Raw genomic sequence first — 133,809 nt, forward strand, 5'->3', positions numbered from 1 at the left:
ACTAATACATCACCCATTATCCATCCATAGGCCCATCCATTCATTCATGCATCCATAGACTCATCAATCCATTCATTCATCTACCCAGCCAGCCAGTCAGGCTTACCTTTCACCATCTATAATATGCTCTTATATCCATCCATCCATCCACCCATCTGTCCATTCACCCATTCATCTATTAATACATCACCCATCATCCATCCTTAGGCCCATAGATTTATCTGTCATCCATCATCCATCATCCCCCTATCTTTCCATCTGTCCAGTCCTCCATCTACCCAACCATTTCTTGCCATATTGATGTCAACACTTATTCACATAACCTAGTCTGCCTACATGAGAGAAGGCAATGGCACCCCACTCCAGTACTCTTGCCTGGAAAATCCTATGGATGGAGGAGCCTGGTGGGCTGCAGTCCACGGGGTCACTAAGAGTCAGACACGACTGAGCGACTTCACTTTCACTTTTCACTTTCATGCATTGGAGAAGGAAATGGCAACCCACTCCAGTGTTCTTGCCTGGAGAATCCCAGGGATGACGGAGCCTGGTGGGCTGCCATCTATGGAGTCGCACAGTCGGACACGACTGAAGCAACTTAGCAGCAGCAGCAGCATCAGTCTGCCTACATATTCACTTGCCGATCATGGCTTCATTCATTCCTTCATCCATCCATCCTCCTACCACCTAGACATTCATCCATTCCACTGTATACCTGTGAGCTCCCTTCCCCATCCTGTCACAAGGTCACATTTAATTGACTGCCTATGTGCCAGGCCCTGTTCTAAGACCTTCCCGTATTTTCTCTCATCTAGCCTCCACCACCCTTCTATGCTTTGAGCCGTCTATACACTCACCTGTGTCCCCATCCATATGTCTGCCTCCCCATCTACCCATCAGCATTTAGCTGGCCCTTCAGTGCAGGGGTGACTCAGAGCTAGGAAGGGACCCTCAGTCCTCTGCCCAGGGAAGGATGAGACTCAAAGACCCGGAGATGGAATCTGAGTGGTGGGTGTGAGGTAGAGGAGACGAGGTGGATGTTTCAACCAGGAAAGAGTCTTCAGATCTGGGCTCAGGAAGATGCTCTGGTCTTGGGGACAATGGCACACCAGCAGTATATTTTATTTCTTTTTTCTCCTTTTCTTTTTTTGTATGTGCCATGTGGCTTGTTGGACTTAGCTTCCCAACCAGGGATGGAACCCGTGCCCCTTGTGGTGAAAGCATGGATAACCACTGGACAGCCAGGGAAGTCCCAATACATTTAAAATTCTGAGCATGTTACTTTATTATATGCAGTGGCAAATGATATTTTCAGCCACGGCAGATAGAGCAGAGCAAAAAGACCATCATCTCAGTCCCTTCCCAAGGGACATGCATTACTGGTGTCAGGGGTCTCTTTGCAGACACAGGCTGGGGTTGTGCAAGCGTGTGTCACCCACACATGTCTTGGCTGATGCTCTCTTACTGCACGATTTTCCCTGGACCCCTGGTTCACACGGGCAATTAGAGATTTGCAGTGTCTAGACTGAGAAGCCTCCTTTCTAAGGTTGTTCAGGTTTATTTTGGTTCTTGGCAGCAGCCCACCCTGATGCAATGGGCAAAAACCACAGTGAGGAAATTCCCATAAGAGGAAATGCAAATAACCAATAACATGAAAAACCAGAATTCACGAATTAGAACCACAGCGTTCCGATGTGGTAGGATTCTGTTCACATAACGAGTGGTCATTTGTTAAAATGCATCAAACTACAGACCAAGATCTGTGCATTTCACTGCAAATACATTTTACCTCATTTTTTCTCCGTTAAAAATGTTTTTGTATTGTGGTAAAATCTACATGACTTAAAACTCACCATCTTAACCATTTTTGAGCGCACAGCTCAGTGGCATTAAGCACATTCACATTGTCATGCAACCATCCCCACCATCATCTTCCCCCACCATCATCTTCCCAAACTGAAGCTCTGCTCCCATGAAACACTGACTCTTCCTACCCTCCCCCAGTCCCTGGCACCACCATCTACTTCGGTCTCTGTGGATCTGACTCCTCCAGGGACCTCCTGTGAGTGGAATCAGCTTTCTGTGTCTGCTTCTCTCACTGAGCATCACGTCCTCAAGGTTCACCCAGGTTGTAGCAGGTGTCAGAATCTCTATCCTTTCTAAGGCTGAGTAATATTCCACTGCACAGTTGGACCACATTGTGTTTGTCCAACATCCATCAGCGGACACTTACATTGTTCCCACCTATGGCTCCTGTGAATCCTGCTGCTGTGAATATGTGTGTACTTGTTTCAGTTGATGCTAAGTCACTTCAGTCGTGTCCGACTCTGTGCGACCCCAGAGACGGCAGCCCACCCATCCCTGTGATTCTCCAGGCAAGAACACTGGAGTGGGTTGCCATTTCCTTCTCCAATGCATGAAAGTGAAAGTGAAGTCATGCAGTTGTGTCCGACTCTTAGCGACCCCATGGACTGCAGCCTACCAGGCTCCTCTGTCCATAGGATTTTCCAGGCAGGAGTACTGGAGTGGGGTGCCATTGCCCAGTAGCTCTTTCCAATTCTTTTGGGTGTATACCTAGAAGTGAAATTACTGATCAGTATACAAATAACTGAAAAGTATACCTCAACATTTCAAGGGTTAAAAAATAACAATTCCCATGGCTGGCGTAGATGATGGCAAATGTACCTGCTGGGACGCAACTAAAGGATGTGCATTTGGTAATGTTACTTTGGAGATAATTTGAGAAAATGTATCATCAGGGTCTTAATATTTGTCTCATGGTCTCTGACAAGTAACTCCTTTACACTGAGAGTGTCCTGAAGGAAAACTCCACGGTGTGTTCAAGTGTCTAAATTCAAGGATGCCCACAGCTGTCCTGTCTCCAACAGAAAAAAGATGGGAGCCATCTAAGTGTTCAAAACAAGACAATTTGCTCAACAAATGATGATACGGCTGCCCTCGTTGTCCAGTGGTTAGGAATCCACCTGCCAGTGCAGCGGACACAGGTTTGATCCCTGCTCCAGGGAGATTCCATATGCAGAGGAACAATTAAGCCCATGCACCACGGCAGGAGAAGCCACTGCAATGACAAGCCCAATCAGTGCAACCAGAGAGTCGCCCCAAGTTGCTGAAACTAGAGAAAACTCACCTGCAGCAACAAAGACCCAACACAGCCAAAAATAAATAAATCTTTAATGAACAAATATATGATGATATATCTGTGTCCCAGTATTTAAGATGACGACTGCTGAGTATTTACTTAGGAAAACACTCACATACTCTTGTAAACTGACAAGAGAGCAGTGTCTTGGATGAACTACACACAGGAAGAAAAGATTCCCATCAACAGGAAAAAGGGTGAAAGGTCACACACAAATGTTTCAGGGCAGATGCTCTAACAGTAGGAAGAGGTGTGAGTGTTCTCGGGTCCATCCATGTAACAAAGTCGCACAAACTGGATGGCTTAAAGCAACAGTATTTATTCTCTCCCGGTTCTGGAGGCCTGACTCCGAGATCCTGGTGTCAGAGGGCTGATTCCTTTTGGAGGTTCTGCAGGAAAAACCCAGCCTCTTTCCCCAGCTCCTGGTGTTGCTGGCAGCCCTTGTCTTATGGCTGCATAACTCCAGTCTCTGCTCCTCCTCTTCACATCACCTTATTCCTTGTATGTTTCTCTGTCTTTTTCTGTCACACCCTAAATCCAGAATGATGTCATCTCAAGACTCTTTCTTTTTTTTTAGCATCACACATCTTTTCAATAACAAGGTAGAATCTGGGGTTAGTTTGTGTAGCCAAGACTGGCTCATCAGCCTCTGGTGTGCTCAAGCTTCTGGTCCTTGGAGTGTATAGAGGGTTTGGTGTGTCTATGCGGGGTTACTGGGGCCTTGCTGAAATGCCTGTACACCTCTCAGCCCTGGGGAGGACCAGAGAGGAAGACAGGGCCACAGCCCATGGGAGAGTCCAGGGCCAGCTGGCCAAAGGTGAGGATATTGCCCCGGCCTTGAGGATGCAACTCTGGGCACAGAGCACACATCTTCAGTTTGGGCACCTCCTAGACACACACATCATTGGCTGCAGCCCCCATGACCACAGCTATCTTGTCTGTCCAGCCCAAAAACTTCATCTTCTCTATCATCTGGAAAAGGGACCAAGGTGGACGGCTGGTGCAGCTCACAATCTCTTCAGTACAACTTGACTGAAAATGGAGGTGCTTGGTCTGGCCTGTTCAGCTTGACCAGCAGCCTTTGATAGGCGTGCTAGCTCTTGGGCTCCTTGCAACGAACCTTTTGGTCCTTGTTATGGTGGATGTCAACCCCCATGACGGCACTTCCTCAGTCAGGTCTGGAAAGCATCTCAAGACCCTAACTCATTACATCCGCAAAGACCCTATTTCCAAAAAAGGTCCCATTCTGAGGTTGCAGTGAACATGAATTTGGGTGGGGGGCGACAATGCTATATTCAATTTGTGACAGATGGATGGGACGACTTTTCTTTCATTTTTTCTCCCTTTTATCATGATTGTCTTAAATGACTAAGCGCCGAAAAATTGATGCTTTTGAACTGTGGTGCTAGAGAAGACTCTTGAGAGTCCCTTGGACTGCAAGAAGATCAAACCAGTCAATTCTAAAGGAAATCAATCCACTGAAAGGACTGATGCTGAAGCTGAAGCTCCAATAATTCGGCCACCTGATGCAAAGAGCTGACTCACTGGAAAAGACCCTGATGCTGGGAAACAATGAAGGCAGGAGGAGAACGGGACAACAGAGGATGAGCTGGTTGGATGGCATCACCAACTCAATGGACATGAGTTTGAGCAAACTCCAGGAGATAGTGAAGGACAGAGAAGCCTGGCATGCTGCAGTCCCTGGGGTCACAAAGAGTTGAACAGGACTGAATGACTGAACAACAAATGAAAATAAAGCCTATGTTATTTTAATAATATGAAATGATATCTCAGGGAGTTCCCTAGTGGCCAGTGGCTAGGATTCAGAGCTTTCACTGCCAGGGCCCAGGTTCCATCCCCGGTCAGTGAACTGAAATCCTGCAAGCCATGCAGTGTGGCCAAAAAAAAAAAAAGAAAGAAAGAAAAAAAAAAACCTATATCACAGATTTGATGTTCTATTGAAACAGAGTTGAGGAATGGATTGTGACTTCTGGGCAAATGGGTGTCCAGATGAAGATTGGTTTTCTGGGGTGATGGCTGGTCTTTGTAGTACTTTTGATTTCTGCACTTAATAAGCCCCTAAGTATGGAACCTCACTGGAGAAGGCGATGGCACCCCACTCCAGTGTTCTTGCCTGGAGAATCCCAGGGACGGGGGAGCCTGGTGAGCTGCTGTCTAAGGGGTCGCACAGAGTCAGACCACGACAAGTGACTTAGCAGCAGCATGGAACCTCACTTCTGACTTTGGGTCTACACTGTTTGCCGCTTCCCTCACTGTCACTTCTCAGCACATGCAGATACATCTCCCCTTGAACTCGCAGCCTGGAAGCAGGAACTGAAATTTTGTCTTGATTGTTGGTGACTAAGAGTCACGAGGACCTGAGTGAGTCTCTTTTGGACAAACATGCCTGTGTGTTCATGTTGGGATATTATGGGTACCACATTTGTGTTCTGGAGACTGAGCAGGTCCTTCCCCATTTTGGGCTCCTGTCTCGTGTCCAACCTCCCTCTCGTACCATTTCAGGCCCAGCCACTGCTTCTGTTCCTCTCCCAGCTGAGCCAGAACTCAGAAGTTTGGCTGAGTCCCTTTTCCATTCCAAGCCTCAGCATTTATCTCTCTGAAATGGGGATGGACAGCAGGACCCACCTCTGACAGGCCACCTTGAGGAGTCTGCATCTGATCATAAGAGCAATAGGGAGTCAGTGAGGGTCTTAGCAGGAGAGTGGCACAAGCTCATTGGCATGTCAGTCCCTCCAGCTGCTGTGAGCAGAAGGGTGTAGGTAGAGGGAACTGCTGGGCAGAGTGCCCATGGTGGGGTCCATCCACCAGCTATGGGGACGTTGACCCCCCAGCTCCGCAGGCCAGCACGCCAGCCGGGGCCTCTGAGGGAAGGAGCAAGCTCTGCCCTTCAGGTCACCCCAGGAGCGAGTGCCCCAGGAGGCTTCTTCATTTAGTCCTGTTTCTGTGTAAGGATTTGTTATCCTGCGGGCCTGAGGGAGTCAAGTTGACAGAGAGAGAGACATGTGAACTGCCGCTCTCTGGGTGTCTCTCAGCGCCTTTCTGTCCCCACCCCTCCCCCTTCTCTCTGTTTCTGTCGCTGTCTCTGGATCCCCCCAGACCCTCCGGCCCTCCCACACTGGGAATTTATGAAATGGCTTTAGCGGGATGGTGGCCAAGTGTCTGCCCAGAGGACCCGGTGGTCTCATCCGCTCCTGTCCAGCTGGAAAGGGGAGGTGGACACCTGAAACCACCATCCTGGTGTCTACGTGTGGGCAGCCAAGGCAGGAAGCCCTGGGAGAGCCCCCAACCCAGGACACTCGACACCCTTGACTCTGGCTTCCTGAGGGCCCCTGCTGACTCTCACCACCCGTGGCTCTGGGGGACCTCTTCAACACGGGCAGGCCACCAGCACAGAAGACAAGGTCAGAGGGTCCACCGCACGCATGCAAGTGTTCACACGTGTCTATACAGACCACACCAACATCCACACCGGGGCACAGGCTGGCTGGATGTCTACACCAGCCACTGGCCAGCAGACACACTGATGCTCCCACGCAGATGTGGGCACATGTGCACCCTCAGCTGCGCACATGTAACGGCACACACACACATGCGCATGCGCTCAGTCCATCCCCCATCCCACTCCACTGCTTCCCGCCCTCCCCGTCTCCTTCCCTGCCCGCTTCGATCAGGGCTACAGCTCCTGCAAACACCACACCGTGAGGGAAGGCATCGATCTGTGCGATCGAGCCTTGGGAGGGATGCAGTGGCCAGGCCTGGCTGGGCTGGGGGCTTCCAGAAGCCCGGTCACACTATCCCCAAGGAACTGGTTACTTGGGTCTCCCGGCCCAGCCCCTACCTCTGAGGGGAGTGTCTAAGCCCCATATTAGGTGCTTAATAAATGCTCCGGAGATCGGCCAGGCCTGCAGAGCCTGTCTCCCCAACTAGGGTCCCCAGATAAAATCAGGAGACCCAGTCACATGTGAGTTCTGCTGAACAGTGACTATTTAGTATAAGTGGGTCCTGGGTGCAGAGTGCTGATGACGACTGCGGGGATCCAGGCCCCCATCCTCAGATGCCCTGGAGGGGCCTCCCCGCACCCACCCCAGCGTGTGGGGAGCTGGAAGGCACAGCCCCTGTGGTCCCCTGCAGCCAGGACATGCCTGCAGGCAAGAGTATATTAAAACTTGCACGAAAAATGTATTTGTTGCTTCTCTGAAATTCAAATCTCACCAGAGATTTGTGTTTTTTTTCCCTCTCTAGCTGACACTCTGGCTGACAGACTCCTGTTCCACTTCCCAGATCCTCCCCTGATCAAGATACTTCTCTGTGCTGTGCTGTGCTAAGTTGCTTCAGTTGTGTCCAACTCTTTGCGACCCTGTGGACTGTAGCCCATCAGGTCCTCTGTCCATGGGACTCTCCAGGCAAGAATACTGGAGTGGGTTGCTATACCCTCCTCCAGGGGATCTTCCCAACCCAGGGATCAAACCCATATCTCTTATGTCTCCTGCATCGGCAGGTGGGTTCTTTACCACTAGCACCACCTGAAAAGCCCCAAGATACTCCTACAGGAGGAGAAACTGAGGTTGGGCAGGGGCAGCAGAGGGAGGAAGGATTTATTAGAATGACATGTAGACAATATGGGCAGAGGGGCAGAGAGGCCATGAGACCCATGGCCTTAAGGGGCAAGGACAGAGCTGGACAAGCACAGCCCAGGACCAGGCCAGAAGCAGGGTTTCAATCGGGAAATTCAGAGAGGGGCAGTCAAGGAAGGCTGCCTGGAGGAGGGGGCACTGGAGCTGGAGGTGGAAAGAAGTTGGAGTTGACCACTGGTGGGTTGGACCTGTGGGCCAGATTAACCCCAGCTGCACAAGCATCTGCTGCACCTTCCTCGACTCCCCCACCCTCTCCCAGAGGAAGGAGAAGTTCTATGCACCAGCATTGGCTGCTCACATCCATATCGTCCTTCTCCCTTTTCAGTGGCCCCTATTTCCATCCCCAGGGATTAAGGCTGGGTGGTCCTGTGACTTTAATGATTCAATCCAAGCCTTGAAATGCTTCAGGGACCATGAGGGATGTGCCTCCTTCCCTCTCCCTCTCTCTCCTTTCCTTTTTCTCTGTCTCTCTCCCACTGAGCTTGAAGGAGGGAAGAGGCTTCTGGCCATCATCTTTGGGATTTTGGTAACCAAGCTGTACTGCTGGATCAAGCCTTACCTGCAACTGCTGTCTTTGACTTTCAGCTCGTAGATCCACTCCACAGTTCTATTATTGGTGCCCCTGGAACCCAGCTTCCTATTCCTCACACCCACAAGCATCTGCCTGCTGAGAAAACCCTGCTCATCACAGGGAATGGGAGTCACTTTCTGAAATTCACCTCCACATTGCAGACAGAGCCCTGAGGTTCCAAAGGGTTGAGAACTCAGTCAGGGCCCCACTAAGAGGAAGATTCAAACATGCACGAGGCAGGGAAAGGACGGGGAGCTGATGGGTCTGCTCATTTGTAGCACAGACCCCCACCCTGTAAAGGACAAGGGTCCAAACAGATGGGGCATGATGTACCAGGCCCCATGATGATCTCCAGGAATGCAGATCACGGCCAGAATGGGATTTTCCCATGGAGATCTCATGGCTTTTACAGGAGGGGAACTTGTTCAAATTTGAACAAACCATCTGCAGACGAAGGACATTCAACCAGGGCCAGAGTAGGGGGCCCAGGTCCATGAGGAGGTGAGCCCAACTCACCCCAACCTGGACTAGGGCTCCTGAGTGTGATTTCTGGGAGAGATTTCAGATTCTAGTTTAGATTCTGAGAGGGGGGGAAAAAGAGAGAGATAGAAAGAAGGACAGAGATTGAGAGACAGAGAGGGACAAGGAGCAATAGACACTGAGAGAGACAGAGACTGACGGAGAAATGAAGATTAAAAGAGAGACGAGAAGGACCTCCCTGGTGGCTAAGACTCTGCACTTTCAATTCAGGGGGGCCGGGTTTAGTCCCTGGTCGGGGAACTAAGGTCCCACATGCTGTATGGCCTATATGGCCAACAAATAAAAATAAATACATAAATATTTAAAAATAAAAGAGAGACAGAGACCCACAAAGACTTATGCAGAGAAGCAGAGACCAACAGGAAAGGAGAGATAAAGAGATGCAAAGACACAGAAGACAAAGAAACGCAGAGACACGGGGAGAGAGACAGAGATAGACTCACGAATGAGAGAGCTGCTGAGCGGGGCTAAGACCCTGAGCACTGGCCACAGAGGGGCCAGCCACACCTGCACATCTGGGCACCGCCCCCTCTCCCCCCGCTGACACCTCCCAATTAGAGGAGAGAAATCCCCAGTCTGTCTGCCTCGCCAGTTATTGATCTGCCTTCATGGCTGCGGCTGCGAGCAGGCAGGCCCCGGGTGACAGCCTCCGTGCTGGGCCCCGGCCTCCCTCCATGTATCAATATCGTTATGATGTACATGGTGCACCCCCTAGACTGATGGGCTCAGCCCAGATACCCCCAATACCACTGGGCAGGTGGGCAGGGGGTCAAAGGGGATCCACCTGGTCCCTGTCCCTCAAGAAGAGAGGCCCCAAGATTCTCGGTCCCCCAACCCCAAGCCGCTGGGCTGCTTTAGGCAGCCATTTCAGCCTCTCTGATCACCTGAGGGGTGTCCGTAGGGCTCCTTCCTGCCCAGATTCCAGAGACACGGAGCCCAGGCCTCCTGCAGGTGGCCTCTCTGCTCTGGAAAGGGAGGCTCTCCTTCTGAGCCCTCCCAGGTGTTCTCCATGTGGCTCAGCAGATCCAAGCTCAGGCATCAAAGCCAGGAATCACTGGATTTGACTCCGGGGTCACATGGGGCTGGTCAGCCTGGGCCTCCAGGCCAGTCCAGTGGGGCAGCATTCTGGCCACATGGGTTGGAGCCACAGCAGCAGCAGAATCTGAGAGGCTCCTGACAAGCGAGGCCTTCGGCTCTGGCTGGCTCTGATCCCCCATCTCCGTCTCTGGGGAGCAAGACTGGGCAGACCAAGGAGAGTCTCAGGGCACAAAGGTGAAGAAGACCACCAACCCCTCTCAACACCCAAGGCTCCAAGACTGGAAGTGGGTCCCAGATCCCAACCTAGACCTGCCAACCACTTTGCAATCACCACATATTCTTATTCTCAGAAAGTTGCTGTGGGGGAGAGGGTGAGGGAAGAGGGGACCCCTTCACAGAGAGAGCACTGGGGCTGGACCACAGCCTGCACTCCACACCCTGCCAGGCTGGTCCCGGGACCTTCAGGAGCCCTGCCCACAGGCTCCAGTCTATACCCCTGCACGGTGCCATCAGCCACTTGGCTCTCTGGAATTTCCCCCTGCTTCTCAAACGTGATGCTCAAGCAGACAAACTCCGGGACCGGGCAAGGTGCTGGGCCTAGCCTGGGGCCCGTATGGCCTCTGGGTGAAGGCTGACAGTCCCACCCAGCCCCTTCTCAGCAGCCGGGTCCAGATGATCTCGCCTTGAACCCTGGCTCCTTCCAAGCCTGAAGCGCCTCTGTGGACACCTCCCGCCCCTGTGGAAGGCAGGCGCTGCCAGCATCCTGCAGTAAGCCCACGCACTTGATGCGGAGGGTGGGTGTCCATACCTGCAGGGGACTGGCCTGATAGGCTGAGAGGTGAGCCAGTGACCACGGACCTCCCCTGTCCACCGTCCTGTGTATGTGGTCCACGAGGAGAGGATGACCGGCCACCTGCCCAAGAAGGGGTCAGGAAGAGGGCCTCCGTGGTGGGGGTGGGGGTTCTCACCACCCAGGCGGCCCCGGGGTCACGGGACTTGGCTCTAAGATACCCATAAAGGCTTCTTAAACAGTCTGGTCTTAGCCAACTCTCATCTCCACTAATGCGTAAAAATCATTAGGTACGGGTCCCCAGACCCCGGTCGTAAACCGGCAGGTCCCTGGGGCCTGCGCCTGGTCGGGTGAAAGGCATCAGTCCGGAGGCTCGCCCACAGCCCCCCGCGCCCCCGCCCCGCCCGGCCCGTGCGCTCGGAGCCTCTTCTCAATCGATTTTATGAAAGCAGTTAGGGGTTCACAGTGTTTCCGCCAGCGCTTTTATGCCCCTGTTTAAAAATTCTTAATTAAGCAGGTTTTTTCTGTTTACACTTGAACTAATTACACTTTTAAAACCAACAATAAAACATTAGGCCCAGGCTATTAAAGGCTTCGGTGGAGGCCTGCGATGCGGCCCATCCAAGCAATTCAGGAACTGGGTCCTTCCGCGGCAGATAGGGGTGCCGGGTGGCAGGCGGGTGCCCGGCTTCGCTCAAGAGGGTCCCTGAGTCTTATCCGCCTTCCTGGAGGGTGGGGTGGGGGACAGCAGGCAGCTGCCTGGGGCCTGGCTTCCTCCCGCCCCCGCCGCTGACGGAGCTATTGATCGCCTGGCCTTCCCCACGGCCCATCCTTCCGGAGATCCTCGGCACACCAGGGGCTGTGCCAGGCGGGGGCCTGCGGAGCACGGGAGGCCACAGGGGCCCAGCCCAGCGCCAGAGTCATAGGCTTGCACAGGGAGCTGTCCTGGCCAACGGGCCTTTTGTGCAGGCTCAAGGGCCCCATTCTGTGTGGGATAAAGCCCTCAGACCTCTGGTTGTCCTCTGTAGCTCTGTCTGAGCTCGACTCAAGTCACCAGGCCACCCTTGCCCCTCACAGCATGGACAGCTCTCCCCTGGTCGCTTACAGTGTCTCTACACACCCCAGAAATGCCCTGGAAGGTGGCTCCGGGGCTTCCTCTCAGGGAAAACTTTCCCGACTCTGCAGTTCCCTCTAGACTAGCCAGGCGGCCACCAGGAGGACTTCCACACATGATGGATGACTGCTCTGTGGGCAGTGCAGCTCCAGACCCTCAGGCCTTCTGGCTGGGGGGTGCTTCTTCTGTTCTTCAGTCACCAGGTGACCTCTGGCAACACAGGGGCCTCTTTGAAGGCGGCCCGCAGGGCCACAGGGCCCACTGGGGAACTTGGCCCAAGCCTTCTGGGACCCATGGAAGGTTCTAGGCCCATGGGCCACTGCATTCCTCCCCTGGGAGCCAACTTCACTGCCCCAGGCCCCCAATTCAGCCAGCTTCACTGGCCTCAGGGTCCTTCTTGTGTCCCCATCACCAATGGCCTAGCAGGCTACCCACCTCCGAGCTAAAGATGCTATCCACTCAGCCTCTTCCACCTCCACGTTCAGGCCTTCCCACATCCTCCTTCCTGCCTCCTGATCTCCCTGGGAAGGGCCCCCTCTTCAGTTTCCCCACAGCCTCACCTCTTCCTGGGCCCCCAACTCTGCTCTCACTCCTCTGCACCAGGCTCCAAAGGGCCAAGAGTAAAGAAGTTCAGCTTTCTGGGTCAGCCGGTCTCTGTCAGGACAGCTCAGCTGTACTCGGGTAGTGAAAGCACCATAGGTGATGTAGAAATGAGTGGGCATAGCTGTCTGCCAACAAAACTTTATTGAAACAAGCCAAGGCCCACATTTGGCACTCAGGCCATAGTTTGCTGATTTTTGGTCTAGACCACCCCCAACACTGACCTCAGGGGGCTCTTTCTCACTCACAGATTCAGTTTAAACCCTGGATCTAAACATTTTCTTTGCCTCTTCATTGGTGGGGCAAAGGTCCCACTCTTCTGACTTCGCTTGGAAGGCTCTTCAGCCCACCTCCATCACTGCCGCCTTTTATAGCCATGCTTTGTTTCTCACTGATGGTGTTTTCTCTGCCCTCCACATTCATGGCCAGGCAAATCCCGACACTTTCCTCAAAGCCCCAGCTCCAATGTGCCGTCCTTTGTGAATCCTCATCTGGGTCCCCAGCATAGCTTTTGATCATACCTTCTTCTCTGGCCTCCCTCACCCCAGCCCTTACCACCTGGGCCTAAAAATATCTGTGTCCAGGCTTGTCTCCTCCCAATCTCAGGGAACCTTCTAAAACTATGTCTTGACTAGTGGGAGTACTTCATTGGAGCCAGCCAATTGTGTAGTGTCTCCTCCTCATGACTGTGCTGATTGGTCCAGAAATGGGCATGTGACCCAAATTGGCCAATAGAAGTCCTTCCCTGGGATTTTTCAGTTAGAGGCAGTAAGGAGGAATCCTTTCCTCTGTTGCTGAGAAAATAGAAGGCTGTGTGCTTGGCACCATGGGGACACTTGCAGAGCAGCTGGGCTGGGAGAATGAAGTGGGATCCTCTTTCAATCAGACAACTTAAAATTAAATTACCATCGCCACTAATACACAGTAGGTATTTCACAGATGTAACGAATACATAACCACAGTTTCCTTTCCTCCCCAATTCCTATCACTATCTTGTCTACCTTACATTCGAAACGTTCACTTATTCCTTGAGTCTCTCTCCCACTAGACGCCTGTCTGTTCACAGCCGTCTCCAGGGCCCAGAATGCAGGACCCAAAGCATAAGGGGTGGGGCTTTGCTGCAAAATGAAAATGCAAGACAACCCATTCTGAAAGCAAGAAATCAAGTGTTGTTCAAGGTGCTAAAACACATAGCTTTCTCCTTTCTCCCTCAGTGTCTCTCTCTCTCTCTCTACTTGTCATAGCTTTTTCCACTTGCGATTCAGTGTCTTTTTAAAAAATGTATCAATAATTACTTAATTTTTGTTTTTTCTTAATATATATATTTTATTCAAATGTAATTGACTTACAGTATTTCAGGTGCACAGCCAGGTAATTCAGTTATACATATATGCATATTATTTTTGAAATTGTTTTCCATTATAGGTTATTACAAGATATTGACTATATAGTTCCCTGTACTATACAGTAAATCTTGGTGGCTTGTCGGTGTCTTTTAAGTAAAAAAATATTACAAGTTTGAATGGTCAACAGGAACATGACCATTTATTGTGTGCAACACAGATCGTACACACAGATACCAGATTGCATGTCCTGTAGGTGCAGAATCACACCTACAGATACCACACCGACTGGATTTCACACCAGAATCACACCAAAGACATGATGGATTTCATAGACTGTGCATGCATGTTTTGTTCTCATCAGAACAGATGAAACAGCCCCAAACCTGGGTGTTTTCATCTCACACTGGGTATTTTCTTCTGGACATGGAAATATTCTGCCAATGCTGCAGAGGCTGGTGGTGCAAGCAGGGTGGCAGGAACTTGGGGGCTAGTGGTCCGTGTGTGTGTCCTGAGCTCATGTCTTGCTCCATGGTCCCTATGGATGTCACTTACCAAACACAAGGTCAGAGATCAAATGATCAAGAATCTCAAGATGGTGGCAGCAGAGTGTTAAACCAAGCGTGGAGGCCCGGGAGACTGCATAGGTCCCCTGCCTCCAAAGTGGGAGACTGCATAGGTCCCCTGCCTCCAAAGCTGGCCCTGCTGGAGAGCCCTGGTACACAGCCAGTACTCGCTAAATGCTTTTTGAGTAAGTGAGTGATGGGAGGAAGTTGGAGATCATCTAATCCCAGGGGCACAAAATGTTCCTGCAGTCTCAGAGGCTATGAATGGTGTCCTGGTTGCAAGGTAGGCACAGGATGAGGGAGGTTGAATGCAGGTTGGGGGCTGTCCTCTGTGATGGTCTGAATAGTGGCCCCCAAAGACATCCACCCCTAACTGCCAGGCCCCAAGGACACGTCACCTCATGGGGCAGAGGGGGCTTTGAATGAGAGATTAAATTAAGGCCCCTGAGATAGGGATGACCCCAGATTCCAGGGGACCCAGTGTCATCACAGGATCCTTATAAGAGGGAGGGGGGAAGGTCAGAGGCAGAGAGAGATGCTGGGCTGCTGGCTGTGAGGATGGAGGGAGGGGCTGCGAGCCAGGCATGTGGCACCTCTAGAAGCTGGAAAAGGCCGCAGCCAGTGCTCCCTTGGAGTCTCCAGAGGGAGCAGCCCTGCCCATGCCTGTGAGACCCTTGTCAGAGTTCTGACCTCCAGGACTGGATCAATGCATGTGGTTTAAAGTGCTAAGTTTGTGGTGTTTATGACAGCAACAACAGGAAACTCATATGTCCTCAAGCAGCACCCCCACCTGGAGTAGATGACCCCACTTTCATCCATCCAAACCAATGAAAGTGTGAAAGTCTTAGTCGCTCTATCGTGTTCGACTCCTTGTGACCCCATGGACTGTAGCTTGCCAGGCTCCTCTGTCTATGAGATTCTCCAGGCAAGAATACTGAAGTGGGTTGCCATTTCCTTCTCCAGGGGATCTTTCCAGCCCAGGGATTGAACCCAGGTCTTCTGCATTGGAGGCAGATGTTTTTACCATCTGAGCTACCAGGTAGCCTTGTGCAAAGTGATTGTCTGAAAAAACATTGTTCTGCTGCGGCATGTAAAGATTTGAAGCCCCAGTCTGACCCCATCTGCCCACTTGTCAGATGGGGAAGCTGAAGTCAAAGGGGGAGTGAGAAGGTCTAAACAATGGTCTGGCTGAGCTGGGCTGGGCATCCACCTCCTCATGCCTCTTGGTTTCACAGCCCCACTTTCTCAGGTGGCCATTGCTCCCCAGAGAATGAAGGTGAAATTCAGGAGCTGTGATGGGGCATCCCCTGTGTAAAACAACTTGGTGGTTCCTGAAAAGAAACAGAATTGCCATGAGATCCAGCAGCCGCACTGCCACGGGTCACCCAGAGGAATGGAAGGCAGGGCTCAAACAGAAATCTGGGGACCTTTGTTCATAGCAGCCAAAGGTGAAAGCAACAGAAGTGATCACCAGCAGGTGACAGATAAACAGTTGTGGTCCCTCCACATACGGGAGCGTCCCTCAGCTGTCAGAAGGAGAGAAGCCCTGACACTCGCTACTGCGTCGACAGACCCTGAGAACACGATGCTCAGTGAGAGAAGCAGACACAGGAGGACACATAGAGTGTGGTTCCACTGATGGGAAATGTCCAGAACAGGCCGATCCACAGACACAGGGGAGGAGTGGTTGTCAGGGGCTAGGATGGCAGCAGGTAGGGGTGGCTGCTGATGGGAACGGCCTTCTTTTGGGGTTGTGCAATATTCTGGAGCCAGAGGTGGTATTTGCGCACCACTGTGAATGTACTGAAAACTAGTGAATTGTTCACTGCAAAATAGTTAGCATTACCTGAAGTCAATTTTACCTCAACTTTAAAAAATCCAGAATGGCAACCTGAGGCTGTGGCTGCCCTGCGGGTGGGATCGCAGAGCCAGGGGGCGACGATTGTATAACTTCCCAGGGATCCGGGGAAGATCCCAGCTCAACTACCCTGTCTCACCTCCTCCCTCACCATGCCAGAGGACTCCAGTTCCTCTGCCTCCAAAACTTATTTCTCATTTTTTTTTTTCCTGTCTGCTTCTTAGAACCATTCTGATCTATGTGAAACCTGTGATATCTGTGGCAGAAACTGGGGGCTGGGGATTTCAAAAGCTAAAGGGAACTATCAGTGATTTCCAAGGGGGTGCCGGCATGCCCAGAAGTTAGGGATGCGACATCCTGAGGGGAGAGGAGGCAGAACCTTAATGGAGACGGTTGCCCCACAGAGACCCGTCCAGTGGGCCTCAGGGACACCCATGGGGGGCTGCGGGCCTGAGTCTAATCCCCTCTCCCACCCCCCACCCACGTGCTCTGGATCCTAGGAGAACTGGTTTTCAGGTGGGGGTGGGGATGGGAGGATTGGGGGGCTCTCCGACCAAGGAATATTTCTCCTTTTCTGCCCAGTTTCTCCCAACACAGGGGCAAGGCCCCCCTTGTATCTCAGCCCACCACTACTGCCCACCGGAGCCCCACCTTCCTTCTGGGCCACCTGGGACACGTTAAGGACTCAGGTGTGAGCACTTGGGCAACGATCAGCATCTCACCTCCCAGGGGGCCCTGGGAGGGACCCCAGCTGTGCACAATAAACAAGCTGGTCAGCCTGGAGCCTATGGCGTTCACTCCCAGCCTGACATCAGAGTGGCCCAGCCACCCTAGGGCTGCCAACGAGACACCAAGGTGGAGGGGTGGCCCAGGAATGAATCTGCTTCCTGGGGGTGGCACCCAGAGAGGTCAAACTTTGGAGGGTCACCTGTGTCTAGCATGACCCGGGGCCAGGGCAGTCGGGGAACACTGGGGGGAGGGGCTGTAGGTCAGTGTACCGCCCCCTCTGCAGGATGGGGAGGGGACAGTGGGCAGTGCAGGCAGGGTGGAAGCAGTCCCAGCTTTGTGCTGAGTGGATGTGAATTCTGGGCTCACGGGGGTGTCAACCCAAAGCAGTGAGTGGACCCAGGGAGGGAGGGCCTGAGGGCAGGGCAGAGAGCCATCGGCTCAGAACGTTGAGGGACTGGGCCGGGGGAGGTGGGTCCAGGGCCTGGAGTCGAAGGATGGCAGCCTCCTGGAGACAGGCAGGAGGTGGGGGACACTGGCCTGGGTGGAGGGCTATGACTGGAGACGAGGAAGATGGGGAGTGGCAGGGGAGAGGGGGGACTGTCAGGGGCCGGCGTCCGCAGTGGTCCAAGCCCCCTGCCCGTGTCTGGCTGCCAGCATCTCCTGCTCAGGCATCTTCCCGCGTGGTGGGGGAGCATTTCTGAGAAGGGGAAGGAGTCCCTCAGGGTCTCGGGGTTTCTCAGAACTGTCTCCACCTTTTCTCAGAATTGCCTCCCCCAGACCTATCCCCGGGCCCCAGCCTGACGCACATCAAACTTCCACTGCAGGCTCTGGGGTGGAGGTGAGCTCCCTGTCCTTCTGGGGATGCAAACAGCACAGAGCCAGGGGCCCAGCTCAAACATGGCAGGCCAGTGAGCATGACCATTTCAGAGCTGGGAAGACCGAGGCTCACAGGTACACAGACCTACTGTACATTCAGGGAGTTTAGAGAGATACTGGTCCCCTAAAGGGAAAGAGCAGCCCCTCCCTTCAGCCCCTCCCTGCCTGCCTGCCTAACAGCTCTGGGGACACACCCAGGGGAGGGAACCTGACCTCCCCTCCAGGAGGCGAAGTTCTAATGGAGGTGGAGCTCATTTCACATGGGTCACCTCTTCCCTCATACCCAGTCCAGGGCTCCAACCTTCAGAAGCCAGCCTCTTGGCACAAACCATGCCCATTTCACAGGGGGAGAAACTGAGGCTCAGAGAGCCCAGTGGCTGGCCTCAGGCCCCTGGCAGACCAGTCGGGTGGGACGTGGATGCAGGGCTGGCTGTCACTGGGTGTGTCTGCCCGGGACCCCACTCAGCCAGCTGCACCTTAACCATCATTTTTCAAAGGCGTCGTTTTTCTCTTTCTGCCAAGATTCTTCCTGCCAGGCCCAGAGAGGAAGGTCAGTTGGCCCAAGCAACAGGGTTTGCTAGGAAGCCCCTCTTGGCTGCACTGGACATGTATTATTATTATTATTATTGGTATTGTTTGTTTGGTGACTTTGGCCACCTGATGCAAAGAGCCAACTCATTGGAAAAGACTAATGCTGGAAAAGGTTGAAGGCAGAAGGGGGCAACAGAGGATGAGATGGTTGAATAGCATCACCAGCTCAATGGACATGAGTTTGAGCAAATTCAGGAGTTGGTGGAGGACAGGGAAGCCTGGCATGCTGCAGTCCATGGGGTCACAAAGAGTCAGACATGACTGAGTGACTGAACAACAACAACCAGATCCAGATGGGGAATCTGAAGCTTGAAGGAGGCGCCCTATGCTGATCCTTCCCCTGGCTGGGACTTTGTCTGCAGTCTCCCCAGGGTGGAGCTCATGCCAGGGGTAGGTGGGTCACTCCCAGCCTCCCTCCCCTGCCAGCAGAGCCCCTATTAACAACCTCTTTTCCAGGCCAGTCCACATGAAGCCCCATTGTACAGAAGGATGGATTGAGGCCAGCCAGGTGGAGGACCCGTCTGCCCTGAGTGGCTGTTTGGTGCTGAGCCAGGAGAAGCAGCTTGCTTCCAGACCTGGCCAAGCTCACAGCACAGCAGACACGGCCGGCAGACACACAGGGCTGGGATCCCAGCTCAGTGGCTGGGCCTGAAATATGTTTATGAATAATAATTCCAGGCAGCCCCCAGCCACTGAGATCGAAGCCTTCTGTCTGGGCTCTGGCAGCTGTGAGGGGTTGGGACAAGGAGCCACCCCTCAAGTCATGCCTCTCCCCTGGGCAGGGGGGGTAGGGGGGGTGGGGTGGTCTTCAGGGATTCTCCAACCCCCTCTTAGAACAAACCCTAATCTGGCCACCTCTCTCCACCTTTGTACCCCTATAGGCCATGGCACCCCTGTTTCCTGCCTGGACCTCAGTCCCTCACCTCCACCCTTCTTTCCTCCTTCCTGGGACAACTCCACGGGGAACTAGAAGGATTTCCAAAAAGACAACTGCATTGTAGCCCCTAACCTGCTGAAAGCTCCCCCCACTGCCCCCGAGCTCCTCGTGGTTCCCTCCCTTCTCAGTAAAACCCATATCCTTGACTGCCCTGCCCACTTTCCACCAGGGTTTTAGGGGTCTTCAGCTCCCCACCCCCAACTCTGCCTCCACACAGCAAGCTTCTTTGCTGTACCCCCCTCAGGGCCTTATGCACACATGCAGAACCAAGTCTTCTTGTCACCCAGCTAGTCCCCTTCTCCTTCCTCAAAGTCCCCCCCTTCCCTCGTGGTCCAGTAGTTAGGAGTCTGCGCTTCCACTGCAGGGCGCATGGGTTCAATCCCCAGTCGGGGAATTAAGATTCCACATGCGCTGGCCTCACCACCAAAAAAAAAAGTCCTCTCCTTGCGGAGCCCTCCCTGTCCCCCAGGCAGAGCCTCCAATACCCCTTAGGCTCCAACCCCTCCCCATCCCGTTCCTCCCTCGGGCCCCACTCTACCCCACAGGCCTAGCAGCCCGTGTCCAGCTGTCTTCCACGAGCCTCCCCGACTTCTAGACAAGACTCCGGGATCTCAGTTTAGTCTGTATTCTTCCCCTGTCAGGAAATACTGCTCTGGGCTCAGAGAGGGGTGACCCTGCCAGGCCGCGCCCCATAGTGGTCACGCTCACAGAGGCCACGCCCCGCGTAAATTCGGTGTGCTGCAAAGCCAAGTGAAAAGTGAAGTCTCAGTCGTGTCCTACTCTTTGCGACCCCATGGACTGTAGCCTACCAGGATCCTCAGTCCATGGGATTTTCCAGGCAAGAGTACTGGAGTGGGTTGCTATTTCCTTCTCCAGGGGAATCTTCCCGACCCAGGGACCGAACCGGAGTCTCCAGCTAACCTGGAGTCTCCCTCTAACCTGGAGTCTCCCGCTAACCTGGGTCTCCCGCACTGTAGGCAGACGCTTTTCCGCTTTACCGTCTGAGCCCCCAGGAAGTTTCCAGCTGCAACTCCAGGCCCTCACCAAATGCCCCACCTCACTGTCTTCCTCCCAACTCCAGAATGGCTCCAGGTTTAGGGTTTTTCTTGAACCTCTTCACACCTTCCACAGTCTCCACCTGCGATCTGCCCTCAGCCACCCCTCCTCCTTAGCCCTTCCGCCAGGTCTCAGCCCAATGCCCCCATTTCCAGGAAGCCCTTCCTGAACCCTCCATGGTTTTCTAAGTAGACATTCATTTGTTTGTCTCTACCTCGGAAAGAGGACCACTTCCCACATTCTCACCATAATGTTCCCACTGCCCAGACCCGGGGTAGTGGTGGGGGTGGGGGGTGGAGGGGTGGGGTGGGGTTGGTGCCCAGGAAGTTTTCATGATACCTTTGTGTAGACATGCAGGAATGTAGGGCCTCAGTTCCCACTCAGAGGGCTCCTGGGGACCCCTGCCTGGCCGTTTGGCCTTGGCAGGGCAAAGGAGCTGCCAGCACCCTTCACGTCCTAGGATCCCTCCACCCTGTTCAAGAGCACTGACTCCAGAAGACTTGGGGTGCCCTCTTCCTTCATCTGAGTTTGGGATACAGGGTCTCCTGGGGGATTCTCCAACCCTCCCTGCCCCTCTCCCAATACAACTGGTGCATAACCAATGCCTCAGGTTATCACCCCCAAAGTCCCAGCCCTTGGAGCAGGAGACACCTTGAGACATGGTTAAACTACATCCTGGAGCTTGATGCCCAGTTTACATGGCCTCTTCTGCCCTCAGCTGACACATTCAAAAACTGGAGTCTTGTAGCCCTTCACCAGGATTAAATTAAGTGATACTTAGCCCCAGGATCGGAGAAGGCAATGGCACCCCACTCCAGTACTCTTGCCTGGAAAATCCCATGGATGGAGGAGCCTGGTGGGCTGCAGTCCATGGGATCGCTAAGAGTCGGACACGACTGAGTGACTTCACTTTCACTTTTCACTTTCATGCATTGGAGAAGGAAATGGCAACCCACTCCAGTGTTCTTGCCTGGAGAATCCCAGGGACGGGGGAGCCTGGTGGGCTGCCATCTACAGGGTCACACAGAGTCGGACACGACTGAAGCGACTTAGCAGCAGCAGCCCCAGGATGGCCCCATGGCCCACTGGAGCATTACTATTACCTTACTCCTTCCTTTGCAGGCTCCTTGCCTGCCTCCCCTCATCTGAGCATCACCCCATTTCACAGATGTGGAAACTGAGACCCAGAGAAGGGCCACCCCTGCCCAGACTTCCCTGGCCGCCTGGGCCTGGTTGGAGAAGATAAAGCCGTGAGCCGTTATCAGCCAGAGCAACTTGACGGATGAGCCAGAGGATTCCTTGCTGCCGTCCAGCAGCCCATCGATCGGGTGCTCCAGCCTCCGTGGCCAGCCACGATTAATTTATGTGGGACTGGAGAACACTAATTAAGTCTGTTTAAAAGGAAGTTAACTTTAATGCCCTGACCGCCCACCTTGTGCACTGTCCGAGTGGCCAGGAGTTTCCTCGGGCGTTGTGGAGACCCCAGACGTGGACCAGCACTGGTCTGCCACACACGACCGGTCCATTCCTGGCCCTGCAAGCCCCAGCCGTTCCAGCTGTTCACCAAGGTAGTGAAGGCCCTCCTGGGTGCACCATGGGAGCCTCCGCTGGCCTGGGAGGTGGGCCCAGCCTTCTGGGCGTGATGTGGGCAGAACCACCACCCCTCGCATGCCAGCTCCAGCCCTGTGCTGTCACCTCTGAGCATGAGGCCAAAGGCTGGTACACAGTAGGTGCTCAATTAATGCTCACAATGTCACTGATTCTCAGTGGAGCTTCTAGCTCCCACTTGCACCCAGAGTGGAGTTATAAATCTGGGAGGCAAATCAGGGGCTGTGCCCTCCCCGGCTTGAGTGCCCCCCACCCCACTGCAAGCCCTCCTCCTGCAAGAGAGCAGAGCCCTCAATGGGTTCTGGAACCTCGGCTGCAATCTGAGCCTCGCTGTTGGGAAGATGCCCTGGAGGAGGGCATGGCAACCCACTCCAGTGTTCTTGCCTGGAGAAGCCCATGGACAGAGGAGTCTGGCAGGCTACAGTCCACAGGGTCACAAAGAGTCAGACACGACTGAAGAGACTGAGCACAAGCACACATTTCGCCACAGCCAGGCAAGATTTCTAAGAAAAGAAGGGCTTTCCAGACCTCTGCACCTTTGCAAGTGCTGGTCTTCCTACCAAGAATTCCCTTCCTCTTCACTTCCTCATCCTTCAAGTCTTCACCCAGGTCTGGCTCTCAGCCCCTCCCTGACCCCCTGCCCTACCCCCAGATCTTTCTCCCACCCTGACGTCCATGGGGCTGGGAATGACTGTGTCCAGCTCTCTCTCCACCCCATCTGGACTCACCAGCTGGGGCCCCAGGTCACCCAGGGATCAGAGAGGTGCACCCTGGGGGGTGTGAGTGAATGAATGAACTGACCAGTTCTCACCACACCCTCGCAGTGAGATATTCTCATTGTTATTGTCATGTGTGCCTGCCAGGGAGGCCTGCTGCTTTGGCTGAACCTCAGTTTCCCCATCTGTATAATGGGCACTGCAGCCATCAGAGGCCAGACCAGAACCAAGATAGAGGCCACAGCTGGGAGAGTGGAGGGAGCTGCAGGCTGGCCTCCCCAGGGCCCCTTGGACAGGCCCACTGAGGGGACCAGCTGAAATCTCACACAGTCCTGGGCTTGGTGGTGGGGGTGGGGGGGTGGGGGTGCTGGGCTGGAACTCAGCCTTCAGAGCAAGCAACAGACAGAGGGGGTCTGGGGCTGCCAAGACAGGGAGGGTGTAGGCCTCAAGACATGGCCCTGTGGGCAGCAGGGAGGTTGTAGAGCAGGAGCGGGCCCTGGATGAATGACTGTTAGAAAAGTCTTGAGTGGGAGGTTTCCTTGGTGGTCCAGTGGCTAAGACTCCATGCTCCCAATGCAGGGGGCCTGGGTTTGATCCCTGGTTAGGGAACTAGATCCTGCATGCTGCAGCAAAAGAAGCCACATGCCACAACTATGACCCAGTACAGTCAAATACATAAATATAAATCTTTTAAGAAAAAGAAGTATCTTGGGTGAGACAGATGGAGACCAGGATTTCAAATCCTGGCTTTGACACTCACCTGCTGTGTAACCTAGCCACACGGTGCCTCGGTGTCCCCTTGTGGAGAAAGGAGACATGATCATGTCCATGACACACTCAGGTCCCTGTGGCCAAATAGGTCAGCCGAGTGAGTTTGGCAAGCTTCCCAGATGGCTCAGTGGTAAAGAATCTGCCTGCAATGCAGGAGACCCAAATTCGATCCCCGGTAGGGAAGATCCCCTATAGGAGGAAATGGCAACCCACTCCAATATTCTTGCCAGGGAAATCCCATGGACAGAGGAGCCTGGTGGGCTGCAGTCCATGGGGGTCACTAAAGAGTCTGACACGACTAAGCACACACACACACCACCAGGCTCTTGGTGGAAGAAGAGGGAATAAAATCTGCCCCAGGCCAGCAGGGACCTAGAAATTCCTCAGGGGCGAGTTGCCACACCTCCCTGGAAGAGAATAAAGCTGCAAACCCTGAAAATCACAGAATCCCGAGATCCTGATATCCCCAAATCCCCGCATTCCAGAGTTCTGAGATCCCAGAATGCCAGAGAATGGGATGAGCAATAAGATGGGTACCCTGGAGTCTGTACACCTTCTACACCCTCATTCTTGTGTCTTTGCCATCTCCGTGCAGATTTCAATAATTACTTTCTTTTTCTTTTTTTTTTTTTAACAATGGCAGAGTCCGGAGCAAGGGGATTGGAGAGCTTTGTGATGTGGATTTCCTGTCCCTGGACCTGTTTCAGAGACTCCAATCACAGTGTCTCAGAGTTGGGGGCCCCAGAAGCTGAGCCCAAGACCAGCTGAGTGAGGGCAGGTTATGCAGGAGGCCTCCTGGGAGGGAGCTGGAGGGACACGCCCCAGAGTGGTCACTACCAAGGACAAAAGACAGGACTTATCCATCAGGATGTGGAGGGACATCGTCCCTCACCTCTGGTCCCTCCAGAGCACAGAGGGGGCCCCAGGCTCACTGGGGACAGACAGCTGCAGCTGTGTTGAAGTGACAGGGGCCCCAGCTCCACAACCTGAGCCCCCATAGTGTCTGCTGTTGGGGGGAGGGTGGCATTTGCTGCCTGTCACCCACACTTTGGGACAGACAAGGTCCCTTCCTTCAGTGAGGTGAGGTTGGCAGGGAAAATAGAGGACAAACAGATAAACAAATCACCAGGACAGGGTCATGGGTGCTAGAGATGTGATGGAGACGCCTCTGGGTGGGGGGGTCGGCAGGGGTCAGCAGAGACAGATGCATCTGAATTTCCTCTGCAGGGCACTGGAGAGCTATAGACTGCTCTTGAGCAGAGAGAAGAGGAGTGTGATCTGATTTTTGTTCTTGAATGTTCCCCCAACAAGTCCAAGTCTGCAGGCAGGCCAGGAGTGAGGGAACGATGCACCAGGCAGAGGGCACAGAACACACAGGGAGCAAGCCAGCCTTGAGCATTTTAGCCCGTGGCTGGCTGGTGGGGCTGCACAAGGAGGGCCAGAGAGCAGGGGCGTGTCCTGAGGGGTCAGCATGTCCTGAGGGGTCAGCCTGAGTTCTCCCCACCCTCCCCAATTGCTACAGGGCCTCCAGGCAGCTCCCCTCCTGCTTCAGCCTTGCTCTCCTCATGGGCACAGGCATGTTGGTGTAACCCTGAGCTGCTGGGACATGTCACCTGTACATCAGCTCCCGGGGCCCCGGAGACCCCTAGACCTAGGCCCGAGCCCCTTGCCTGCAACCCTGGCCCCACCACCCACCGGCGTCCCCTCTCAGGCAACATCTTCATTACGGAGCCGAGTTGTTTAAATAAATGAATTAATATTGACGAACCATCAGTGACCTAATAAATGATTAGTTAAGGCGCACATACATCACGCCGCGGGGATGCCGGGAGCCCTTAATTACTGCTTCTGAGGGGCCAGCAGGGCCATGGCCACTGCCCTGCACCCCTTCCTGGCCCTGGGCTCCTTCCTGGCACCCCATTCCTCTGCATGTCAGGGACTGGGCAGGAAGGCAGATTGTGCTGTCTCTCCATCCTTCTCCAGTTCAGATATTCACATGGCCTCAGAACAGCCTCATCCCAGCCTCCTGGCCTCCTCCTATCCCCAGGGTTCCTTCCCTCCCTGCGCCCAGACAGCCTCACCCCTCCATCACTCTAATGCCTCCTGGGGTTCCCCAGTGAACTCAACAAAAAGACTGCAGACCTCCCCACGGTCCACGGGTTCCCGCAGCCCAGCCAGATGGTGTCACAGTCTCCCTCCTTGTCCCACCTCCTACCTCACTGCTGCCCCCTCCGGACCCAGGCCACCCTGCTCACCTCAGCCTGCAGCACCTGGGATGGATCTCGAAGGATATGTGGGGTGGGACCACCCCAAGCCCAGGCCCAGAGGCAGCTAGGCGGACACCCAGCCCCAGGGGTGCTAGCCCTCCTCTGGTACAGCACCCCTGACTGCCACTGCCCCAGCAGGATGTGAGTGGAGGGCCTGAGGGAGGCATCATACCTGAGGGACTGGTGGATTCATTTATTCTCTCCTCTCCCACCATCCGGTGTCTGCTTACCATGGTTGCCTGGGACCCCAGACTGAAGGACACAGCCAGACAACAAACTCTCCCAGCCTGCATTCAAGTAAGGGCTGAGCCAGTCTCTGGCTTCCCGGAAACTCAGCCCTTTGGGAGTTTACAGCCGGGTAACACTGTCCAGAGAGGGCAGGGGCTGGGCCAAGGCCACAGGCCCAGCAGCCTCAGACCCCGCTCTGGGAGGGGCGGGGGGTGTCTGCGGAGCTTCTCAAGTCGTTGTGGCTGGGAGGTTGTGGGCTGTCCTCTCTTGCCCCCAGAGGCTCTTCATGTCCCAGAGGCTCTTCATGGCCGGGGGCTGGGAACCTGGAAAGGCCACGGCCACAGGCACCTGGGAGGGCCTGGGGAGGGGGTGAGCCGGAGCTGAGAGGTAGGGAGATGTGACTGCAGCCAAGCCCAGAGACAGGGAAGCAGAGAGAGGGGCAGAGAGACAGAGGGACAGGGAGAGACAGATGCAGAGAGACACAGGTTTACGAAAGGGCACAGGGAAGGCAGCTGGGAGAGGCCCACACTGCACTTTGCAGGGGTGACTCCAGGAGGACAAGTGGGCCCCTCACCCCTCCTGTGGCCCAGCCCCCAGGCAGTCCTTCCCATGGTCACCCCTGGGCCTTGACCCTACATTTCTAATTTATTAAAAAAAATAAAATTTTAATATTTATTTAAATTTTTAAATATTCATTTTAATTTATTTGGCTGCACTGGGTCTTAGTTAGGGATCTAGTTCCCTCACCAGGGATGGAACTGGGCCCCCTGCCTCCGGAGCTTGGAGTCTTAGCCATGGGACCACCAGGGAAGTCCCCCACCTGCATCTATTAAGTGCCTGCTGTGTGCGTGTGTGTGTGTGTGTGCGCGCGCACATATGTGTGTGTGTATATGTGTGTAGAGCCCTTCTGGTTGGCTGGTCTGGGGTCCCCTCCCGCTGTGGGAGGGCAGGGGCATGCTCCCTTCCCTGGACCTCCTTCTCCTGAGACCCTTCCCACAAGGATCAGGCCCCTTCCCTGTGGGTGGTCCCAAGGTCACACTGTCTGGTTGTAGCCCACACCTGGCTCATCCCACTTTTGCCTGAACTGTCTCCTGGCTCCTCCTCAAAACTCTGGGAGACACCTGGGCCCCTCCCTGGCTCTGGGCCTTAGTGTCTCCACATTCAGAACCTCAGGACAAGAGATCAACTCCTTTCCTCAGAGACAAGCTGAGGGTCAGACACAGATGGATCTGGGTTTAGAATCTCATCTTCTCAGCTCTATGAGAAAGCCCCCCACCTCCGTGACCCCACTTCCTAGTTTGTAGACCAGGTTGGTCATATTTCCAGCCTCACGGGGATGTTGAGGGGATGAAGGGGGTAGCTGGGGCATACAGTTGGCACTCAATAAATGCTGAGAATGATTGGATAATAGAGGTTTTCAGAATGATGAGGCTGGGAGGGTAATCAAGAAATGACATCCAAGGACTTTCCAGTGGTCCAGCGGCTAAGACTCCACACTCCCAATGCAGGGGGCCTGGGAACCAGATCCCACAGGCTGCAACGAAGACCCAACTCAGCCAAATAATTAAATACAATTTTTAAAAAAGAAGCTGCTGCTGCTGCTGCTAAGTCGCTTCAGTCGTGTCCGACTCTGTGTGACCCCATGGACGGAAGCCCATCAGGCTCCGCCATCCCTGGGATTCTCCAGGCAAGAACACTGGAGTGGGTTGCCATTTCCTTCTCCAATGCATGAAAGTGAAAAGTGAAACGGAAGCTGCTCAGTCGTGTCTGACTGTTTGCGACCCCATGGACTGCAGCCTACCAGGCTCCTCCATCCATGGGATTTTCCAGGCAAGGGTACTGGAGTGGAGTGCCATTGCCTTCTCCATAAAAAGAAGCTACATCCTGTCTAAACTGTTATTTAATTTGCTGCTTGATCCCCCGGGTGGGAAGATCGCCTGGAGGAGGGTATGGCAACCCACTCCAGTATTTGTGCCTGGAGAAGCCCCATGGACAGAGGAGCCTGACGGGCTACAGTTGGACATGACTGAGTGACTAAGCACAAGCACGGTTACCATTATTGCTAAGTACTATTATTTAGTCAATTGACAAACGTTCACTCTAGGAGCATTTGGAACTGGGCTTCAGGGCGCCTGCAGGGTGAACGTGGGTGGACACAGGGATCCGCTTTTACTGCAAGTCCTGCAGCTGCGCTCAGGTGAGGGCGGTGAGGGTTGCGCCTGTGCACACAGTAGGTGGTCAAGGAAGTCACTCGTAGTCTCACGCAAGTGGGCAGGCTCGGAGGAGTGGAGCTTTCTCCCCAGGCTTCAGAATTTGGTGATGGAGGTGGCGCCCCAGCCACAAACTTGGTAGCCCATCAATCCTTCCCACTCTTTCTTCCCTGCTCACCACCTGCTCAGCCCACATTTGGGGAGGGGGTTGTAAATCTGCCTCAGACCAACCCACCAAGCTCAAATGCCTCCCAGAGGCCTTTGGGGTTGCATACAAAGTAGGGTTGGTGGAAGAGCTTGTCCCCACAAACTAGTCTCTTCCCTTTATAAGTGACTCACCTGGGAGGTGCCCCAGGAATCAGAGAGGAGGGGGGCGATTTGCGGGCAGGGAGGAAGCTGAGTGTTCTGGCTCAGCCCCTGAGGTTTGCAAAAGCTCAGGCCTCAGTTTCCCCATCTGCAAGATGGGATCATAGATTCCCCCACCCCATACCAGTTGTCACAGTGATCAGAGTGGACTCTGATAAAGGCTTCGTAGGACAGCGGGGTTGATTATTTATGATAATAATACTACTCAATGACGTTTTTCTATACAGTGACTGTTGAATTCACGCTCCTGGCATACATGAGGCGCTCAATAAATGTGCTGGACAAAAACGCACCCCTCTGTGAGCCCCAGTTTCCTACTCACAAAACGGAGGAATCGATTACCCACCCCTAGTATCTGGAGCACAGGGCCGCCGGCACCCGGGAAGCCCCCAGCATCGAGCCCCGGAGACCCAGCCCCAGCGTCCTTCGGGGAGCCGTTTACAAGAAGCCTGCTTCCCCCAACGCGGCCCCCGCCTGGCTGCCGTTCCCAGCCGGGATAATCTAATCGTGTTTCCAAGGCTGCAATCGATAACCCCGAGGCCGCGCCAAAACGAGTCTCTTAAAGGGCCAGCAGCCCCGGCCGGAGGGGAGGGGGTCCCCAGCTGCCCCCTAGTGCCTGCCGCAGGGTGGGAAGGCCTTGGGTAAAGAAAGTCTTTTGCATCAACAGAGCGCGTCGCAGAGCCCCCACCCCTGAGGCTGTGTGGTTCTGGGCCAGCAGCCTGACCTCTCTGAGATGGAGGTGGTTCCTTTGGATAGAGGGGCCCAGGAGGCCCACCGCAAAGCCCCTCCACATCTTCACCTCCCGGATGGGGAAAGTGAGGCTCGAAAAGAGGAGAACACGAATGAGGTTATGTTCTGTGCTGTACTGCACCCCTAGCGTCCCCAGTCAGCCTGCGGAGGGCCCCCCACCCCCACGGCTCCCTTGGCCCTGCCTCGCTTCCCCCAGGGGCCAGGGCTACCTGTGCCAGGATCTATACAAACGCATTTAGTGATCAATGTTCTCACAGGCCAGGTTCATCGACCTGTGCCCAGGGCCCCCTGTGGCCCTCACCCCTGTGGCTGCTCTGCTAAGCTGTCTCCATGGCCGCTGAGGAAGGGAGAGAGCCCATTCCTTCTGTCGTGTTTGGGAAACTTCCATGGCCTGATCCCAAAGGGGAAAAACCTAAAGGCCCCTGGGGGTAGACTCTTCAAAGCAGTGATGGTAGAATGTTCTAGAAGTGGTGATGAGAGGGGTATATTCTAGAAGCATTGATGGTGGGCTATTCTAGAAGCTGTGGCAGTGAGCTATTCTAGAAGTGGTGATGGAGGAATATTCTAGAAACAGTAATGGTGGGATATTCTAGAAGCTGTGACAGTGGGGTATTCTAGAAGTGGTGATGGGGGGAATATTCTAGAAGCAGTGATGGCAGACTGCTCAGTAGCAGTAATGGAATCTTCCAGAAGCTGTGATGGCAGCCAACTCAGGAATGTGGACTTGCCCGGCGTGCTGTGGACACAGCCCTGGTTTTCAGGGCCAGCTGTGACCAGGGCCCAGTCAGATGTCCTTGTTATTAGCTGCAAACTGGGACAATGACTGAGCCTTCCTCCAGGTCCTCGCACGTAGTGACTAGTGCTGGGAAGAACAGGCCTGGGAAAATCTTGGAGTCAGTATGTGCCCAGGGCTCACTTGACCTCTTACTCTGCTGACCACACCACCAGAGACCCTCTCTCCCTCTCCACGCCTCGCCACCACTGCCCTGGCTGAGGGACCCCTGTCCTAACCCCACAACATCCCTCCAGTCCAGACCCCAGGCCTGACCCCACTTCCTTGTCACCTTCCGGGTCCAGGGTCGGGGCTACCCGGGTGAGAGGAGATTGATCCAGCCACTGACCCCATGGCCACTGTTGCCAAGGAGATGGCCCCCTGTGGCTGGGGGTATGGCCAGGCCAGGGGTTACCAAGGGACAGAGGGAGGGAGGAGAGGGAGGTAGGGATAGAGGGAGGGGACAGACAGGCAGAGGGAAGGACAGAGGCACAGGGGAGAAGCATAGTAGAGGGATACACTGCTCATATCAGAACCTCCTGGGCAGCTTGTCAGCTCTGCCAACCGCTGCAGGGCACCCAGGAACTGGCATTCACCCCTCCCTGGAGTCCACTTTTGCTGCACCACCAATGGGCTTTTGTCTGTACACTTGGCCTGGACCACCCGCGATCACCCTGCCTCCATGGGAGCCTCTCGTCCATTCACCCCCAGGAGACCAGGTGAGGCATCCTAGAAGAGGGACCAATGGAATAGGGCCCTACAGAATGAACAGAAGTTTGATGAGTGGAGAGGGAACCATTAGGGAGAGTGATGGAAGTGGAGAGGACGCGGGGGAGGCCAGATATCAGGCAGGCTCCGCCATGGTGGAGCTTCTCCAGGGCTGGCTGACAGTGGCTGGGTTGTCAGAGCACGGCATAGATTCCCATAATCAAGGGGACCGTGGGTCGTGTCCTTCTGCCAGTTTCTCAGGTAGGTGTCCCTGGGATGCCAGAAATCAGGGGTGACATCACAGAGTATGACTCCTCATGGGGGACAGGCAATAGCCAAGACCCAGATTAGGACAACAAAGGAAAGAAACGAGCTTTCCTTGTTCTTGGACGTGGTGGAGGGCAGCACTGGCTGGAGGTGACATTGAGCTGGGGACATGTCAGCAGGGTCCTGGGAAAGTTGGGCCAGAAAGAAAGGCCACAGCAAAGGCCCAGATGTCAACACAACCAGACGCTCCCTGTCTCCTTGTAGGTGACATGTGACATCTGCAGGTGACACGGAGCCTGTTGACCACCAGCAGGAGGAGATTGGGTGGAGGCCTGAGAGGCAAGAACGGGAGAGCAGGGAGGGGGAAAATGCACGTCAGGATCTCAGGGAGGACCTGTTAGAGCTGACAGCTGACTGGTGGGAAGGCATCCTGCTGGGAGCAGTGTCTCTGAAGGGGGACTTGAGTGTGGGCTGTGGCTGTAAGCACAGGTACATGCATGTGTGTGTTAGTCGCTCAGTTGTGTCTGACTCTGTGACCCCATGGACTGTAGCCCACCAGGCTCCTCTGTCCATGGGATTCTCCATGGGGGTTCTCCTCCAGCGGATCTTCCTTACCCGGAATCCGGGTCTCCTGCATTGCGGGCAGAGTTTTTACTGTCTGAGCCAGCCACCAGGGAAGCTCTAACATGGAGATAAACATTAACATCCCTGAGCACACGTGTGTATGTGTGTGCCCCATCACAGTGCACACACGAGCATGCACATGTGTAAACACGCAATAAACATGCCAGAATATGTGGACACGTGTTTGCCAGGCCTTGCGCATCTGCAGAAATGCCGGGCAGTACGTGGAGACGTACAGGTAGGACCCCGCTCGAGGGCAGGCAGACAGATCGATGCACAAAGGAAATGTGGATGTCTGGTTATGGCTATCCCATGTGCACACGCGTGGATAAACAGGCCTCACAAGTGCAAACAAAATTATGCCCGCCTGTGCCCGGACGCGCCAGGTCCTGAGCACACGGTACCCAACCAAGCTGTTGCAGGGCAATGTAAACACGTTCGAGCACATGAACACGCCAGCGTGCTGGTAGGATCGAGCGCGTGAGCACAGCTGAGAGCTGCGTACACGCAAGCACAGTGCGCTCACACGTGCTATATCCCAACCGGGCACGCGTGAACATCGCAAGCGCAGCGAGCACTCAGAGCCCACCGGCGCCGGGCACGCGCGTGCGCAGACGGCCACCGCGCACAGCAGGCCTCCGCTGGTTTCTGGGCAACGGGCGCCCCCTGGTGGACACTGGCCCCGCGCGCCCCCCCCCCCCCCCCAAGTGCGTTTGTCCCGGGCAGCGTAGGGGAGTCTCCCCAGTCCCGCGCTCACACCTCGCATCGGGTCAGGCCAAGGGTCTGTGTGGACATAAAATGTTCAGATTAGGGTGACAATAGAACGAGAAGGTTTGGAGCAGTCACAGGCCTGACGGGAGGGGTCTGGAGAGGGTCAGGACAGGGCAGCAGGGTCGGGCCTCCATTTCCTTCCTCATCATTGAAGCCTCTCCATCCTGCCCATTGCTGCCCGCGCCCTCAGGCCCGGAGACTCTGGCCCGCCTCCGTATCCCTGCAACCGGGGACTTCCTGGGTCCCCCAGCGCGCGATGTGCTCCTTGGAGTGGGGGCTCCGAGGCGGGAGGAAAACCTCAGAACCACCTCAGGGCACCACCAGGTGGCAGCACGCGCCCAAGTGCGCACCTCTGGCCTGAACCGCCGCAAGGACCCCAAGCCCCCAGGGTCCAGCCCCCATCCCCGCGGCCAGTGGGAGGGGAGTGGTCTGAGGGGGGACCCTGTGTGACCCCGAGCACGCGGCCTCTCCAGCCTGTCCCTTGGTTTCCCAGTTTCGGGATGGGGACCTGGAGGTGACAGGGCTAAACAGGCGCGTGGGCAGGGTGGCCTGGAGGGCCACAGCAGAGGTGAACTTGTAGGGAAAGCAGGAGCACCTGGCGGGGGAGCAGCATGTGCAAGGGGGAGCTGAAAGGAGTCCTGAGGCTGGGCTGAGAGAGCCTAGGGCCACAAGTGGGGTCAGAACGCTTGCCCCCCGACCGGGGCTGCGGGGAGTTGGCAGGGCCGGCGCTGGGGGGCGGTGGGGGGGAGTGGGGGGGGGGGGAGTGGGGTTTCCGGCCTGAACTCAGGAGATGGAGATGATGCTGGATCCAGAGTCTATGACGGAATCCAAAGATTTTACGGCAGAGTCTGATCCTCAGTTCTCGACTTTCCCACCATGGGATGCTCAGGATAGAGCTCTCGAAAGAAAATTCCAGACTCCCCATTGCCCTGCTGCCCCCAAGGTTGATGCCCCAATTTCAAGAGCAAAGACACAGAGACTGGGGGACCCCACCCCTGTGACCCAAGGGGCAACGGTTGAGACGGAGGGACCGGGGTCCTGTATCTGGGGACCCAGGCCCCCCCCCTCCTCACTCCTGGTGAGGAATGCCCCCTCCTCACTCCTCAGCAGTTCCAGCGTTTCTGCACCTTTAAAACAATGTGGCAGAATTAGCAGCTCTACCCTCATTAATATGCAAAAATGCAAATCAAGGGGTGATCAAGCCACAGCCCCCTGGGGATATTTCCCTGGTGTTGGAGTCTATTGTCAGGGAGGTTTCAGGGGATGGCTGTACTGGCAGACATTGGGGAATGTAGCGACTGGGCAGTCAGGGCCCTGGGGAGGCAGTCACCCTGCTCCCTGCTCACCCCTAGTGCCCTCCTGGCTGCCTGCACACTTCCGGGGTGGGGGAGGGGTCTTCACGTGGGGCGGTGGGCAGATCAGTCTGCTTCGTGACCTGGGGTTGAGGACCCAGGAACTTGGGCTGAGGGTTGCCCCAGGCATCAGGGCCTTTGCATTGGCTGGGCCTCTCCCCATCCCCCTGCAGGATCACTTCTGGCCTATGTATCCCCTCCCTGGGACCCTCTAGTGTCACTAAGGTAAGGGAACTCCCCCCCCAAGGACAGGTTCAGATGCCTGTAAAGTGGCTCCTTAGTGACTGTTTCTTCCCAGATTGGCTGTGGCCCACCCCACCCCTGGCCCAGAGAGGGTGCCCACAGACTTTGCATCTGGGAAACTTGCCCAGGGTCCCCCAGCCCACAAGAGGGGTGTCCCAGGCTCCCCATCTTGGGAGGGATAGAGACCACAGCGGGGGTGCTGAGGTGGGGGTCCTTCAATTCACGTGATCACAGCCAGCAGGTGGAGGTAAAGGGGAGATGCTAATGACCTGAAATGGGGCTAGTCCCCCAGCTCCGATGAGAGACAGATAGACAAAGAAACACAGAGAGGCAGAGACCGAGAAAGACAGAGACACACACAGAGGGAGAGGGAGAGACAGAGGTAAAGAGAGAAACAGAAAGAGAAGAGACAGAGGCAGATAGGCAGAGGGAGATATAGAGACAGAGGCCAAAAGAGAGAGACAGAGAAACAGTCCCAGGGCAGCCCCACCCCGCAGAGGTTCCTAACTGGCACAGGGCCAGGCGCCAGCTGCTGCTCCCCCTCCCCCACCTCCCACTCACACTCTGAGTGGGGGTTGGGCCCCAGGAGCCCCAGCTGCCGCTGCCACACACACAGGCCCCAAGACCCGTTAGGCGCCCCACCAGCTGCCCTAGGACCCCACAGCCCCCTGAGCAGAAGGAAATGCCTTTGCCCTGGTGGTGAGGGGCTGGGCAGAGGTGGGGGGGCGCTTCTAAGTGCCTCTCCCTGTCTGACCTCTGGCCTCTCCCTCTGAGTCTCGATTTTCTCACCTGTGAAATGGGGACCACTGTCTTCCCCAGCCTCTCCACTGGGTGGGCTGGACTCTGGGGACAGCCTGGGGGATGGGGGGCATTTGCCCTGCAGGAACTGGGAGGGGGACATTGAGCAAGCAAAGCTGACAGTCTTGGGGATGGATGGGCTGAGGAGAGAATGAGGGAGAGAGGTGCTCTGGGCCAAGAGGCCAGCCATGCAAAGGCCCTGAGGTCAGCATGAGTCATGATGTCCAAGGAGCAGGGAGGGGGACGCCAGCATGGCTGGAGGGTCACACCAGCATGACTGGAGGGTCTGGGGGGAGCTGGCTGGAGCACACCCTGTAGGTGACCTCAGTTTGCTCCTGCTCTGGATTCCTCCTGTACCCCCACCCCAGGGCCTGTCTGGACCCCAGCCCTGACTGCAAGTGTGCTGTCAGCCTGACACAGCCAGACCCCCAGGCAGGGAAGGAATTAGGAGCTGGGGAGTGAATTTCTCATTCTTTGTGCCTATGTGCAGGCCTTATAGGTGATGCACCGAGGGGTTAGGAGCCACCTAGGCTGGCAGGGGGTGGAAGGAAGCCTAGGAGCACTGTGGGGCCAGGCCCCGCCCACATAACAGGGTCAAGGGAAGGCCAAACATGAGAAACCAAGAACCTGGTGGTTCTGGGTCCAAGGCATGCCCTCCACGCTTCTCCAGGTTCCCTGCAAAGTGGGGGAAACTGATACCTTTAAAGGGGCAGTTCTGTGACCCGCATGACCCAGTTCCCCTGTGCAGTGCCCGGGGCCGTCCCTGCCCCCGGGGAAGGGGCTGCCCCTCAGCGCTCCCCCAGCACCTGCCAGGAGACCAGGCAGCCCAACCTGGCCCCTGGTGGGTGGTGAGATCTCCAGTCCCGTTGAACTGATGAGAACTTGGGCTCTGAGTGAGGAAGTACCCATGCCAGACTCTCTTTGCAGTGCTCCCTGTACTTGGCTCAGGCTCAAGGTCACCCAGGGGGGCCCTCCCCAGAGCACCAGGGGTTTTCCCCAGAGGACCCAAGGGGCATCTGGAAGCCTGCCCCCTCCAGGGAACTCCCAGTGAAGCCAGTTCCTGAAAGGAATCTCGATCTCCCCAGTGGAAACCCACCCCACCCCCTCCCATGGCTCTTCAGAGACCCAACCTCAATCAGGGATTGACAAACAAAACTTCCTTTTAATTAAAAAAATGCCAGAACGTACACACTCACACTGAAAACACAATCCAACCTCTAAGTTCATCCCACCTCATGAATATAAATATAAAATAAGAACTGAAAGTTCCCCCCCTCCAACTCCGCACCCAGAGTAACCGCTGAACCCTTGGGGCATTTCCTCCTCCTGTGTTTTTTCGATACACACATTTTTGCTTCACACGAACTGTGCTCCCAAAATGGTGCTGTGGGTCTCGAACTTGTATTTAATCTGAACAGTCCACCTCAGACGTCCTTAGCTCAGAACATGCATGCAACACTCCCCTGCCCCATCAAGCAGGTCAGTGTTCCCTGTTCAGCCACGGCTGGGATCTTCTCTCTCATCCCTGGTGGTTGGTATGTGCTGTTTCCGAGTAATAGCTGCCACAAACCACATTCTAATGAACACCCCTGCTTGCCCTATCATTTTTAATAGATTTCTGAGTGTTAGGGCTGGCATTAGAGAGGGAGTCCAAAGGGATGCAGAGCTTCTTCATTAATAAGCACCCCCTCAGAGGACCTCCACACTTAGCTTCACTATTGCAGGATGTGACCAATCTTTTATCATTTTGCCAACTATCAGAACAAAATGTGGTTTCTTATTTGCATATTTGTTTACATTTCTTTCGTCATGAGTGACTTTAAGCTTCCTTTTCTGTCTCTCCAGCGGCCATTTGTGTGGCTTCACATGTGAACTAATTGTTCCTTTCTTTGTCCAGTTTTCCATTTTGGTGTTTTTTTTTTTATTGATTTGTAGCAACTCTTTGTATATGAAGGGACATAAATCCTTATTCTGTTACTAGGTTGAAAAGAGTTTCTCTCCATATGTCACATCTCATCAGTGTGTGTGTGTGCACTAAGTCGCTTGGTTGTGTCTGACTCTCTGTGACCCTATGGACTGTGGCCTGCCTGGCTCCCCCGTCCATGGAATTTTCCAGGCAAGAAAACTGGAGAAGGTTGTCATTTCTTACTCCAGGGGATCTTCCCAACCCCAGGATTGAATCCTCATTTCTTGTGTCTCCCACATTGGCAGGTAGGTTCTTTACCACTGCACTACCTGGGAATTCCCATCTTGTCTGTCGGTTTATTACATGTCAGAAGCATATCTACAGAGTCACATTTGAAGATTTTTGTCCTTTTGTAGCTGTGGCCTTTGTGCCTTTTCCACCCCTAAGGAAGGCAAAGGAGGTGGGGGGAAGTGGGCAGCCAAACTTTTCAGTTTCCTCCCATCCCTGGAGCACAGAGAGCTCAGCTGATTAACAGATCCCCCTCCCCCCAACATCTCTGCCACCTGTGCAGCACCAGTAGGGATCCCAGGAGATGCCCAGCAGAAAAACTGCATCATGTTAATGGGTGACCCCATTGACCTGCCCCTTGTAAACACCCACCTAGGGACCCAGCCCTCAGAGGGTTCTGGGGTGCAGAGCTCCAAGATGACACGTCCAGCCATGCACCCTGGGGTCTTACAGCCAAGGCTCATGGTGGGGAGTGGGAGATGGGACTTGAATCTGTTGGCAAGTTGGGCCAAGGGGCTGGGAGCAGAGCTCATGGGCTGTGTGCTCCCCTAGACATCCACCTGCCTGGCTCCACATCTATCCCCAAGAACCAGGAGCCCCACTGGACCTCAGCTGCCTCTCTGCCACTCCCCAGGCCTGTGCTGTCTCCAGGATGCTCTGAGCCTCATGGGGCAACAATAAGCAAGAAAGCCTGGGCCTCGCCCTTGGGGGCCCTTGATCTGGTTCAAGTGATAGGGTGACAGAAATGGCAAAAAAAATGAATGGTGACAGGAGTTCTAAGAGGGGAACGGGGCCTGGCCTGCTGTGCAGGCCAAGGAGGCTTCCTGGAGGAGGCAACACAGAAACTGGGGCCCGAAGGATGAGAAGGAGAGAGCCAGGCACAAGTGAGAGAAAGGATGACCCAGAAGGAGGGCACAGCCAGGGCAAAGGCCTGGTAACTTATGGTGGAAAAGGGGGAAGGAGAGACCAGTGTGCGGTCCTGGCTGCACATAGGGTGGCCAGGACTGGGGTGGATGCCGTTCACTGCCAAGTGCTCTCCAGGGCCCCCAGCACACACTATGGAATGGGTTTGACACCCCAGGCCACTCCCAGCCCCAGCCCCATGCCCTCTTCCTGAGCACCCTCGCCAGCCTGGGACCAACTCAGCATTTCAGGTTCAGCTCCCCTGTCTCCAAGGAGACCACACTGCCCCCATGACTTGCCCCAGAATCCTTGAGTAAAACCCACACACCTTAGTGTGGCAAGGTGCTAATCGTCAGGACGCTCTCGATTCCAAAAGGCGCCAAGGAACAGGTGAGGGCTTCCCTGGTGGCTCAGATGGTGAAGAATCTGCCTGCAGTGTGGGAGAACCGGGTTTGATCTCTGGGTCGGGAAGATCTTCTGTAGAAGGGAATGGCAACCCACTCCAGTATTCTTGCCTGGAGAATTCCATGGACAGAGGAGCCTGGCAGGCTACAGTCAATGGGGTCGCAAAGAGTTGGACATGACTGAGTGACTAAACGCACTCGAACAGGTGAAGGAGCATGGGCAGGCATGTGAGCCAGGTGTAGGAGGCTGGCCCCCCTCAGGCAGGGGCTGGAGCCTTAGTTTCCCTGTCTGAACAATGGGTGGTTCCCGCTGCCTCCCGCAGGAAGCTCAGGAACCCCCATGCCTCCAAGGCAGAGGTCAGTGGGGCCACAGGCGTGGGCAGTGGGAATCCGGCAAGGTTTCTTGTCCCCTGCCCTGCCCCCCTCACCCCATCCACCCCCGGGGGAAGTGGGCCGGATAATGCCTGGGGGCTGGTTGGGAGGCACCCCATGTTTGCACAAGCTGCCCCGGAATGTGGTGGGACAGGCCCCCGGGGGCCCTGAGTCAGGAGCTGTGGGCACCCGGCCAGGAAGGGGAAGGGCTGCCCTGGACAGGTGGCACCAGCCCTGGGGGTGGATGGGTACAGGGCAGGGAGAGAGGGTAGTGGGGGGCCCGGGTGGGAGAGGTGCAGGGCAGTCAGGCTTGGTCCAGGGTTGGGGGCTCAGCCTGGGCCCAGAGTTCAGTCTAGAATAGGGGCTCAGAACAGAATTGGGGCTCAGCTTGGGGCTGGGGTTTAGATTAGGGTGGGCACTCATTCATTCATTCATGAAGTCCCTCGTGGTCAAGCCAAGGCTCTGTCCCCTGGGGCCTGGGCAGGGCAGGAATGTGGACTTCCTGTAACCTATTCATCTGGTCCCTGGCCCTAAGATACCCCTGCTCCAAAAAGGGCACCACTATTCACAAACCCAGGTCCCCAGCCCACACCCAGCGCCCATGAATGGCTGCCTTCTCACCCCCACCCCCAGGTAAGCCTTCCATCACCCCTCAAACCTACCCCCAGTCCACCCAGCTCATTACCCCCAGGACCAACCCTTTGAATCCACCTCCAAATGTAGCCATGGGACCACGTCCCTCTCCTGCTCAGACCCCCACCATGGCTCCATAGTGCACCTGCCATGCAGACCCGGTGCCTCTGACCTTGGCTCCTCTCTGCTCCAATTCTCTGGGCTCCAGCCTCATGGAATCCTAAAAGTACACCACACAGTCCCTTGCCCCCTAGGCTCCTTGTTCTTTGCCCACTGACCATTCATCCTTCTGGTCACACCCAAGTGTCATTGCCCTAGGGAACCCACCCCAGAGAAGGGAACTCACACCAAACTCTTCCGATAACCCGACAATGGAAAGCATGAGGCTGGGGCTCCAGGCACCCTCCTGGCCCACTGACTCCCCAGGACAAACCAGGTCCAATCACTGGGTCCCCTCCCCTCCTTACGCCCATGGCTCTGAGCACCAGGGAAGGCAGGCTGGGGGGTGGGAGCACGGCCAGCAGAGCTGCTGCTTCGTCCATCATCCGCTTTTCGCCCTCCATGGCCAGCACTTCCTCCCTCTTCTGCAGAGGCTAAGAAGCCCCTCACCCCATATCCAGGGAGAGGCCCTGGCCCCAGGCCCAAGCAGCACACCCTGCAGAGACCTCCCTCCCAAAGCCAGGGAGAATGAATGAATGAATGAGTAAGGGAACCCCAATCAGATCTGTGTGGGAGGAGTCACGGAGAGCATGGACAAGCCAGGGCCAGGCCCCTCCAGGGGGTCCAATGGCCCATCAAGACCCCAGCTCTAGGCAGTTGTCCCCCACGCTGTGCCCCCCCAATTAGGGACCATGAACCGAGGTTTGTGTATGGGGTCTGGCTTGACTGATAAGGGCCCCTCCCTTCCTTCTGGGCTAAGGAACAGCAGGGCGGGGCTGGGTGGGGTGGGAGTGGGAGAGTGCGTTTGGAGGGTCCGTTCACACCCAGGAGAAGGTGCCCACTCTGGAGACAAATGAAAATGATGTCAGAAGAGTGGCCCTCAAGTTCTAAATCCATGGTTAACTGCGGTGTGCCCATCTACTGTCTTCTGGAAGTTTCCATCACCATTCCTGTGTTCTGCCCCAGCGACCCCACTCACTAGTGGGATTCTGTCCTCGGCATGAGTTTTCCCAACCAGAGTTGGGGTTGTCTTCCTCCCAAGGTTCCCAGCCTGGGACAGCACACAGTAGGTGTGACTTGGGTGGAGGAAGGAAGCCCCCACTGGGGGAGGCAGATCCGAGGCTCCTGCCTGGCCCCAGGCCCCTGGCGGGCACCAGAGGAAAACAAAGGCCGCAGTCAGACAGGAGGTGGTGGGCGGGCTGTGGGCTGCCCTCGAGGGGCCCCTGGCACCAGCTGCTGGCTGCCTGTCCCTGTGCCAGTGCCCTGTAGGGCACACCCGGGCCTCAGGGCTGGGCAGAGGCGGCAGCCAAGGCGGGGTGGTGGTCCCCCTTGGGCTGCTCCACCCGGTGACTCAGCCCCAGGCTGGGCCTCCCCAGGGAAGACAATGGTGGCCTGTGGGTGCTGGGAGAGCCTCCTGGCAGGTGTGAGCCCCAGGTGGACTGGACCCCAGGGAGGAGCTCTCTGAACCTCAGTTTCCTCATCTGTATAATGGGTTTATGGGTTTAATCACTCAGGATCGAGGACCTGACAGCTGAACATATGGATAGAAGAAGCACATTTGGGACTAAAACAGCGGGCCTCTGCATCTTGTCTTGGAGGAAAGGGACTAGACAAGTCATAGTCACCACAGTGATCCAACACCCAGCACCAAGCTTGGCATACCATTGGTGCTCAATAATTGCATGGCCTATGAATGGATCATTTACCCCCTTCAGGGGGTGTGTCAACTCCAGGAATACTGGCCCCAGCTCTGTCTGTACAGGTTAGACCCTTAGCACTGTCAGGGGAAAGGGTGCTGGCCCACCTTGAGTCGGCTGGGGGTCCAGAGGGACTGCACCCCCAGCCTGGTCCTCAAGAAAGCCTCCCAGGATAGAGGCAAGCCGGAGCAGACCCTGGACTTGTGGGATCAGGGTTGGTGTGGGGAAAGGCTGTGGTCTGGGAGCCCTCACTCCAGAGATTTGGGTATTCCAGTGGGGAGAGGCCACAGGATGGAGGCACATACCCTTGGCACCTACACAGTGACCATCACTACACTCTCCCATTTTCCTGATGGGAAAACCGAGGCCCAGAGAGCGGCAAGAGCTTGCCCAAGTGATACCAGGAGGGATGAGGGATTTGAACCCAGACCCCCCCAAACCCTCAGTCCCTTCCTGAGGCCTGTGCCACATGGCAGCATTTTGGCGCTGAGGGTCAAGGTGAGGGTCAGCCGGGTCCCCATGTAGCAGGAAGAGGCTTTATTAGGAGCCGGCTGAGCTTCCCGCCTGCCCTGGAGTCGTCTCCCCTTCCCCTTCCCCCTGGGCTCCCACTTTTCTCCCTTGCTTTCAGTCCTGCTCCCTGGATCTAGGGCCTCCCTGACCACCCTGAACTGTGGGGAACTGGGGCTCCAGATGGGGTGGAAAAGCCTTCCAGGCAGAGGGCACAGCCATGGCAATGGCCTGGAGGTGAGAGTGAGCCTGGAAGGTTCTGAAGGCCACTGTGGCTGGAGCCCCTTGGGCCAGGGGGACATTGTCTTCTTCTCAGCCTGGAAGGGACTGTGATTTTATCTCTGCGGACACAGGGGTGGGGGTGGAGCATAAATCGTGTTAGAGTGTGTTTATTTTCCTTTATAATAATTATTATTTCTATTCTGTAGGGTCTACGGCTCCCAAAAGCTCAAGAGCTCCTGGCTGTGGGGTGAACTTGGGATCTAAGTGAACTCACAGAGAGTCAGAAAGCTTTGTGAGGTCTCAGTTCAGTTCATTTCAGTCGCTCAGTTGTATCCGACTCTTTCCGAAGCCAGAACCGCAGCTGAAACTGTGAGGTCTCAGTCCAGCTCAAACTCAAGCCCAAATCCTATTTAACAGATGAGTAAATTGAGTCTCAGGCAGCCAAAGGCAACCAGCAAGTCAAAAGCATAGAGCGGGTTCCACGCGGAGCTCTCAGAACCTGAAACGGAGCTAACAGCCGTGGCCGCAAGGGTAAAATGGGTCTGATTCATTCTCTCCGGGCATAGGATGCCCGCTCGCAAAACCCAGCACTAGGGATCAGACCTAGAAACTCAGATACGACCAAGACGAAGAGACTGTGCGGGCGGCCACGTAAACCCGAGAATAAAACACCAGCTGTTCCCCGCCCCCCACAGCTTCTCGCGGCCTTCAGCTCTGAGAGTCCCGCCTCTTCGCTAGGCCAAGCGAAGTGGGCGGGGCGGGGGCGGGGCCTAGCCACGAACTGCAGGCAGCCTTGCCAATCATACTTTCGCTACCTCCGATTGGCCCCGGCCTCTCCGCCTTATCTTTCCATCTCACGGCCCTTCCCGCTTGCGTCACAAGTATAGTCCAGCTCTCGTGCGCCTCCGCGCTGAAAGATAGTTCCTGCCCACGCACTCCCGCCGTTGGTCGACAGATCCCCGGCGCTCCCGTTACAGGCGCCGGGCTCCGCGGGTCCGCAGCCGCGTCTAGCGTGCGCGTATGGGCGGCCGGCGGCGGCCCGGCGAGCAGGCGGTGGCGGAGGGATCCGCGAGAAGCGACGGGGCGGGGCTCTAGGGGAGGGGCCTGGCGTGGACGGGGCGGGGCAAGGGGCAAGGGGCGGAACATGTCTCCCGCCGCAGGAAGATGAGGCAGCGGCCGCGGGCGTAGCGGGCCGGACCGAGCCCAGCGACGCGGCAGGAGGGCACCGCGGACTCCTCGCACGCCGTCTCCGTCAACTCCAGGGCCGCGCGCAGGGCCCGTGGGGCGGACACGCGGGGAGCCGGGCCACGCGCCGCCGCCCACGCGCGCCCCTCGGGGCCGCGACGCCTCTTTGTCCGGGGGGGCCGTTCATGCCACCGCCCCCCGCGCGTTGCGGGCCGGGCCGCACCGAGCAGGTGAGCGCGCTGGGACCCTCCGCTGTTCGGTGCCCGGCGGACCGGGCCCCTCCGCGCGGCGCCGGGACGCCGGGATCCGGGGACGCCGAGCGGGGGCGGGCTGGGCTGGGGGCGGCGCGGCCGGAGTCATTGTTCTCCAACTTTGCGCGCCGGAGGGGGCCGACGACGTGGAGAGCGCGCTCGGGCCCGCGCGCCCCCGCCGGCCGGCACTTCGGGAAAGTTTGCGGAGCTGGGCGGGGGTGACGCGGAGCCGCCCAACTTTGCGGCGGGGCAGTGGCGCGGGGGCCGCGGGCGCCCCCTTCCCCGGGGGCCCGGCCGGCGGCGGAGTTTGGAGGGGAGCGAGCGAGGGAGAAGGAGCGTCCTTTTGTCTGCGGGGAAGGTGCGCCGCGCGCCTGCGGGCTCGGGCCGGGGCCGGGCTGGGGGACACATCTGCTCTGCTCTCCGCGGGCGCGGGCGGCGGGTGCGCCCCGAGCTTCAAAGGGCTCCTGGGCCGCGCCGCGCCGCCCGCACCGGCTGCGGGGGGTGGGGTGGAGATTGGTTTCCCGGGCCCCCTTCCCCCCCCAGCCCCGAGGACGACGGTCCTTCCCCTCTGTTCCCAAAGTGGCTTCGAGCCCCCAAAAGTCCTCGTGACACTCTGGAAGTATCTTAGCTCCCCCAGAGAAGCATGTTTCAGCCCCCCCTCAGGTTTGCTTTTAAATCGGTTTCAACCACCCCACGAAGAAGTGCGGTTTCGTACTCCTCAAAAAAAAAGTCAGTTTCACACGCCCTCCAAAAAAGAAAAAGCTTCGCGGGGGAGGGGGTGCGCCGGGGCATCCGTTTCACACCCGTCTCCAGTTGGCAAACAAAGCGGGGGTTTCTCCGCTTCTGAAGTCGGGTCTCCCTCGACCTCGGAACCCTAGCTTCCCTCGTGGCCCCCACGGTTTCTGCTTGCCGCCCCCGCCCCCCTGGGGGCCCGGGAGGAGGCCCTGGAGGGGCTTCCCTGTGTGACTGTGGGACGGGGACCTGCTCTCCTCTCTCTTCTAGGTGTGGGATGGTGCCTGGCAGGTGGATTCCCCCTCATTCTAGAATGGAGCCCCTAGGGACCTTGTGGGGTGGGGGAGACTCGGGTCTTGGGACCCCCTTCCCCCAGGGCAAGAGATATTTTCAAAGTTGCTTAAAAATAATTGCCGGATACATCGTGACAATAAAACAACCTAGGGTGGTGTTTCTCTTTTCAGAGTTTTTCGTGGTGGGAAGCTTTGTGGGTCGGTCCCTGCGCGGGGCACCCCCTCTGCCAGTGTAGTCGTGGGACAGGAAGGGGGCTTCGCAGTCTCACTTGTGGATTTATTTTGCTTTGAATTTGGGGGTGACCAGGCCTTCAACGTGTTCTGACAGCTGTTGGAGGGGGTCACCAAGTTTCCCTTGGGGCGGGGCCGGGTCGCCCCTCCTTCTTCGCGGGGGCGGGGCCGGGGCTGGTGGGAAGCGTGCGGGTGGGAGGAAATAGGAGAGGTGGCGGGGAAAGGGGCGGGTTCTGACCGATCTGGGAAGGGACCACTCCGCCCCGCATTCAATGTAACATTTGCAACTTGATTCCTTGGTGGTCACTGAGGGAGTTCAGAGGATCTGCTTGTGCTGCCCGAACCCCGTTGTTCAAACCCCCATGGCCCTGGGGAGGAGTCTCTAGGGGCCCGAATCCCGGAATCCTGGCTGCAAAGGACCCAGACCCTGGAAGCATTTAGAGGGGCTCTTAAACAGCCTCCCCATCTGTCCACCTCGGCCGTCCTCACTCATGCCTTTTCTCTCTTTCCACCTCCCCTATGCCTGCACTCGTGGTGGCCACCACGCAGGGCTGTCTCTAGGCCTAAGGACCTGACCCCGGCCCCTCGTTGCCACTGGAGAATGAACCAGTCGCAAAGGATGGCGCCTGTAGGCACGGACAAGGAGCTCAGTGACCTCCTGGACTTTAGCATGGTGAGCGACCCTACCCACCCTTCCTCTCCACCCAGCTCTCCACGGCCCCAGGACCATGGGAAGAAGCCACTACCAAAAACACCTCCAGTATCTGGACCTCAAACTTATTTGGGTCAAAGGACCCCAGGTGGGGCTGGGGAGATTTGGGGAGCTGCCAATGGATGGGTTGACACCCCTACAACACGGTGCAGCTTCAGGGCACCTGCCACCCAACTGTATGCTTTGGCACAGAGTGGGTCCAGCCCACTCCTTTACAGCTGGGGAAACTAAGGCCCAGAGTAAGGGCGGGGCTGCCCAGGGCCCTCAGTTCCTCCTTGTGGAGGCTCAGCCCTGAGACCCCAGCTTGCATTGGGCATGCAGTGATCTTGACAGTGATCTTGCTTCTGACCTATAGGATGGTGTGATCAGGGTTAGTCACAGCACTGTCGGTGTAGAAAATGGGAGTGCCCATTGCTTCAGTGCCCCGTGTGGGGGCCTTCCGTGAGTGGTTAGAGGACACACACAGTGGACGTGTAATTGTTCATTTATTTACTCACATGAGAGCCAGTGCGCAGTGTCACCAGGAGCTGGGGTCATAAGTGACCAGAGACCTTGAGAGCAATGCACAGGAATCTGGGGGGATGGGAGTGTGGGGTGTGGCAGAGGATGTCCCTACACTTCCCAGGCGGTGTGCTCCACCAGCCACAGCCTTTTCCCTGGCCAGGTGGATGGAGCTTCAGAGAGGGTGCTGGCTTCCAGAGGTCACATAGCTCAGACAGGCCTTGGGGTGGGGGCTGGAAGCTAGAGTTTCCCTTGGAGGAGTGGGGGCCTTGGTTTGCCCATCTGTAAAGTGGGCTGCCTGTGACAGAAGTAAACCTGGGGACTGTGTGTGGACTTCCTAAATCCTGCCCCTCTCCCTGCCCCACTGAGCACCATTTTGGTTTGATTCTTTCGGTCTGAATTTGATCATCTGCCGGTACAAGGCCTAGGCCACTAAGGTCTGTCAAAAACAAAAGTCCCTAAGCTGAAGCCACCCTGCGGAAAAACAGCCCCCCGGACAGAGCGGCCGCGGCTCCGGAAGGGCCAGGCTGGTATTTTTAAGCCCCGTTTTATTTTTTCCTCCGCGGGTGAGTAACCAGGGGTGCTACTCAGTTGTTTTTTTGTTAAACTGACAAGTCACAGACTATTGGGCTGGAACAGACCAGCTTAGGGGTCAGGGGAGGGGGTGGCCCCTTCCCCCTGCCACTCGACAGCCCTAACCACTTGCCCACCTCCCCTTTCTGTCTGGAGGGTTCAGACTGCCCCCTCCCCCACCAGCTCAGAGCCAGCAACCCACTTCTTGGATAAGGAGACTGAGGTGGAGTGGGAAAGGTGCCCAGTGTCTATCCTCCGGGGAAACCCAGAACTGGATCTTTTTCACCATCATGGGGGGAGAGGCCCAGAGACAGCCCCGGTTGCGGCTCACAGCTCTGCCTCCCACCTGCCCCGTAGAAGTTGACTTAGTTTGTTTTCTTAAAACAACCTAATTTCGACTAAAACAAAAGATTTCAAAGGGAAGCATATCTTTGGGGCAGGTCCATGTGAAGGAAATGAGGTAACTGTCACTTAAACACCAGAGAAGAAAGCTGCCCCCAGCTGTTAGGATCCATGTCCTCCTGGTCAGGGGCTTCCTGTTAGATGGGTGGTCCTGAGTACATGTGGGCTCTGAGCGCTGTCCCCTAGGTGGGCCTGAGGTTGTCCCCAGCCTGATGATGGTCTGGAACGACTGGGGGCTGGGGAGGGTGCTGTGGGCAGGTGCTGGCACGGTGGTTCGACTGTACTCCTCTGAGCCCTGTGCATGCCCACGTGCGCTTGGGTTTCACAACAGCCCACGCGTCCTGAGCCCTGAGTCCCATTTCACCGAAGGAAACACTGAGGCTCTGAGCAGTGCAGGGGCCTGTCTGGGCTGATCACAAGACTTGAAGCGCCTACAGGACACGGCCCAGTGCCCCCTGTGGCAAGTGCCACGTCAGCGGCCCCCCAGCACCCTGGAGGATGAAACAGAAATGGAATTGAGCCCCTGCTCCTCCAGGGAGGCTTGACTGATGACCCCCCAGACCTGCCCCTCCCCCAGCGCAGGCCTAGGGTCCCCAGCGGGAAAGGGGCCCACCTTGAGGACAAGGCCCTGGGTCCAGTGAACACCGCACTGCCCCCAGAGGGGACACAAACCCCAAGAACCCACATCCACCCTGGGTGCTCACCTGCCATGAGCCTCTGCACTCACCCTGCCAGCTTAGCCTGTGGCCTCAGTTTCCCGTTCTGTAGAATGGGGTGTGCAGGCAGAGACCCCCTTCCTGGTCCTTCCCCAGGCTCGTGATGCTACCCCCAACAGTCACACCCACAGACCCCACACCCTCACCACCTGGTTGGCCAGGGAGGGTTTGGGGGGCCACAAGCCGCTCCCCAATTAAGTCCTAATCCCTGATTCAGGCCAGTCTGAGTCACTTGGGGCCCAAAAAGAACCTCTGAACTCAGACCCTTGGGGCAGGGCAAGACTGTTTTGTTTTTTTCTGTGGCACAAGGGTTTGTTGATGTTGGGTTTTCCCAGTTAATGCTGCTAAGCTGTTTAATCTTGAGGGACTTAACACTGTGTGTTTGGGTGAGTGAGTGGGGAGGCTGGTGGGGGTTGGGGGGTGATGTTCCCACACTGGGTGCCCCCACCCTCAGGAGAACTGCCTAGTCACTGGCAGGGAGGGGTACAACCTCGGAGCATAGCCTAGAATGTGGGGCTCCTCCCCGTCCCAGCAGTGGAGCCTGGGTGTCTTTCCCTCACCCTACCACTCGTGGGGTCAGACACAAGGAGAGGTGGGAGCCAGGCTGGTCAGGGAAGGTCAGGGTCAGAGGCTGGAATAACAATGCCTGGGGATCCACGTGAGGTATAAATGATCACTTTTATTTAAAGCTGGAACTTAAAAGTGTATCCCTTCTAAGAGTAGGGATTATATCAAGTGCTCCATAGGTTAATTCATTTCTGGAAAGCGGTATACAAGAGTTTTCGAATCCCATTGGTGACCGTGATCTGGGAGGTGCTCCCTGGGGGTGGGGGTCCCAGTGGGACAGGACCCCGGCAGAGCTGTGATCCCCACTTACCCTCTCCCTCCCTCCCTGCAGATGTTCCCGCTGCCTGTGGCCAACGGTAAGAGCCGGCCGGCCTCCCTGGCCGGGACCCAGTTCGGAAGCTCAGGTAGGAGGACCCCACTGCCTCCTGGCTTTGTGTTTGAGGGAGGAGATCGCCGCTTGGAGGGTGGGCCAGGCAGCCTGGGACCGCCACTGTGGGGGGCTGGTGGACCAGGCACCAAGGGAGGAGGTGTTCGGGGGCAGTGCTCAGGCCCACCAGGTGGTGTGGGGATGAGGGGCCTGGGGCAGTGTTTCCAGGCTCTCAGGTAGGCGTGGGATGGGGCGACAGTGAGCCTGAGGGAAGCTGGAGAACCAACCATTGTCATGGTCTTGTGATCTGCCATGGGGCTAGGGGAGGGAGTCCAGTGGTTAGCGCAGAGTTGCTGTCCGGATTAAAGTGGGCACTTGGGCCTCCAAGGTCTCCCTGGCCCCAGTGGGTTCTGGGTCTCCGGTCCCTCCCCAGCGGGTAACCCGAGGCCAGAAGGGGTGTGGAGTGGAACCCCAGCTCTCCGTATCCTGCCCAGCTCCTGGCCGTTCTTGGTCAAGTGTGTATTTGGCACTTTCTGTATACGAGACCAGGCTCTGGGGTGAGCGACTGGCCTGGTGTGCTCTAGATCTGGGGGTTTGAGTGTGCACACGGGATTGTCCCTGCCACTCCTGGATGAGCTGGTCACCCCTGTGGCACCAAGTACAGAGGGTGGACAGGGAGGACAGACAGGCTGCAAGTAGCTTACAGCAGGGGTTAGGCAGCAGAGTGCTGGGGGAAAGCTACTCTGTAGCCGGGCAGAAGGGCCGTCTCCAGGGAGATGTCTGAACTGAGGCTTGTGAATGCCGAGCCCCCGGGGCAGGACAGTTCCCTGGGGTGCTGGAGGAGCAGAGGGAGGAAGGGTGGGCAAGTCGTGGAGGGCATGGTGGGCTCAGGGGAGGACTCAGGCTTTTCCCCTAGGGAGGTAGGAGCCCTGGAGGGCTGTGGGCAGAGAGACGGTTGAGGAGGAGGGCTGGGGGTCGTCTCCTTGGCGCTCTATGTGGACTTCAGTCTCTTTCTATGGCCCTGGGATGGAGGCTGTGTCCTTTCATGTCTCTGGGGTCACAATAGAAGTTTCTGTCTTCTCCAGATTCCACTGAGGTGGCTGAGGGGAGCCAGCTGGAGGTGGAGGGGTTTCAAGGCTGGTTTGTGCTCACTTACCCCCACCCCCTAAAGGTGGGGGTGGTATTGTCTGCTGCTGCCTGGCACTGGCCTTCCTCTCCGCCGGAGGAAGTGGCCTCAGAGCTGGCTGGCGTCCTCCTGAAGTGTGGAAATCCCCACTGGCCACCCTGCCCCCCAAACAACCCTCAGGAGCTGGGGGTGCTGCTGCTTTTCTGCTTCAAGCAGAAGGCCAGGCCCTGGGAGGCTTCCTGGAGGAGGTGGCGCTGTCCTTCCTCCTCAGGAAGGTGAGGTGGCTCCCTCACCTTCCCCCAGGCCTCTTCCTGACTCTCTTCCCTTTTCCAGGGTTCACTTGGGGCCAGGAGCCCCCAAGGAAAGTCCTCCAAGACACCCGACACCTGGCCCAGCCTGGGGACCCCCCTGTGGGTTTTTCAGAGTGATTTTCCGTGGTTCCTGCAGGCCCATTTCACTTACAGCCCCACCTGACCATGTTGGATGGGAAGGGTCTGGTCTTGACCCCTTGTATGTCCGGGCTAAGCTTTCTTGCCCACAAGAGTGTGGTGTGGCTGGACCAGCCCCAGAGGTCCCCAGTTTGTTTCAACCCATTAGTGCTGCCAGGAGTGAGGGAGGGGACACAGGGCGGGGAGCCCTAAGACCTGAACTCAGGGGCCCCCTCCTTGCTGTCCTATCAGACACAGGGCAGGCTGTGTCACCTGACCCAGGTAACATGCCTGCATGCCTCAGTTTCCTCATCTATAAGACGAGTCTCCCTGTCAGCTGATTCGATGAGTCCTTGGGCATGAAAGTGCTTTAAGACCTGAGGCATGGGGCTGTCTCCATGTCTGCCTTGAGCTCACGGTGAAGGGGGGGTCCTGCTCCAGGCACGAGAGCCCCAGGAACAGAGACTGGCCCCTTTGAGGGGCTCTCCCCTGCTCCTTCCCTGGTGGAGTTGGAGACCCCAGGAAGAGGCCAGGGATGAATGTTGGTGGTCAAACTGCAGGACAGGCCTTGGGGAAGCCCCCTGCTTTCTGAGCCTGGGTCACCGCCCTCCAGACAGGCAGGGTGACCTTAAGGGGATGAGAGCTCCAGGGGGTCCTGCCAGCCTGGTTCTCCCCTCCCGCTCTGTACATCCTGGCTCAGTGTTTGCTTAGAATTCATTCAAGTCCACTTGTATTTTCCTAGACCTGCTCCGAAAAAGCATTTTGCACCAGAAGAGCAGCTGCCCAGGCTATGGGGAGGGGTCTCCAGCGAAGGGGTCTCTGGGCGTGTGGGCTGAGCAGCCACCCTGCAGTCTGTGCTCTCTCTGTCTAGACTGTCGGCAGCATTGAAGACACGCTGACCTGACGCAGAGACTTACTGGTGTTAGATCAGAAGGCTGTAGAATAAGAATAGTTTTTCCACCCCATCCCTTGTGGGAAACCCCGAGGCACAGCTGTCTCAGTGGCAGCACCTCCTGTGCCAAAAACTATAGGGTCAAGGGCCCCCTAACCAGAAACATCAGGAGGCGCTGGCTGACCCCAGAGGAAGGGCTTCTCTGTTGTCATGTCTCTGCAGCTCTCCTGGTTTGTGTTTCTAAATGTTCATAACACAGTCTTGATACAAACCTCACAGGCAGGCAAGGCGGTGTCCACCCTGGGTCAGCACGGATGTGCGGTTACAGCCTCAGCCTAAGCTCCAGACCAGAACCGCTGGCTGTGGACCTGTGTCCATGGTGAGGATGTCCTTCTGGCATCCCAGGGTCGGCTCTTCCCCACCTCTTCCAAATCTGCCTCTGTAGTGGGCATTAACTTGTTAATGAGCAATCGCTCATTTCCAAAAGCATTATCTTTCCAAAAGCATATTGGTCAGATGGGTTATTTTTTTATGAATTTCTGATCACTGTCTTGAGCCCTCCTCCCTTTTTACTTGGATTTAGTCAGCTTTTTATTTTGAAATCACAGTATATTCACAGGAAGTTGTAAAGAAATGTGCAGGGCAGCCCCAAGCCCCTCCCTAGCCTACCCCTTCCCAGCCTCCTCTCATATGACACGGAATCAGGAGACTGACCATGGTACAAGCCACAGAGTTTATTCAGTATTTTAGTTTATTCTTGAGTCTTACGTGCACCATTTGTGTGTCTGTAGCTCCGTGCAGTTGTATCCCACGTGTAGCACCATGAAGCCACCCCCACAGTCTCTTCAGGACTGTTCCATTGCCCTACGACCTCCCACCTGCAGCCACTCCCCCCTCCCCCCGACCTCACCCTGGCAACCCTTGATTTCCTCTTCTCCATCTTCCCAACTTCGCTGTGTTGAGGATGTTGCATACATGGAACCACACAGCACGGAGCCTTCTGGGGTCAGCTTTTTCCACTGATCACACTTCCTTGGAGACCCATCCAAGTTGTTGGATCAACAGTTTGTTCCTTTTTATGGCTGCCTGATGAATTTTTGAATAGTAACACTTACCAGCAACTTATATCAGCATTTCTCAAGCACTGTACTCCAGGAACCAACCCTAGATCATTCATTCTGAGTCCTCAGTCCTCCCGGGGTGGTGAGACAGGTGCAGTCATCTCCCCCATTATACTTAGGATAAAGCTGAAACTTTAGTAACCATTCCAGCTAACCACCCAATGCTGTATTCTCTTTGTAGTGTCCTGTGCCCCTGCCCTATACGGGTCTTACTGATTTGCAAGAGCTTTTTATAGGAAGGGTATTAGTCTTTTGTGATCTGTGTTGCAGCCTTTTTCATAAGTTTTCATTTATAACTGTTAATGATGTAGATTTTCAATTCCTCTCGGTGGTTTATAGGTTTCATTTTTATGTTGTCAAGTCTTTCCACTTGTTCTAGCCTTGGTGCCATTTCTGAGAAATTTTTAAGAATTAGATGACAGTCCATTCTGCAGGGCAGATGTGACGGTCATGAATGTACCTGTTCCTCATTCCATCAGACTGAGGAATATACAGGAAAAGATGCTGGAGGGCAGAAAAGGATGCCTTTACAGCTTTTGTGAGAGCCAAGAAATGAAAAATAAGTGGGAGGTAGAGAACCTCAGTGATGGAGGGATCAAGATTGAACTTAAATAGCAGTTCCTGGCCAATGGCACACATGGCCAACCTAACCTGCTAACCTGTGGGACTGCTCAGAACAGACACTCTTGGGCCCTGGACCCAGAAATACTGATGAAAAGCCTGGAATGAGGCCTGAAAGGCACCTTCAGTTAGAAGAACTATCCTTCAAAGGCCATGCCCTGTAAATAGGGATCACATTTCTTATAAAAATTGATCACATACCAGGCATAATAAAAGGAGGTAACCAAAAAAAGTGACCAAAAATATAATTCCTCATATTCCTTGAGACGAATGCAGTAAAACTACAAATAAAAGACCAAAAAATGCAGAAATAAACAAAAAGCCTAACTACTTGGAAATAACAAAATTCCTTTTTGTCTGCCTCTTGAGTTAAAGAGGAAAGTAAAACACAGCCAGGCTAGACAGAAATCAGCAATAATGTAAACATAAGAAACAGGTGCAGCCAAAGCTGCACTTGAAGAGGAATCATAGTCTTTGACAGTCTTCAGATACAATGGAAAGAAGTGGAGTAAGCATTTAATTTAGGAAGTTCTAGAACAGAATAAGGAGAAGGCCATGGCACCCCACTCCAGTACTCTTGCCTGGAAAATCCCATGGACAGAGGAGCCTGGTGAGCTGCAGTCCATGGGGTCTCTAAGAATCGGACACGACTGAGCAACTTCACTTTCACTTTTCACTTTCATGCATTGGAGAAGGAAATGGCAACCCACTCCAGTGTTCTTGCCTGGAGAATCCCAGGGACCGGGGAGCCTGGTGGGCTGCCTTCTATGGGGTCGCACAGAGTTGGACATGACTAAAGGGACTTAGCAGCAGCAGCAGAACAGAATAAACTCAAGAAAATCTTTCTTGGTGGTTTGATATGCCTCAGAGCATTTCCTAAATTGCCATTTAGCCATGAATTTTTGCTTTATATTTTTACTTTCCTATAAAAATATAAATATTTTACTTCTGTACTACCCAGTGTTAGTTACTATAGCTTTGTGGTGTTTTTTATAGTCTTACATTAATTTTTGTTTTCCAGGTCTCCCACCCACATATTTTGAGATATGCTGATTCTCTTTTGATCTTTAGAATAATTATGTCTCCTCCTGTCTCACATCCCTTCAAAAAAAAAAACCTTTCAGGATTTTGATTTTATGTTAAATTCATAGATAAGTTTAGGAAGAACTGTTTGTCTTTATGGTGTTGCATTTTTACATTGTAAGAACCTGGTGTCTTCTCCCTGAAGTTTCAACCCTTAATATTAAGTTTTTAAGATCAGCTTTGAAAACTGAAATTATAAGGCACTTAATCACTTTATAGTTTTTGTTTTTTTCTTAATTTGGTCACATAATTCTGCAGTGAGGGTTGTTTCTAGATGTTTTAGGACTTTGTATACTGGGGTCGGAGAGCTGACTTACTGGAAAAGGCCCTGATGCTGGGAAATAGTGAGGGCAGGAGGAGAAGGGGATGACAGGATGAGATGGTTGGATGGCATCACCGACTCAATGGATATGAGTTTGAGCAAACTCTGGGAGATAGTGAATGACTGGGAATCCTGGCTTGCTTTAGTTCATGGGGTCACAAAGAGTCAAACATGACTTGGAATTGAACAACTGTTGTTTGGAGATCTTTTTCATCATATTTTCTACCTGGTTGCCTCCTGACATCCCCTAATTAGGTTCTTTGCTTGGCTTGGTTTTCCAAGTACACCACCTGCAGGCACCCAGCTTCCTCCATCCTGGTGAGGATGCCATGTGCCTTTTCCCATCAGCCAGTGTTTCTGGAACCACACAGGCGTGTGCTGTTGTGCTGTTTGGCTGTTGTCAGCAGGACCGGGCCTGATTCTGGCTGTTGATTCGAGATAGATCTCTCTGACTGTGTTTATCACGTTCTGGGCGTTTCCTTCTGATCCTATACAACTATCCACATGAGTGATTGACATCATCGTGGTGTGTTGGGCATCTCAGGACGGCCCCTGCTGTCCTCCTTCCCCATCTCCTGACTCTGTCCATAAATTAATGGTTTTTCCTACCCCAAAGCACCCTGAATTTCGCGTTTGGTCTATATCCTTGTTTAACTGCCAGACCAGATCTGCCAGCCTCAGGTTTGCATTTTGCATGTCATGTGGGGTTCAGCCTTTTTTTTTTTTAATGTTTATTTATTTGGCTGCATTACAGGTCTTAGTTGTAGCACATGGGATCTTTCGTTGTGGCACGTGGGCTTAGTAGTTGGGGCACATAGGCTCTCTAGTTGAGGTGCATGAGCTCAGTAGTTGTGGCACGTGGGCCTAGTTGCCCTGAAGCATACGGGGTCTTTGTTCCCTGACCAGGGATTAAGCCCACCTTCCCTTTGGTGGCAGAGTCTTGCCAAATTGGAAGGCATAGTCTTGACCACTGGACCACCAAGGAAGTCTCCTTGTATCTGTTTATTGATTTTTCTTCCAAGGAGTCTACTTCATTGTGGAATTGATGTTTATCAGTTGACTGCTTTTCTCGGCCCTCTTTCTGTGTTGTTTTATTTTACTTTCTCACTTTCTTTATTTTTTGGCCATGCCATGTCGCTTGTGGGATCTTAGTTCCCCAACCAGGGATCGACCCCAGGTCCTTGGCAATGAAAGCTTGGAGTCCTAACCAGACCATCAGGGAATTCCCCACTACTTCTGTGTTAAGTCGTCCTTTTTTGTTAAGTTTTTTTTTGAATTGAAGTCTCATTTGTTTACCTCTGTTCTCTTGAGGGTTATAAATTTCCCTCCGAGGACTGCTTTGGCCATATCTTGTTGGTTTCAATAATGTGTGTTTTCATTATTTTTAAATGTAGATTCTTGATAATATTTAAAAAAAATTTTCCCTTTTGGTCAAGTTCTTTCAGAGATTTCCAGTTTTCTAGGTTGGGGAGTGGAGGGTTTGTTCCTCGACTGGCTCATTTCTGGGTCAGCGACGCAATGAGTAACCATGGCTTGGGCTGTTGCCACTTTTGGGGAGGTGCAGGGTCTCCCTGCTTTCCTGAAATGGTGAAATGGCCCCCTGTCATTCTTCCTGAGAATGGGCACTTGGACCCAGAGCTGTGAGATCTTCATCTCCTGCTCATCGCAGTCAGGCTTTTCATTTGTCCAGTGTCAAGGACACAGGACAGTGGGGTATTCTCTGTGGGTCCTGCCCACTGTCAGCAAAAACCCACCTTCCATTCCAGCGAGAGTTTGCGCCTTGAATTCAGACTTGTGTATAAATGTTTTGGCCTCTCCTTTTCACTGGTGTTATTTGGTATGTCTGTGTACATCTGATCATCTTCCCGAGTCACTTGTTCCAGAGCGCTTTTCAGGTTTCAGAAAAGTCGAGTCTGCGTCCCTCTCACTTTTCACACACTGATGGTAGTTTTTCTTCCTTGCATCCGGGTCTGGTATACTTTGTTGGGTTGAGTTTGGCAGCCTGTGCTGGTTTGCAACTCCGCTGGTGGGGGTCCTCCTGGATCAGGCTGTTTCCTCTCCAGAAGTGAAATCACATCTTCGTGCTCTGCGGGAAAGTGACCTTCCCCTGGCCTCCTGTTTGGTTTGAATATATTGCCACTTTTTAAAAACGTCATTTCTCTTTTCAAGTCCTGTCCTGTGTGTTTGTATCCAGCTGGGAAACGTGTTCTTGTTATATTAATTCTGCCACTTAGGAGACCTCAGTCTCCTCATCTTTGAAGTGGGGATGATGGCACCTGCTCAAGGGTTCCTTGGGAGAAACCATGGGGGGTCCCCCAGGCAGTGCAGCGCCTGTGCACCTGGTGCCCACTCTTGGTGGGATAGTGTCTTAAATTCTGTTTAACATGTGGGTCAAAGGTGCTCGCTCATCACTTCCTCCTGACTGGAGTGGCCTGTGCTGGGATTACCCTCCTGCTGGGAGTGCTTCCTTCTGGATGTTCTACAGGGAGGGGCTGCAGCTGATGTCACCTTGCTCCTGCTTTTCTGGTGAGCGGCACCTGGGCACCTGCCTCCTGTGAGCGGCAGTGGGTTGGGGATGGGATTGGTGCTGGTACTCCCCAGGGAGGCCGCTATATCCCTCCGTGAGCTTCAGTCCTATGGATTGTGTTATTGCATGGGGATGCGAGTACGTGGTGTCCAAGAGGTGTGCGCATTCCTCCAGCTCCTCACTTTTCCCTTTGAGCAGCTAGGTTGTTTTTGACTCAGTGTTTTTGAGTTTGGGTGATTTTTTGCTTGTTCTCCCTGGACGCCTGGGGTCTCAGAATGCCCCCTTCCCTGGTGTTTGGGGGCATCCCCAGAGCCTGCCCTTGTGTTTGATCACCTCTTCTGCATTGTCACTTCCGCCTCCCCACCTCTGATGCTGCTTTTGCGAATTTGCTGCAAAATTATTAGTTTCTCCTGTTTCCTCTCTCCCAGAAGCCTTATCTTCCATCCATTCCAGGGAACCCACAAGCTCTGCAGTTTCCTTGGGAACGCACATGCGACAGTGGTAGTCTTAGGTACCCTTCTGTTTCCTGGGATCGATCCTAAATCCGTGAACATGGCTGTCTTCCGTATTCTGGTTTTGTTTTGCCCTGTGCCTGTTTTTGCAGGGAATTCCTGACTGGGGTTCTGAGCTTAGGTTTGGTGGTGGGGTGGAGTTGAGACCCTCCCACCGGTCCGTGATAGACTGGAACAGAAGGGGGTCTTTCTGCCGTCGCTTTGTCAGGAATCCGAAATTCATAGGAGGGGCTGGGCAACTTCTGCACCTGAGGGACTCTGTTTCTCTGCATTACCATCTGTTTGTGGGACCCCCTCCTCCACCTGAGGGCCAGCTCCTTCCAGTGGGGAAGCCCCTGGGGTTAGGGGTTTCCTCTCCAGGGGTTCATGAGAGGTTGGGTTGGAGTGAAGCCTTGGTTTGGAAATGGTGGGGTGTTACTTCCACTGACTTTCTCTTTAGCCTCAAATCTCCTTGCTTGGGGGCAGTGCAGGAGCCTGTTAGGTGCTGTTAATTTTTTCTCAGGTGTGATCATGGTGTGTGTTGTGGTTTATATCGTTATTATTTAGTTTTTATTTGGGTGGTTCACATGTCCAATGCAGCAGTCGCTAGCCACTTACGCCCATCTGAGTGTGTGTTAATCAGCCCCTGGTGGCGGTGGGAGCTCTTCCTCAGTCCTGGAGGCCGCATTGCAGGGAAGTAGTCACCACATGTGACCGCAGGAGGATGGCACAGCAGATGACATTTTGATGGGTTCAGTAGCTATCGGATCAACGGAGAGGGCCACAGGTGTCTGTGGAGGTTGTTTGGGGGCTAGCCCTGTGCAGGCATCGCTGGGGACAGAGGGGGCTGGCATGGCGACCTCCCTATTGGGAGACAAAGGGTCATCAGGTGTGGGGACCACCCAGGCAGACCTTGGGTGGAGTCGAGATCTGCTCACCTGCTGGGGGTCAGGTAGGAGTGAGCTGGGAGAGAACTGTGGTCAGGGAGGAGTCTGGTCTCTACCCTGAGGGCAGTGGGGAGCCCTGGGAGAGGCTGGAGGGAGGGAGGAGAGCTAGCCTGCCCAGGGTAGTGGGTGCACAGGGAACCTGGGGGGACCCTGGTGCAGGGTGGTGGCTTGACCCAGGGGGCACACCCTGGCTGAGCCAGAGTCGGATTGCAGAGCAAGTGTTGGAGTGAGGTGGGGAGAGGATAGCTCCTTGGATTTAGCCTGGGACCCGAGGCCTGGGGCTGCAGGATAGAACTCCCAACAGCAACCATGGCTGTACAGCTGCAGGTTTGAGGTGGGGGCACTGTAGGGCCCTGCTCAGGTGCCGTGACCATCTTCCTCACACTCCAGGTACCAGAGTCCGCTGGTCTGGCTGCTTTATACAGGGGGACTGGCTCTAGGAATCTCCATGCTCGGGTCAGCTGACCTTTCTGATAAAGAGCCAGACAGTATGTGCAACTAATCTACAATGGCAAACACCGTTGTAGACAGTGCGGGAACAAATGCCCGTGACCTTGTACTAATAAAGCTTTATTGACAAAAGGAGGCAAGGGCTGGACTTGGTCCAAGGTCCCAGTCCTCAGACTTGCTGTGGAGGAATCACCCGGTACCGAGGCCCCTCGGAGGAGCCCTCCCCCCATGTCACCTGGCCAAGGGGGCAGCCAGCTGGGGTGAGGGCTGGGCAAGTCCCTCTGTGCCGCACCTAACCCCCCTAGCCTTCTGCTCGGTCCATCTCTCGTCTCTTGCTGGGGTAGTGGGCCAGGACTGAGCAGAGAGGTGATTTTTCTGGGTACGGCCCCACCACCACTTCATCTCCAGCTTTATTAAAATAAAAGAGTGTGATTGTTTAAAAAAAAAAAATACACTCAGACTGTGAAGTCTTATTCTATTAGTACATATTAATTGGAACATGAACAAGGGATGTGTTATGAATATTCATGATGGGTTATTAAAATGTGTAATTAACCAGTAGTGGGGGGAATAACTTAATGGGAGTAGTGGGGGAGGGGTCATCCCTATTTTTGTCGTTTGTAGGAGAGGGGAGGCTGGGGCTGGGGGAGGAGATTTTCACCCGAAAGGGAAGAGCAGGACCTGATCACCTCTGCCTGAATCTTGTGGGGCCTGTGTTGGCTGGGTCCCTGGGTGTCAGGCCCCAGGAGCGCCCCTCAGCCCTGCCAGGCCTTGGGGTGCAGGGAGGCTTGGCTGTGGCCTTGGACCTGGCCTCCTGCTCTTGCTCGAAGTTCCTGGGGCCTGTTGCGAATGCCCACGGGAATGGGGGACCTAGAACAGAATGAGTTCATCTAGGAGAGGGCTGTGCCAGAGAGCAAGGGGACGACAGGTAAGTGGGTGTGGAGGGAAACAGGCTCAAGTGCTGGCCCTGTGCCCGAGGTCACCCCCCACCACCAGCTGCTCTCGTTCCCGTAGTCCCAGTGAAGGCCCAGAGCCTTGGGGAACAGACACCCCAAATCTGGTGGCAAATGCTGGATGGATTCATGGAGACCATGGGAGCTCCCTGTATGACCCCCTGCTCACCATGGCAGGTTGCAGCCCCCCATCATAATCACACTGGAAATTTTTGATTAGAAAACAAAATCTTAAGTGATCTATATGAATATTCATCAGACCAGAAGATTAATATGCACAATTATGCAAATTAGACAGCAATTAAACACCAATTCTCCAGGGGAGATGATTAACACAAAGGCACCAAAATAGGAGGCTGCAGTTTGAAGTAAGTTTCTGGTACAGATGAGCAAAGGAAGGCTGGGTGAAGGTTCCAGCTAGGGTGTTCTGGAGGTCCACCATGCAGGGTCAGGGCGGGGGGAGGGGTTGTCCCTTGGCACAGCCTGCAGTGCTGGGCACGGCCCTCCTCCCATCTCTCGCCCAGCCTAGCTTGGGGAGCTTTGACTCAGTGTCAGATGTGGACACCTCCAGTCCTGCAAAGTGGGATGTGTTCATGACCCCACTTACTGAGGAGAGAAACTGAGACACAGGTGGGAGGGGCCCCAGGACTGCTCGTTTTTGCTCTTCCAGGCCCTGAGCCCTGTGGCCCCCGATGGGCAGTGTTGGAGACAACCCAGCCCTCCCCCATGAAAAGCACGAGCACGTGCTGTCTGCCCCTGAACGAGGTGGGGAGAGTCCTGGGCTGTGCCTGGCGAGTGTTCAGGGAGATAAGGGCCCCACCCTGCTCACCCCTCCATCCACGGTCCTTGTCCCCAGTCCCAATTGTGGTTAACCCCTGCCACACCTTGGGCTGGGTGAGCGGGGTAAGCTCCCGTCTTCCAGATTGGATTCCACTTTCCCAGGTGCCAGCCTATGTGCTTGGCGGGGAGTCAGTGGTGTCTGCTGCTGCTCCTCCGTTCACCAAAGGCATGGCCCCACCTTTTGAGTTGACAGCTACGGGAAAGGGGAGATGAGAGCTCATCCCTTGTTTCCTGCCCCCACCACCTAAGAGGCCCAGAGACCGGTCAAGGGTTCCATCTTTCCTGGCAGGATGGGGGCCAGTCCCGGATGGGTGGAATTGGTCTTCTTGGTACCCGCATATCCAGGGTGCTTGTCACTGGTGGTGGTGTCACTGTGGGCAGAGTGGGGTGGGTGCATCTGTATAGGCTCCAGGGTGGGTCAGAACGGCCTGGAAAGCATCCCAGGTTGAGTAAGGGCCACCCCACCCCTCACCTCTGGCCAGGGGTGGGGGCTGGTATGGAGTGGGCAGGTGAGGCCCCTGACCCTGCCTTCCTGCCCTACAGGTCTCGAGGACCGGCCAAGTTCGGGTTCATGGGGCACCAGTGAGCAAGACAGTTCCTCCTTCGACCCCGGCCGGGTGAGGAGTCGCTAGAGGCCGAGACCCTTGGTTTCCCTCCCTGGGGTCGTGTTGCATGGGGAGATGGGCCCAGAGCAGTGAGGCTGGAGCCAGCCTGGTCTGCAGGGACTCTGGGCTCTGCATTTCAGGGTCGTGTCCTGACCCAGGTGCCTCCCAAGCCTCTCTCCCACCCCTGAAGTGGGGGTGCCTCCCTCACCCCTGCTGTCTCCCTGCAGACCTATAGTGACGGTGCCCACTTCGGTGAGTCCCACAGCAGCCTCCCTTCTTCCACATTCCTGGGCCCTGGGCTTGGAGGTGAGTGTCTACATGTGTGGCACCTGTGCCCCCTGCACTTCCCTGCACACCCACTTGGTCTGGGAGGTTGGCAGTGTACTTGAGTGCCAAGGCTTCCAGAATATCCATCCAGAGAGAGGACATGGGTGGGGACCCTCCAAGTGCACCTGGGAAGTGAAGTCCTGACCACTTCAGGACCCGGCTGAGGCCCGTCCGCCCTCCCTGGAGCACCCACGTCCTGACTGTGGGGATCAGGATTTGGACGAGGGTCCCCCACCTTGAGTCCTGGCTTCCTGATCCTCCGGATAGGGTTGTCACAGAGCCTTCCAAGAATTGGCAGTGATTACTTTGCAGCTCCCCAGACCCGAAGGCCCACCCCCATCTTGCTCACCAAGAAGGGACCTGGCCCCCAGGACCCTTGTCCCCATGAACCCTGGTCTCCCTGTTCTGAGGGAAGCATTGGGGCTGATGGTGGAGTTGGTGTCTCTGGTGGTTGAGAGGGGCTGGGGGGTGGGTGGTGGTTCCCAGGCCAAGGGTCATGGCAGGATTGGCGGTCACTAGGAAGGTGGGTGAACTGGGGGGTCCTCAGCCAACCAGCCAGGGTGGGGGGGCTTTGGGGTCAAGCCCTGTGTGGCTGAATACACTTAAATAGCCAGATGGATGAGTGTGGCCTGGGTGCAGCCCTGGGAAGAGGGTTGGGGAGAGCAGCGTCCAGCACCTGCTGTATCCAGCAGGCATCTGTGTGCATCTCCCAGCCTGGGAGGTGGGGCCTGACCCGGGGCCTGGGGTCACCTCTGCACCTGCCACGACAGAGGATCCCCCTCAGGGTTCCTTTCTCAGCCTCTTCCAACATGGGCAGTTCCCACGGCCTAGCCTGGTCAGCAGGGCCCAGAGCCCAGTTGTGTCCGCGCCCGCCACACGCTCCTGTGGCCAAGGAGCTCAGGGCAGCAGGGAGCCCAGGGAACTAGTGGCGATGTGGGCGAGGTCTCACCTCCTGGGGCCCCTCCCTGGTTGTCGACCGGGGCTGGTGCGGCCGTGGTGGGGCGTGGTCAGTGAGTGCCAGGGCCCTAGGGGTGGAGTCAGTCTTCCAGTGTGGACCCCAACCTGGTCCGGCTCCTTGAAGCGCCCTGGTGGTCCTTCCCTGATGCAGGGGCCTGGTGCATGGCTTAGGCACCTGCTGTATACCCACAGGGCTCTGGTCACTGCGGGTCCCATCCCAGAACCTCTGCTTCCTCTCCTCGTCTCCTCATCTTTGCTTTCAGGATACCCCCTATTTAGTGCCTGCCCCATACTCAATGTGGGGTGGAAGGGTGGGTGCCCAGAGCCCTGGTTGGGCTGGCTAGCTCTGCTTCCCACAGCCACCCGCCTGGGAGGAAGGAAGTTCACTCTCTGGACTGTAGGGCAAGTCCCTCTGGCCTCCAGGCCTTAGTTTGTTCATCCCTACTTGGGCCCTTGTTGCCTTCCTGGAGGGGTCATGGGAGGTTGAGCTGTTGGGTGCAGCCTGTGGGGTATCTGCATATTGGTAGGAGCATGGTCCCTCTGCCTGCTCCCTAAACAGCGTTTGTTCCAGAAGTCTACTTGGAATTGTCCTTTAAAATAAAAGGGAGATTTCCCCCCGCAATTTGAGAATAAATCATGTTAGTCAGACATTCTGAGTCCTTACTCACAGTAGGGCTGAGTACGGTCCACCCTCAGTCAAAGTTGGTGCTCAGCAGAAGCCAGAAACAGACTTGCATGGCTCAGGTACTGATTGGTCCTGGGACCTGCTTCAGACGGGGCTGGATCCAGGTGTTTGTGTACCGCAGCAGGCCGTTCACACCAGCAGTTCTCTCTGACAGGTTGTCCCCCCACAGTGGGGGCCTGCCCACCCACGTAGAGGGAGGGCCCCTTCACCGAGTCACCTGACTTAGCGTCCCCAGGGACATCACTTGCTCACTCATTAGCTAACCCTGGCTGGAGGCTGGTGAAGGAGCCCGGGCCCTGGGTGCTGAACTAAGGCAGTAGCGGGGACCCCAGCCTGTCCCCTGGGACTCAGCACTCTGGGGAGTTGACACCTCATGACCTTGAACAGAGGAAACCGAAGCTCGGAGGGGTGGGGCAAATTGGTGCTGTCCCAACTCGGGGGTGAGACGAGGGGCGTCTAGCATGTCTGCAGGATACTCTGCAGGTTATCTGGGGGCAGCATCTGGCTGGACCCCCGCTTGTCCCTTGGGCCCTCGCTACCTTGCAGGGAGAGCAGTGTCCCACCACGTTTCTCAGTGTTGTGCACTGTGGAGTCCCTACTGTGTGCAGGCAGCTCCGGGTGACCCTCCTTCCTTTCCCCAGGCAAGGGCAGCGAGCGGGGCGCATACGCTGCCTTCGGGAGAGACGCCGGGGTCAGCAGCCTGACTCAGGTGAGGCAGTGTCTGCGGGGAGGGCATGGGACTGCAGAGCCTGGAGAACCCCGCTTTCCAGACTGGGAGGTGGTGCAGGTGGATGGGGACTGGGGGGGAGCTCCTGATCTCTCGTCAGCACCTCATATTCTCTAGTTTTAATTTTAAACAAATTCATCCTGATTTCCTCCTGATCTGTGAAGCTGCTTTGGCTGAGCCGAGTGCTGGTCACTCGCCAGCAGCAGCTAAAACAGGCCAGGCCCTGGACCAAGCCAGGTGCCTGTGGAGGAGAAGCTGGGTCCAGCCTGCGGGCCCCCTACACAGCTGAAGGGGCTTCAGGAGACACCCGCCCACCCAGCCTCAAGTGGCAGACAGGGAACCTGAGGCCAGCTCAGCCCTGTGGTCCAGCCTACAGCTTCCAGCCTGGGCAAGGTTATCACCCCTGCTGCAAGGCTGATGACGCAGTGACCCAGCATAGCGGTCCCCTGTGGCCTCCTGTCCTGGTCACCTCTCTAGGCCCTCTCCCCCACCCCTTGCGGGCTTTAGTCTTAGGCCCTGCTGCAGACAGCACCACCCATGTGCACACTAGGCTGCAGCCAGTGTGGCAGCTATCACAGCCACAGGACGCCTGCTGGGCACTAGGAGCCCTGCCCGGGGAGACCTTGCCTGGCCCCATCAGTCCCCACAATGACCCCTGAGCTGTGTAGCGGCTGGTGTGCCCATTTTACAGATGGGAAGGCTGAGGCTGCAGCTGTGGGCCTTCAGCCCCAGTCACGCCTGCTCTCCATGGAAGAGTCCCATTTTATACCAGTGTCTGCGAGTTTAAACTGTTTGCCTTAAAAAAGCAGAGTGGAGGGATACATACAAAGTAAACCGAGCTGATTCCCTAGGCGCAATTGTGTGTGTTAGCGCCCAGACCGCACGCATCTTCAGGTTTGACAGTGTTTCTCTGCCTTTTGCATTCACGCCTTGATCAGAGACACTCCACAGGTGCTGGCCAGAAGGGAGCTCCTCCCCAGGTCGCCCACCCCAGAACCTGGCCTCGGCCTTTGCACTTATTGTTTTAACCGGAATTGGCTGGCAGGGTGGGGGTTGACTGATGACACCTCCCCTCCCTCCCTCAGGTGGGCTTCCTCCCCAGTGAGCTGGCCCTCAGCAGCCCAGGGCCTCTGTCCCCCTCGGGCATCAAGGGCGGGTCACAGTATTATTCCTACTCTGGGCACCCTCGGCGGAGAGCAACGGACAGCAGCCTGGGTGAGTGGGCCAGGGTGGCAGTCCCCTTGAGGCCCAGCAGTCGCATCCTATGAAGTCCACATGCCCGCCCCCCAGGTTCTGTGCATGGACAGAGGCTTGAGTTGTTCTATTAGTAGAGAAAAGCCCCCAGGTCCCCTCTCTGAGCTGTGGGTGGTGGGGGAGGCTGTCTGCCACCTCTGGTGACAGGCATGTCTGGTGGGAAGGGCCAGGGTGAGGGTGGGAGCCGGGCCGGGGTTCTCACTCCTCCTGTCCCGACAGACTCACAGCCCAAGAAGGTCCGGAAGGTGCCGCCTGGCCTCCCATCCTCAGTGAGTCATGGGACAGATGGGCCCTATGGGTTGAGTGCCTCTGTGACACCCCCCAGGGTGGGCCAGCCCCACGTGGGTTCTGGTGAAAGCCCCAGGGGCTTGGGGGACTTCTGCCCTGAGGCCCCAGCTCTGAGGGAGTCGGGAAGTCCTTTTTTGGGTCTAGCCTGGGTCCCTTATGTTTTAAGATAAGTGGTCTCCTGTGGCTGAGGCTCCTCAGAAAGGGCTTGAACAGGGGTCCTGGGAGCAGGAGCTGGTAGGCATCATGGGGGCAGTTCAGAGGGTTTCCTGCTCCCTGTGCCTGGCTTGGAGCCACCCTGCATCCTTGCCCCTCTGCCTGTGGTTGGCAGGGAGCCAGGCCCAGCAGATGGTGCCGAGCCGTCAGTGGCTCCCAGTGCCGAGCTCCCGCGACTTAATCACGCTGAGAGAAAAGGCAATTTGCCGGATTCCCTGGATCGGTCACTGCCCTCTCTGCCTGCCTCCCTCACTGGCCACCAGCACAGTCCCCGAGGCTGACCCAGCCCACTCCAGGCTCAGGGTTACCATCCAAGGTTGAAATCCTGCAGCCTAGGGGTGGGGGGCAGGCAAGTGGAGGTTGTTTTAAGCCTCATCTCATGATGTCACGTCTGAAACATCAGAGTGAGAGGCCCCTGAGCCCACTCCATCCCCCCTGACTCATCACTTGCTCCCCGCTTTCTGCTCCACTGTCGGGGCAGATGTTGCCAGTCGATCCCAGCACTCTCCAGACAGTGCCAGCTGATCAGGGTTGGTGCTGATCCTAGAAGGCCTTTGCCATCTTACTTCTTTGGAGCAGCTGGGGCAGAAGGTGTACCCAGGGCCCTGCCTCTGGGGCTCCCAGGTCTCCTGTGAACCGGGCTGGTCTGAGGGAGGTTCCAGCACTGGGGACAACACTGCTGGACTTCGATGAATCAATAGGAGTTTGTTGGATTAAGGAGGGAAAAGGTAGTCTGGGTCGGGGTGAGGCGTCTAATCTACAAAGGCCTCAGGTCTGAATCTGGGACTCTGCAGAGTGGGCAGGAGGTGGGGTGAAGAAGGAACTGCAGATAGGTGATGACACCAGCAAGCCGCAGACACTGGCCACCACAGTTTTGGAGAGAGGGGTTGGAGCTGTACAGTGTACAGGGGGGTGGGGTGGAGGGGAGACAGAGTTAAGCCCCAGTCCTTCCTGCTTGACCATGCCCACGGCCCCTGCAGGTGTACCCCCCCAGCTCAGGGGACGACTACGGCAGGGACCCCACGACCTACCCATCCGCCAAGACGCCCAGCAGCTCCTACCCCACCCCCTTCTACATGGCAGGTATGGGGGCTCACCCAGGCTGCCTGGAGCAGGCCGGGGGTCCCTGTGCCCACCCATCTTACCATCCCCCTCTCCGCAGATGGCAGCCTCCACCCCTCTGCTGAACTCTGGAGCGCCCCAGGCCAGGCAGGCTTTGGGCCCATGCTGGGCGGGGGCTCGTCCCCCCTGCCCCTCCCAGCAGGTGGCGGCAGCTCTGTGGGGGGCAGTGGCGGGTTTGGCAGCCTGCACCAGCATGAGCGCATGGTAAGCTATGTGGGTGGCCCTTGGCAGGTGGGGGGCAGTGCCCTGGTGTGACCCCTCTGACCCATCCTTCCCGCCCCGCAGGGCTACCAGCTGCACGGAGCAGAGGTGAACGGTGGGCTTCCAGCTGCATCCACCTTCTCGGGCCCTGCAGGCACCTACAGCAGCATCTCCAGCCACACGCCCCCTGTCAGCGGGGCAGACAGCCTCCTGGGTATAGCCCTTTGTCCCCCACCCCCATGGGCTCAAGATTAGCATTGTTGGTATCATCAGTGTGGTCCTGGTTATCATTGTTATCATCGGCTCCTCAGCCCTCCTCAGCTGTTTCAAAGTGGCTCTTTCATTAGGGGGCCCCACTGGGGAAACTGAGGCCCCCAAAGTGTGCTGTTCACACAGAGCCCTACAGCCCACCTGGCCCCAGAGCCCTGCGGAGGCAGGTGCTGGACGGCAGCAGACCCCGACTGGCTGGGCCGCCCAGGGCCAGGCTGGGGCATCTGTGTGGTAGCTTCTGTCAGCCAGGGCCTCACATCTCTCCACTCACAGGCTCCCGTGGGACCACATCCAGCAGCTCCGGAGATGCCCTTGGCAAGGCCCTGGCCTCGGTGAGGCGTGGGTTGTGGTGGGTGGCTGAGCCAGTGACCCCGAGAAGCTGGCCCTGACAGGCCACCTGGTGGCTCTTTGTTTCTCCTTGTCCCATCACAGATCTACTCCCCGGATCACTCAAGCAATAACTTCTCCTCCAGCCCCTCCACCCCCGTGGGCTCCCCACAGGGCCTGGCAGGTCTGTGCAGGGTGTTGGGGGAGGGGGTCAGGGCTGGTGACTGCAGCCCCAGTTGGGTGGGGAGCTAGACCAACCACCTGCCTCAGCTCATGTTCCCACGGTTGTCTCCCAGGCCGTCGAGGAGGGCAGCCTAGAGGAGCGGGATCTCAGGTCACAAAAAAGGCTAAAGCTGGGAGGGAGTGCTCCATGCACTGCAGAGGCAGAGGGATCCAGCAGAGGCCTGGGGTACCCAAGAGCCAGAGCAGACATGGGTGTGTTGGCGTTTATTCACCCCTACGGTTGTTTGTTAGACACACACTGTATGCCTTGTGCTGTGTTGTGGAACGGGACTCAGGTCCGAGGACAGAGGACCAAGGGCTCTGGGGTGTGTGGGCAGTTTTAACAGTACCCATAGGCCTGTACAGTGTTCTCAGGGTTTAGGTGTGGCGGGACTGGGAGGAGCCTCCTTCCCCATAGGTTTCATAGAAGTGGTAACTGAGGTGCAAAGATGTGACCTACCCACTGGGTCCACACCCTAGATAGGAGCTGCCCGGTCAGCGGGCCCAGATCCGGGCTCAGGCCCTTAGACCGACCTGCGGGCGTGGGAGCCCCCATGTGGCCAGTCTGAGCATTGTAGCCTGGGACTCCCAGTCCAGCCCTGCTTCTTCCTGTGTCAAGCTGCGTGGCACACACCTCAAACCTGTGTCCATTCACGTGCATGTCTCCTGCCCCTTCCAGGGACATCGCAGTGGCCCCGACCAGGAGCCCCCGGTGCCTTATCGCCCAGCTACGATGGGGGTCTCCATGGCCTGGTGAGCGTCCTGGGGGCTGGGGAGGGTGTGCCATGGTGGGAGTGTGGGGTAGGTGCACAGGGACAGACAGGAACACCTGTTTCAAGGATGGTGGGTGCCTGTGGAGGTCCACTGATGGCGGGGCAGGTTGGCTTAGCATTTTGTTTCTGCTGTGGTCACGTGACGTCTCACAGGGCGTGGAAACCATGTCCTGTAAGAGCCCCAGGTGTGGTGGAAATAGAATGTGTGACAGGACGGGTGCCCCTTGACCAGAATGGATGTCTCAACTAATTTATTGGGGATGAGGTCCAAGGCAGTGGTCAGCAAGGTTGCTGGCGGCTGTTCCCAGCCCTTCACCCACCCTTCTTGCAGCAGAGCAAAGTGGAGGATCACCTGGATGAGGCCATCCACGTGCTCCGCAGCCATGCTGTGGGCACCGCAGGCGACGTGCACGGGCTGCTACCTGGCCATGGGGCACTGACCTCGGGCTTCACTGGCCCTGTCATGCCACTGGGTGGGCGGCATGCAGGCCTGGTAAGTGCTGGTGAGGGCAGACCTGGGAAGAGGGTGGGTGGTGGATGGGCTGCACAGGCCAGGCCAGCGCCCATGACCCCCCTCATCCACAGGTGGGAAGCGGCCATTCGGAGGACGGCCTTTCCAGCAGCAGTGGCCTCGTGCACAACCATGTGGCGCTCCCCGACCTCTCCCGGCAGCCTGACTCCTATGGCGGTGAGTCCCAGCAGCGTTGCCTGTGCTGAGGGCCCACTAGTGGGCTGACCCCTTGTTCCTCCTCTGGAAAAGGGGGCTCAGGACGGTCTACCCCCATTTCCAGTTGAGGAAACTGAGGCCCCAGGGTACTAAGGAGGGGGCAGAGGAATGTACTCTCCACATCAGTGCCACCTTCAGCCTCGCCAGAGAAGCCCTACTGGGCCTGGCCCGGGGGTCCCACAAGGCTGGGGTTGGGGCACTGCTGCTTTTGGAGCTGGGGAACAAAACGGATTGAGCAGAGAAAGGGGGTGATTTGTGTGGAAGTCGGAAGGTGAAGTGAGCGTGTCGGGACACATGTTGGAGGGAAAGTTGGTGGGCGGGGAGAGGGGCACTGCAGAGTCTGCAGTTTTAAAGTTAGGAGTGAGCAGGCAGGTGCCAGGGTGAGTACATGCAAAGGCCCTGGGGCAGGACCGTGTCTGGCATGTTGGAGGAACAGCTGGAGCCAAATGAAGAGAGGGAGGAGGGAAAGGCAGCTGGTTCAGGGCCTTGTGGGCCATGGGAGAACTTGGGCTTTTTTTTACCTCGGAGCAGGTCGGGAGCCTGGAGGGCTGTGGACAGAGGAGGGCCTGGGATTTTGCTCAGGTGTTCACAGGCGCCCTCTGGTGGCTGCTTCTCGGAGGGCAGACTGGGGGCAGAAGAGACTGCTCCTCCAGGAAGGAGGGTGTGGGTGGCTGCTGGGGACCAGCCTGGGCAGAGGCCATGAGGGGCAATTTCCAGGGGCTCTGAAGGATGTGAAGACATGGAAGATGAGGTGGGGTTCCAGTCTGGAGGTGGCATCTAGGCGTCCTTGGCACATGTTGGAGTTGGAGGGTCCCAGGTGGAGTGTGGACGGGGCAGATCCTGGATCTGTGCATCAGGGTGGGTACTGAGGCTTGGGGAGGGGGGCTCACTGTGTCAGATGCTGAGCTGAGGACCCCGCCAGGGCAAGGGGGGCAAGGTCAGTGGATTTCTGGGGTGTTAATTGTCTGGGAAGCAGAGAAGTCAGCAGTAGCGAGAGGGGGCGAGGTCAAGAGGGTTTCTTTGAAGACTGAAGGAGTGGCAGCATGCTGCATGTCCCGCAGCAGCCAGGGGAAAGCCGTCTACTTTGCAGATCCTCAGCAGAAAGGGGTAACTGGCAGGCTGCCCACTGGGGTTTGGGGTCCTGGATCTCATGGGGGCTGCTCCATCCACCCCGCCCTCAGCAACCTTGTGAAAACCAGGTTGTCAGGTGACATAGTGTGCTATGCAGACTTGACAAGGCCCCCACCACACAACCTTCATGCCTGCCTGCACACCCCACCCCTAGAACCAGCCAGGCTCTGATTTGTGCTTCCTGGATGTCTAGATTGCATCCCTCCACACCCAGGGTCTCACCCTGGTCATCACCCAGGGTGGGGATGCTCCCCAGACCCCACAGGGCCCAGGACGCCCAGCCTGATGCCAGCAGTGCCAAGAGGCCTGAGTTAGTCTCTTCCCAGGGGGTCACCCCTTCTACAGGACAGCCCAGACGTTCCTGGGATCCACAGTGGCTTCAAGCAGCTGTATACCCTCAGCCGCAGGTTGGTTTATGTCGCCATCCTGCTGGGTGGCCTTCCCACCCATGCAGTGACCACCCTGGCCTCACAGGACACTAGGCCCCTCTCTACCCTGGGCCCTTGTGCTGGCACTTTCCAGAATCTACTGAGCAGTGTCTCCCGGTGTGGGTTGGGATTTCCGGGTCTGTGTGTCGCCGCCTTTTCCAGGTCAGGCCAGAGGGCTTTCCCAAGAGGTCACACCCAGGACTGGCGCTAAGACCCATGGCATTTCCTCCATTTGGGGTGATGGAGCAGCTGCAGTGCCCAGGTGCCCTGCCTGCTCCCTAGACACTCTGCCCTCCCCTCACTAAGACTCCTCCCTTTCTCCGCTTGTGGGTGAGGAGTCTCTGTTCTGTGGCTCAGCTGCTTATTTTCTTGGTGATGAGATGTTCTCAAGTTGGATATATTCAAGTCTATTGATTTCTGTTTCGAGGACAGCGCTTCAGTGTTTTAGGAGACTTCTCCGGCCCTGAGTGGCCATAACCTTTTTGTGCACTTTATTTCCAAGGCCTTTCGGTCCTCGGGGTCTGGGAATGGACACCCGTGTGGGGCTGGGGACCAGCTCTCCGAGAGCTTCCACATGGCCTGCTGACCCCTGCCTCTTGCAGATCTCGGGCACGGCACTGCCCCAGGCACCACCGACATCAAGCGGGAAGAGCAAGAGGACGAAGAGAACGTGGCGGCTGACACAGCCGAGGATGAGAAGAAGGACCTCAAGGCTCCACGCACCCGGTCCAGGTGCCGCTCTCCCCCACTCCCGCGGGCCCGCCACACACGTGCACAGGGCCTCCTGGGGGCGCACGTGCACATGCCTGGGATGCCCACTCCCGTGGCAGCGGCGGGTCCACGCCCGGCCCTGCCTCACTGTCTTCCTCTGGCCCCCGGCCCCATAGCCCAGACGAGGACGAGGACGACCTTCTCCCCCCAGAGCAGAAGGCTGAGCGGGAGAAGGAGCGCCGGGTGGCCAATAACGCACGGGAGCGGCTGCGGGTCCGAGACATCAATGAGGCTTTTAAGGAGCTGGGGCGCATGTGCCAGCTGCACCTCAACAGTGAGAAGCCCCAGACCAAACTGCTCATCCTGCACCAGGCCGTGTCGGTCATCCTGAACCTGGAGCAGCAGGTGCGAGGTCAGTGGGGGCGCGCTCCCTTCCCTCCGCTGCCCTCGCTCGCCCCCCTTTCCTGGAGCCCACCTCCCCTGCCTTGATCTTCCCTGCTATGACCTCCCCCTGCAGTGATGTCAACCCTTGCTATGAGCACCCCCCTGCAGTGATGTCATCCCGTGACTTCCCTGCAGAGACCTCTCTGCTGCTGTGACATCACCCCCCCGCCGCTGACTTTACTTTTCCTGCAGTGACCATCCCTCCCTCAGTGACCACTTCCCTGCTGTGACCATCGCCCCCAGTGACCTTTCCTTGACAATGACCACCCTCCCTGAAAGCGACTGTCACTGCAGTGACCACTCCCCCAGTGACCATACCCCACTCCTGATCTTGGCCCTCTGCCTGGTTTGGCCTCATTGTCCCCTCTGAGATGGGAAGAACAGACTCCAGATCCCTAGCCCTCTAGACCTGGGCACTTGGGTGCAGAACTGTGTCCCCAGACCCCAGAGAACCCACCACCTGCCCAGCCCTTCCTTCTCACGCATCCCAGAGCTGGGCTGGCAGCAACTAGCGTCCCCTGGGTCCCACAGGCTTCTCTGTCGCTCTGAGCAGGCACTCTGTGGCCATGAGAGCCCATCAGCCCCACCTGCAGGGGGGTTCACTCCCATCCCAAAGGCTGAGTGAGGATCTCAGGAAGGGACCACCTGTGACTCCCCCTCACAGCTGCCTCCTTAACTCCCCCACCCAACTCTTGCTGCCCTGTTAACCCTTTCTTTCCTGCAGTGCTGTCGCTTGGACTGGAGCTAGGGCCCTGGCCTGTTGCCCTCTGTCCCCTCAGCTCTGAGGTTTCCACGTCTCCATGGCGATGTGGGTGTCACGCTGTGTGTGTGTGTGTGTCCTCCCCCCAACCCCCCGCGCCTGCCTCTTTGCTCTCTGCCTCCCGTGCTCCCCCTCCTCCAGCCGCCCTCCTCACCTCGCACTTGCGCCCAAGCACTGGAGCACTGGATGCCAGGGCTATGGCCCAGGCCTTTCTTCCCCCATGGCCCCTGTCCGCCAGGACCTGAGGGAAGAAAGGGGACCTGAGGCCTGACTGTCAGTTTGGTCTGCGCGCTTGTCCTGGGCTCCGGCCGCCGCCGCCACCCACAGGGGTCACTTAGGCCTGAGGGGGCAGGGTGGGCAGGTAGAACAGGACCCCAGGCCACAAGGCGGGTGTTCTGAGTGAGACGGGCCTTGTGCTGGGAAACAGGCAGCGATGGCTTGTGCAGCGCTCCCTGCTGCACAGCGGGGGCCTGAGCTGGGTGTGGACCACGTGGTCTCCAGGTGGCGAACTGAGCCCCTGTTAACAGACTGGGGAGGGCTCGACACTGCATCCACCACACAGCTTTCACAGTGCAAGTACCAGGCAGCCAGAGTCCAACATGGGGAGAGACATTTCTTGGGGCCCAGGGTGAGGTCTTGACATTGTGAACCCCCCTTCTTCCAAGGGTCCCAGGCCCCTTGTGCTTGAGGTGGTCCAGCTAGGCCCAGCTCCATCATTCAGCAAACAACTGCTCTGAAGGGGAAGGTCGTCATCCCAGGAGGGGTTACGGGGCCTCCCCTGCTTCCTGGGTCATCCTGGGCACGGGGAGCAGGCAGGGGGCAAAGACTGCGCTCTAGCTCCCTGTCTACCCTGGGGTGGGGGTCGAGGCCCAGCCTGCAGCCAGGCACAGGGCGCCCCTGGAGCTTGGCCCAGGGCGTGTGCCCACGCAGCCAGCGGGTGCCCTCCCCACGACCCAACCCGGGACTAATGGGGCCCCCGGTGCTGTGACTCAGCAGTACGGAGGAGGTGCTGTCCCTGGAGGAGAAAGACCTGAGGGACCGGGAGAGGCGCATGGCCAATAACGCGCGGGAGCGGGTGCGCGTGCGGGACATTAACGAGGCCTTCCGGGAGCTGGGGCGCATGTGCCAGCTGCACCTCAAGTCGGACAAGGCGCAGACCAAGCTGCTCATCCTGCAACAGGCCGTGCAGGTCATTCTGGGCCTGGAGCAGCAGGTGCGAGGTAGGCGCCCGGCCGCCCCGCCCCGCCCTTCCCACCGGTGGCGCTCCGCCCACTTTGCGGACTCCACCCCCGCCCTGCCCACCGGCGCTCTGCCCACCGCGCGCCCCCTGCGGCCTTATGCGGATGGGCGGAGAAACGGAGGCGCACTTGTTCCTCGCTCCCTGGGGGACCCTCTCCCACAGTGCTCTCCCTTCCCCTTAGAGCGTAACCTGAACCCCAAAGCGGCCTGCTTGAAGCGCCGGGAAGAGGAGAAGGTATCGGGTGTGGTTGGAGACCCCCAGATGGTGCTGTCGGCTGCCCACCCCGGCCTGGGCGAGGCCCACAACCCTGCCGGGCACCTGTGACAGGCATGTCGCCCGGACAAGTGACCCCACCTCGGTCTTACCTGAGACGGTCACACCGGACGCCAGATCCCCACCCCACGTCGCCCGAGGTCAACCTCGAGCCAGCATCGCCCCGGGCCCGGCCACCAGGTCTCCTACCGGATGGATCCTGAATCTGCGTCTAGGCCCTGCGCCCGGGCCCCTGGCCCAAAGGAGCATTTTTGTTTGTTTGTTTTTGGCCATAGAACCTGAAACCAAGCAAGAAAGCAAGCCAGAAATACATACACTTTGTCAGAAAAGAAAAAAAAAGATGCCTTAAGTTAAATGTGAGGTCAAACGTGTTGCTCGCGGGAGGGAGAAGCTGAGCGGAGCCAGCAGCGAGTCGTGCCTAAGCCTGATCATTTTTGGTTTTGTTTTTAAGGAACATAAAAGGAACCTTAGTTACGAGATTTTTTTATATATATATAACGTAGAATAAAATTAGAATGCCTTTTTTTTTTTTTAGCTTTTTTGCATATGTTTTGTAAGCAACAAATTTTTTTGTATAAAAGTTTCTTGTCTCTTGCTATTTCTGCTGCTGTTTCTAGAAATTAGCATTGCATTTCATTATCAACCAGGTTATTAAAAATTGTATTAACAAGACCCCAGGACTTCTCTGGCGGTCCAGTGGTTAAAATTCCATGCTCCCAATTCAGGGGCATAGGTTCCATCCCTGGTCTGGTAACTGAGATCCCACGTGCAGTGGAGCATGGCAAAAAAAAGACCTCATGTAGACCTGAGGTCTCCCATCCTCTCTGGGAGCTGCTGGTCCCAGGGGTGGTTGCTGCCATCTTGTTCCGGTTCTAACATGGGGGGGCCTGTTCTCTATTATCTGCTGTCTGTGAAATGGTGGGTGGGCCTCACCCTGATGGGGAATCTCAGTGGAGACAGGGATGATCCCCACTCAGAAGGTCAAGGTTCCTCCCTGTAAGCAGCTCTGTCCCTCCCTCTCGCCGCCAGCCCTACACTGAGCCCCGAGCCTGTGGACCTCTCCAAGATAGGACTTTGTGAGAACCAGCATTCCTGGGCTCAGGGCCTGCACGTTTTCATCTATTTGGCCAGGGGAACCTGAGGCTCTGCTTCGAACTCTAGCACAAAACCCCCGCTCCCCAAGTGGTTGTCCTGATGTGTGTGTGGGGGGGGGGTGGGGTGAACAGGGTCTCTGCCTAGAAAGGCCCCTGGTCTGTGTGTCTGCAACCCTGGAGGGTGGGCTGCCCTCAGGCTCTTAAGTGCCAGCTCCCAAGCCTCCCCAGGTACCCTTCTCACCTGTGTTCAAGGGAGCTGATTCAACCTGGACTGCTGGGACCATCCCAGGCTTAAACTGAAAGTCCAAGATGGTCACTCTGTGTCACCTAGGCATGGAGTCAGGCCCAGTGGGATCTCACCTGCCCTCCCTTCTCTCCTGCACAGAGGCCTTATGGACCCCCAGGCTGGCTGTGGGCACCCCACACCACCAGCATCCCAGGCATCTACCCTAAGACTCCCACCCTCATTCCCCAAGCATTGGGGCTGCCTGGCCCCCAAGACTGGAATGCCCCTGTGGCTGGGTGTCCCATGAGAAGCTTGAGGAAACCCCAAGACCAGGATGGGTGGGATATCCCAGCTTGGGGGGGCCCATCTCAACTCCTGGGGTTCCCCTGGGCTCTCCTACCAAGACCAAGTCACACTCCTTGGTGACCCCCCTGGTCTGTGGGTCTTATCTCTGGGGAAGCTGCCTCAGTTTCCCTCTGCAGCTCCCTGAGGCCCACAGATTTCTGAACTCTATCACATATATAATTTAAGTTTTATATGTTATATATATATATATAAAATGAGATTAACCCAGCTCTGGGAAAAAGCCTTGAGGGAGGGGGAAGAATCACAGTTACAGGAAAATTGTGCTCTGAGTGCCTCAGGATAACTTGACTTTTTTTAAAACGAAAAAAAATTTAAGTAAAATAATTTTATACAACTCAACACAGCTGGCTGGGTTCTTTTACTAGTGATCCTCTCTAAGAGTCGATTTGGCAACCTGTCCTGTACATAACAGCACTGTAGCAATAAATGACATTTTATGACAATACTTGGCTCTCCCTTGATCTTTCAGCTGTTGTGTGCTTACGGATGAAAAGGGGGGTGAGAAATGTGATGCCCGCTGGGGTGCCTGAGCACACCCCGCCAAGGATGGCACTGGGCATACGCGCTCCAGGGATGGTGCCACTTCCTGTGTGCGTGTGCGTGGCTCCCAGGGCAGCTGAAACAGCTCCGCGCGGGTCTTGGGGGGCGGGGACAGGGGGCTTCAGGTGTGGCAGTCATGTTCCCTCCTGGCCCTCGAAGGAGGGTCCTTCTTGCCTCTTATCAGCTTCCAGGGGCCCGGGGTGTGCCTTGGTTTGCAGCCTCATCACCCTGATCGCCACCTGTATTTCCAGGTGGCCTCTCCTTGTGGGTCTGTGTCCAGGTACCCCTCTTACCTGCCATTGCATTAGGGCTATAAAATCTCCAGCATGACCTCATCTTAATTAATCACATCTGCAGACACCTTATTTCCACATAAGGTCCTGTTCACAGGTGGAGGGGGGGTGGTGTCAAGACTTGAACAAGTCCTCAGGAGCACAATTCCACCCTCAACCCCAGTTTGACAAGGGGGTAGTGAGTAAGGTCAGTAAAAACACAGGCTGACCTGGACCTCAATGGGTAAATACACAGGTCCAAGTTGTATGTTTTAAGTGTATCTGTGACCCAAACCTCAGTAAAGTTGTAAAAAAGATGGATACACACAAAGTGGTCCCTCCACACGTGGGAGCATCACTCAGTCCTGAAAAGGGCTGAAGCCCTGACACTTGCTCACTACGTGGACAGACCCTGAGAACACAATGCTCAGAGAAGACACAGAAGGACACATAGGATGTGATTCCATTGATGGGAAATGTCCAGAACAGACAGATCTACAGACTGAGAGTGGGGTCCTGGTTGTCAGGGCTGGGGGCAGGAGGATGGGGGGGATACTGATGGAGATGGCATTGCTTTGGGGGAGATGACAATGTTACGGAATTAGAGGTGGTGGGTACACAATCATATACTAAAGTCCACTGAATTCTACACTTTAAAATGGTTAAATATATGTAATGTGAATTTAACATGAGAAAAGAATTCGGTTTCCTGAGAGCCAAACAGGGATCCTAGATGGAACCCAGGGGCGGCTGGGGGTGGGGGTGGGGGGGCAACCATTCTTGCTTATTCACCATTTCTCTGGTCACAGAATCCTGGTATTCTATTTTGGGGATCCTCCTCCAATTTTAGCCCACATCCACAAATGAGAAGGGCCGGCTCTTCTGTTTCCACAACATGCTAGTAAGGACCAGCTTTGGGGCATTTTCTGAGATCACTGGGAAAGAGGTGCTATCTTCCTACAAGGACTGCTGGAATGTCAACCCAGAGTTTCTATGTCAACCAGGAGTTTCTGAGTGCCTCTGCTCAGAGAGAATTCACCAGAGAGTAACACAGAGGAAAGCAGGAGTTGAGAGATGGAGAGCAAACAAGTAACGATATTGCTAGACTCGATGCAGCTGAGCCTGAAGCCACCCAACATGCCTTACTTATTTCCTCTTAATCTGATTTTTGTTTGTTTATCACTTAAAATAAAAAAGCATTCTGTCCCCTGAGCTGAAGAGCATTAAGCACAAGGGGCAACATGGCAGAGCTTCAGAAACTGCTGGATTCAGGACCTGCAGCCCCAAGTCCTCTATGGCCACGTCTGCTCATCTTTTCTAATCTGTCTCAGATTCTACAATCTTCAGGGTGGCCCCTCCATCCCACTTTTTAGGTTTTCCATCAAGGACAGAACTTATTTTAAGTCCTCTCTGATCCCAACGTAAGAAATCCTAGGGCATCTGGAAAGGCAGAGAAACTGTTGAACTCAGTAGCAACGAGCATCCGTCGTGCCCAGACCGTGGTCTCTAACCAACCCTTTGGTCAGCGGCCAGGGGCAGGTTTGAGGCTATAGTCTCAGGAGGTGCCGAGGGCGGATCCCAGGAGGATGGGCTGGGCTGGCCAGACAAACTCCACGGTGTCCAGTCCGCATCTCCAAGCCTACATTCGCTGCTGGAGCCCCAGAATGACGAGGACTCACCTGTCCTGGGTCCACCAGCTAAAAGGTGGTATTAATGCACACAGAGCGAGGAGCCAGGCCTCCCTCTGCTGCTGCAATGAGGAATATCTCCCAAACGAAACGTGCAAACAATTTTGGACCCGTCTCCGAGCAACACACAACTTAGTGCCTGCAAACCGAGGCTAGAGGAAGCAGTATCATCTAGCCAAGGTGTCACACGCAGCGAGTCCAGTGACAACGCCCAATTCCTCCAAAAGAGAGTTCAAATCGCCACCCTTCCCCTCTGTGCGACTCTGGACGAGTCCCTTCCCCGTCAGGTCTCAGTTTCTTTAACTAAAAGTAAAGTTCTAGCACCTATCTGGGACACAAATTGACAAGACGCCGCGAATCGCGGGTTGTGCACTTTTCGGACGCTCTGCCAGCCAGAGGCCGAGCCAGCTTTGCGTATCACGTGATCACAAGGCCCGGCCTCCAGGGCCCGCCCATTCCAGTCTGAGTTCATCAGACCGTTCCCGGAAGTTAGTGTAAATAGCTTGCGAATCTGCGTGCGCCGCGGCGGCAGTCTCAAGGTCTCCCACTGCCAGCCCTCCCTGGAGGGGATGGGGCGGGGCCTCTCTGCGGGCCTGCGCGCTGCGGCTAGCGCGCTTGCGCAGTGAGCCCGAATCGTCAGGGCCAGGGTCACCCTGAGCAGGGAAAGCACCGCGATGCTGACCAGGTTCCTGGGCCCGCGCTACCGCCAGCTGGCCAGAAACTGGTGAGGACGTAGCCCCCGCCCCAGAGCCCCTTGTCCTTCCGGGTCCCAGATGGGGAAACTGAGGCACGGAACGGCTGCGTGGTCTCCCCGCGAACATTCGTTTGGCCGGCCCCGGACCCGCTCCACCTGGGGGGCCGCGATGGTGCCCACCCGGTCCGCGCCCAGCGCCCCCGCTCAGCTCCTGGAGCCTGAAACTGACCCTGTGCGCTCTTGGCTTTGCTTCTGCCTGACGTTGCTGTGAAGCCGACATTTGTATCTGTCCCTGCTCCCCGTGGGAGACGGGTGGAATGGGTGTGGCCCCACGTGGCAGCGGGATCGGGGAACCCACAACGTGGGGCGCTGAGAAACAGGGGCCTGTACTCGGCAGTCGTGTCCTCGAGCCCTGGCAGGGAGAGTGACAAGTGGGGACTGTCCCTGGACGGCGGCGCTGCTAGGGACCTTCGGGTGGACAATGACAGTGGCGCTTTATAATTGGGGCAACTCAGGCCGAAAGGCGGTCCCTGGCTTTGGGTGGGACCACCAGAGACCCCTACCGCCCCTCCCCCGGGGCAGCTCGAGCCCTCGAGCACCGTCTATCTGTCCCTGTCTGCCTTGATCAGAGCAGCGACACCCTCATCCAGGGTTTCATTCAGTTGGCAGCACCCACTGAGCACCAACCAGTGTGTGGGCTCACCTAGCACTACGTTGGGTGCTAGAGACAAACAGAACCTTCCAGACTGACGCTGTAGTCCTTGGGCAAGGAAAAACTAAAACGGTATGATACGTGACATGAGATTGATGTAAAATATTAAAGGGGATGGGTGCAGCCTCGCACTCTACACTGGCTTCAGGAGGCAGGGAAGCAGGACTCACCTTCAGGAGGCACTGTGCCGTTGTGTCTCAGATTCGGAGCATCCATGCTCACCAGCTGGAGACCCTGCACTTAGCCCCTCAGAGCCCTGGTGTCTTCTGTGAGAAAGTGGAGGAGAGGTGGTGAGGGTGTAAGGAAGGCCCACGAGGGACTCTCAGCAGCATCACCTTGGGTGCCCTTTGGAGGTCAGGTTCGTTGCCACCTCCCTCTGTGAGCATCCACAGGCCCCAAGGCCAATGGCCAGGACAGTAGGGTCGAGGGCAGGTGGCTCTGATTCTGTTGTTCAGTTGCTAAGTCGTGAACTCTTTGCAACCCCATGGGCTGCAGCACACCCACACTCCTCTGTTCTCCACTATCTTCTGGCGTTTGATCAAACTCATGTCCATTGAGGTGGTGATGAAACCATCTCATCCTTGGCTGCCCCCTTCTCCTTTTGCCTTCAACCTTTCCCAGCATCAGGGTCTCTTCCAGTGAGTCAAGTCTTCACATCAAATGGCCAGTCAGTCCTTCCAATGAATGTTCAGGGTTGATTTCCTTTAGAATTGACTGGTTTGATCTCCTTGCATTCCAAAGGACTCTCAAGAGTCTTCTCCAGCACCCCAGTTCAAAAGCATTAATTCTTCGGCACTCAGCCTTCTTTATGGTCCAACGCTCACATCCATACATGACTACTGGAAAAACCATAGGTTTGATTATATGGGCCTTTGTTGGCAAAGTGAGGGCTCTGCTTTTTAATATGCTATCTAGGCTTGTCGTAACTTTCCTTCCAAGGATCATGTGTCTTAAATTTCATGCCTGCAGTCACCATCCGCAGTGATTTACCCTTCTCCATATTTTATTAGGGGTGTGACTGGGTCCTGCTGACACTCAGAGGGGTATACAAGCCAGGAGGTGGGACTGTTGGGGACGTCCTTGACCATGCCCATTGCTGGATGTAAATGTGGGGTGTGGTAGTCTTGGAGCCCCTGCTTTGGCTCTGCACCCAACGGAGTGCAGTGTGTGTGTGTCTCAGGGACATGGCTTGCCATCTCTGTGCCATGGTCTCATCAGTAGGACAGGTCCCTGACAACTCTCACCTCAGTCCTTTGGCTGTACCGGGGATGGACCTGCTGTAAACCGCATTCGTTAATGTGTCTACCTGCAAGCTTTTTCTATCCTTATGGTTACAAGCTTGGGCTTGGGCTTTTCTTAGCAGAATTCCTCAAATAAAACCTTAAGCAGATCTTGATATGAAAGCGGATGGGAATGGCCTTGCCTCGGGGTCATCAGCAGAATGTGTCCTGCCCACACGTGGGGCAGGGCCAGGTGCAAGGCAGACACCTGATGAACAGCTGTGTGGGAGGGGCGCTGAGGCCTGACCCCTGAGGCCTGATCCCTGCTGTCCTTGTAGGGTCCCCACGGCGAGCCTGTGGGGCACTGTGGGTGCCGTGGGGCTGGTATGGGCCACTGACTGGCGGCTGATTCTGGACTGGGTGCCCTACATCAATGGCAAGTTCAAGAAGGATGACTAAACTCACAACCTCAGGCCCCTCTGGTGAGTTTCAGCAGCAGTCAGTGGGGGTATCCTGGGATCCCTGAGCAGCAGAACAGAACTGCCTGCAGGTCCAGGGCTGGGGCGGCAGGTGTCGGGGGCTCACCTGAACAACCCTGCCTGAGGGCAGGGCCCTGCGCAAGCCCCCTGCCTGGTAGTACAGAGCTACAGATGGCAACCTGGGTCTATGGGGTGGGCGTGGCCCCTTGGGGCTCCATCCTGGAGCCTCAGCCTGCCTGGATCTGGTCAGGGTGGAGGGATGCCCATCTCACAGATGGGAAAGCGCCTGGCAGCGGCGTCTGCTCACCCTGCTCTGTCCCTCCTCCAGATGTCTGCTGTGCTGCCTCCTGCCGTCTGCATCTGGAACTGCCCAGGCTCTCTGGATGGACTCTAGGAAGTCCCTGGCACGAGTTCATTTCCTCTTTTGGTGGAAATAACTTTTGTGTGTGGACACACACAGCATTAAACCTCTCTGAAACCTGCCCGCCTGCACGTGCTCATGCTGGGGTGTGGTGACCTGGGGATCCCTTCAGCGCCAGAACTGCACAGGTCTGGGGTTCCCAGGGGCTGGCAGACATGGTTTGATTATTTCAGATGTGTGGTGGGTGATACTTGCATGGTGTTTTTATCTCTTGCCGCCTAAACATTACTCCTGATTTGGTGCCTTAGGACAAACATTACCTCACAGTGAGAGTTTGAGAGTGATCTGTCTGAGGGGTGCTGGCTGAGGGTCCCTCACAAAGTTGCAACAGAGGCATCAGCTTTATGGTGGGGGTGGGGGTGGGCAGGTGTTGGGGCTTCCACAAGGCCCCCTGACATGGCTACTCCCCATGTGGGCCTCTCAGGTAAGACTTCAGCCTCCTTACTACATGGTGGGCAAGGTTGGGGGAGTTGCCTTTTACAAGCCACTCAGAAGTCTCAGGCCATCTCCTCCACATCTTGTTCAGGGGGAGACTCTGTCTTGAAGGGAGGCACCTGAGAACCTATCTATCTGTATAGGCACAGACAAAAACATGAGCAGGTGCAGGAGGATGGACTGTGCAACACCTGCCAAGTCCCGGAGGAGGTAGAAACATCCTCTCTGTGAAAACAGCCATCTCATGACCCTGCCTGCGCTGCCACCACAGAACAGAGGCCCAGCCGCCGAGGCTGCAGTGAACCTCTCCTGGTTCTGGAGGCTGCAGCCTGAGCTCACTTCTGGAGGCTTGGTTCCTGGTTCAGCCGCCTCCTCACCACGTCCTCATGTGGCCTTTCCTTGATCTGAGAGCAGGGGAGCTCTCTGGGGACTCTTTGGACACCCTGCTTCTAGGGGATCAGGGCTGCACCCTTTTGACCTCATTTAACCTTGACGGTGTTCTTGGGGGCCCGTCGGCAGATGCAGCCACACTGGGGGGTTGGGGTGTCAATACACACACACATTTCAGGGAGACATACTGACACATACTTTGAGTCCACAGCAGCTTCACACATTTCAACACAAGGAGTGGCGTGTGCTACATACTTCTGTGCACCAGCCTTTTTCACCTACTGTTTATTTCCTGGAAGCCAGGGTGCTTCAGAAGGAACCCAGCTTCATCATTAAAAAGTCTACAGATAATAACTGCTGGAAAGGTGTGGAGAAAAGACAACCCTCCCATACTGACGGTGGGAATGTGAACTGGTTCAGCCATGGTGGAGAATGGTTACGGAGGTTTCTTAAGAAACCAAAAGTGGAACTACCATGGGATCCTGCAGTCCCACTCCTGGGCATATATCTGGAAAAGATGAAAACACTCATTTGAAAAGATGCATGGATTCCAATGTTCATAGCAGCACTATTCACAATAGCCAAGACATGGAAGCAACCTACATGTCCATCAACAGATGAATGGGTAAGGTGGTATATATATACAATGGAATATTATTCAGCCATTAAAAGGATGAAGTATTGCAGCAACATGGATGGGCCTAGAGATTTTCATAAGTAAAATAAAACAAAAATACAAATCTATAATATTGCTTATATGTGGAATCTTTAAAAAATGATACAAAAAAACTTATTATGAAATAGGCTCACAGACATAGGAAACAAACTTTATGGTTAACAAAAGAGAAAGGGCAGGAGGGAGGAATAAAGAGTTTGGGATTAACATACACACGCTGCTGCTGCTGCTGCTGCTAAGTCGCTTCAGTCGTGTCCAACTCGGTGCGACCCCATAGACGGCAGCCCACCAGGCTCCCCCGTCCCTGGGATTCTCCAGGCAAGAATACTGGAGTGGGTTGCCATTTCCTTCTCCAATGCGTGAAAGTGAAGCTGCTTAGTCGTGTCCGACTCCTAGCGACCCCATGGAGTGCAGCCTACCAGGCTCCTCCATCCATGGGATTTTCCAGGCAAGAGTACTGGAGTAGGGTGCCATTGCCTTCTCCAATACACACACTGCTATATATGAAATAAACAAGGACCTACTGTATAGCACAGGGAACTACATTCAACGCTTTATAATAAACCATAATGAAAAATATATACGTGCATGTGTATAACTGAATCACTTTGCTATACACCTGAAACTACCACAACATTATAAATCAACTATACTTCAAGTAAAACCCACACTGCATCCACAGTTTTTAAACAGCTGCCTGGTACCAACGTTTATTAACGAGTCTACTGCATGCACCCTCAGTTGCTTTTGTGGTGTCCCACTCTTTGTGATCCCAGGGGCTGTAGCCCACCAGGCTCCTTGTCCATGAGGATTTTCCAGACAAGAATACTGGAGTGGGTTGCCATGCACTCCTCCAGGAGATCTTCCCAACCCAGGGATCAAACCTGCATCTCTTATGTCTCCTGCATTGGCAGGTGCGTTCTTTACCACTAGCGCCACCTAGGAAGCTCAACCAGTCTTCTGCTGCTGCTGCTAAGTCGCTTCAGTCGTGTCAGACTCTTTGAGACCCCATGGACTATACAGTCCATGGAATTCTCCAGAATACTGGAGTGGGTAGCCTTTCCCTTCTCCAGGGGATCTTCCCAACCCAGGGATTGAACCCAGGTCTCCCACATTGCAGGCAGATTCTTTACCAGCTGAGCCACAAGAGAAGCCCAAGAATATGGGAGTGGGGTAGCCTATCCCTTCTCCAGAGGATCTTCCTGACCCAGGAATCAAACCGGGATCTCCTGATTGCAGGTGGATTCTTTACCAAATGAGCTGTGAGGGAAGAGTGAGACATTCTGTTCCTGTCATCTACCATTATAACTATCTGTGGAGTGATGTGATTTCAGACATCACCTAAAGCTCTGTATTTAATAGATATCACTTGAGTACCTATAAGTGATGGATTATGAGACAAGTTACACTTAATTTTTTTTAACAATTTCTAACTCAAAGGTGTGGACAGTCCCATAGGCCCCGTCAAAGCCTGAGACAAAAGGAAATGTGAACGTGCCATACATGAGTTTTTATGTATTTTCATGATGATTAATAGTTTTAATGAAAATATCAGAGTTTGCTCCTGTGAAAGCCAAAAAAGTAAAATTCTAATAAATGCAGGTTTGGATTAAGTACGATATTTAGGCTAACTTTTTCAACCACTTTAATATTCTGGGAGAGGAAAATAAACCATCAAAAACTATATAAAAACATATATAAAGGGCATATCTTCCTCATTTTGTCTCAGACTTTAAAATAGCACTGTTCAATCTGTATTTAAAATTTTGACATTTTGTATATAAACATTTCCTACAATTCAATAACAAAAGAAACAATCCAGTTGAAAAATAGGCAGAAGTCCTAAATAGGTATTTCTCCAAAGATGGCCAATAAGCACATGAAAAGATGTTCAACATCACTAATTATTAGAGAAATGAAAATCACAACGATAGTGAGGTACCACTTCACACCAGTCAGAATGGCCATCATTAGAAAAATCTACAGCTAATAAATGCTGGAGAGGATGTGGAAACAGGAACCCTCCTACACTGTTGGTGGGACTGTAAATGGGTGCAGCCACTATGGCAAACAGTATGGAGGTTCCTTATAAAACCAAAAACAGGGACTTCCCTGGTGGTCCAGTGGTTAGGACTCTTGTGTCTTCACTACCAAGTGCCCAGATCTGATCCTTGGTTGGGGATCTAAAATCCCACAAGCCCTTGGTGTGGCCAAAAAAAAAAAAAGAGTTGTCATATGATCCAGTAATCCCACTCCTGGACATATACCAAAAACTATAATTTGAAAAGATACATCCATCCTATGTTCATAGGAGCACTATTTACAACAGCCAAGACATGGAAGCAACCTAGGTGTCCATCAGCAGAGGAATGGATAAAGAAGATGTGATACACACACACATACACACATACACAAAGGAACATCAGCCATCAAAAAGAATGAAATAATACCACTTACAGCTACATGGATGCAACCAGAGATGAGCATAATAAGCAAAATAAGTCAGAAAGAGAAAGACAAATACCATATGATGTCACTTAATATGTGGAATCTAAAATATGACACAAAGGAACATATCTTTGAAACAGAAACAGACTCCAAGACATAGAGAACAGAATTGTGGTTGCCAAGGCGAGAGGGAGTGGGGAGGGAAGGACTGGGAGTTTCTGGGGCAAGCAGACGCAAACTATTATATATAGGATGGATAAACAACAAGATCCTACTGTATAGCAGAGAGAACTCTATTCAACATCCTGTGATAAACCATCATGGAAAAGAATATGAAAAAGAATATATCTACATATAACTGAGTGTGCAGTATAACTACATGTAACTGTGCTGTGCAGCATAAACACACTGTAAATCAACTATACTTTGGTAAAAAATCTTGACATTTTGTTCATCATGGATTTTTTTCATTTTGAAATGTTAAAATAGTACATTAAGTGCCATTAATCTTGACGTTTTTGGTGCTCACTAAATTTTCTCCCTGAGGTGAGTGCCACGCATACCTTGTATCAGCTTGCAGGAACCCCTGGCTGGGTATGTCTGTAGTCATCATGACTGGGGGGTCCTCCTGGCATGAGTCAGGACGGTGGGGGCAGAAATGCTGCTCCATACCCCACAGTGCCTGGGACAGCCCCTCCATGGTAGCAGATGCAGGGGAGTGAGACCCTGCCTCTGAAAGGCTTTCCAAGGTCCTCATGTGGTTTAAGCCTCCTGGTTTGATTTCTACCTTTCACCTTGTGGAAATGGCCAGAAGAGGGTGTCTGCTCAGGGACTGGGCCAGTAGGCCAAGGCAAACAGAGTTTATTTCAAAGAGCCAGCGCCCACCCAACAGAAGAGTTAGCCAGCCCCTGTCCCTCTCATGCAGTGTTCCTGGCCTTTCCCCTCAGCATATGCCACCGGCACCCTGGGTCAGCCACCCTCCTGATCAGGCCTCTGGGGCAGTCCCTCAAGGACAATCCCAGGGGCCTGGCTCGGGCCAAGTAGCACCCACAGGCCCACTATCTATGCTCTGGGGTCAGCTTCCCTGAGAGGCAAGAGACTGGCGGGGCTCGTTCTTGATGTCAGATGCTGTGATCTGACACTACGCACCTGTTGTGTGCGACTGTCAAAACCCGAAGACTGGAAGGTATGGAAAGATCAGAGCCTTTTTTCACTCCCGGTGGGAAACAGAAAGGGCACAGCCACAGTGGACAAAAGCCTGGCTGCTCCTCCAAAAATTAAACAAAGGGCCAGTAGGCACATGAAAAAATGCTCAGCATGATCAATCATCAGAGAAACACCAATCAAAACCACAATGAGGTATCACCTCACCACTGTCCCAATGGCTATCATCAAAAAGTCTGCCAATAATAACATGCTGGTGAGGATGTGGAGAAAAGGGAACAGTACTGCCTTGTTGGTAGGGATGTAAATTGGTGCAGCCACTGTGGAGAACAGCAGGGAGGTTCCTCTGAAAACTAAAAATAGTACTACCATAAGATCCAGCAATTCCACTCCTGGGTATATATCAAAAAACAAAACAAAAATAAAAATAGTAATTCAAAAATATACAAGCACTCCAGTGTTCAGAGCAGCACTATCTACTGCTCTGGCTGTTTACAATAGCCAAGGCAGGGAAGCAACCTAAATGTCCATTGACAGATGAATGGATAATAAAGATGTGGTATATATGGATGTCTCTGTGTGTATGTGTATGTGTGTATCAATACAATGGAATACTACTCAGCCATAAAAAATAACAAAATTAAGTCAGATGAAGAAAGTAACTGTATGCTATCTCACATCGGAGGAATCTAAAAATACTAACAAACTAGTGAATATAACTAAAAAGAAAACTCACATATATAGAGAGAGAACAAACTAGTGGTTGCCAAAGGGAGCAGGGAGCAAGAAGGAGCGGCAACAGGCGGCAAGAAGGAGCAATATACAGGCGGGGGAGTGGGAGGTACAAACTGTTGGGTATAGATGTACCAACATCTATACCCAAAGATGTAAGGCTCAAAGATGTACTGCACAAAAGGGGAATACACCCGATATTTGGTAATAACTGCAAAAGCAAAGTAACCTTTGAAAACCATATACGAATAAAAAGTTTAAAACAATGTTTTGCCCTTCTCAAAAAATAAAAAAATTAAGAACACAGGATCACCAGATGACCTAGTAATTCCAGCTGATGTGCACCCAAGAGAAGTAAAAGCAGGGCTGGGGGCTCCTGCGGCAAGAAGGATGACAACTTTTTCCTTTAAGCGTCTTCACCCGTGCTTTCACTGATTACAATGCACGTGTCTATCTTTGCAACTAAGATTTAAAAAAGAAAAATGAAGTCACACACGCTGGGAGAAAATACAACAGTGACCAGCATTGCCCTCCCTGCAAGACCAGGGTCCTCGAGGCCTGGGTTTGGGCCTGAACTGCACACGAGCATCCAGTGCTGGAAACCAGCTTTGTAACGGGATGACCGCTCACCCATCAAGGTGCCTGCCCGGCCACTCTGCCCTTTGTTTGTGGGAGAACAGCCCAGTTACCCGCCTTGGGGAACCCAGAAGAGAAAGGTACGTAATGAATAAGTTGCACTTACCGGGGACTTTAAATAAACAAGTGGCACCTGTCCGCCGCGATCTTTGGGGTTCCGCCCAGGCACCGCCTCCAACCAGAGCAGGGACCGGGAGACCCAGGGCTGCACTTGCAGGGAGTTGAGGGCGTGCGGACCCAGCTGGTTGCCCTCGGGGGAGCCCAGACCCTTCCCACATGCATCCTCCCATCCCCCAGGGGCCGGAAGCCCGGAAAAGCCTGACGGGAGGCCCAGCTCACCCCTGGCACTGACCATAGCTTCGGCCACTCACTCAGAAGTCTTTTCTGAAATACCTGCCCTGGACCGCCCTGGCTCAGCCCTGGGGGAGCAGCGGAGCCAGGGGAGCGCCCAGGGGAGAGTGAAGGGACATAAGAGGGACGGGAAATTTCCGAGGAAGGTCCTAGAGCCCACGGAAACAGAAGGCGGTGGACCAAGGAGGAGGCGGAAGAAGGGGCTGGCGCCTGGGTTCTGAGGTGTCATTAAAGCGTCGGGTGGGCCTTGGGGGTGTGGAGGTGGGTGGTCACCTACAATGCGCCTAGACATGCATGCCAATGACGAGACTAGGGGAGCAGCAAGATGGCGATCCGGCACTGGACTGGCATCCCGAAACACCAGAGGGACCGCGGAGGAGGTTCGGGGAAAAGACCACTCAAGGAGGGCAGCGGTGACCCGGCGCTAAGAGGAACGCGTGGACCGCCCAAAGCGCACGCGCATAGCAGACAAGCCGCGCGCCGCCGCAGGCCCCGCCTCCAGGACGCACGCTGATTGGCGCCGCCGTTAAGGGGCGGGGCCGGAGGCCGCGGTCCGGGCGGGGCCTGCGCGGCGCCTGCGCAGCACGGGGCCCCGCGCGCGGGCGGGTGGGCGGAGCGGGCCCCCCGAGCGGGGGCTGGCGAGCGCGGGGAGGGGGCCGAGAGGGCGGCAAAGCCGGCGCACGCCCGGCTGGGGGCGGAGGGTGGGGGCCTGCGGGCCGGAACAGCCGCGGCAAGTGGCGGCGGCAGCGGCGGAGGCAGCTAAGGCGGCGGCGGCGAGCGGGGGTCCGGGCGGCAGCGGCGGCGGCGGCGGCGGGCCGAGGACCCGGGCGCGATGGAGCGGAAGAGGTGGGAGTGCCCGGCGCTCCCGCAGGGCTGGGAGAGGGAAGAAGTGCCCAGAAGGTCGGGGCTGTCGGCCGGCCACAGGGATGTCTTTTACTATAGGTGAATGAACGTGCCGGCCGGGCAGGGCCCCAACGGGCGCTTCCCAGCGGCCTCTGCGGCGGCCTGGGCGCCCGGACCGGGGCCGCGGCCTGGGCCCCGCGCGTGCGTTGTGCGTGCATGCGTGCGTGCGTGCCGGCGTGCGGCGGGCCCTTTGCCCATTGCGCGTGCGTGCCCGGCTGGGCCGACCCCGGTGCGCGTGCGTGCCCGGCGAGGCCCTGTCTCAGTGCGCTTGCGCTTCCCACGCGGCCGCATGGCCCTGGAACCGGTCCCGGGCGCGCGGAGGCCTTTGTTCGGCTGCCGCAGCGAAACGGCCGGCTGGGCAAGGGGCACCCCGGCTCGAGCCAGATGCCGCTGGGAGGCAGGGGTGGGGGCTGGGGTGTCCCTTTGATCCGCGTGGGGCTCTCCCGGGCCAGGCGCAGCCTGGGCGGATGGGGAGCCAGGGTTTCCGGAAGCAGTATTGGTTCTGGGGGACTAGGGAAGGCTGCCTAGGGATGCAGGTTCCTGGCTCCTTACCAGGGCTACTGGGCTCCAGAGCTGCGTGTCTTTTAAGGTCCGCCCTGCTGTCCTTCGGACCGTGGGTAGTGGCCCTTGTAGTCGCCAGACCGGGGACGCGGTCTTTGTGAACCCCCCCATATCCAAACTGGAGGGAGACCTGCCCTTGGGCTGGGTGAGGTAGCACGGACCCACACCTCGGTGACACAGTAAGAGGCTGGAACCCCAGCCTCAGACCGTCAACCACCTGCGGTTTGCTTTTCTGTTCCTTTTTTTTTCTGATTGGTGAAGATGCTTTGTTTCTGAGCCGGCTCTGATGGCTCCCTCCCCTTTGCTTCAGGACCCTGGCGAAAGGGAGGCAGGCAGGCAGGACTCCTGCCACGTGTTGAATGCCTGCCAGGTGGTGAGGAGTGTGCAGCAGGTCCAGGGCCTTTGCTAGCCGCCTTTTGGGAGGAGTGAGGGAAGTGAGCAAGAAAGGGATGGCAGTTCTTCCGGGACAAGCTCAGGTTCTCACGTCGGAAAAGCGCTGGTAGCCCTCCAGTGTACACTGTGATTGGCTGTAGTCTGGAAAGGTCAAGCAGGAGATAGTGGGGTTACAATCAGCATCTCTTAGGGGCCTGTATGTATATTCCCCTTCATTGTATCTGACTGCATGGCTGGCTCTTTAGAAAACTTGAATCCTGGTTCTGTCCTCCTAGGTGCCTGAAGTGGCCTCTGGCTAGGAACCACGTGCCCTCATTTAATTCCAAGCACTCTTGAGTACTTACTTCTTCCTTTTAGATCCAAAGACTGAGGCAGGTCTCTGTGCCTTTAATCCATTGTTAATTTAGTAGATGCCTCTGTAGCAACTGCTGACCATTCAGCTGGGAACGACAACTGGGTCTCCTCTCCTAGGTGACAGCTGGTGCCCCAGTCATCAAGTGCCCCATTGCTTTCATAGTTACAAGTGGTGACATATGCAGAGATGCAGGGGTCTGTGAGGGGTGAATGACAGGGTGCCTAGCTGAGCTGGGGGTGGGTCAGCGAGGGTTTGTCTGAATAGGTGGTCTAGAGCTGAGCCGGGCCTTGGAGCCAGGAGGAGTGTCCAGGCGGTGGGAGGAGCCTGTGAGGAGGCTCAGGAGCTGAACCATGGCCAGAGTGGCTGAAAGGCCCCGTACTGCTGTCATCTTAGGTCTCTTCCCCACCTGCTCCCTACCTGGGAGCCTCTCAGGGCCTCTGACAGTGGCATCCCACTCCAAGGCCCTGGTCCTGAGCACTGGGATCTGGTGGTAGGGAAAGCCTCCAGAGTGGGACTGGATAGCTCCCATGAGAGGTGAGGGCCTGAGACAGAATGGGGGTGTGGGGTCCAGTGCCTCTCTCAGGCCTCTGGTCTGGGTGACCTGCCTGGTCTCAGGAAGTGGGAGGTTTGGGGGCTGTGATAGGAAACCCTCAGTGTTCTCTGGGATATGGGTCCTTGGCCCTCAGCCCCTGATGTGGAGCCAGGTGCCCAGGCAGGAGCATGTGGATTTCCCTGGTACTCTTCTTGCAGAGGGAAGGCAGCTGTCAGGACTGTTGAGTCGGACATAGCTGCCCTTGGATCCTAGCCCGGCCCCTGGGCACATGGAACCGTGGTGTCCTGGTCCACAGAGTGGTGGGGAGACAGTGTTCTTTGCAGGAGGAGTGGTGTCACCTCACATACTTGGGGAGGGATTATACACACACACCCGCCTCCAGCTTGGCAACTGGGCCCTGAGGACTGGGAGATGAGGATGAAGCAGCTGACTCCAGCTGTGGCTGTCATTTACAGTCCAGGCAGGAAGTTGAGGACTTGGCAGTTAGCGTCACTCTTTAGGGTGAGTGGAACACAGAGGACTTTTTGGAGCTCATTTTAAAGGTGGGAATACACTTAGGAAAGTAGGTGGTGCTCAGCAGGTCGGCCCCCTTCCCTGAACAGCAGGCTCGGCTTGGCTGGAACCAGCTGTGTCTTGCTCTTAAGACCTCACAAGACCTTACAAGCTCCCTTATAGGCCTGGGGTTGCTGCCCACTCCTTACCCCTCCCACAGCCCTGTGTCCATGCTGGGCACTGGCTCCCACCCCCACAACACCCCAGTGCTTCAGGGGGCCCTCCATCTGGCTTCTGGCTGTCCATCTGCCCCTGGGGTGGCCCTTGTTCTGTAGAAAGGCCACTCTTGTTCTGTATGTCAGGTTTTACCAAATCTAGATTTTTTGTTTCCTTGGATAAAATACCTTGGACATCTTTATGTCCCAATACAAGTCTGCAAAAACTGTTTTTAAAAAGGATATATAGTCCATGTTTTGCACAATTCAGTTTTTAAAAATGTCCAGCTCAGCAGTTTTTAGGACATTCACACACATGGTGCAGCCATCACCACTATAGCTCTGGAACGTTCTTGTCACCCAGAAGAGACCCACACCCATTAGCTCTCCAGCTGCTGGCAGCCCCCACCTGCTTGGCCTCACTTTTACTGTTGTGACAGCTTTACTGAGGTAGGAGACATCTGTACTGTCACCTGTGTAAAGCATAGGTCACACAGTGCGGCTGTCACCGTGGTCAGAGTTAGACCTTCTGTTATTCCAGAAACAGCCCTAGACCTCAACTACCTCTGACCCATACCCCTGCTCCCCAGCCCTAGATCTGAAGCCTGGGTTTCTGTTTCCCTGGCCTTGTGTGAGCAGGACAGCAGTGGATGGGGGCGAGGGCTTGTCGAGGTCCTGCCTCTGCCCATGAAGCTGGAGTCAGGACGTGAACTCTGTTCACGTCAGCCAGCACAGGGAGTAAGGGAAAAGTGGATCTTCCAGAAGAGTTCCCGGCAGCCTTGGAACCCTGGGGTGGGAGGTGTGGAGGGGAGAGCTGGCATTGCCCAGCTGATATTCAGCATGGGTTCCATGCTGCCCGCTTTTGTCGCTGGTCTGCAGTACTCAGGGACACCTGGAGGGGGCAGGTGTGCGCTGGTATGAGCTCAGACTAAAGGCCTTCAGGGGAGGTCTACAAAATGCAGCCCTCATCAGCCTCAGATGGAGAGTGGCAGGGACGGAGAGCAACAAGATGTTCTGGATGGGTGCCAGGCCTGCTGGAGGCTTCATGTGTACAACTCACTAGTTCTTGGGATTTTCGTGGCTGAGTGAGGTTCCACGGTTGGGGGACATCCAGCACATTTCCCTTGGCCAGTGTAAGTCAGCTTCCGTGAGTGACGAGGCGTCAGTGTTTTTGTGGACGTGTGTCGTGGTTCCTCTTGAATACTTAGAGGTAGACTTGCTCTGTAACCATTAGAGGAACTGCTGGATTGTCTCTCAAAGTGGCCACACCCGTCTTTGTCCCCAGTGACCAGTCCTTACTGCTGGTGCAGGGTCCCATGCTGGTCACCTGCGGTGTGAGCTCTGAGAGGCGAGGCTAGGCCTGGCCCGGTCCATGGGCTGTGCAGGTTGCAGAGCCTCATAGCCAGGGCTCAGGCTTCCTAACACATGGTCTGCTTCCAGAATGTTCCAGAAATGTCAGCCAGGCTCCCAGGGCTGGCCCCATCCTGCCATAGGCGGGGGCGTTTGTCCCTGCTTTTGGCCTTGGCATCTGCTGTGCTGGGGGAGTGGGTGCCTGGCCTCCGCTGACCCTCTGTGTCCGCAGCCCGAGCGGGAAGAAGTTCCGAAGCAAGCCTCAGCTGGCACGCTACCTGGGCGGCTCCATGGACTTGAGCACCTTTGACTTCCGCACGGGCAAGATGCTAATGAGCAAGGTGAACAAGGGCCGGCAGCGGGTGCGCTACGACTCCCCGAGCCAGGTCAAGGTGAGCCCGTGGGAGCTGCTGCTGGGGGCGGGAGGGGGGACTCACCCCCCCACCACCCCCCACCCCCCGTCCTGGAGTTAGATGCCTGGCTGCTCCTTGGGGGAGACTCGGCGGCTATGGAAAAGCAGAAGGAAGATCGGGACCCACCCGTCACCTGCCCAGGAGAGGCCCAGCTGTGGTCTGTGCTTGGGCACCTGGTGCCTGGAGTGTCTACAAGTCTCCAATAAGCAAGTGTTCAGGGACTTTGTCCCCTGCCCTGATTGCAGGACAGAGGTGGCTAAGGGCACCTTGGCCCATGCTCTGCAGAGGACGGGGCCATGAGGCAGGAGGGGGCAGGTGTGTGTCCACAGCCCCTGGCCAAGCTCACCGAGGGCAGCACATCAGCCCAGGCCTGGGCATAGCATTGCCTCTGGTCCAGGGGTGCTGGGGTTTGTGCTGGGGACCCTGAAGCCCTGGAGCACAGCTTCCTCGCTGACAGGAATGCACTCTGAGGACCTACCCAATCCCATCTCCACAGGGCAAGCCTGACCTGAACACGGCCCTCCCGGTCAGGCAAACAGCATCCATCTTCAAGCAGCCAGTGACCAAGATCACCAACCACCCCAGCAACAAGGTGAAGAGCGACCCCCAGAAGGCTGTGGAGCAGCCCCGGCAGGTGAGCCCACACACACACCTTGATTGCTTGCGGTGGCAGGCCTGGCTCTGGGTCAGGTGGGCTCTGGAGCTCAGTCCACTCTTCAGAGCCCAGTTAGTGGGCCCAGGGCCCCCTAACCGTGATCAGGAGCTGTCATCCTGGAGTGCAGTCCCACGGGAAGCAGTCTCCCCACCCCCCTCTCCACCCACACACACAAGGGGCCTCCTGGGCCGCCACTGTCACAAGCAGGTCGATGATGTTTCACATATGCAGCGTTGTGAACTGTTTTCCAAAAACCAAGACTTATCACGTTTTCACATGTGTTTACAAACACCCAGTAGATAGCTGGGTGGGGGGGTACTGGCCCGGGTCGGGAGGCCATGGCTGGCCCAGGGGTGACACTTGGGAGACCCGCAAGGCAGGGATCCCACTATGGGCAGTGCCCTCCGTGCCATGTGGGCTGCAGCCCTCCGGGTAACAGGTCAGAAAACTCTGTGTTCCCATCCTCCCATTTAGGTCTTCACCCCTTAGACACCCTTCCCGGGTCTCAAGGTAAAGCCTGAGGGTGCAAGCTCACTGTATGCCCAGGGCCTCAGGCCCGGGCTCAGCCCAGGTGGAGACTGGGCCTCCTGACCCCCAATCCCGGGATGAAGGGACCACAGACCATCCAGCAGCAAGTCAGATGTCTGGGGTGTTCATCCTGCCGGAAAGGGGGTTGGGGTTTCTCTGCCCTGGGGTGCAAACAGCCCCATCAAGTGTGGGGTTAGAGGTCACGCTGAGACCCCAGCCCAGCCCCCGTGTTGCCTGCTGTGGGGGCCGGTGGCCTGGGAATCCCCTCGCCTGATATGTGTCTGGTGGCAGCTTTTCTGGGAGAAGAAGCTGAGTGGCCTGAATGCCTTTGACATCGCGGAGGAGCTGGTGAAGACCATGGACCTCCCCAAGGGTCTGCAAGGTGATGTGCCACAGGGGGAGCAAGGGGACAGAGGAGGGACGAGGCTCTGGCTCCCCCAGCCTGGGGCCAGCCAGGGTGCACTTGACCCTGGGGACAGGACAGTCACTGGTCCTGAGAAGCCTTGGGGTTCTGGTTTCCCTGCTGTCGCTGCGAGGGCAGCTCGTGCTCCTGTGTCACCACGGGCTGCCCACCTGCAGAGAGAGGTTCGGGACGAACCTGTAGAAGGGCTGAGGGGGCAAGGCTGGTGACCGTCCCCCATGCCCAGCAGGAGTGGGTCCTGGCTGCACAGACGAGACACTGCTGTCGGCCATCGCCAGTGCCCTGCACACCAGCACAACGCCCATCACCGGGCAGCTCTCAGCCGCTGTGGAGAAGAACCCTGGGGTGTGGCTCAACACGGCCCAGCCGCTCTGCAAGGCCTTTATGGTGACTGATGAGGACATCAGGTAGTTGCCCCTTGCTCCTCCCTCCCCACAGGCTATGTGCTCCAGAGAGGCCAGGTCTCTTGGCCATGCAGCAGCTTCTCTGTGCTGGGCTCTGAGCCCCTCAAGGGGCTCTGGGTAGGTGGTGTGCAGGACACTGCAAGGCAGAGCAGCCACACCTGGAGTGCTGGGGGTTGGCGAGAGGGGAGCCCCATGAGAGGTGAGGACCCCTGCTTAGACCACACACACACACAGGCCTCACGTGGAGGGAATGGGCAGGAGGTGACAGAAGTGATAGGTCAAGACAACTGTGTGAGAGTCTGGGCGACGTTTAAAGCACCACTTGGAGAAATAGAGTCAGCAAGGTGGGGACCACGTGGGACTGTGGCCTTGGTCCTTCCTGGAGGGGGCACTCTTGGTCATCAGTGTGGGGGCACCAAGGATGGGCTGGTGATGGTAGGAAGTCTCGTCCACATAGAGGGGGCAGGCGTGGAGGAGGCAGGGAGGGCCCAGGGGTCGTGGGCCCAGGTTGACAGCGGCCCTCTTGGCAGAGCTGGTTTGGGGAGGGGCAGCAGCAAACGCAGGTGGGACAGCGTGGGGCTGGGGTCTGAGACTGGGAAACCCTGGCCACTGGGTCCCTGTGTCCCCAGGAAGCAGGAAGAGCTGGTGCAGCAAGTCCGCAAGCGGCTGGAGGAGGCGCTGATGGCCGACATGCTGGCCCACGTGGAGGAGCTGGCCCGGGACGGTGAGGCACCATTGGACAGGGCGGGCGCTGACGACGAGGAGGACGAGGACGAGGAGGAGGAGGAGCCCGACCAGGACCCGGAGATGGAGCACGTCTAGAGCAGGTGCCACCAGGCCTGGCCTTTTGTGCCTGCGGCAGCAGCTCTGGGCTGGCCAGGCACTCACACCACCCAATCTGTTTCTGCAGGGGCCCCGCCTGCCAGCCCGCCCACATGGGGCCACCTCAGACTCGGCCCTCATCCTGCCCTGGCGTGCCCCCTCCCCTGGGCCACAGGAGCTTGGCTGAAGGACAGCCTCTCGCCTGACGGACCCCCCACATCTGCTTCTCTGAAGGGCCCAGCCCGTCCGCAGGAGGCCCCTGCTCAGGTGGTTGCTCCATGCTGCACCCAGGCCAGCCTGGTCCCCACGGCCACTGCCCTGAGCCCCTCACACAGGACAACTGCCACCAGGCTGCCTGCGAGGCTCCCCAGGACTGGAGAAATGTGTGTGGAACAGTCTCGCCTCCGACTTGTGCCCTTGAGGGGTGATGTCCCAGGCTACATGTCAGCGCTCCCAGAGGCAGTACAGGATGGCTCCCCAGGCCCACCGGCCGGGCGCAGCGCACCCACAATAAACTCACGGTCCCCCAGGGGCCAAACGTCTCCGTTGCTGCAAACCTTGTGTTGGCCACACACGGACAGGAACTCGGGCCTCGGCACCTGAAGATCTCGCTGTCTCCGACTTGGCCTAGCCCGATGGTCAGCCCATGGACGGAGAACTAACTGCTCACAGCCAGACTCAGGCCAGGCTCCAGGGTAGCGCCACCCTTGGGCCTGGGTCTCACCAGGTGCATTTCCTGCTGGCCTGGGCAGCGGCCTCCACAGAACAAGGCGAGCAGAGTCGCATTGCCCCAGTCCCAACAGCCCAAGGGCCTGGGCGAAGGGAGACCCTGCTGCCTGAGTGGATCCCGGCCAGCACCCTCGCTGCAGCCCATCCATCAGCCTGGAGGCTTGAGCCATGGCCAGTGTGGCCTGTGAATGCCAGACCTGTCCCATGCCTGCCGCACCTGCGGCCATGACTGTCAGGAGAGGCCCGGGTCACTGCCTCATTTGTCCGGACTCCGTGGGCTGTGGTGGCCTGCTGGCGGTGTGGTAGTGGCCTTGGGAGCCTCTGGGGGCCGGGTCACACTGCCGGCTCCCTCTTGAGGACACCAGCCCGGGAGGCTGGCTGACGCCGTCCTCCCAAGTTCAGTCAAAGCACAAAGCCTTGAGGACTGGGCACTGCCCCGTGCAGGCTGCTACTGCCCAGGTAGCCACAGGCCCCAGGAAAGCTCCTCTGCTGCAGCCCTGAGGGGAGGAGCTAGGAGGCTGCGGGAGGCTTCTGTGGGTGGCATCGAATAAAGCGTGTCAGGCAAGTATGGCCTAGGGCTTTGTGTCAGTCCAAATCCGGGGGTTTTGTGTCCATGTGCTGGGAGCCTCCCTCAAATTCATCGTCTCCCCAGGCCAGAAAGTGAGAATGATGGTGGGTGGCTTCCCCGTGGCCCTTAGCGGGGTCTCCTGATGATCAGGCCCCAGCAGTGTGAGCGAGAGCGCTGGTCCCACCCACCCCACTCCAGCAGCCCCTCGACCCCTGGTGGAGTGGTCATGGCTGGCTTTTCTCCTGATCCAAAGCCAGGCTCAGGAGCTGGGAGAACCCTGGCTCCTCCACTGCCCAGCCACCTAGCCTGGACCCTCAGAGCTTCTGTCTGAATCCACAACTGGTCAGGGCTTTGGTGGCCTGGGCCCTCCTCACTCCTACTCTGTGGCTATTATAGGCGTGGGCAGGGCTGGTCCCACCAGAGACTCCAGGGGAGCACCGGCTCCTGCCTTTTGCAGCTCCTAGAGGTGCCGCATCCCCAGCTTGTGGCCCCTCCCTCCCTCCATCCTCACAGCAGGGCAGCATCTCCTGCTCCCTCTTATAAGGACCTTGTGTTGACACGGACCCCCAGGGAATCCAGGGTCATCTCCATCTCAGGGGCGTTAGCTTAATCCCTCCTGCGAAGTTTTCTCTGCCCTGTGAGGTGATGTGTCCACAGGCCCCAGGGTGACTCTGGGGGACGTTACCCTGAAGATAAGTTTCCTGTTCAGTGGAGGCAGCTCTTGCCTGGCCATGTGGCCAGGCCCCTGCAACCTCAGCTTCCCCCAGCTCACTGTAGCCTCTTGGGCCTTGTCGCTGCTGTCCCTTCAGGGGATAAAGAGTTGTTACAGAAGCCCTGGAAACCTATCATTTCAGGATCCCCCAGGTTCATGGGCCGGGGGTGACGGGACAGGGATGCCTGGCAACAGTTAGGGACTTTCTGGTCAGAGGAAGCAGCAGGACTCCCCCCAGTCACATGTGGCCATGGATATAGAAATCAGTGACAGCTTAGGCGCTGCATTCCTCGGCTGCCCTGACCACATGGGGCTGGGGGCCATGACTGGACACAGTAACAGAGAACATCTCCACACTGTCCAGAACAAGGATGCTGATCCTCGGTGGGGTTGGAGGGATCAGGGGATGACACCCACTGTATAAGATCAGGTGAGGCTTCTCAAAAAGTGACTGCCAGGGCTTTCCTGATCGCTCGTGGTAAAGAATTCCTCTGCCAATGCATGAGACATGGGTTTGATCCCTGATCCAGGAAGATGCCGCATGTCCCAGCAACTAAGCTCCTGTGTCAGAACTGATGCTGGCGTGTTCTGGAGCCCATACTCCACTCTGCAACTAGAGAAAAGCCTTTGCAGCAATGAAAAGCCAGCATGGCCATAAAAAATTTTTTTTAAAAAATGATGGCCAAAGTGTCTATCCACTGGTGAATACAAAAATCCAGCTCCTCCAGACACAGGAGCGTCACTTGGCCACAAAAAGCAGAGAAGCTCTGACACTTGCTACCATGGGTGTGGACGGGCCCTGAGAACACGCTGGTCAGTGAGAAGCCAGACTTAACCACGCCATGATGTTAATTTTAGGGGTCAACTTGACCAGGCTGAGGGGCACCCAGATAGCTGGTTCCCTAAATCTGTGAGCAGGACCTTGTGCGGAAATAGGATCTTTGCAGACATCACTATTAAGATGAGGTCACACAGTAGTGACCCTGAACCCAATGCCTGGTGCCCTTATAAAAAATCAGGACATAGCTACACAGGGAGATGAACACCCTGCGATTCAGGGGTGGAGGCTGGACAGATGGTGCCACAGAAAACTACTCCAGGGAGTAGAGGAGAGGTGACTCCAGGCATAAAGTGGGTAGGGCCAGGAATGCCACTCCATACCCCACAGCGGCCCCCCCATTCCCTGAGGATGTTGTTGGTTAGTTCAGTCATGTTCAACTCTTTGCGACCCCATAGACTGTAGCCCCCCAGGATGCTCTGTCCATGCAATTTCCCAGGCAAAAATAATGGAGTGGGTTGCTATCTCCTCCAGGATATCTTCCCCACCCACAGATAGAACCCACATCTCCTGCATTGGCAGGTGGGATTCTTTACCTCTGAGCCATCAAGAAAGACCCAGCCACAAATGTCCACAGTGCCAAGGGGAGTACCCTGCCCAGGGGTCCAGGACTGCCATTTCATCTGTAGCTTCTCCCAACCCCCATCCACCTTTCTGTCCATCCCTCCCTTCATCTTATTTCTGGTATATTTCGAAGGAGACACCACCCCCTGCCCCTAAATACTTGAGCATGAAAATCACTAAAGAGATTGGTGGTTTGCAGTTCTAAAAGGACTTTTATTTTTTATTAAAAGGACTTTTAAATCACATCACCACAGGGCCATCGTGAACAAATCCACATGTACATACAGCAGGTCATTGTTCAGGTGTCTCCAACTGCATGTTGAAATCAAGGCCCCACAGTCGCCATTCCGCCTTCTCTCTCCATTCTTGTCCATTTCTTGCCTGACAGCCTTCTTTTAAAATCATAGTCTGCTTCTGATGATCGGTTCCCCTCACACCCTCAGTGGCCTCAGTCAAACCCCTCAGATGATCATCCAGCCCCACATAACTCACCTTCCTAGCGCAGCACCTGTTTCTTCATTTACTTACTCCCTTTTTTTGCTGGAGTGCATCCTGCAGTATATTAAGCTAATCTGTGATGACCTGCCGGCCTGAAACATCCTGATTTCTCCTCCCTCTTGATATGGACCTTGGGGTCAGCCATCACTTTTCCTAGGAAGCTTGGCTTTCTTCCTGATCCTTTGGAATGTGACCTGAAAGCCCTTAGTGGTCCCAGGACACCTGAGTCCCTGAACAAGTTGTGGAGTCCTAGCTGTTTGGAGGCTCTGGCTCCACTATCCCATTATTTCCTGGACAACTTCCATCCATTTTCCTTTCCTTTATTTTCTCTTCCCCCACCTTTTGTCTCTTTGGTTGACTTTCTGGGAGAGTTCCTGCTGATGTTGAACTCCTGCTACTGTGCTGTTAACTCTCACCAGTCCGAGCTTGTCTGAAGAACACGTGTGTGCATGCATGACCACCCACAGGGATGCACCCAGGACAAGACACTCTGGCCTGTTCCCCATCTGTTACCAGTAAGGGCCTGGATACCACTCTTTGCCCCAGCTCAAACACTGTCTCCTCCATTCCTGGCCTCTCCTCTCCCCACCCAAGCCCCTTTCTCAGCATCCAACATGCCACCCTGGGTGGGGTCCCAGGAAGGGGGAAGGATGAGCAGGCACCAAGGCCCCTCCCCACACCGTGCCCCCAGGGGGACTTGAGGCTGGCCAGGTGGGCCAGGGCAGGTCCCCCTGTGCTCTGAACACCAGCTACAGCCAGCAGAACTTTGGGTGAGGAGACAGGACAAAGCCTGTGGCTGGAACAGAGGGGGCATGGGAGGGAGTGCCAGGGTCACACACTGAATGCTTCCTGGGAGCCCAGCAGTTCTGTAGCTCCAGTGCCTGCCTCCAGGAGCCCAGTCCTAGCGGGGAGGGGACACACATAAGTCAGGATGAAGTAATCAATACTTGGGAGCATTCAAACACAGAAAAGGAAAAAAGTTCCTCTCAGATCCTGAGAGAGAAACTGGGTGGAATGCAGCCTGGGGCCGGGAAAGGCATGAGGAGGAGGCAAGGAGCTGAGGGCTTCAAGGGCAGGGGGCACCTGCCAGGAGAGACAAGAGTCCAGAAGAGAAGAGACTAGGTGAAGGACCATCTAGTCATGGGAGCAGCTATGGCTGAGGGACTCCACGGAATTCGGGGCAGGAACCCAAGTCCGGTGAGGATGGCAGCAGACCCAAGGAAGAGACAGTGTTGGGCAAAGGGGCAGGCCGTCCCCTCTCGCACCCAAAGAGCACATGCAACTGTCCTGAGGTTCCGCGGCATCCAGCCAGGGACTGCGGCCAAGGTCCCCTTGGCGACTCGGCGGGCCAATCCTCCTTCCAGCCCATCTATTTACCTGTAAAGGGAAACCGGAAGGCTCTTTCGCCCCAAAGGCAAAAAGAAGGCCCCGAAGGGCCGCTGGAGGCCACTAGGACAGGATGGCTTTAGGCGTGGGCACGCGGGGCCGCTCTCGGGAATTTTACCCAGCGACGCTTACGTCCGAGGGCTCTGGTCTGGCCTGTGGAAACCAGCCCAAGCCCTGAAACACCACCACTTAGGGGATGTGGGTGCCCGTGACCTCCCGGGGGTGCCCAGAGGCCAGGTGTGCACGGGGACCGCGGAGAGGAAGGAGACTTGAGTACAGAGCCCGGCCAGGGCGCTAGGGGTCTCGGAGCGGGGAGCCCAGGACCCCGGCGCAGAGGCGAGGTTGGGGCCGGACGCCCTCGCGCACCCTGGGCTCGGGCCGCCGCGGGTACCTACCTGCGGCCGCGGCCGCACGTGCCAGGGTGCCCGGCCAGCCCGAGCGCCCGCGGCAGCGGTGTCCGCGCCACGTGACCGCCCCGCCCGCCCCGCGCGTGCGCCCTGCCCGGCGCCCCATTGTTGGCGGTGGCCGCGTCACGGGGGCGGGGCCGGGGCGGGGCGGCCGGCGGCCCGAGGGAGGCGGCGGGAGGGCGGAGGGAAGGAGCGTCCGCGCCGCCGCCGCCGCCGCCGCCGACTAGCCGCCGCCGCCGAGAAGCAAGCAGAGCCGCGCCGCCGCCGCCCGCGCCCGAGCAGCCCCGCCGCCGCCCCGCCCCGCTGCTGGATGCCGGCGGCCGGCGGCCGAGCTCCCAGAGGCGGAGGGCGGCGGCGCGGGCGGCGGCGGCGGCGGGGGCGGCCGGCGGCCGGGAGGCGGGAGCGCGGGCCCGAGCGCTAGCGCCGCCATGCCTAGCTCCACCGGACAGCCCGACGGCGGCGGGGGCGCGCGCGGCAGCGGACCCGGGGCGCCGGTCTGCGGGGACCCTAGCCCGGGTCCCCCGCCGCCGCCGCCGCCGCCGCCGCCCCCGCCCGAGGGCGCCGATGAGGCCGCGCCCGCCGCCCGGCCGCCGCCCGAGCCCGACGACGCGGCCGCCGCGCTGCGCCTGGCCTTGGACCAGCTCTCGGGTCTGGGGCTGGGGGGCGCGGGCAACCAGGACGAGGAGGGGGCGACCGCGGGCGGCGGAGACGGAGCGGGTGCAGCGACTGGGGGCGCAGACGGCGGGGCCGCGGCGGAGCCGGCGCCCCCCGACGGGCCTGAGACGGGGGCGCCCGGGGCGGCCGTGGCCCCCGGCCCGCTGCCGCTGCTAGAGCCGGACGTGAGCCCCCCGCCGCCGCCTCGGCCGTCGCCGCCCGACGTGTTCGCAGGCTTCGCGCCCCACCCCGCGGCGCTGGGCCCCCCGACGCTGCTGGCAGAGCAGATGAGCGTGATCGGCAGCCGCAAGAAGAGCGTGAACATGACCGAGTGCGTGCCCGTGCCCAGCTCCGAGCACGTCGCCGAGATCGTGGGTCGCCAGGGTGAGTGGCCGCCGTCGGGGGCGCCGCCCCAGGGGTTCCCGCGCGACTTGCCCCCAGAGGGTCCGTCCAGCCCAGCCCACGGCTGGACACCAGACCCCGGCCACGCCCCGCGTGGGCTCGGGCCTCGGTGGCCGCCTGTGCGCCTTTGTCCTGCCGCTGGCCGCGGGAGAAAGTTGGGCGCGGCCCGCGCTCCTCCCCTCGGCGCTCCGGCCCCGCTGCCGCCTTTGTCTGGGCGCCTCCAGCCTGGAGAGCGCCCTGCGTGCAGCTCACTGCCTGGGCCCTGGGCTCCCGGAGGTTCCATCCCGGGGATAAGGAGGTTGGGCCGGGCAGTGCCCTCTCCACACCCAGAAATGGCCCGGGGCGGTTCGCTCGCGTGTGAGGGGAGCTAGGGGCCAGGGCATTCTGGCAGGGTCAGGAGAGAGATTTGGTGGCACAAAGAGGGTACACCTTAAGACTTGCCAGCCTGGGCACCCTGCTGGGGTGGGGGGGGGAGCAGGACAGGGTGAGTGAATATCCCTCCCGCTGTCAGCCCCTTCAGGGATCTGGGGTGTGCACAAGGACCCCCTGTGAAAGCCACTTGGGGGGATCCAGCCCGACAGCCCTCCTCTGGCCAGGGTGTGGGGGTCCCGAAGCGGCATTGTCAGAGGTCTTTGCAGCCGCCCCATTGTTCTCTTTGTTAGAGAGCCAGGCTGGGTGACATCAGGCCTGCGGCCGCTCATTGGCCCTGGAGCTGCGGGGCGGGCGGGCCGGAGGTGGTGGGCAGTGCCCGGCCCAGCACACACCCACCCACCCTGTTAGCTGCTTGCCCACCAGCCTCAACTTTCTCTTGCCCACACCTCTGGGCTCCGGCCTCCCTGTTGGTCAGCCAGGTTCTAGAACTTGGGGTGGGGCCTGGGCGGAGCTTGAGATGGGGCTGGAGGACCCTGCCTCTGGGACCTCGGTCACGGGAGCTAGAGAAAGGTGTGGGGGGCTTGAATTGCAAGATGACCTGTCACCCTAACTGCCACGGGCAGAGGACCACAGGGAAACCTTGACACCACCCTCTACTAGTTCCGGGTGGGTGAGGCCTTGGGGCCAGCAAGCCTGCTGCCTCGGCCACAGGTACATTCAGTCATTCATTTGTCCACCCTTCATGTGGACACAAGGAGGGCCAGGTGTGGTGCTAGGTCAGGGGACTGCCATAAGGGGGTCCTTGGCTATGGGCAAGCACCAAGAGACCCCAATTGAACACTTCCCCTCCCTGCCCTGTCCCCTCCCAGCACTGTCCCCTCTCTGCCCTGTCCCCGGTAACCGCACTGGGACCTGGAAGAAGACAGCCGCCCCACGCCAAGTGTCCAGAAGCCCGTTGGGGGCAGATGTGGAGACTGAGGCCAGGGATGCCGCCCAAGGTCACTAGGCTGGTGGATGGTGGAGCATGAGGGCAAGCCCCCTGTGGATGCACGCGGCAGCACCTGGGGGTGTGGGCAGTAGGCAGAGGGCCCCGAGCCCTGGTCTCATATGAGCCATCTGGTGGCTGAGTCGTCAGGCTCCGCCCTCTTACTTGTGCCTCTGGTACCCGCTTACCAGGTGTCCGCCTGGGTTCCCACTGATGGCAGGCAGCAAGGCAGGGACCCCCAGAGCTCTCCCCACATCTAGGGTGGTTCCTCTCTGTGACGGGGGTTGGGGGAGACCACCTCAATGGAGGTTTTTGTGAAAATTCTCAAGCAAGATGCTGGTTCTCCACCCAGTCCCGGCCAGCACACAGTCGCCGCCCCGTAATAAGTCGGGTGCAGGGCCTCAGGGGGTGGAACACACATGCCAGGACAGGTCAGCAGCTTCAGCAGCCCTTGCTCCCCACTCTTGAAGTATCTGTGGTTCCCATCTTCCCTCACCAGTTCTCAGGCACAGCCTGGAAGACACACTATGCCCTTCTTCCAGTCACAGACCCCCACCCCTCCCCGTCTACCCTGTGGGTCCCTGAACATGGAGCCTGTCCCTTTTTCCTGCTCTGCTGGCCCGAGTGCAGGGGTCGTGGCCTGCCCTGAACTTACTCTTCTGTCTGACCCCTGGTCCAAGGCCACCCCTTCCCTGGAGTTCATGGAGGGGGTGTGCATCTGTCCAGCCTCCTCTGGTAACCAGAGCCACAAACCTGGGCTCTCCCTTTCCCGGACAACCCCATGCTGCTCCGTGAGCCTGTCTCCTCCCCCACTAGGTCTATGCAACTTCTGGGCAAGGGGTAGGGACCGTGACCCCTGTGGTGCTCCCTGGTCCCTGAGGCTGAGAGGCCTGAGGGACTGAGAGGACCCACTGAGTAGGGGCCTCAGCCTGCCCCACGGTATCCCCTAGAGAGGACCTGTCACCTCCAGGCCAGGAGGGTAAAGCGGCAGAGGTGGAAGTGCAGCCAGAGCCAGCTGGTAGGGCCGGAATTTGCACTCTAGTCTCTCAGACTCTTTTTGCACTGTGGGGAGAAAAGGTGAGCTGGGAGAGAACTGGCTCCAGGGTTGGGTGTGTCAGGAGCTGACCCCTTTCCACAAACAAGAAAGTGGAAACTCAGAAGGACCAGTTGGGGGGGTGTCACTCCAGCCCGTCATCAGAAGTGGGCAGGGCTGGCACACATCTGCTACCATTGACCTTGGCCCTGTTCCTTCCGAGACCCGCCCCCATCCACCCCAGTGCCCTCCTGCCTGGCTCCCCTTGCCAGAGTTTGCAGTGTGGCCATGACTGGGGTGTTGGGGTTGGGTCTTCAGCACCAAGCCTGGCCTGCAGCACACTAGGTCACGGTCAGGAACAAGTGACCTGCCAGCCACCTAGGGTCCCCTTCATTGTCCCTCAGTGAGAGGGGCCTCTGCTTGCTGTTCTCTGCCTGTGTGTGGCCCCATCCCTGTGGGATGATCCTAGGGTGATGGGGGGCCATGCCTTGAAATTCTTCTCTACCCACCCAGAGTGGGGAGCATAGGAAGAGAGCCATCCCCAGGCCCAGGTTGGGGGTCGCAGCCTTCCCTGCTTGTACAATGGGTCCCTGTTTCACACGGGAGCCAGCTTTGTCCCCAGACATCCGACTGTGACTCAGCCTTGCTGTGGGACAGCACCCCACTGGGTTGTCCCAGCACCCGCCTGCTTGTGGAATGCTGTCCCCACTGTCCGCTTAGCCAGGAGCGCTCCCCCAGCACGCAGCCTTCTTCCCAGGGTGGTGCCCTTGGCTCCCCCATGTGGCCTTGAGGTTCCCTGGATAAGTGTGGTCTGTGGTCACCTGCATGAGCTCCCTTGGGGCCTGGTTCCTTGAATGCCTAGTGCACTCAGTGCAGGGGTGGCCTGGATCCTGGTCCAGGCTCATGTGAGCAGCAGGAAGCAGGACTGCCTGCAACTAGGCTGCCTGTGGGGACCCGAGGCCCTGCCTCTCTGAGGGCAGGTCCGGCAGCTATGGGGCCCGCTGGGGCCGGGGGAAATCACCCACCCTCCCCGGTTCTCTGAGTTGGAATCCTGGTAGGGGCAGGGCCCAGGAATCTGCATTTCTGCTGTACCCACCAATTGGCAGTAGCCCCCAGGGTCACTCCTGGAGCCCCAGTTTCCTGTCTTGTGCAGTTCCATGCCCCCAGGCTCTGCCACCTCTAGGGGTCTTAGTGGTGGGGGGTGCAGTGGCTATCACAGTTGAAGTGGGGGTGGTGAGCAGGGTTCTGTTTGGCCACTGAGGGCTCCACCCGAGGCTGCTCTCAGGTCAGGGCAGGATGGGGTCCCGTGAACAGGAAGCTGCAGGGTTCCACCCCCTTTGAGGCTCCCCCATGAGGGCAGGTTCCAGTCCCTGGCCCATCAGATCCTGCCCCAAACCTGTGAGTCTGGGTCTGTTTCTGCTCTCTTTTGACAGATGAGGAAATTGAGGCATGGAATGGTCCCTCAGATACCCAGAGTATCCCCAGTGCACCAGCCTTACATCACAGTCCCCCAGTCTCAGAGAGTTCAGAAAGTTAGACATAAGGTCTGAGAAGTGTGTACTGGGGCCTGGCCCAGTATAGTCAGGGTGGGCTTCCCTGGAGAAAGGCATGCCAGGCTCTGATGTCATGCAAAGAAGGAAGAGGATATGAAAGTAAAGTTGCAGATGGGAAAGTTAGGTGCGAGGGGACTGCAGGAGAGGCCCTTCCCAGCAGCCAAGTAGGGAGGAGACCAGGGCAGGCATGGACGCAGCCACAGGTCAGGGGGCCTTTGGAGTTGCCAGAAAGGCCCGGCAGCCACCAAGGGGAGGACCCCAGGTGGGCATGGAGGAAATGGCCAGGGACCAAGAGGTGAGGCTGAGAGATGGCAGACCCCTGCTCACCTGCCCTGCTTTTATTCAGCTGTGGGTGAGGGGCGCCTGCCTGGGACCCAGGCTCCATCACTCTGACTTCATCAGTGCAGAAGGCTTGCTGGCTAACTTTGTATCTTTTCTTGTTGAGAACTTAGCCACACTGTTAACTCCACTCAGAGCCGCCTGCCTGCCGCAGGGAAACAGTATTCCTGTGTCCTCCTGGCTTCCCAGTGCTTAGAGGGTGGGGGGACTCCCAGTCTCCTGGGCCCCAGTTCAAAATGTCTCAGAAGGCCCTGGGGTGGGGGTGGGGGTGGGGGTGGGGTGTCAGGGGCCTGGTGAAACCACACCTGGCATTTAGGTTTCTCATAGGTAGCTTCCCCTTAGCCCTGGGAGGGCTGCCAGATGCTGGGTGAGGTGCCAAGTCAAGGACCCTGCATGACTGACCCTCTCCTCAACAGATGTCCCGGCCCTTTTCTGCAGGGTCAACCCTCAGACTGCGGCCCAGGGTCACCTGGGCAGCAGTGATGAACCCCCAAGGCATGTCCCCAGCTTCCCCTCAGTGTCTGGGACCACTGGGGGGCCTGTGGAGGTGTTTTGACCTGGGGCACAGGATCTGCTGTTGGGGGAGGGTCATGTGATGAGAAGTTCCCACCACCCAGGCCTCGGGTTCCCCTCCAGGCAGTCTGGGAGTTGGTGTCAGAGAGTCTGCGTTAGTGTCCTCTGTCTGGTACAGTGGACCGAATGGCTTGAAACTAGAACTGAATGCTCACAGTTCTGCAGGGTGGGAATCTGAAATTGGGGTGTTGGTGGGGGACATGCTCCTTCCAGAGGTTCCAGTGGAGGGTCTTCCCAGCCTCCAAGCTTCCAGTGGTGCTCACGAGCTTTGGCGTCCTGGGGCTTGTGGCCACCTCCCTCCAGCCCTGGGCCCCATCTTCACATGACTGTAATCTCAGGGACACTCTGTGTCCCTCCCTCCATCCTTGGGCCTCAGTGTCCCCTCTGGTCCTACAAACCCCTGCTAGCAGCATAGCGGGGGGATTGTCAAAAAGGCAAAGAGAGGCCCTGTTGTAGGTTGAAAGATGTCCCCCCAAATCCATGTCCACCTGGAATGTCAGAATGTGACCTTACCGGGCAAGAGTCTTGGCAGATGTAGTTAGAGTGTGGTCATGATGGGTTGGGGTGGCCCTGAATCCAGTGACCAGTGTCTCTATAGAGGAGGAAGGACATGTAGAGTGGCAGTCTGATGTTACAGCTGGAAGGTGGGGGCACCCACCCAGGTCACCAGCTGTCCCATGCAGCTGCGGCCCTGGAGGGGCTGTCCTGAGGAGGGGTCCCCGCCCTCACCATGTCTCCCCCTCCCCCACCCCAGGGTGCAAGATAAAGGCTCTGCGAGCCAAGACCAATACGTACATCAAGACTCCTGTGCGAGGGGAGGAGCCGGTCTTTATCGTGACCGGCCGCAAGGAGGACGTGGAGATGGCCAAGCGTGAGATCCTGTCGGCCGCCGAGCACTTCTCCGTGATCCGGGCCACGCGGAGCAAGGCGGGCGGGCTGCCGGGTACCGCACAGGGCCCACCCAACCTGCCCGGACAGACCACAATTCAGGTGCGCGTGCCCTACCGCGTGGTGGGGCTGGTGGTGGGGCCCAAGGGCGCCACCATCAAGCGCATCCAGCAACGGACGCATACATACATCGTGACGCCTGGGCGCGACAAGGAGCCGGTGTTTGCCGTGACGGGCATGCCCGAGAACGTGGACCGGGCGCGCGAGGAGATAGAGGCCCATATCACACTGCGCACGGGGGCCTTCACCGACGCCAGCCCTGACAGCGACTTCCACTCCAACGGCACAGATGTCTGCTTGGACCTGCTCGGGGCGGCTGCGGGCCTCTGGGCTAAAGCCCCCAACCCGGGCCGCCGGCCCCCAGCGCCCACAGCCAGCCTCCGTGGGGACACTGCGCTGGGTGCTCCGGGAGGTCCTGAGTCCTTCTACGCGGCCAGTCGTGGGGGGCCGCCGGTGCCTGTGCCGGTACCGGACGCCGGCCCCGCCAGCCCCTACGGCACCTCTGGCAATGGGGGCTTCACCTTCGGCGGGGACGGTCCTGGGGCCCCTACGGGGCCACCCGCCCCCGAGGACTGCGACTTTGGCTTCGACTTCCTGGCGCTGGACCTGACCGTGCCCACCGCGGCCACCATCTGGGCGCCTTTCGAGCGGGCCACCCCGCTGCCGGCCTTCGGTGGCTGCTCAGCGGTCAATGGGGCCCCCGCCCCGCCAGCCCCGGGTGCCCGACGCAGCAGCGGGACCGGCACACCACGCCACTCGCCCACGCTGCCCGAGCCCGGTGGCCTAGGCCTGGAGCTCCCGCTGGCCCGCCGGCCTACACCGGACCCAGTGGGCGCCCTGCCCTGGAGGCCCCCACAGGGCTCCCTGACGTCCTTCTCAAGCAGCGCCAGCTTCTCCACAGCCACCTCGCTGCCCAGCAGCTCCTCGGCTTCCTCGTGCTCGGCGCTGGACTCCAGCGCCCCCGAGAGCGGCCGTAAGCCCCCAGCGGCCCCAGCGCCTGCGGCCCTGGCGCGGGAGTGCGTAGTGTGTGCTGAGGGTGAGGTGATGGCCGCGCTGGTGCCCTGCGGCCACAACCTCTTCTGCATGGACTGCGCCGTCCGCATCTGCGGCAAGAGCGAGCCGGAGTGCCCGGCCTGCCGCACGCCCGCCACCCAGGCCATTCATATCTTTTCCTAGCTGGGCCCCTGGTGCGCCCGCGGTCCCACCCCCACCCCCGGGGCCATCAGTGGGCGCAGGGTGGGTGCACAGGGCCTGGAGGGGACGAAGCGGGCGGGGCGGTGGCCAGTGTTTACAGACGAGCTTTAACTCTTCCGGTCCCAGGCGTGGAGACAACGCGGCCAAGCGGCACCTCAGTTCTTAACAAATGACAGTATTGAGTCGACAGGTTAAAATAAACCAGAGAGAAAAGGCCTGCTTGCCTGCTTGCACTTTTTATTTAAGTCACTCCCTACCCCCTATCCCCTGCCCTCCAGCCCCCAGCGCCCCCCAGCCCCCAGCCCCCAGCCCAAGGTGATCTTTTTAAGAAGAAGAAAAAAAACACGATTTTTACAACTCTGTGTTGTACTTCTTTTGTATGTAGCGGATATCAATTTGACAGTGTTTGTTTTCCCATGGTCCCAACCTCTGTAGAAACTTCCAGGAGGAGGATGGCTCCCTTTGGGGGGATCATATGGTTACCCTGTAGTATGTAAGCCGCACGCAGGCCGGAGGGGGGTGGGGGGGAGGGGGGGAGGGGCGTCCGGAACTTTCTAACTTTTTTTTAATTATTAATCCCTTTCTGCTGTGGTTTCTTTTGACAGTTTTTAATTTTTGTTGTTGTTTTTTTTAAAAAAAAAAAAACTTTTACTTTTTACCTCTTGTGTATATGTAGGGAATTTATAGGGAAATATGTACTTTATGGAATAAATTTTAAGACTAAAATATATTTTATTTTAAATAAAGTAACGGACCTTTAATCTTACACAGCTAAATTACTGATTATATATTTGCTGAGCTGACCTAAGGGTTCAGAAAATTGTATCAAGAGTTTTATTTTTTGACTTCAAAGCCTTCTTAATAAAGTCTTTTTACTACATGTGAGACCTTGGCCTGGTGTGGGGTGGGTGGGCATGGGGGAGGGATTGGGGTAGGGGCTCAGTTCCAGCCCCACCCACCTAGTCTTCCAGGTCAAAGCATTAGGGCTCCGGATATCCCGCTTCTAGGCTTTTCTACAAGATGCTGTTGGCATCTTACCTGGGTTCTACAGAGAGGTGGTCCAGCCAGGTCCTCTTATCCTCAGGACCCCACATCCTAGGGGACAACCAACCATGGGGACAGCTGTGAGCTATGTGGGGGAGTGGTGATATTGGTTGCTTCCTGGGGCACCTGCCTGCTGCCGTGGCACTCCCATGCCCAGCAGGATGACATTGTATAGAGGAGGGGCAGGTCTTCCTCCCAGGAGGGGTCCTGAGGTCTCCTGGGCCCAAGGAACATCTGAGTGATAAGCCTCAGGTGTTGTCCCCCAGGCATCTAGTTGGGAGCAGAGAACTCTGGGGTGTGGGGCTGCCAGACATGGTTCTTCAGGACTGGGACTGGCCCAGAGGCAAGGACTCAGGGATCACAGATTGGGCTGTGGGCTGCTGACAGGGGCCACCAGAGCTCCAGAGATGGGAGGAAGCTGTGGAGTGAGTTGAGGATGGGATGTGCTGACAGGGAGGGGCCCAGGACTGCTCCAGGGACAAGCAAGCCCAGGGGCCAGGTGACCACAGGCTGCTGGCTCTGGGAACAGGCACTGAGGGACCCGGAGAACACAGCCCGCTAGGGAAACTAGGAAGACAGAGCAGAGCAGCCTGGAGGGCTTTCAGCAGAAGGCCAAGAGTTTGGGATAATAGGAGCATTTGAAGGGGCAACAGGGACGGAGAGGAAGCAGCCAGAGATGGAGAGGGCATGCCCAAGAGCAAATGGAGGTTACCTCGGATCCTCTGGTTGAGAGTAGTCACCCCAGACTGTGGAACCCAGGTGGGTCTCAGGACAGACCCTGTGCACCCAGGGTTCCAGTCTAGTCCCGCTGGAATGTCCCCATCTGTAAATGGGGAAACACCTAGGTCCACACTCCCAGCACTAGTGAGGCTCCAGCCTTGGAGTGCATTGGTACATGGCCCCCAAAAGATACAGCCCTGGAACCTATGGGTGGGAGCTTACAGACCAGGCTTTGCATCTATAGTCAAGAATCTTGAGATCATCCTGCATCAGGGTGGCCCTGTAAGACAGTGTCCTTATAAGAGAGCAGGAGTCACAGACATGAGGGCAGAAGCTGTGTGACCCTGGAGGCGCCTCTGTCCATGGGATTCTCCAGGCAAGAATACTGGAGTGGGTTGCCATTTCCTCCTCCAGGGGATCTTCCCAACCCAGGGATTGAACCTGTGTCTCCTGTGTCTCCTGCATCACAGATGGATTCTTTACCCTCTGAGCTATCAGAAAAACCTTGATCTTGTGTTAGGGTGGCCCTAAATCTAATGTCTTTGTAAGAGACACAGCAGGATCACAGACATGTGGGGAGAAGTTATGTGACACTGGAGGCGAGACTGGGGTTGATGCAGCCACAAGCCCAGGACGCCTGGAGTCCCCAGAAGCTGGAAGAGGCAGGAAGGACCACCCACCACCCGCCCTGGAGTCTTCAGAGGAATCACGGTCCTGCCACACCTTGATCCCTGACTTCTGGACTCCAGAACAGGAAGAACATATACCTATTGTCTTAACCTGCCCACTTTAAGGTAATTTTTTAAAGCTGCTCTGGGAAACTGATATGGTAGGTGGGCTAGACTGAGGGTTGACTGGATGGCATAGTCAGGTGCAGATAGCATGGCAAAGACTTGGAGGTGATGAGATCCCAGGACACATCCAGGGAACACAGAATGGCTGCTCAGAGGGACAGGTGAGAATAATGGGAGATGAGTTGAAAAGGTGGATTGGAGCCAGGCCTTGGAATTCCTCCTTTAATCTCTCCCACCTGTGTCAGGGCTTTTATTGGGTCCCCATTTTTGCCACGGTCTTCCTCACCCTTGGACCTTCCCCTTTACAAAAAGAAAGACACACCAGCCCATACTGAACTTCGGCCAAGAGAATTCAAATGTAAATAGCCCCAGGTGGCTGGAGGTTCCTCTGTGGGCCACATCTCTCTGGAACGTTCCAGTTCAGGATTGTCCCATAGGGCATCTTGTTATGATGGGACTGTTGTAGACCTGTACCGACCTGTACAGGAGCCATCAGCCACATGGGTGACCCAGCATCTGAAATGTGACTTGTGCAACCAAGAGATTGAATCTTAAATGTTGTTTGGCTTTACTTTAAATTGAGATAGCATCTAGGGAAGCTGTTTACTATGTAGACTCTTTTAAAGCAGAGAGACAGGAAGGCCAGTGTGCCCAGAGATTGTGATGAGAGTAACAGGGAGTGGAGGTCCTGAACAGAGTGGCCCCAAGGTGACAAAGCCACGGGGGAGGGAAAACCTGTGGGCTGATGTGGTCAGCAGCATAATAATCCCAAAGACATCACATCCTGATACCAGGGCCTGTGTACGTGTCGCCTCATGCGGCAGAGGGGACGCTGCAGGTGGGGTTAAGGCCCCTGAGATGCGGACAACCCTGGATTCCCCAGGGGGAGCCCAGTGTCATCACAAGGCCCTTATAAGAGGGAGGGGGAGTGTCAGAGGCAGAGAGACGGGAAATTTGCACTGTTGGCTGTGAGGATGGAGGGAGGGGCCGCAAGCCAGGGATGCGAGGCCTCTAGAAGCTGGAAAAGTGGGGAGCCAGTGTTCCCCGGGAGCCTCCAGAGGGGACAGCCCTGCCCATGTGTGAATCTGAGGACTTTTGCCCTCCAGGACTGTTAGGGAGAATAAATTTGTGTTGCTTTAAGCCCCCACATGTGTGGTGCTTTGTTTCAATATAGGAAACTCACACAGCTGTGTTAAAAGCTGCCCCAGCACCTTGGAGAAATGGCTGATTCTATGCCCTGTGCAGGGAAACTACAAAATGAGCCTAGACATCTTGCGGTGCCAGAAAGTAAGGACATCCTCAAAACACCCCATGAGAATGAGGGCATGTCCAAGGGACACCGAAGCCAGAGGCCAGAGCTGAAATAATGCATCCTAGAAGACAGAGGACACCCAGTGAACTTGAATTTCTAATACACAGTGGATCATACTTTTAGTCAAAATCTGTCTCCAATATTGCCTGGGACACCCCTCTACCTGATGATCATTCGCTTATTTACCTGAAATTCAGATTTAACAGAACGTATTATGTTTTTATTTGCTTCATTGGTAACTCTATGAGGCATGGAGGGGGATGAGAAGCCACTGATTTGCAGGGAGACACATATTTGCTGGAGAGGTCCCTCCTGTGGTTCCTAAATTCCACCCTGACTTTAAAGGTGCAGAGCAGCCTAACAGGATGTGGACAACATATTAAAAAGCAGAGACCTCAGGTTGTTAACAAAGGTCTGTAGAGTCAACGCTATGGTTTGGCCACTTGATGTGAAGAGCCAGCTCATTGGAAAAGACCCTGATGCTGGGAAAGATTGAGGACAGGAGGAGTAGGGGGCAGCCGAGGATAAGATGGTTGGATGGCATCACCACTCAACTGGACATGAATTGGAGCAAACTCAGGGAGATAGCCGGGGACAGTGGAGCCTGGTGTGCTGCAGTCCGTGGGTTCCGAGAGGCTGGGACAAGACATGGACTGAACAACACCAGGATGTGGGGTGGGGACTGGCAGGTTCGTGAACCTGGAGCAGAATTAATTCCACACACATTTATGGATATGGACTGAGCGCCTTGATCCTTGCTATTCCAGGAGCGGGTTTGCTCCGGGGCGGAAGCTGGAGGAAGCCAGAAAGCCCCAAGTACTTTTGAGGCTACTAACCCCTTGCGCCATCCCCAGCCGGGCCCCTCCAGCGGCCGGGAGGGACCAGAACTGCCCGTCCTCTGTCGCCACCGTGTGGCCGAAGCCGCGCATTACACTCTGCCCGATACAGCAGCAGAGCCCTCTCGTTATTTATGTAAAGTGGGCGTAACTGCCCTTAGCCCAGGTCTGTGGGCTCCTCAGGACACAAGCCGGTCCCCTTCCACAGCCCACAATCCATCGCTCAGCAACTCAGCGCTGGCACGCAGTGGGCCCTCCCTAAACGTTTGCTGACTGAATACACGACAGGGACCGCTCCCCGCTACCCAAATGAAACTGAGGGTTTTTTCTTTAGCCTAACCAGATCCCTAACCGCCTGAGGTCCTGAGACACTGCGCACATTTAAATACACACCTGAGTGGGAGAGGAGGTGACACAGACGCTGGAAGCCACCTGGTTTACACCATCTGACTATTGGGAATTTACCCTGGTGTCCAGTGTGAGTAGGGCTTGGAGTTTATTTTTCTAGATAATTAATGTACGTTCTCCTCCTAGGCACTGTGGTCATTTGGGGTCTGGATCATGGATCATCCTCTGAGGGGCATCCTGGACACTACGGGGATTGACCAGCATCTCTGCCCCCCCCCCCCCATTCGATGTCAGGAGCCCCCCTTTCCCAGTTCTGACGATGAAAATGTTCTAAAGTCTCCCCAGGTGGCAGGAACCTCCCCTCCCCCAGTAAGAACTGTTCATCCCATTTCTCGGGGATTGGACCAAATTGGCCCTGAACAGGCTGTGTCCCGGAATCTCCCCACATACCCACCCACATGGAGGGTTCCACTTGCAGAGTTGGAACATCTGATTTTCGTTTATTTCAAGCAACCCTTAAGATGGATTCATGTCCCAGCTAAAATGACTTAAGCTTGACTCGTAAAACTTTTTAGTGTTGGAAACATCACATGTAAATCCAAGCAGAGAGGGTCAATCCAAAGGACCCAGCTTCAGCAAATAACCAATTCTCAAATTCCCCAGCAATTCTTGGCTGTTTCTCTCCAATTGCCCCACCCCCACCAGGCTCTGTAGCAAACTGCATTTGTCCACAAAGCCAGAATGCTTACTGAGTAACACACGTAGCCACAATGTCACCATCAGAACTTAAAATTGTTAACAATAACTTTTTTTAAAAAAAAGTTAAGACATAAGGGATCTAGTTACCTGACCAGGGATCAAACCTGGGCCCCCTCCATTGGAAGTGCAGAGTCTTAGTCACTGGACCACCAGGGGAGTCCTCATGGTAAGGCTGATTTCTTAACAGTAACTCTCTGGGCAGCATTTCCGTTTCCTCGAGTGTATTGTTATTGTTTACAAGTCAGTTGGTTTCAATCTACATCCGGCGCATATTCCCTGGAGATCTGGCTCTCATGTCTTGTTCACGTACTCTAACCAGTGGTTCCCAACACAGATCCTCAGTGTGGATGAAGTTTAAAAAATATCAAAGCCTGAGTCCCCATAATTAGTCTGGGTGCCATGTGGGCAGCAGGATTTTTTTTTTTTCAATTGTAGTAAACATAACAAAATTTACCACTTTGACGTGTACATTGAGTATATTCACAATTTGGCCCACCCATCACCCCTGTCTCATTCCAGCATATTCTCATCACTCCAAAAAGAAATCCCACCTCCATTAGCAGTCACTCCCCACCCCCAGCCCCTGACAACCAGGATCTGTGTCTGCAGATCGGCCTGTTCTGGACATCTTCCATCAGTGGAATCACACCCTGTGTGTCTTCGTGTGTCTGCTTCCCTCACTGAGCATTGTGTTCTCAAGTTTCATCCACAGTGTAGGGAGGGTCAGGGCTTCTCTCCTCTTATGATTGAAGAATACTCTAGTGTATATATGGACCACCTTTTGTTATCCATTCATCCTTGAGGATGAATTTTTAAATTGTTTTTGTGTTAAAAAATTAAAGAAAAAAATTTGGCTGTGCTAGGTCTTCATTGCTGAGTACTGGCTTCAGTAGTTGAGGCACACAGGCTTAGTTGCATAGAGACCTAGGAATAAAATTGCTGAATTATTTGGTAATCCTATGTTTAATTTATTGAGGAACCAAGGAACAGAGTTTTTCGGTTTTATTTTTAATTTTCGTCGAGGTATGCTGGCATGTGGGATCATAGTTCCCGGATCAGGGATCAAACCTGCACCCCTGCAATGGAAGCGAGGAGTCTCAACCACTGCAGTGCCAGGGAAGTCCAAAACAGAGTTTTTAATTGAAATTTTTATTGAGATCATTGTAGATTCCCCTGGAGTTTTAAGAAATAATGCTTATCCCTTATACACTCTGTCCAGTCTCCCGCAAAGTTTGTGTCTGCAAAACGACAGTCGGTACCTCAACCAGGATACATTTATATCTAAATCAGATTTCCAAGTTCCTCAGTTTTTCTTGCGTTTGTGTATGTGTGTGTATTTAGTTGTCTACAGTTGTATCAGTAGGGTAGGTACATGTATACACCACCACAGTGGCCTATTTCCCTAACCTTGGCAACCACTCAAATGTCCTCCATTTCAAAAAGGATATCATTTCAAAAGTGCTATATAAACATAATCTTACAGTATATGAGACTGTGACATTGTTTTTGTTTTTGTTTTTTGTTCAGCATGATTCCACCGAGTCATCAGAATTTTTTTAAACTCTTCAGTGAGGCAGTCTGATATGATTCAGGTTGACCTACTTACAGCTGTTCTGCTAGCAACCCATGTGCCTCAGTTTTTCTCATCTGTTAAATGGGGAGGGGAAAGCACTCAGGTGAACTTTGAGAATTAGAGTAGATGGGGAACCAGGTGCCCGCAGTCAGGACCTGGAGCCCGAGAGGCTTTGTGATGGCACACCAGGTTGCCATGGCACCAACCAACGTGCCTGCCCGGGATGCTACAGCCCTGGTCCCGCCTCACTTGCTGGTGATTGGAGGAGGCATCGTGACACATGCTCCCACAGACCAATGAAGAGGTAGTCCAGAGGCAGGGTTCTACCGACGCTTTAGATTGGGGGAAAAGGGTAGAATTGAGTGAAGCCAAATTTTCCCTCACTTTTCAGGTTTAAATAGGCTTTCCGTGGTTTCTTTAAAAAAAAAAAAAAAAGGCCTGGTCATCCCTGGAATGAATTCATTTCCATTTCATGAAGCTCCAGCCCGTTGTAAATGCCCCAAAAGGTGAGGCTAATAATTCTTCTAATAATTTTATCTCTTAAGACACACAGTTAACCTCTCTGAAGAAGATTCCAGAAATTTTCAGTGTGAGGGTGGTGTGGGCACTTTGCCATCTCTCGAAGTTCTCATACCTAGAAATAAGAATCGGCCTGGGAGGTTATGAAATTAATATATTCCGTGGTTGGTTTATTTTTAATAAACCACCATTGTAGGCTCAGGGTGTGGGCGATTCTCACAGATTGTTGCTGTTCTTACGCCCACAAACAGATGGAAATAAATACTCTAGGTAGGTCATTTTGCAAGATGCACAGTTAAATGGACTGTGGATGTTTTGCCTCCCCTCCACTCCCAGAAACAAATGTTCTGGGCAGAAAAGGGGCTGGGTCCTTTTCACGTTTTGGCATGTGTATTAGTTAGCTATTGCTGGATAATGCATCACCCCCAAACTGAGTGACTTGAAACATCCGTTTATACATTAGAGTATTAGCCAGGAAAAAGAGTGACGTTCTGACACACTGCAGTGTGGATGGACCTTGAAAATACCATGCTCGGGACTTCCCTGGAGGTCCAGTGGTTAAGACTGCAGGTTTGCACTGTAGAGGGAATGGGTTCCATCCCTGGTCTGGGAACTAAGATCCCACATGCTATGCAGCAAGGCCAAATAAATAGATATTTTTTAAATTAAAAAAAAAGTATATGATACTCGGTGAGAGAAGCCAAACACAAAAGGCCACACAGCATGTGATTCTGTTGGTGGGAAATGTCCAGAACAGAAAATGGGAAATGTGGATCTCCAGGCAGATCCACAGGCACAGAGAGTGGGTTCTTGGCTGTCAGGGGCTGTGGAAGTGGAGGGGGTGAGGAGTGACTGCTGATGAGGACAGGTGTTCTTCTGGAGTGATGGACTGTTCTGGAACTAGACAGGGGTGGTGACTGTACAACAGTGTGAATGCACTCAGTGCCATGGAGCTTTACCCTTTAAAATGGTGAATTTCATGTTATGTTACCTCAGTAATAATAATAGTAGCAAAGTAAAAAAAAACAACAACAACAACACCACAATCCACACATGGTTTATGCACTTCTCTGCTCACACCCCATTCCTCCGGGTTCTCCAGGGAGTCCAGGGAGATTCTAAACTCTCCCTCTTTTATGCAGAACAGTTTCTCTTCCCAGGTCTGACCACACTCAGGCCTGTGACCTCCCCTGATGGACCCCCAGCCCCTTCGTTCCCTCCCTTTACTCCCTTCTTCCACAAAATCACCAGCTGGGTCTTTCCACCCAGAGGCAGGAATGCACTGAGTCATAGTGTTGAGAAAAAGAGCAACACTGATGGTTTATTTTTCCATAGGAACATACTGAAAGTCACTCAGTCCTGTCTGACTCTTCAAGACCCCATGGACTATACAGTCCGTGGAATTCTCCAGGCCAGAATACTGGAGTGGGTAGCCATTCCCTTCTCCAGGGGATCTTCCCAACCCAGGGACTGAACTCAGGTCTTCCACATTGTGGGCAGAGTCTTTACCAGCTGAGCCACCAGGGAAGCCACAGAAGCATAAGTGCCTGAAAATGGATAGAAAGATCCAGAGAACCTTGCTGGGGCCTCCTCCCCAGGAAGGAAGAGGACCAGAGATGAGAGGCATCAGCCCCGGGGATTTAGCTTCATATGTCAGGTTGCAATTTGGAAACTGATAGCAGGTGACTTTTTGCGACCCAGTGGATTGTAGCATGCCAGGTTCCTCTGTGGAGAAGGCAATGGCACCCCACTCCAGTACTCTTGCCTGGAAAATTCCATGGACGGAGGAGCCTGGTAGGCTGCAGTCCATGGGGTCACTAAGAGTTGGACATGACTAAGTGACTTCACTTTCACTTTTCAGTTTCATGCATTGGAGAAGGAAATGGCAACCCACTCCAGTGTTCTTGCCTGGAGAATCCCAGGGACAGGGGAGCCTGGTGAGCTGCTATCTATGGGGTCGCACAGAGTTGGACACGACTGAAGCAACTTAGCAGCAACAGCAGCAGCAGGCTCCTCTGTCTATGGAATTCTCCAGGCAAGAAGACTGGAGTGGGTTGCCATTCCCTTCTCCAAGGAGTCTTCCCACCCAAGGACTGAGCCTGGGTCTCCTGCACTGATTCTTTCCAAGCAGGCAGTTCAAAGGGAAAAGCCTGCCAGGGGGTGGACTCAGGTTCCCAACTCTGACCTGCTCGGTGGCCTGGCGCAGGTCTTGTCCCTCTTCAGTTGCCCCTGTGCCCTGCCTGCGGGTGGGTGCCTGTGGGCCCTGGGATCCTTCCCAGGGCTGTGAGGGGCCACCTGAACGAGGGCTGCAGCTCTGCCTTGGCCACGTCTCCAGCCCCTGAGACATCTGCCCATTGTACACAGCAGATGGGCTGGAACCTCCCGCCTCCACAGGCAGCCACACCAGGTGGCAAGGATGTCATCAAAGGGCTCAGAACCTTTGTTCAAAACCTTGGGATTGGAACCTCCCAGGTTGGGGAGCTAAGACCCCACATGCCTCATGGCCAAGAAACCCAAAACATAAAACAGAAGCAATATTGTAACACATGCAACAGAGTCCTTAAAAATGGTCCACATCAAAAAAAATCTTAAAAACAAAACAAAAAGCCTTGGGATTTGCTTCACTCAACCTGATCCTGACCCAGCACAGGGAGCCTGATGGATTGAAGAACACCTCCTCCTACAATCTGGGTTCAGGAAGTAATTGTCTTTTCCAGACCAGCCAGACTCAAGCCTCTGAGTTCTCTCGTTTCTGTTGGCTCGCCGCCCAGCTCTTTCCTGAACTCATCTTTCTGACACTATCCTCTCGCACGTAACGGCCAGCTGTCCATCCACCAGAGCCTCCAGCTCTAGGAGCACACACGCCCCACCCCACTCTGGTCCTCCCCAGGGCAAAGGTGCCAAATGTCTTGCCCTGGCGTGACAGAGGTCACCATTTTCCCAGCCTCCCCATCCGTGTCTTGCCTGCCCATCCGTTAAGCAGTGTTCCATACTTGAGAGTTTTGGTCATGGCAGAACCCCACTCTGGTAAGGATTTCTGTGTTGGTGAAAATCTGGCCCGTCTATCTGTGTCACAGAGAGCGGTGGGCTCAAATCATGCCGGGTTTGGGTGCCCCTTTGCCAAAGCTCCTCAAATGCCTCAAAGAGAGGCAGATGGGGCAGGCTGCAGAGTCAAGTCTCCTTTAATGAAAAAAGAACAAATCCAGACACAAGTCTGGGTTGAACAGTCATGTCTAGAGGTGAGGCGAGGCCCCCGCACCCCTTGCACACTCCCTATGCTGCCCCCAAGTACGTCACTCAGCGGGGAAAGGAGGGCAACGGGAGCAGAAATGGACCCTGGGTCCTGGGTCCATCAACATGCAGAGGTCTACTCTGACCCTCGGGATCGCTAGATGCTCTGTAGCATGAGGATGGCATGCTGAAGGTGCTGGTGGGTGCCTGGGGCACAGCCATGGCCCCAGAGGATACCCAGAGGGTAGGAGGTGCCAGGCTGGCCCAGTTCCCAGACTGTGAGCAGCAGCTCCTCACCACCCCTGCTCAGCACAAGTTGTTCCTGATCTCCGCTGCTGCTGACCTGCCAATGTGGGGAGAAGCTGGGGTGGAAGGGAGAAGGGGCCCTGGCCTTTGGAGCGCAAGTGGACAGGAGACTGAGGGCGCCCTGACCTGAGTTTCAGTGGCTGCCCCACCCATGGGGACTCCAGGCCAGGAGCCAGGGCTCTACCATGTAGACAGGGAGACCAAGGCTCAGATAGGACCCCCTGCCCATAACCACCCAGTTAGACCTCCTACTCAAGCCTGTGTCCTGGGGAACAGCAGCTCCTCACTGGTGCCAGCTCTCCCTGCCACTGGGCATGGCCATTTGAAGCCAATCCTGCCCTCTGAGATCCAGCCCAGGTCAGGGCACTCTGGTCTAAACAGAGATGGGGTTTTCACTATAAAATAAAATCATACAAATTTTTCTAAGATGCTAGTAAGGATTGTATACTACTGCATTGGAAGTCTGTTTTAAGAGCGGCTACAATTTCTCAGAGATTGCCAGAATCGCTCAGGAAAACCTACAACTGATTCTGCAATGAGATGACATTTTGCCAGCTGCTACCGGTGACCACATGGGACCATGATCCCCAGTGACATTCTGCCATCATTTGAACACATTTTATTTCCAGTTTTATGCTTGGGAGTCATAAGTCTCAGTTCCTGGTTCCACCAGGAGCCAACTGCTTCCTAGGGCTTTCTCCCAAAAGCATGCAACACACGAGGCCCATTTGAGGGGGCCCCTTGGTCCCCTGCACCATCCTGTCGCTGAAGAGCAGCAGCACCACCTGCTTGGACACCAGGAAGCACAGCAGGCCTGGGGAACAGCAGGGCGCCCAGGAGGCTGGGCTCATTCCTCAGGGTAAACATCTGCAGCTTTCCCAAGTGGGGCGCATAGCTTACCTGGTTGTTGTTGGGGGGGCACAGGGCGGTGACCATGGAGTCAGGGGCTCCATCCTGGGCAGCTCACACCCGAGGACACCTGCTCCTGTAGACCCTTGGACCATGATTTGAAACCAGCTCTGCAGGGTTCAAGCCCTCTCTGTCCATCCAGTCCCAACCCTGGCCCTAAACTCCAGACCCATGGCGCCTCAGACTTGGCTGTCCATGCTGAGATCCTGATGGCTCCCCACATCTGCCCTCTTGCCACCTTCCCTTCTTGCCTGGTTGCTGCTCCATCCCCCCCACAAACCTGCAAACTACACCCAGATTGCAGCCCTTGCTCACCCCTCCACAGCCACCACCCCAGCCCAAGTCACCACCATTGTCCACCCAGCTAATCCAGCCACTTCCCTGCTGGTCTCCTGTTAATAAAAGTACAAGTCAGACTCCTCCTTCCTGCCCCCAACCCCAGCAGTCACCTGTGAGGCTCTGTGACTTCATGTCTGCCTCCATGCCACTCCTCAAACCCACCGCACTGGGTCCCATCTTGGAGGCTCTGCACATGCTGTTCTCTGTGCCTCTGATGCTGTTCCCGACAGGCCCTTTCTCATCCTTTCTGTCTCACCTGAGCATCACTTCCCCAGAAACCCCCTCCCTCCACAACCACTCTGTGGATTTGCCTCCACCCCCCCAGTCTGTCATCTCATCTGCTTTATTTTCTTCAGAAAACTGCCATCAAAATCAACTTAGTGATTCATTTGTTTAGCATTGTTCTCCCCCAGCAGGCAGTAAGCACCTGTAGGTATGCACAGTAGGTATTTATTAAATATTTGAGTGAATGAAGAAAGGCGAAGGCAGGGAGGGCTTGGCCCCACAGCGGGTAGGAACTCCATGACTTTTCCCCCTGGGGGGTGCAGGGCCATGTGGGTGCTATCCCGAACCAAGACCCTGTTCCCACCGTCTGACAGTTAGTAGCCAAAGCCATACTTGCTAGAATAGTACACCCACTTGGGGGCCCAGAAAACAGGCTGCTGCTCTCCTGGGGGGTGCTGCATGGCTGGGCACAAGGAGGAAGTGACATGATGGGGGGTTCCTGGAGGGGCCTGGTGGAGGCACAGGAGATGGGAAGAAAGGTCCAGGGCATAGAAAACCAACTCTTGAGGCTTCCTAGCGGTCCAGTGGTTAAGATTCTGTGTTTCCACTGCAGGGGGAGCTAGTTCAATCCCTGATAGGGAGAACTAAGATCCTGCATAATGCATGGTGTGGACGAAAAACAAAGACAACCCAAGCAACTCTTGCCTTGAGGGAAGAGGACTGGGGGACCCTGGGGTCACAGCCACTTTTAGCAATGAATAAATCTGAAACATGTGTAAGGTCCAAAACACTGCAGGGCTTTGCTTTATTTCATTAAGCATTTTTTTTTTTTTTTTTGGTATTAAAAATAAAATAGCTCAAGCCCTTGTGGCAGCCCGGATGGAATCCTTGGAAGAGGAAAAAGGCGGGAATGGGGAGCCTAGGGAAATCCAGCAGCCCAGGGGGCGGGCTGGGGAAGCCAGAAGTCTGTCTTCTGGGCTTCTCAGCAAATCTCACGTTATCTTGTGCCGCCCCTACCTGGGGGGCCCGAATCCAGGCAGAGCTGCAGGTTCCTGATGGCTTCCTCTACCCCCTGCCTTGGACTCCCCTGGGGTCCTGGGGAGACAGATCTCTGTTGAGGGGCACAGGATCTGGAGGACAACCCCACCCCCAGCTCCCACATCCAGAAAAGTCCCATGTTCAACCCAGGAATCCAGACACTGTCCACACTTTACAGGTGGGGAAACTGAGGCCAGGACAAGGGCTGTGATGCTAGCAAGGCACAATCCTCACCCCCCACTTCACAACCCTCACCCCTGCCCACAGTTCCTGTCTAGGATGGAGCGTGCTCACCTGCCGGGGCACTCTGGAGGGTCCCCTGGGCCAGCAGCTGGATGGGGACCTCGGGGGCACAGAGCCCCACTCTCCAACAGGGAGTCCTGGGGAGGGAGCAACAGATGTTGGGAATTGGTGGCGGGCTCTGGCCTCCCCATGGAGACCTCGTGACTTCCCATGCCCAGCCAGCTGTGAGGACGCCCTCTGCATTCCCCACTACCTCCCCGCTCCCGGCCCTCACCTCACTGCCCCACTCCATGGAGTCAGGGTCTGAACCATCTTCTCCAGGACCTGAGGCCTCCTGAGAAGCCAAGGGGCCTGCAGGGGGCACAAGGATTTGGGGGTGGGGGCAGAGCCTGGCCCCACATGGAGAGCATCTGCCGTGGAGATGGTTTCAGAGCAGGAAGGGATATGACAGGTGTGTGAGATGCAGGGCAGGGAGGAGCAGGTGACGGGGGAAGGAGAGGTACTCACAGGGTGCCCGGCATTGGGGCAGTAGCAGCCGGCCCACCTTTCGGAAAAGTCTGCCCAGAGGCTGGGGGATGGCGAAGATGGGCGGGCTGTGGCAGCAGTGGGGTGGCAGCCGGTCCGGGGTGAAGCCCTTTAGAGTGGGGAGCTGGAGGTCAGCAGGCTGCTTCTGGGTACCTGTGCTACCTGGGGGTCCTGACCCTCACCGGGGACTGCTGAGACACCCCATAGAGGGGCCGCCCTGTCCCCCTGACACCCCACACCTGAGTGAAAAAGTCATCCTGCAGCAGGTGGTCCAGGCTGGGCCGTTCGGCCGGGTTGGGGGCCAGCAGGCGGGCGATGAGGCGGCGCGCGTTGGCAGACAGGTGTGCAGGCTCAGGGTAGTGGCCATCTCGGATGTTCTGGTACATCTCCGACAGGGGAGCCGCCACGAAGGGAGGGACGCCAGTCAGCACCATGTACCTGGCCGGGTCAGAGGCAGGAAGCAGGGCAGAATAGATCCTGCTTGGATCTATTCTGGGCATCCAGGGTTGGTTCACACCTACCTGTGCACCCCTACCCTCAATCCCTGACACCATTCCTGCTTCACACTCATTTTCTCACACCCGCCCTGTGTCCACTCTCACCTAGTCATTCTTGTCTGCACAGAAGACACCAGCATCTGTCTGTACACCTGCCTGCACCTGGGTTACACCTGGACACCTGCATAGACCTTTCCAGTTTTAATTTATGCTTGCTCGCACCTGTTCCAATCCTGCATATACCTCACGTCGGTACAAATGTCCTGATTTGCCTGTGTACCTAACACCTGCACACACCTGTCCACACCTCTGGGCATGTTCAAACCCGTCCTCTGCTGTACATACACCCTCCTGAATCCCTATTCATACCTGTAGGCTCAAGTGATGGCAGGTGCCTGCTCCTGCCTGCCCCCAGCTGCATACACGGAGGTTCTGTTTGCTCATACCTGCCTGTCCCCACACTCAACCTCCTCCGTATATGCTTACACCTGTCCTTACCTGCCGGTGCCTGTCCCAACCTGGGCATTTCTGCCCTCCTTCCCCAGGCCTGGGGCTCCCAGGGCGACTCACATGATGCAGCCCAGAGCCCAGATGTCCGACTGGCAGGAATGTCCGTTTCTGGACACTACCTCCGGAGCCAGGAAGTTTGGGGTCCCGCAGAGCACTCTGGGGGCATAACGGGGGCTCAGGAAGACTGGGGGCCCCCACACCAGACCAGGCCCACCTGCACCCACCCAGAGAGCCGGCTCAGAGCTTGCAGTCACCTGTGGCAGCGGCCCCCTGGCCCTATCTTGGTGGCCAGCCCCAGGTCTCCGATCTTCACCTCCATGTTCTTGTTCAGGAAGAAGTTACCTTGTGGAAGGGGACGCAGAGGGCAGTAAGGAAGGAGCGTGGCTTCAGTGGAAGCCCCGCCCTCACCCCGCCCCGAAGCGCCGCCCAGGCCGTACTGAGCTTCAGGTCCCGGTGGACGATGCGCCGCTGGTGCAGGTAGCTCAGGCCGCGGACCAGGCCTCGAAGATAGTAGCGCACTTCGGGCTCCGTCAGCGTCTGCCGTGCCTGCAGCACGTGGGCCAGCGACTGCAGGGGCGCGACAGGTGCCACACCACCGTCGAGGAGACACAGGTGAGTTCCAGGGGCCCAAGAAGGCAAAGGAAAATTCAGCCGGGCCCAGGTGAACGTGGCTGATTGTGGCATGGGCATTGGTGAGCTCTGAGCCCGAGGATGAGCACAAGAGTTCAGTGGACGGAGGGGCCACAATGAGCTTGTAGGCCAGAGATGAACACAAGGTTGGGTACACGCTGGGCACAGATGAGCTTAGGTGTATTTAAGTGGGCTGAGTTCAAGGGGTCTGTGAAGGTGCAGCTAAGTTCAGTTGGGTCCAGGAATGGGCATTCCTGCCAATCAGACATCTGGGCTCTGGGCTGCACCACGGAGTGGCCCTGGGAGCCCTGAACCTGGGGAAGGGGGCAGGGCTGCCCAGTTGGAGACAGGTGTGGGCAAGTGGGGCCTGGCTGAGTACAGGAGATGCACAGATGGGCTAAGATGTGCCTAGGTGGGTCAAGAGAGCCTTTGGGTGGGCAGAGGTGCACAGGTGGGCCTGGTGTGGTCTCAGGTTAAAACAGGTAAGGAGAGACAGACAAGGATGGGGGGACACAGATGAGCTCAGCAGACACGGGTGGGAGGGGACATGCCTCCCTCTTACTCTGCCCCCGCACCTGGCGACTGCAGTATTCCAACACCATGTATACGTGGTCCCGGTCAGCGAAGTGGGCGTGGAAGGCCACGATATTGCGATGTCGCAGGCGGCTGTGCAGAGCGATCTCGCGTTCCACCTGCAGGCAGGGCACCATGTGTATACACCCGGTAGGCACCCACACCCGAGGCATTCATGCCCCACAGGCGAGCTCCACACCCCAGGGCAGGGACCTCTGGGGACCCGCTTCTGGGGCTCCTGGGCACTGACGCGCAGAGAGTACCTTGCCGCGGGCGTGTAGCCGCGCAGCCCCGCCCCCTCCGCGAGGCACCACTTTGAGCGCGAACACAGCGCTGGTGGACATGTCGGTCAGCTTGTAGCAGCGGCTGAAGGCGCCCTGCAGGGCAGGAGAGTCAAGCTGGGTGCATACAGGTGTGAGGACAGATGGCCAGGCCTCCTCGCACACACACACAGCTCACACCTTCCTACCTGGATCCCCAAAGCAACACAACACAGATGAACACGAAGGCACACAGATACATCACAGACGCCTCCATGCCTGGACACCCTGAGTCCACAGAACCCCAACACAGTACCCAGACACACGCTACAACGCCCGCACACAGAAAGCACAGACCTATGACAAACGCAGACACTCACGCACAGGGACAACAAAACAGAGTCTGAGTCCGCACCAAGGCTCAAAAACACACAACACACCCATACCCTGGACACATAACCCACGACACAGCACTGCACGCCCAACACCGGTTCCCGCCACACAACGCGCGCCGCACAGCGAGTACATCGCAGACCCGGGCATCCACCCACGCCAGCCCCGCGCCAGCCTCCAAACTCCCGCAGACACGCGGACACGCAGAGACAAAAGCCAGGGCACACACTGGCTCATCTGCGGGTCGAGATCTCGCTTGCGCTCCTCCGGGCTGGGACCCCCGCTCCGCCCAGCCCCCTTGCCGCGGACTTGGAGTGCTGGAGTCCCCACCTTGCCGATCAGCTTCCCGCGCCTGTACACGCGCCCCGAGCTTGGGTCGCGCAGGAAGACGGAGACCAGCGGGCAGCAACTGCGCCGCCGCCGCGGCGGCCGGGGATCCATCCCTCCCTGGGGGCCTGGCTGGCGCACTGGCGCAGCCTCGGGCGCGACCACCGCGCACAGCGCTGCTCCAGGGGCCGCGCGCTACTGGGGCGCCTCTTATTGGCCGAGGGGGGAGGGGTGGAGTCCAGACGCTCCGGGCGGCCCGTACGGGAGGGGGCGGGCGCGTGGGGGCTTGTGGGCATGCGGGGACACCGGGCTGGCGGGAGTTCCAGGGACCAGAGCGGCGCTGGCATCCTGCACGTAAACCCCGCGCCAGTTGCGCGCGCTCGGCTCGCTGGCTTCTCCGAGCTTGCGCCTCCCGCCAAGCTGTGAATTGTCCACGCGCCCATTTCTCTGAGCAGGAAACTGAGGTCAGAAGGTTTGTCTCATTCTCTCGAGGCCTCAAAAGGAAGGGTGGGTGGGAATGAGTGTTTAGCGGGGCTCCCCTCAAGGTACACTTGAGGTTCGAGTCTAGTCGTCCTGAATACACTCATGGGACTGCTGCAGATAGGTAGGTCCCTGGGGCCTGCCTGTATGACAATGTGAAGCTTGATCATCTCGGTCCTGGGGAGCCACAGCAGGGTTCAGAGGAAGAGAGAGGAAGGGGAAGAAGCCTAATATCTCTGGGACTGGGGCTGGTGGGGAGGGCAGTGCAGCCCAGAGGGGCACTGCTAGGAAGCTGCTGTGCATAATGGACACTAGGTATGAGGAGCAGGATTTGGGGACTAAAGGAGAGGCACTAGGGTTGGTGACTCCTGGCTCTGGCTTGGGCAGCCATGGAGAGGCAGGCGGACAGAGGACAAGAGGGCAGGCTTGGGCCCCGTGGAACTATGGTGGCACCTCTGAGCTGTGCCTCACACTTTCGCTGTCTCAAGTCACCCTCTCACTCATCCTGAGACCCGGGTACTGGCCTTGTCCCCATTTCACAGATGAACACACTGAGGCCCAGGGAGGTAAACTCACTTCTCCAGCCAGGAAGGGGCAATGCTGGGTTTGAATCCAGGCAGCTGCCTCCAGATGCTTCAGAATTAATACCCATACGTTACATAACACAATGAATGGGGAGGGGTTAGGAGGGCTCTGTTTGGCTGGGATTAGGCCTTGGAATTTTCCAGAGACCAGATTTCAGAGTCCGGCCCATCCAAGCCACCAGGGATAGGAAGCACCTTCTGTGTAGTCAGATGTCCACCTGGCATGTCAAATGGGGGTGCCCAGGGCATGGGGAACTCTAAGGGTGCCTCAGTGCATTTGATGGGAGCCAGCCTCTGGCACCTTTCCAGGGGGGCTGGCCTCAGTGCCAGGGTCAAGGATTCCAGGCCAGTGCGGGGTGGGGGGGGTGGGGCCCAGCTGACTGCGTCTGGGGAGCCTGAGTCCCCTGCTAATGAGAATCAGGAGCAGTGTGACCGGAGGAGGGCAGCTGGGGGGCCCGTGGGTCTGAGCTGTCACGTCACTGTTGCCCTGGAATCTGCATGGGCAGGCAGGAATCCAGGTTCCTCTCAGGGTCACACCTCTGCCACCTGCTAATTCAGCTATTTGTCCAGCACTTACTAGTGTGTGAAGCTTGTGCTGGGCTCTGTGTGCCCAAGACAGACCTGCCTAGCCCTCAGGAATCTGTGGTCAGGAGATCACCCAGACTTAACCAAAGTCAGGGGTCTGGGCCAGTTCTGGAGGCCAGTGTCAGAAACCCAGACCCCTTCCAGACAGTGGCTCATCCCGGAGACTGGGGCTGTTCTTAGCCCCATGTTACAGATGAGGAAACCGAGGCTTAGGAAGGCATATGGGAGCCAGTCGCCGGACTGTGGCTGTGCTCAGCCTGGAGTGCAGGTTGGGGGATCCGGAGCCCCTGACCCCCCAGTACTACTCCCTGGCTCCTTCCCTGGTGGCCCCAGGAGCACAGGAAGAGCTCTCACACTGGGGCAGGAAGCTGAGCCCATTGGACCCCTAGAAGCCTCCTTGGGAAAAGAAATCCCAAGTTCTTGGCCCGGCGCCTCCCAGCAGGGCTGTCAGCTGACACCCTCTGCAGACAGCAACTCTGCCCCAGTCGCCCAGCAGCCTGTTGTTTTCCTGGCTAAGCCTCCTCCACCAGACTAGGGAGACTTTCCATCCTCAGCCTGCACCCCCCTCAGCAGGGATGCCCTCCCTCAGCACTCTAGAGTGGAAAACTTTATCATAAAAGGAAAAACTTAGATGCTCGTAGCAGCCATATTCACACAGCCAAAAGGTGGAAATAGCGTGGGTGTCCATCAAAAGGTGATGGATAAATAAAACATGCTCCAAGCCCACAGGGGAATATTATTCAGCCTTAAAAAGGAAGGAAATCCTGACGCTTGATACAATATGGGTGACCTTGCAGACAAGATGCTCAATGAAAGAAGCCAGACCCAGAAGGACACATGCTGTCTGATTCCACTCATGGAAGGTCCCTAGAGGAGTCAGAGCCACAGAGACAGGAAGTAGATGGTGGGGCCAGGGGGTGGGGGAGGAGACGGGGAGTCAGCGTTTCATGGGGTCACAGTTTCCATTTGGGAAGATGAGAAAGTTCTGGAGATGATGGTGGGGCTGGTTACACAACAGTCTGAATGTGTTTAATGCCACCGAGCTGTGCTCTCAAAAATGGTGACGATGGTGAATTTTGCGTGATGTATATTTTGCCACAATCAAAAGCGAAAACCATATTAGATACCACAACCCAAGAAGCCCTCAGCCTTAGGGGCTGACCAAGACCCGCATTTTACTGATGAGCAAACTGAAGCCTCATGTGTGTGGCAAGCTAAGAATTGTAGTTTTGCAAAGGGGCCAGTGTTGGGGTAGGGGGCTCAGTGGGGCAGCCTGACCCTCCCATGCGGACACCTGCCTGGGGCTCAGGAGGCTGAGGAGTTGTGGGCTGGGGCCCCAGGCTGGCCACACAGCCCCCTGAGCCCCCTTGCTCCAGGCCACAGGCTTGGTTTGTCTCCAGTCTGTTCTTTCTCTGACCTGAGATAACTCCCCAGACTCAGCAGATTTCCTGGGAGAAGCACCACAGAGCCTTGCTCAAAATATAATACCTGCCGCAGGTGGAGGGGGTGGCTGCTGAGACAGCACTGGGGCTGGGCTAGGGAGGCCTTCCTCAGGGGGTGGGCTGGGTCGGCTTTGGGGTCCACAGTGGTGTGACTCATTCCTTCCAGAACCAGACGGGAGCAGGTGGACAGGCATAGGCATAACTCAGCCCGGCTCCTAGGTCCCTCTCTAGCCTCTGGTCTCCTGGACTTTGAAGTGCAGTGGACTCCCTTCTTCGTGCTTGTCTGTACTTGGGAGCCCTCAGCCAGACCTTGCAGGTCTCCAGGGACAGGCCCCATGAGCGGAGCGGGCAGGAGGGGACCCCATGACTGCAGTGCCTGCTGCCTTGAGACTGGCCCAGCTGGCAGGAGTGATGGGGGCTAGGTGCCATGTCCCCTGAGTTTCCACAGGAACAGACCTCGTCCTTATCTCTCCCAGATTCCCAGAGCCCACTGTCATTGGCTCCTTCTAGAAGCTCTGTCCTCTCACGTCCTCCAGACACGTCTCTGTAGGCTTTTCTCCCATCATTCTCACCCCATCTTTCTGGTTCTCCTTTGAGGCCCCTATTTGTTCTCCTGGAGCCTGGGGCTCAGTTCGGAGGACCCCATACCCCTTGTCTACTCCCTCTTTCTGGCCTGGTCCAGGCCAGCAGGAGACTCACATGGGCAGCTTGTCTCTCCTCCCCTGTCTCAGTCTGGCCTCTCCCAAAAGCAGAGCCTGAAGCAAGGGCTTAGTGCAGTGAGTTGATTTGAAGAGCAGGAGCGATGGGCCCAGGAGGATGAGTCAGGGCAGGACTTGGAAGCCACTATGGGCCCTTGAGGAAAGGGGTAGATGGTTCCCCAGAGCTGCCTGTCCACGGGGAGGATGGGGAGTGTGTGGACCCCTGGCCTCAGCCCCTCATTAGCTGGGGCCTCCACCCTGGATGCTCATTGTCTGTACGTGCAACTTGGAATGTCTCCCACATGTGGTCTGACTGCAGCTTGGAGAGTGATGAAGTATTGCTGGGACAGGAAGGATGTGGAGTGGGAGTCTCTGAGGGGCTCTCTGCCTACCCCAGAGCAAAGCAGAGCCTGGACTCAGTCACTCCAACCTCTCCCCTTTGACCTGTGACACTAAGACACATGTCCACACCCAGAGTAGGGGAGTGGACAGAGTCAGAGAGGGGATATCCAGAGGAGGAGATGGAGCTGAAGACACCAGTGGGTGCTCCCTGTCGTGATGCTCAGGACCAGCCAAGGCCCTGGGTCAGGAGCAATAAGGATAGCCACAGCCAGGGCAGGGGACACAATATGTCTGGGCCATCTGAGGCTCACAGAACCAGGTGCTGGCTGAGAGTTGGATTCAGAGGACAGTCCAGCCTCTTCCTGACAATAAGAAGTCTTCTAGAATTAAATTGGATCGCATCTAAAAGCCTGCTAGTGGGCCTCCATGGCTCTCCCACACACCCACACACACACCCTGGTCCAGCCACGCTGGCCTCTCTGTCGGTCTGAGATCCCACACCAAGCTCATCCCACCTCAGGGCCTTCGCACACACCATTCTCTCAGCCCAAAGCTCTCCCTGCCCCCTGGTCTTCATCCAGTAACTCCTTCTCATCTTCTGAGTTCCAAGCAAGGGCCCCCCCACACCCCAAGAGCCCCTTTGTGGTTCCCCCACAACCTGAAATCATGCTGTTTCCTTTGTGGTTTGCTGGGTTTTCCCCCAAGGACCAGGGGCTCCATGGTAGAAACATGTTGTGGTTTTCCTTGCTGTGTTCCCTGCAGGTGCTGACCCTCTCCCTGGGGAGGCCTTGGGCGAGTTCAGACCTTCCCCCGAGCTTCCCCGACCCCACCTGCTGGGTGGGCACCCTCAGGATCCCAAATATGTGCTGCTCACCCCAGGCGCAGGCCCTTCCCACCATGTCCTCAGCTGGATGCCGTCTCAACCTCTGTTCAGGGACATTGATCAACTCTGGCTGCAAGCAGAGTGCTGTGTGAGCATCAGAAGCAGCCAGATTTCCACAAGAATAATTCATATTTTATCTGCTTGGGCCTTTTGAGCAATTATGAAAGGAACAGCTCAGTGTCATGTGGGCTCCTGGATGTGATCCTCGAACAGAAAAAAGAAATTAGTTGGAAAAAAAAATAGAAGGAATCCAAATAACATTTGGAGTTTAGTCAGTCGTTATAGTAATTACTAATATTATTAATTAGAAATGGTGATATTCCAATGTCACTTCCTCAGACATCACAATAGTCATTGTTTCCTGTGGCTGTTGTAATGAGTTACAAACTTGTTGGCTTAAGAAAGCACACATGGGGCTTCCCTGGTGGCTCAGTGGTGAAGAATCCGCCTGCCAATGCAGGAGACGGGGTTTGGTCTCTGGTCCGGGAAGATCCCACGTACCACAGAGCGACGGGAGCTATGGGGCCCAGTGCATCACAAC

At 56.2% G+C, this 133,809-nt stretch overlaps 5 protein-coding genes, 2 long non-coding RNA genes and 1 pseudogene across 22 annotated transcripts; 4 read left to right on the forward strand and 4 right to left on the reverse strand.

Moving 5' to 3' along the window:
• Positions 1 to 3,799: 3,799 nt before the first annotated feature.
• Positions 3,800 to 4,481, reverse strand: LOC112587121 (annotated as a pseudogene).
• Positions 4,482 to 43,093: 38,612 nt separating this feature from the next.
• On the forward strand, positions 43,094 to 76,110 carry TCF3 (transcription factor 3). Of its 11 annotated transcripts, none has more exons than XM_025292732.3 (19): positions 43,094 to 43,378; positions 45,205 to 45,328; positions 48,458 to 48,530; positions 60,838 to 60,911; positions 61,127 to 61,205; positions 63,510 to 63,577; positions 64,681 to 64,810; positions 65,069 to 65,118; positions 66,331 to 66,433; positions 66,513 to 66,676; positions 66,758 to 66,887; positions 67,217 to 67,275; positions 67,376 to 67,454; positions 68,172 to 68,245; positions 68,597 to 68,758; positions 68,851 to 68,953; positions 71,154 to 71,283; positions 71,439 to 71,667; positions 73,888 to 76,110. In XM_025292732.3, the coding sequence occupies exons 2-19, from the start codon at positions 45,257 to 45,259 to the stop codon at positions 73,897 to 73,899; spliced, it is 1,791 nt and encodes a 596-aa protein (XP_025148517.1). In that variant the 5' UTR covers positions 43,094 to 43,378; positions 45,205 to 45,256; the 3' UTR covers positions 73,900 to 76,110. The 11 variants fall into 11 exon arrangements, with proteins under 11 accessions (XP_025148517.1, XP_044804496.1, XP_025148509.1 ...); XM_044948561.2 differs by lacking the exon at positions 71,439 to 71,667 and adding an exon at positions 73,460 to 73,679; XM_025292724.3 differs by having other exon boundaries at positions 68,600 to 68,758; positions 71,439 to 71,674.
• A 2,605-nt stretch (positions 76,111 to 78,715) lies between these two features.
• Positions 78,716 to 81,752, forward strand: LOC102389068 (cytochrome b-c1 complex subunit 10). Its single transcript, XM_006050542.4, has 3 exons — positions 78,716 to 78,889; positions 81,130 to 81,273; positions 81,599 to 81,752. Exons 1-2 carry the CDS (start codon positions 78,840 to 78,842, stop codon positions 81,248 to 81,250), a joined length of 171 nt encoding a protein of 56 aa, XP_006050604.1. The 5' UTR covers positions 78,716 to 78,839; the 3' UTR covers positions 81,251 to 81,273; positions 81,599 to 81,752.
• Positions 81,753 to 82,786: 1,034 nt separating this feature from the next.
• LOC123335212 lies at positions 82,787 to 89,094 on the reverse strand. Its single transcript, XR_006553610.2, has 2 exons — positions 88,279 to 89,094; positions 82,787 to 83,024 (listed from the first exon to the last, which is right to left on the reverse strand). It is a non-coding gene; the product is annotated as an uncharacterized LOC123335212 (long non-coding RNA).
• A 126-nt stretch (positions 89,095 to 89,220) lies between these two features.
• Positions 89,221 to 97,887, forward strand: MBD3 (methyl-CpG binding domain protein 3). 3 transcript variants are annotated; one of them, XM_025292736.3, is made up of 7 exons: positions 89,221 to 89,369; positions 93,578 to 93,737; positions 94,255 to 94,392; positions 95,233 to 95,323; positions 95,592 to 95,769; positions 96,396 to 96,593; positions 96,677 to 97,887. In XM_025292736.3, the coding sequence occupies exons 1-6, from the start codon at positions 89,356 to 89,358 to the stop codon at positions 96,586 to 96,588; spliced, it is 774 nt and encodes a 257-aa protein (XP_025148521.1). In that variant the 5' UTR covers positions 89,221 to 89,355; the 3' UTR covers positions 96,589 to 96,593; positions 96,677 to 97,887. The 3 variants fall into 3 exon arrangements, with proteins under 3 accessions (XP_025148521.1, XP_025148519.1, XP_025148522.1); XM_025292734.3 differs by having other exon boundaries at positions 89,311 to 89,465; XM_025292737.3 differs by lacking the exon at positions 89,221 to 89,369 and adding an exon at positions 91,308 to 91,789.
• Positions 97,888 to 100,192: 2,305 nt separating this feature from the next.
• Positions 100,193 to 102,381, reverse strand: LOC112586917. Its single transcript, XR_003111409.2, has 2 exons — positions 102,279 to 102,381; positions 100,193 to 101,874 (listed from the first exon to the last, which is right to left on the reverse strand). It is a non-coding gene; the product is annotated as an uncharacterized LOC112586917 (long non-coding RNA).
• Positions 102,382 to 102,703: 322 nt separating this feature from the next.
• On the forward strand, positions 102,704 to 111,223 carry MEX3D (mex-3 RNA binding family member D). Its single transcript, XM_025292738.3, has 3 exons — positions 102,704 to 103,328; positions 108,956 to 110,311; positions 110,470 to 111,223. The coding sequence occupies exons 1-3, from the start codon at positions 102,719 to 102,721 to the stop codon at positions 110,514 to 110,516; spliced, it is 2,013 nt and encodes a 670-aa protein (XP_025148523.1). The 5' UTR covers positions 102,704 to 102,718; the 3' UTR covers positions 110,517 to 111,223.
• A 12,811-nt stretch (positions 111,224 to 124,034) lies between these two features.
• PLK5 (polo like kinase 5 (inactive)) lies at positions 124,035 to 128,720 on the reverse strand. Of its 4 annotated transcripts, XM_044948562.1 has the most exons (11): positions 128,258 to 128,714; positions 127,538 to 127,651; positions 127,277 to 127,393; positions 126,509 to 126,638; positions 126,326 to 126,413; positions 126,132 to 126,227; positions 125,304 to 125,502; positions 125,047 to 125,173; positions 124,814 to 124,890; positions 124,591 to 124,676; positions 124,035 to 124,353 (listed from the first exon to the last, which is right to left on the reverse strand). In XM_044948562.1, exons 1-11 carry the CDS (start codon positions 128,366 to 128,368, stop codon positions 124,272 to 124,274), a joined length of 1,227 nt encoding a protein of 408 aa, XP_044804497.1. In that variant the 5' UTR covers positions 128,369 to 128,714; the 3' UTR covers positions 124,035 to 124,271. The 4 variants fall into 4 exon arrangements, 3 of the variants coding, with proteins under 3 accessions (XP_044804497.1, XP_044804498.1, XP_044804499.1); XM_044948563.1 differs by lacking the exon at positions 126,132 to 126,227 and having other exon boundaries at positions 128,258 to 128,717; XR_006553611.1 differs by lacking the exon at positions 124,814 to 124,890 and having other exon boundaries at positions 124,300 to 124,353; positions 128,258 to 128,716.
• Between the last annotated feature and the right edge of the window lie 5,089 nt (positions 128,721 to 133,809).

The sequence above is a fragment of the Bubalus bubalis genome, chromosome 9 (genome assembly GCF_019923935.1).
Source record: "Bubalus bubalis isolate 160015118507 breed Murrah chromosome 9, NDDB_SH_1, whole genome shotgun sequence".
Classification (NCBI taxonomy): Eukaryota; Metazoa; Chordata; class Mammalia; order Artiodactyla; family Bovidae; genus Bubalus; species Bubalus bubalis.

Bases quoted from the DNA above. Each gene is read 5' to 3' on its own strand.
- PLK5 (XM_044948562.1), bottom strand. From the start codon at position 128,368: ATGGATCCCCGGCCGCCGCGGCGGCGGCGCAGTTGCTGCCCGCTGGTC. The intron at 126,639-127,276 runs GTGCGGGGGCAG...GCGCCCCTGCAG, and splicing joins TGGAATACTGCAGTCGCCAG to TCGCTGGCCCACGTGCTGCA. The intron at 126,228-126,325 runs GTGACTGCAAGC...TTATGCCCCCAG, and splicing joins CCAGGGGGCCGCTGCCACAG to AGTGCTCTGCGGGACCCCAA.
- LOC102389068 (XM_006050542.4), top strand. From the start codon at position 78,840: ATGCTGACCAGGTTCCTGGGCCCGCGCTACCGCCAGCTGGCCAGAAAC. The intron at 78,890-81,129 runs GTGAGGACGTAG...CTGTCCTTGTAG, and splicing joins CGCCAGCTGGCCAGAAACTG to GGTCCCCACGGCGAGCCTGT.
- TCF3 (XM_025292723.3), top strand. From the start codon at position 45,257: ATGAACCAGTCGCAAAGGATGGCGCCTGTAGGCACGGACAAGGAGCTC. The intron at 63,578-64,680 runs GTGAGGCAGTGT...TCCCTCCCTCAG, and splicing joins GGGTCAGCAGCCTGACTCAG to GTGGGCTTCCTCCCCAGTGA. The intron at 68,954-71,153 runs GTGAGTCCCAGC...TGCCTCTTGCAG, and splicing joins GCAGCCTGACTCCTATGGCG to ATCTCGGGCACGGCACTGCC.
- MEX3D (XM_025292738.3), top strand. From the start codon at position 102,719: ATGCCTAGCTCCACCGGACAGCCCGACGGCGGCGGGGGCGCGCGCGGC. The intron at 103,329-108,955 runs GTGAGTGGCCGC...CCCCCACCCCAG, and splicing joins CGAGATCGTGGGTCGCCAGG to GGTGCAAGATAAAGGCTCTG. The intron at 110,312-110,469 runs ATATCTTTTCCT...TTCCGGTCCCAG, and splicing joins GCCCGCCACCCAGGCCATTC to GCGTGGAGACAACGCGGCCA.
- MBD3 (XM_025292734.3), top strand. From the start codon at position 89,356: ATGGAGCGGAAGAGGTGGGAGTGCCCGGCGCTCCCGCAGGGCTGGGAG. The intron at 93,738-94,254 runs GTGAGCCCGTGG...CCATCTCCACAG, and splicing joins ACTCCCCGAGCCAGGTCAAG to GGCAAGCCTGACCTGAACAC. The intron at 95,770-96,395 runs GTAGTTGCCCCT...CTGTGTCCCCAG, and splicing joins GTGACTGATGAGGACATCAG to GAAGCAGGAAGAGCTGGTGC.